General features: G+C 35.4%; 18 protein-coding genes, 1 long non-coding RNA gene, 1 other non-coding gene and 1 pseudogene across 25 annotated transcripts; 10 read left to right on the top strand and 11 right to left on the bottom strand.

Moving 5' to 3' along the window:
• The first annotated feature begins 8,466 nt into the window (after positions 1 to 8,466).
• LOC148760627 (uncharacterized) lies at positions 8,467 to 8,867 on the top strand. Its single transcript, XR_016028365.1, has 2 exons — positions 8,467 to 8,540; positions 8,647 to 8,867. It is a non-coding gene; the product is annotated as an uncharacterized LOC148760627 (long non-coding RNA).
• A 2,089-nt stretch (positions 8,868 to 10,956) lies between these two features.
• Positions 10,957 to 16,974, top strand: TES (ATP binding microtubule motor family protein). The gene is made up of 15 exons (XM_018126467.2): positions 10,957 to 11,213; positions 11,494 to 11,748; positions 11,936 to 12,025; positions 12,115 to 12,215; positions 12,294 to 12,407; positions 12,506 to 12,587; positions 12,749 to 12,816; positions 13,434 to 13,493; positions 13,578 to 13,702; positions 13,914 to 14,112; positions 14,519 to 14,656; positions 14,742 to 14,831; positions 14,907 to 15,815; positions 15,933 to 16,240; positions 16,353 to 16,974. The coding sequence occupies exons 2-15, from the start codon at positions 11,520 to 11,522 to the stop codon at positions 16,678 to 16,680; spliced, it is 2,841 nt and encodes a 946-aa protein (XP_017981956.2). The 5' UTR covers positions 10,957 to 11,213; positions 11,494 to 11,519; the 3' UTR covers positions 16,681 to 16,974.
• Positions 16,975 to 17,143: 169 nt separating this feature from the next.
• Positions 17,144 to 20,502, top strand: EIF3K (eukaryotic translation initiation factor 3K). The gene is made up of 8 exons (XM_007012480.3): positions 17,144 to 17,411; positions 18,058 to 18,114; positions 18,394 to 18,444; positions 18,555 to 18,617; positions 19,218 to 19,268; positions 19,345 to 19,411; positions 19,894 to 19,976; positions 20,088 to 20,502. The coding sequence occupies exons 1-8, from the start codon at positions 17,280 to 17,282 to the stop codon at positions 20,289 to 20,291; spliced, it is 708 nt and encodes a 235-aa protein (XP_007012542.3). The 5' UTR covers positions 17,144 to 17,279; the 3' UTR covers positions 20,292 to 20,502.
• A 465-nt stretch (positions 20,503 to 20,967) lies between these two features.
• On the top strand, positions 20,968 to 21,039 carry TRNAP-UGG (transfer RNA proline (anticodon UGG)). The gene has a single exon. It is a non-coding gene; the product is annotated as a tRNA-Pro (tRNA).
• Positions 21,040 to 21,840: 801 nt separating this feature from the next.
• Positions 21,841 to 30,545, bottom strand: LOC18588217 (Phosphoinositide phosphatase family protein). 2 transcript variants are annotated; one of them, XM_007012477.3, is made up of 16 exons: positions 29,743 to 30,545; positions 29,353 to 29,557; positions 29,095 to 29,260; positions 28,613 to 28,835; positions 28,402 to 28,478; positions 28,032 to 28,219; positions 27,834 to 27,931; positions 27,420 to 27,553; positions 27,139 to 27,267; positions 26,385 to 26,748; positions 25,664 to 25,785; positions 25,268 to 25,378; positions 24,283 to 24,474; positions 23,756 to 23,932; positions 23,116 to 23,237; positions 21,841 to 22,646 (listed from the first exon to the last, which is right to left on the bottom strand). In XM_007012477.3, exons 1-15 carry the CDS (start codon positions 29,851 to 29,853, stop codon positions 23,138 to 23,140), a joined length of 2,397 nt encoding a protein of 798 aa, XP_007012539.3. In that variant the 5' UTR covers positions 29,854 to 30,545; the 3' UTR covers positions 21,841 to 22,646; positions 23,116 to 23,137. The 2 variants fall into 2 exon arrangements, with proteins under 2 accessions (XP_007012539.3, XP_007012537.3); XM_007012475.3 differs by having other exon boundaries at positions 23,116 to 23,227; positions 29,743 to 30,539.
• Positions 30,546 to 32,451: 1,906 nt separating this feature from the next.
• LOC18588216 (GDSL esterase/lipase 5-like) lies at positions 32,452 to 34,341 on the bottom strand. The gene is made up of 5 exons (XM_007012474.3): positions 34,077 to 34,341; positions 33,872 to 33,990; positions 33,545 to 33,775; positions 33,167 to 33,425; positions 32,452 to 33,044 (listed from the first exon to the last, which is right to left on the bottom strand). The coding sequence occupies exons 1-5, from the start codon at positions 34,339 to 34,341 to the stop codon at positions 32,752 to 32,754; spliced, it is 1,167 nt and encodes a 388-aa protein (XP_007012536.3). The 3' UTR covers positions 32,452 to 32,751.
• A 697-nt stretch (positions 34,342 to 35,038) lies between these two features.
• Positions 35,039 to 39,159, top strand: SMU2 (RED family protein). Its single transcript, XM_007012471.3, has 11 exons — positions 35,039 to 35,244; positions 35,370 to 35,510; positions 35,627 to 35,676; positions 35,829 to 35,943; positions 36,264 to 36,312; positions 36,433 to 36,522; positions 36,956 to 37,024; positions 37,102 to 37,225; positions 37,415 to 37,773; positions 37,989 to 38,372; positions 38,476 to 39,159. Exons 1-11 carry the CDS (start codon positions 35,198 to 35,200, stop codon positions 38,755 to 38,757), a joined length of 1,710 nt encoding a protein of 569 aa, XP_007012533.1. The 5' UTR covers positions 35,039 to 35,197; the 3' UTR covers positions 38,758 to 39,159.
• Positions 39,160 to 39,359: 200 nt separating this feature from the next.
• Positions 39,360 to 43,553, bottom strand: LOC18588214 (S-adenosyl-L-methionine-dependent methyltransferases superfamily protein). Its single transcript, XM_007012468.3, has 10 exons — positions 43,349 to 43,553; positions 43,196 to 43,262; positions 42,571 to 42,636; positions 42,093 to 42,186; positions 41,861 to 41,977; positions 41,495 to 41,595; positions 41,050 to 41,124; positions 40,855 to 40,947; positions 40,216 to 40,568; positions 39,360 to 39,695 (listed from the first exon to the last, which is right to left on the bottom strand). Exons 1-9 carry the CDS (start codon positions 43,360 to 43,362, stop codon positions 40,224 to 40,226), a joined length of 972 nt encoding a protein of 323 aa, XP_007012530.3. The 5' UTR covers positions 43,363 to 43,553; the 3' UTR covers positions 39,360 to 39,695; positions 40,216 to 40,223.
• A 275-nt stretch (positions 43,554 to 43,828) lies between these two features.
• On the top strand, positions 43,829 to 46,758 carry LOC18588213 (RING/FYVE/PHD-type zinc finger family protein). Of its 2 annotated transcripts, none has more exons than XM_018128345.2 (5): positions 43,829 to 44,019; positions 44,265 to 45,229; positions 45,552 to 45,752; positions 45,895 to 46,090; positions 46,173 to 46,758. In XM_018128345.2, exons 2-5 carry the CDS (start codon positions 44,360 to 44,362, stop codon positions 46,355 to 46,357), a joined length of 1,452 nt encoding a protein of 483 aa, XP_017983834.2. In that variant the 5' UTR covers positions 43,829 to 44,019; positions 44,265 to 44,359; the 3' UTR covers positions 46,358 to 46,758. The 2 variants fall into 2 exon arrangements, with proteins under 2 accessions (XP_017983834.2, XP_017983835.2); XM_018128346.2 differs by having other exon boundaries at positions 43,835 to 44,019; positions 44,311 to 45,229.
• A 597-nt stretch (positions 46,759 to 47,355) lies between these two features.
• On the top strand, positions 47,356 to 48,164 carry LOC108663397 (E3 ubiquitin-protein ligase RSL1-like; annotated as a pseudogene).
• A 2,398-nt stretch (positions 48,165 to 50,562) lies between these two features.
• On the top strand, positions 50,563 to 53,378 carry LOC18588212 (E3 ubiquitin-protein ligase RSL1-like). 2 transcript variants are annotated; one of them, XR_001929176.2, is made up of 3 exons: positions 50,563 to 51,715; positions 51,969 to 52,182; positions 53,172 to 53,378. XR_001929176.2 is itself a non-coding variant. In XM_018126575.2 (2 exons), the coding sequence occupies exons 1-2, from the start codon at positions 50,694 to 50,696 to the stop codon at positions 53,248 to 53,250; spliced, it is 1,101 nt and encodes a 366-aa protein (XP_017982064.2). In that variant the 5' UTR covers positions 50,566 to 50,693; the 3' UTR covers positions 53,251 to 53,378. The 2 variants fall into 2 exon arrangements, 1 of the variants encoding a protein (XP_017982064.2); XM_018126575.2 differs by lacking the exon at positions 51,969 to 52,182 and having other exon boundaries at positions 50,566 to 51,715.
• Positions 53,379 to 55,537: 2,159 nt separating this feature from the next.
• On the top strand, positions 55,538 to 60,204 carry LOC18588211 (uncharacterized). Its single transcript, XM_007012463.3, has 8 exons — positions 55,538 to 55,722; positions 56,598 to 57,465; positions 57,693 to 57,785; positions 57,913 to 58,014; positions 58,107 to 58,172; positions 58,585 to 58,650; positions 58,852 to 58,920; positions 59,404 to 60,204. The coding sequence occupies exons 2-8, from the start codon at positions 56,737 to 56,739 to the stop codon at positions 59,902 to 59,904; spliced, it is 1,626 nt and encodes a 541-aa protein (XP_007012525.3). The 5' UTR covers positions 55,538 to 55,722; positions 56,598 to 56,736; the 3' UTR covers positions 59,905 to 60,204.
• Positions 60,205 to 60,688: 484 nt separating this feature from the next.
• Positions 60,689 to 67,758, bottom strand: LOC18588209 (ARID/BRIGHT DNA-binding domain-containing protein). Of its 2 annotated transcripts, XM_018127604.2 has the most exons (16): positions 66,876 to 67,758; positions 66,565 to 66,801; positions 66,279 to 66,470; positions 65,989 to 66,042; positions 65,808 to 65,896; positions 65,271 to 65,544; positions 65,119 to 65,175; positions 64,293 to 64,324; positions 63,978 to 64,113; positions 63,712 to 63,885; positions 62,844 to 63,395; positions 62,078 to 62,215; positions 61,906 to 62,004; positions 61,357 to 61,457; positions 61,143 to 61,233; positions 60,689 to 61,003 (listed from the first exon to the last, which is right to left on the bottom strand). In XM_018127604.2, exons 2-16 carry the CDS (start codon positions 66,718 to 66,720, stop codon positions 60,908 to 60,910), a joined length of 2,241 nt encoding a protein of 746 aa, XP_017983093.2. In that variant the 5' UTR covers positions 66,721 to 66,801; positions 66,876 to 67,758; the 3' UTR covers positions 60,689 to 60,907. The 2 variants fall into 2 exon arrangements, with proteins under 2 accessions (XP_017983093.2, XP_088665924.1); XM_088809798.1 differs by having other exon boundaries at positions 66,565 to 67,758.
• A 3,409-nt stretch (positions 67,759 to 71,167) lies between these two features.
• On the top strand, positions 71,168 to 82,333 carry FAB1A (1-phosphatidylinositol-3-phosphate 5-kinase FAB1A). 2 transcript variants are annotated; one of them, XM_018127619.2, is made up of 14 exons: positions 71,173 to 71,302; positions 71,423 to 71,475; positions 71,730 to 71,831; positions 72,078 to 72,784; positions 73,131 to 73,868; positions 74,586 to 74,739; positions 74,898 to 75,242; positions 76,355 to 77,266; positions 77,352 to 77,683; positions 78,482 to 78,605; positions 78,693 to 78,863; positions 79,052 to 80,590; positions 81,151 to 81,417; positions 81,836 to 82,333. In XM_018127619.2, the coding sequence occupies exons 4-14, from the start codon at positions 72,165 to 72,167 to the stop codon at positions 82,160 to 82,162; spliced, it is 5,529 nt and encodes a 1,842-aa protein (XP_017983108.2). In that variant the 5' UTR covers positions 71,173 to 71,302; positions 71,423 to 71,475; positions 71,730 to 71,831; positions 72,078 to 72,164; the 3' UTR covers positions 82,163 to 82,333. The 2 variants fall into 2 exon arrangements, with proteins under 2 accessions (XP_007012516.3, XP_017983108.2); XM_007012454.3 differs by lacking the exon at positions 71,423 to 71,475 and having other exon boundaries at positions 71,168 to 71,302.
• Positions 82,334 to 83,021: 688 nt separating this feature from the next.
• On the bottom strand, positions 83,022 to 91,411 carry LOC18588207 (sec34-like family protein). Its single transcript, XM_018128209.2, has 25 exons — positions 91,179 to 91,411; positions 90,723 to 90,806; positions 90,528 to 90,635; positions 90,351 to 90,395; positions 90,185 to 90,259; positions 89,973 to 90,068; positions 89,735 to 89,812; positions 89,477 to 89,562; positions 89,281 to 89,347; positions 89,103 to 89,165; positions 88,906 to 89,007; positions 88,637 to 88,741; positions 88,449 to 88,541; positions 88,101 to 88,189; positions 87,753 to 87,972; positions 87,222 to 87,308; positions 86,384 to 86,500; positions 86,236 to 86,268; positions 85,875 to 85,961; positions 85,719 to 85,781; positions 85,027 to 85,143; positions 84,303 to 84,395; positions 83,877 to 84,002; positions 83,571 to 83,671; positions 83,022 to 83,377 (listed from the first exon to the last, which is right to left on the bottom strand). Exons 1-25 carry the CDS (start codon positions 91,266 to 91,268, stop codon positions 83,248 to 83,250), a joined length of 2,355 nt encoding a protein of 784 aa, XP_017983698.2. The 5' UTR covers positions 91,269 to 91,411; the 3' UTR covers positions 83,022 to 83,247.
• Positions 91,412 to 91,897: 486 nt separating this feature from the next.
• Positions 91,898 to 94,827, bottom strand: RAD51 (RAS associated with diabetes protein 51). The gene is made up of 9 exons (XM_018126682.2): positions 94,702 to 94,827; positions 93,913 to 94,057; positions 93,693 to 93,803; positions 93,445 to 93,536; positions 93,007 to 93,101; positions 92,815 to 92,928; positions 92,558 to 92,687; positions 92,255 to 92,376; positions 91,898 to 92,171 (listed from the first exon to the last, which is right to left on the bottom strand). Exons 1-9 carry the CDS (start codon positions 94,810 to 94,812, stop codon positions 92,048 to 92,050), a joined length of 1,044 nt encoding a protein of 347 aa, XP_017982171.1. The 5' UTR covers positions 94,813 to 94,827; the 3' UTR covers positions 91,898 to 92,047.
• A 5,672-nt stretch (positions 94,828 to 100,499) lies between these two features.
• On the bottom strand, positions 100,500 to 103,484 carry LOC18588205 (Plant invertase/pectin methylesterase inhibitor superfamily). The gene is made up of 3 exons (XM_018127012.2): positions 103,081 to 103,484; positions 102,291 to 102,887; positions 100,500 to 101,482 (listed from the first exon to the last, which is right to left on the bottom strand). The coding sequence occupies exons 1-3, from the start codon at positions 103,397 to 103,399 to the stop codon at positions 100,791 to 100,793; spliced, it is 1,608 nt and encodes a 535-aa protein (XP_017982501.2). The 5' UTR covers positions 103,400 to 103,484; the 3' UTR covers positions 100,500 to 100,790.
• Positions 103,485 to 112,743: 9,259 nt separating this feature from the next.
• LOC18588204 (putative invertase inhibitor) lies at positions 112,744 to 113,295 on the bottom strand. Its single transcript, XM_007012446.2, has one exon. It carries the CDS (start codon positions 113,293 to 113,295, stop codon positions 112,744 to 112,746), a length of 552 nt encoding a protein of 183 aa, XP_007012508.2.
• Positions 113,296 to 114,687: 1,392 nt separating this feature from the next.
• Positions 114,688 to 116,694, bottom strand: LOC18588203 (pectinesterase 3-like). Its single transcript, XM_018127091.2, has 2 exons — positions 115,592 to 116,694; positions 114,688 to 115,479 (listed from the first exon to the last, which is right to left on the bottom strand). The coding sequence occupies exons 1-2, from the start codon at positions 116,688 to 116,690 to the stop codon at positions 114,797 to 114,799; spliced, it is 1,782 nt and encodes a 593-aa protein (XP_017982580.2). The 5' UTR covers positions 116,691 to 116,694; the 3' UTR covers positions 114,688 to 114,796.
• A 1,048-nt stretch (positions 116,695 to 117,742) lies between these two features.
• LOC18588202 (Plant invertase/pectin methylesterase inhibitor superfamily) lies at positions 117,743 to 120,207 on the bottom strand. The gene is made up of 3 exons (XM_007012444.3): positions 119,282 to 120,207; positions 118,913 to 119,073; positions 117,743 to 118,518 (listed from the first exon to the last, which is right to left on the bottom strand). Exons 1-3 carry the CDS (start codon positions 120,205 to 120,207, stop codon positions 117,827 to 117,829), a joined length of 1,779 nt encoding a protein of 592 aa, XP_007012506.3. The 3' UTR covers positions 117,743 to 117,826.
• A 1,794-nt stretch (positions 120,208 to 122,001) lies between these two features.
• On the bottom strand, positions 122,002 to 124,206 carry LOC18588201 (Plant invertase/pectin methylesterase inhibitor superfamily). The gene is made up of 2 exons (XM_007012443.3): positions 123,142 to 124,206; positions 122,002 to 122,968 (listed from the first exon to the last, which is right to left on the bottom strand). The coding sequence occupies exons 1-2, from the start codon at positions 124,058 to 124,060 to the stop codon at positions 122,280 to 122,282; spliced, it is 1,608 nt and encodes a 535-aa protein (XP_007012505.3). The 5' UTR covers positions 124,061 to 124,206; the 3' UTR covers positions 122,002 to 122,279.
• Between the last annotated feature and the right edge of the window lie 1,046 nt (positions 124,207 to 125,252).

Raw genomic sequence — 125,252 nt, 5'->3', positions numbered from 1 at the left:
TTTTTTTTTTTTCTAATAATTTTGGTTTTTTTCCTTCAGTTTTGATCTTTCCATGGTAAAGAATTGAAAGTAGAGAAGTGTAGGGACACGAGTCAGAAAGCGCAGAGACAAAAGTGGGGACAAATACTGGTGCTTGTGATCATCACAGCCAAAGTCTTTTCTTTTGTTTTTCCGATTATGCAAGCACCAAAAAAGTTTTGTAGCTTCAAGTAAAATGTTCAGCAAAAATTTCGTGCACATTTACCATACTCTCCGACCTGATTATCTATCATCGTTTTGCCCCCCCGGAGCCCCAAAAATCCCAACAACGCAAAATAAAAAGGGAAAACAGACAAAGGATCTTCATAGCATTTGCCACAACCGAAACCATGAAAAACAAAAACACCCAACTCAAATTTTGTTTGGACTTTTGGACAACAAGCACCAGAAAAGCAATGCGGATTACCTTGAGTTTGCAACAAGGAAGAAAACTACGAGGAGGAAAGAGAAAAAGAGTTGAAGAAAAGGGGAATCAGTTGATGCAATAAACGCAAAAAATGAAAGGATGGAAAGCAAAAGAATGGCAATGGGATGGAGAAAGAGGTGAGGCTAGAGACCCTTTTATACACAGAGGGAGGCACTCTCCTAGTCTCTTCCCATCCCCTTTTGTTTTCATGGCTTTGTTAAGCTAGATCTTAAGTTTCTCCATTGGTTTCCGTGACCCCCAAAAAAACCCATCAATACTGCCTCCTGACCTTTCTGTGGTTCCATTGTTCCTTTCAGAAACCGCTTCTTTTTTTCCTTCCCCTATTCTGTTGGCCCCATGGCCCCATTTTTTTATTAATTTTTTATCCACTTTTCTTCCTCCTCAAACTTAGTGAGTTTTCATATATTTAATTTAGTAACATTTTGGATTAAGTTGAGAGTTGAAGGAAAAAACAAGGTTTTCTCTTTTATTTATTTATTGTACTCAATTTTGATTAAATATATATTTAATTTTCAATTTTTTCTTGTTTCGTTTTCTATGGTTCATGTAGTCTTTGACTTTGGAATATTTTTGCGCCTTTCAACTTCCATTCAAGGAAAAGAAAATGTAGTCTTTCTGGTCGGTTGTACAATAAGCGCCGGCCACGTCACTGTTTGCAGGGTGAATTCGTCATTTCGACTTTGTTAATAATTTTTTTTTGGATATTTTACTTGTTTTGGATAATTAAAATCCAACACATCTACAAAGTTTTTGCAGTCGCCGCGTTGGATTCACACCGCGCCAGTTACGGTACCGGGGGTGGTGGGTCACGTTGTCAGGAAGGCGATTACAAACAAAACCATAGATACTCGGATGGGCAACGTGGCGAGAGTGGATTGGTCCGTTGTTAAGCCTGAGGTAACCAGACTGAGTTTGGTTCCGTCAGGAATAAGTCTAGCTGGCACGCGGGTCCCGACGAATAAAAGTGCGAGACAGCGAACTCTAGAATTGGATTGGCAGAATCATCGATGTCCGACGTGGCATGATAGCACCGACAAACTTATAAGTCGTACCAAATAAATTTATGAAATTAAAATTTAATTGATCAATTTTATTTAATCCCCAAGGTTGGTAAACAAGCTTATCGGGTCCAAAGTTTTTTTAATCCTTGAAATTTGCAGAAGAAAGAGAGAAAGGAGAGCTTCTGGAAAATCCATTGGCTAGTTGTTGTGGTTTTGGCGTCACCTGGTATTTGATTTTTAAAACCCCCTCACGTGGCTTATGACTTAATGCTGAAATCACAGTTGTTTTTAAAATATTATTAGTACACTAGTATTAATCAATGCATATAAATGATAACTAAAGAAAGGCATTCAAATTCAAACTGAATTTATATTTAATAAATTTTAAAATAAATATATTGTTAATTAATTGAACTTACGGTTTATAAATTATTAAAATTTTGAATCTTGTAATGTAAAGACTGATAATACATGGTATATAAATTCATAATATAAAGATTTACAATGTGCATATTTATGTAGTAATCTTCTATACTTGGCAAGCTCGTGTGGGTGATCTAAGAGAATGGTTTTGCTTGCTATAATTAAACTGAATGGCTTTAATACCACAAATGAACTCGTTTGTTCAACCACAAAAATTGAAATTTTTCACATTTAAAAATCAAGAGGGTTTGGATAATGTCGTGACTGCCAAAATTGAAATGGTAAGGAATTAGGTGAGATGTGGATCACGTGGTGAGTCACAGAGACAGCAACAAATTCTTTGATTCTTTTGTTTTAGTATGGGGCTGGACCATACCAAGCTGGAGGCTTTGGGAGAGAGTGAAAGAGGATAAATTGCTGCCTGCTGCCATCGGAGGCTTGCAATCAAAGCATTGAGTCTGAAAGAGAAGTCCATTTTCGACAGGTTGTCTGACTGTTTCTGTACGGACCATTTAGGTCCCATTCCCATATATATTTTAAAAAAAAAAAAGTAATTCTTTCTTCCCTACTTAATTCTGTTGCTGGAGAAGAAAGCTTCGGATAAAATCATGGTAAAATACAAGTAAGGCCGTATTTACATTAAATAAATATTAACAGAAGAGAAATGGCACTTCATTTGGTTGCATTTAGGTGTCTCTTGTCATTGTAATTTGGTGCTTAGAATCACTGAAGTTGTGTGGTCGTCGTTGAGATATCCAGGTAAAATATGAAGTAATCCAAGCTATGAAAAGGAAAATGACCCAACAAGTTGCTTGCAATTTGTTCTTACATGATTGACAACATTAAGCTAATTTTGTTTGAATTAGCATATAAATTCTGGGTTTGCAGTGCAACTGCCATAAACTCGAGACAACATTTCTTGACCAACTTGGTGAATAAAAAAATTATGGACCAAATGATTCGTGCAATGACATCAGGGACAAGCTTTTAATAGGAAAATTGATTGAGGATCACCATCTATCTGAATAAATGCCCTCTTTTGTTGTTAAATATCTGAATAAATGGCCTTTACTTACAAAAATGAATGTTGAAAAATAGTGTTGGTATAAGCAAATGGGTTCAATGTCAGTTTTCTTTCTTTTTTTATTTTCCTCAAAATAACAAGTTCTACAGTCATTCTTTTAAAATCAGAGACTTTGAGAGTTGAATCCCAAGAAAAATTAAACAAGTAAATAAATAAACAAAATAATTTAAAACATGTAAACAATGAAAGAGTCAATTGGAGTTCAAAACAATTAATAAAACTAGTTGGCAGGGCAATTCGATGGGGGTACACTAAAAGCTGCTACAATGGATGACAACAATGAGAAATTGCCAATCACAAAAACAAATGTATTACCCCACATAAAATATCTTCCCTCTTTATTGCTTTTTGCAAATGTATAAATGCATGTATTGGCTTGATTTTGACAATCATAAATATTGTTTTAAGATGACTAGCACTAGTCCAAGAATTTTTTTTTTTTACATAATATTTTAAATTATTTTAAAAAATTAAACAAGTCTTTATTATATGTTTTATTAAGTTTTTATATTTTTATTTTATATCAAATAAGTCTTTATAATTAAATTAACTATCATCAGTCAAAATGATATCTATCATTTTATACTCACGTGATGTTAACGGTAAAAAATATCATATAATCATATTATAATGTCACATTAACATATCATATATTATCTAATACAATATATTAACATATCATGTTAATATCATATAATAAAAAATAAGTTATATTTTAATTAACCACAGTTGATCAAGAGTTAGTTACAAGAACTTATTAACTCAAAGCAAAAATGCAAAATTTTGATTAAATATAATGAAAAAATTTTCCGTAAAAATAATGTTGAATTATTTTGCCCTTTTTTTCAGTCCATCATCAATCATCAACTATGGCAAATAATTTGACAGGGCCTGGCTTCATAATCGTTCATAATTGTATTTGCGTAAGCCAAAATTTTTATGGATAACAACGAGGATGACATGTCAAAAATCTCTCCAAATTTGGTGCACATAATGACTTGAGATTTGGAAGGAAAGAAATTAATGATTATTCTTGCGCCTAGTGTTCTTTCACCAAAAATAATGGTACGAGTAGGAAAAGCTTTGATCACAATATTAAATCAGGATTCCAAAATCAAATTGAATTACCTTCAGTACTGCACGTAAATTAGCTGACTGGACAGACCAGTCCATTGTTCTTTACCTAATTTGTATTGCTCAAAGTTACCTTACAAATTTGGAGAATGTTCAAAACAAGTACAGTCATTTCATAATTTTCATTTCCAAATATAACAGTTGACAATTATTTTATTATTATATTTAAAGTGATCGTGGAGATGCACCCACCGTTGCATTATTGCTTGAGAAAATAAAAGATCTACTCCTTCATTTGGCAAGTCATTTACGAAGTTCACCCAATATTCAAATCAAAAGACTAAACCACCGTCACCACACACAAGGTTTAGGCTGGGACCAGCAAGGGACCAATCAGCAGGCAAGTTTAGCCAATGGAAAAAAGAGAAAATAAATGGTTAGAGAAATGAAGTTGGAAAGTGATGTTCTTGTAGGGCCCCTCAGCCTAAATCCAATCTGGATAGGCCCATTTGGCTACCATTTTGCACTCGATTGGGGTTTGGTACGCCTAACATCTTTGTAAACTCCAAGTCAAGGTTAGTGAGTATTGTAACCCTCGCAACGCAGCAAGTTTTCAATTTCTAAATGCCGAGATTGCCGATTGTTACAAGGTGAAGGAAAAATCTTACCAAACTTGCCATCCTAAAATATATCTCAAGTCACATTTGCACGATGTAGACTATGACTGAATTTACGAGATCCTTGTCAATATGATTTTTCACGTGGCAAAAATTGCAAAAAAAAAACTCAGTTTATTATACATGTAATGGATATAAGCTATAAGACATGGGCGGACCAATGTAGGAAGGAGACACCACTCACTTTTTAAAATATATTAACTTTTATACATTTTATTTAAGATTTAGGGTAATTAATATGTTAATGAATTTATTATTCTCTTTACAATTTTATAAAGAATGGAATCAAAGACTTTAAGTGAAAATGACTCATCAAAAAGTAATTTATGTATTAATATTTAAACACTATAAGGAAAGATAATTTTTTTTATAATTTAAGATTTTATTTAAAAAATCAAAACCTAAACTATTCTTTCTATCTAAAAATTCAAGTCCTTCCCTTTCGTGGTCCTTAATTGTGTTGTTTACTCTCTCTCAAAACAATTTATCTAGTTTTAATTGTAAGTAATTTTCAACTTAAATTAAGTTTTTAAATATTTCATATCTAAATATTTTTTTTATTAGTTTGATAATTTGAATTCATAATTATAATTTGGTTAATAAAAACTAGTATTACGTGTCAAACAATATCTTGAAATTGTGAATATTTCTTTTTATTTATTTATTGTGTAGATATATTATTTGATTATTTGATTTTTGTATTTAACTTCATGTAATTTGTGGATGCCTAGATTTAGCTTTGATTAATAAATACAAAATTATCATATTGTTAGTTACTTAATCTAATAATTTATTATGTAAAATCATATTTTATTTTTATTTTAATATTTTAATTTATACTAATGAATAGTAATTTTTAACAATTTTTATAATTTTAAATAAATAAACCATAGAAAGATATTTTAAAAGAAAAAAAATTGTTTCACAATACTCAAATCACAGACAACAACAACAAAATTCTATTAATGATGATACTGAACAATATTCTTCTAAGTAAAGTTGTATTGAATTTGATCTAAATACTCTTGCAGTAGATCTTAGATCAAGAAAAAGAAAAAAAATTATAAATATTATAATACCACTCAAAATTTTTTTTGAATCTGTCCTTACTATAAGACATGTGAAATATATAAGCAAACATCTCCATCAAATAAAGTGGTGAATTACAAAATGGTACAATCTATATATGTAGTTATACGATTCAGATTGTTGTGAAAACACAACATAATAAACATATAGTACGAAAGAAAAGTAAGTTTATCGATGAAAATAGGTCCACATTTTTTTTTATTTTGCATGAGGAATGCAATAATGTTGCCGTCGCCCCTATTCCTTGTTCCAATCTCTTCGGTCACGTTTGGTTGGAGGAATAGCTAAGCCATTCCCCTTTTATTTCTTACAAAATTTTATCCCCTTATTTGGTTTGCATGTGGGGAAGGAATTTTGGAATGACTATTCTTTAAAATTGGGTAAAAGCTTGAAATAGCTAATATCATATTCTCCAATGGTATTAGCTATTCCACAACCATGGGAATAAAATTCAAATATTTTGGACTAAAATGTCCTTATTTGTTTTTAAAATTACAAACTTAAACTTATAAAATTAATATTTTTAATTAAAATTACAAAATTATTAATATTTTCATATTTTAATAATAATATATTTAAATTATAAATAAAAATTAATATTTTTTAAAATATTAATTTTTAAATTATTAAGTGAAATTTAAATCAAAAAATGAAAAATGCAAATAGAGAAAAATAAATCTTATTATAATAAAAAGGTTAAGTTATTAATGATATATTATAAAATATTTTAAATTTAAAAATTAATTAAAAGTACTAATATTTTAATCATAATAATATTTAAATCTTAAATTAAATTACCAATTATTAATATTTTAAATCAATTATAAATTATTAATATTTAAAAAATAAAATAAAAACAAATAATCATAATAACATTTAAATTATAGATAAAATATTACTATTTTATAATATTAATGATTAAATTATAAATAAAATATTAATACTTAAATAATCAATTATTAATATTTAAAAATATAAATTATTAATATTTAACAGATAAAATTAAATAAAAATAAATAATCATAATAAAAATTAAATTATAAATAAAATATTAATATTTAAATGATAAATTATTAATATTATAAATAAAATATAAATTATTAATATTTAAAAAATAAATTGAAATAAAAATAAATAATCATAATAACATTTAATATTAATGATTAAAGTATAAATAAAATATTAATATTTAAACTATCAATTTTTAATATTTTTAAATAAATTATACATTATTAATGTTTAAAAATAAAATAATTTAAAAATAAATAATCACAATAACATTTAAATTATGAATAAAATATTAGCATTTTTTAAAATTAATGATTAGATTATAAATAAAATATTAATATTTAAAAATAAGATGAAATAAAATAATCATATATATAAAATAAAGAATATTTTTATCTTTTTATTTTCTATTCATTTCTTATTTCAAAGTTATTGTTACCAATCAAACACTGTAATAAATCATAATAATTATTCATACTCTATTCTATTCATTATACGAAACTACGTAATACTTATTCTATTCTATTCTATTCTCACGTAATAGCTATTTTATTCCATGAACCAAATGTGCTATTCAAGTAAAACTAAGGGATTGGGGTAGTGGTCCCCCATGATATTGAACCGTTTAAGGAGAAGTCCTACTTTTTAAATCAAACTCCATTTACAAAGCATGATCATGCATGATGTACATATTTTTGGATTTATTGAAATGTGAAGGTGCAAATAGTGAAAAGTTTGACTTAGAAATGACCACAATAGTTATAAATTTACTTTCATTTTTCAATATATAGTAATATGTGTAGGAAGAACAAGAGTAGTTTCCTGCTTTTTGTCTCCATTCGATCCCACTACATTCGCATGCCACCACTAAATTACTAATGCTGACGGCGACAATCATGCCATTGCTAATTTCTTATTACGAATTATATAAACTAGACATAGATAAAATTTCCTCAGTTTTAATATAGGGCATAGTAAATAACTTTTTTTTTTTGTGATATCATATTCCATTTCATCATGGCATCATGCCATTTAAGATTAGAGAATTAAATAATTCGTATTGGAGAATGCAATAAAGTGTAGGGATATTACAAAATGTTATCAGAACAGATTGAAAAAAATCAATTAATTAAACAAAGCAAACAGAAGAAAAATGCATACTTTTTTATTGTTTTAAGGTCAAAGCTTATGGGTTTTTGCGTGCTGTTGACGCATGAAAGATGGGTTCATCATACAAACAAACGAGCTTTCTGTCCAAGTGAAATTTCTGTCTATGCCTCATGAAAGAAATGTTAGGTCAGTGAGTTCCATTCATTAATTACATAATAACCTCGGCATCATATAAAAAGATCACCATGACTGATCAGCTAGAGGAGGAAAGGAGGAGGAAGAAGAAGAAGAAAAAAAAAAAAAATCAGTGGGTGGCTGTTTTGATGGTTTGTGGGTCAGAGATCTCAAATGATGGCTTTTGTTAAATTTTGGTTAATGACTTTTCTTACACTCCAAGCGTCACCGATATCTCTCCCATTGATTGTACATTTCCTGCTTTTGCTGTTGGGAGTTAGATCGCTGAACTTACTATTGTTGGGTTGTTGTTGTCTTTAAATTGTGGTTCGAGGGAGTAGGGTTTAAATCTAAGGTGGGGTGCCAGCTTTCTTTTCAGAAAAGATTATCAGCTCAACTTGCATAAATCAAATTTCAATGTGTTTTACATGCAGGTTTTTCCCTTTTTTCTTTTTGGATTTTTGATGAAATTTGGAGATTTGAAATCAAATTATTACATATTAAAATTGAATTTTTTTTGAGGCGGATTTAATCTTGTAGGTGTGGGTCTAATCTTTTGTGCTGGCTTGCATGCATGGTTACACACCCATGGGTTCGGTGGGGCTAAACCCTCTGACTTGAAGGCGAAAATTTGGGACCTCTCTCATCAAACGTCATATTTTTTTCTTGTTATCGTTACATCTGAGACTATGCTTTCTGGCTCTCTCTTCAGTTGTTTGTTTTCTTCTTGATGGCCTGGAATATATTGAGCCTTTTGCACATATCTCCTTCAAAGACTCTTTTGATTTTTGGTAAAAAACAACAACATTTGTTCCAAACATTGCAGGCAGGGGAGACCAAAAGATTAATAAAGGGACGCCCTTATCACATATATCATGGATCTTCCCTAATGTGAGACAGTATGACCCTTAACCGTGCCATACCAAGCATCGAAGTGTCAGTCTCATAGGCATATGAGCAATCTAAAAGGAGACAAGAAGGGATAATACGCCAATCTGATTTTAATGAAATCTCCCATCCAAAACCCAAAAAATAAAAAAAAATAAAAAATCATATAAATGAAGATTTGATTTCCCTTTAATTCTATGCCGTTCAAGAATAGAAATTTGACGCTCTGACACTTTGCTAAGTTATTCAATAATCAGCTGGGCTGTCAACTAAAAAATTCTTCATTGATATTCCACATTGATTTTGATTGATATAATCGGTAAAGTCTCTTTGTCTATATCTCATTATGATTAGGTAATTCTTATCTCAAAACAATTTTCATTTTTCTATTGATGAACCTTCTCCCATTCAAATATAAGCCGTTGCTTTTACATAAGTCGCATGTGCCCTTTGGTGATAAGACACGAGGGTCTCAACTCTGAACTCTCACCGTCCCCCCCCTAGCACGTTGTTTTATGGTAGATATTTAACCTTCCCCTCTCTCTCTGTTGCCACATTGAACGGTTCAGATGTGAGTTTTGGATTAAGATTTGACATTTATTGAAAGCAAATTGTTCCTCAGCCTTTTTTCAGATGGGGTCAACTAGATTTAATTCGAAAGAGACTGTTCATTCTCTATCAAGCAGTTGAGTGCTCATTCTCTATCAAGCAGCTTGATTAGTATATTTCGTTAACTATAGTAATAATTGGACCCCACGATGAATTAGTCCATAATTTTGGCTACGTGGGCTGGCTTTGATAATGAAAAAGCCCAAAGTAACTTGACTCTAGGGAAAGCTTTGCCACGTGGCACTCATGTCGTCCTCTCAAGTTCTAGTTCCGGATCATATTCCATTTCTTATTGGGGCAAGGCTTTAAAGAATATCCTATTTCTTTGGGTGAAAGTTTTGAATTTCCTACATTTTTTTCCACGTGTTGTGTTTATCGATGTTCATGATTGAAGAGGTTCCAAGCCGAAACAATGTGTTAGTTACTAGTTTACTAGTTCAATGGAATTTATCTTTGAGCTTTTAATACGAGAACTATAAGCGAGAGATAGGATTGAGCTCTTTTACCAAAACTTGTGAATTATAGCATGAGGTGAAACAAAAGGGGAACCAAAAGTTTCGGGGAAAGAATAAAGGGAGATTCCCACCATTAATTTGTGCGACGAAGGGGAAAAGAAGAATTTAGTTGTCCCTTTCACTCGTTTGCCAATCGCCACGCAAATAACGTATAAGAAGAAAGAATTGACCATGGGATGCGTCTTTGTTTTGTTTTTCCTTTCGATGCTACCATATTTGGAAGAGGACATGTTTCAAAAATATAGAAAATCCCCAATCCACACGTTTGTATACTCAACAAGTTTCTTCCTTCTAAACCACAAAAAACCATACAAACAAAAATACTTTTTACTTTTTTTTTTTCTTTTCTTCTTCCGTGAATCTCTCTTTCCTTGCATTGCACCTATGTTTTTTAGCTAAAGCATATTCTGTCTGGTAATAAAACGCACAAAGAACCCTTTATTCTCACAGTATCTCCAAACGTATGGGCCTCTCTTGTTTACATTTCTGTAAAAATTGTCAATCATTCACCACCTCAATTGCTTTACACGTAAAGAACTTCAAACTCGAGACTTCCACATGGAATTTGGGCCTTAAATTTGACGCTGAAAGTGATTAAGGATCAATCCCATAGACTTTTGAGACTTGAGGCCATAAATTGAAATTTGGGCCTCTGCGTTATACTGGTGGGCTCAAAGGCGTCCAACTTTTGTGAATGGTTCTGTTTGAAAGAAGGGAGCATGTGAAAAAGGGGGCTCCACCTGCGGTCCCAAAGGAAACGGACCCCACCAGTTCAAATTTATACTTGCCCCTATCAGGTGCGCGCACAGAACGGAAAAAAATATTAAAAAAAATTAATAATGCTAAAAAAAGAAACAGAAGTATCCGTTACATTCTCTTCCTTCTTCCTCCTCCTCTCTTCTTCATCTTTTTCCCTCGAAACAAACAAATGCAAAATTATTATTCCTCCCCAAAAACTCAGGTTTACTGGAGAAACCCTAATGAACTTTGATTTGGACTGTTGTTACGACGTCGTATTTCTCCGCATTTGTTGAATCTTTATTTTCCCCTGCGGCCTTCAAGAACTGAAGTTTTGAAAAGAATTGGACTTTCGCTGTAAGTTACTCACTATTCTTTCCATTCTTTTGCTGTTATTTTTTTTATTTCTTGAAAATTTTTCAGGTGAATTTTTGTTGGGTGGTTTTAAAAAAGTTAGCTTTAAAGTGAAAATGGCAATCAAGGAAAGAAAATAAAATCATGTAAAAAAGAAATAATTTTTTCCCAATTGATGCAGGTTTGATTTCACTGTTATTTAATGCTGATCTATTTTTTTCTTGGTAAAACTTAGATAGATTCTTGAAGTTCTTTAAGCTGATTCTATTTAATTTTAAAGCAGGAAATTGAACTGAGTTTATTAAAAAGATGGTTGGGACACCAGCCACGCCATTGTGTAAGATACCAAGGACACCGGCGGCGACCCCGGGAGGTCTCAAGACTCAGGAGGAGAAGATTCTGGTGACTGTTCGGATGCGGCCGCTAAGCCGGAGAGAACAAGCAATGTATGATCTTATTGCTTGGAATTGTGTCGATGACCATACCATCCATTTCAAGCATCCAAATCATGAACGCCCCGCCACGCACTACAGTTTTGGTATCTCTCACATTACTGTAAATTTGTTGTGATCTTCAATGATCTATGGTTCCCTAGCTTTGGGGTTAATGAATGTTATATTTTACTAATGTTAGTTGATGGCTAATGAGGAATTAAAGAAATGATTATTAAATTTCTTTTATTAGTGTTCTTACTAATTTTGACTAAAATGACTAATATATGGCAGATAGAGTTTTTGATCCATCATGCTCTACTAGAAAGGCTTATGAAGAAGGGGCCAAGGATGTTGCCTTATCTGCTCTCACAGGAATTAATGGTTAGATTTCTTTTTGTATTCCTTTTTTATTTTCTTTTCCCATCGGAGTAAAATTTAAAAACGGTGTGAACAATTTCTTCCTTGCACAGCAACAATTTTTGCATACGGGCAGACAAGTAGTGGGAAGACATTTACCATGAGAGGAATCACTGAAAATGCTGTTAAGGACATCTTTGAACACATAAAAAATGTAAGTTACTATTTGATAAAAAAATTGTTGTGTTGGGATTTGCTCCTGTCATCATGCTTATGTATTTCAATCTCTCAGACACAGGAGAGAGACTTTGTCTTAAAATTTTCTGCACTGGAGATATACAACGAGACTGTTGTAGACCTTTTGAATCGTGATTCTGGTTGCTTGAGACTTTTGGACGATCCTGAGGTATACAATGGAGCTTCTTTTCGCTTCTTTATTTTGACAATAAAGATTTTTGAAATTTTAACAGTTTCCATTTTGAAATTTTGTTTTGTAAAATACAGAAAGGTACCATCGTTGAAAAACTTGTTGAAGAAGTCGTCAAGGACAGCCAACATTTGAAGCACTTAATTGGCATTTGTGAAGGTAAATTTATAATTATGAGATGCAATTATTTACCTGGTTAGTCTTATTAGTTTAGCTCATATATCTTCCTACATCAATATTTTTGGCTCACTCATAATTTATCTTTAAATAACTTAGCACTTGTATAATCAATAACATTTTGTACTTAACAAACTCTGCAGCACAAAGACAGGTGGGAGAAACGGCTTTGAACGATAAAAGCTCAAGGTCACATCAGATTATCAGGCTGGTAAGACTGAACTGTTTCTTTTTTCTCAATTCATTTCAAATTCTATTAGTGGCTGCATTCTGTTTGAGTTAAGTAGGTAACCTTCCCTGTGCATTGCAATAGTTTTTTCCTTTTTCCTTTGTTTGCATTGGTAAAGAATGTATATAGAGCACTAGTAACTAATCTGTTCATTCCAATGCTTGGTCCATCTGTTTTCTTTCTTTTCCAAGTTTTACGTTTTATATGTGCCTGAGGATTGCACAAAGAAGGCTATCTTTTTCTGCATTCATTTTGTTCACTCTACCTCCCTATTGACAAAAGTATTCGTGAATTCTCATTTATTCGTATTAGCTTGCTGACACAAGTAGCAAGCAACTTGATTCATAATTGATTAAGACTTCTCATAAACTATCTAGAAGTGCTAGAGATACAAAGTTGTTCTTTTAGATTTGTCTTTTAATCAACTAATGAGCTCTCTCTCTGACACCTACACACTTGCACATTTGTCTGTGGTTTGTTTTGAATCACAACTATGAGCCACTGTTTTGTTGGTTTTATTTGTGCACAAGTACTATATTCCCAGTTCATATTCCATGAGTAAGGCGAAAACCTTACACTGCTTGGATCATTGTTTGCAGACCATTGAGAGTAGCCTTCGGGAAAATTCAGAATGTGTGAAGTCTTTCTTAGCAAGTTTGGTATGTTCAATAATTTTTTGCGTTGTTTTACATCCTTGATCATAAACCATGTATGGTTAGTTTGACCAAGACACCATATTGCAGAATCTTGTGGACCTCGCAGGAAGTGAACGTGTCTCTCAAACAAATGCTGATGGTGCAAGATTGAAAGAAGGTAGCCATATTAACCGCAGCTTGTTGACACTCACAACAGTGATTAGAAAGCTCAGGTGAGCTAAATTCATCTTGGGCTTCTGCATGCAGTTGTAGAATCAAGAAATTATTTCAAGAAAAAAATTTACTTTTATGTCATGTTTGTATGCCAATGAATAACTCTTCACATCAACAAGAAGTAATGTTAGAAACCTTAAATGTATAATTTTTTGTGGGAAATTGGAGTTCATGAGAATCTTGGTTTACTTCGTGTTTTTTTGTGTGCAGTGGTGGAAAGAGAAGTGGTCACATACCGTATAGAGATTCGAAACTTACACGAATACTGCAGAACTCACTTGGGGGAAATGCTCGAACAGCAATTTTATGTACCATCAGTCCAGCTTTAAGTCATGTAGAGCAAACTAGGAATACTCTCTCTTTTGCAACTAGCGCAAAGGAAGTTACCAACAATGCCCAAGTAAACATGGTAAGATAAATAGATAACTAACACAATTAGTATATTCCAATTTCTCTATGTTGTAAAAATGGACTGTTGAAGTTAATTTTATGGTGGAACCTCCTCCACATGTGGGTTTCAACTCCTAGAGCAAAGAGTGGCAGATAGCCCCTATTTGTTCAAGGGGGATTATCTGGTTACCAAAGGAACTGGATTAGGTTTTGTGACTTCTGAAAGTATTCTCTAGAGTTGCATGTTCAAAGCATGCTCATACATACATCAGATATATGTTTGTCTGATGTGCCAAATAATTATACAATTTTAATGTTGTCACTAAGTATTATGCTGTTCGCACAGCAGATTCTGCTCTTCATTCTAATTACTCAGATATAAGTCTTACAAACTTCTTTATTATTTTTGTGAGCTTTCTTTACAGGTTATTGCAGATAAAAGGTTAGTAAAGCATTTACAGAAGGAAGTAGCAAGGCTTGAAGCAGAGCTACGAAGTCCAGAGCCTTCTTCTGCTTCATGCTTAAAATCTTTATTGATGGAAAAGGAATTGAAAATCCAGGAGGTATACATGTTTCATAGAGAAAGCAGAAAAACAACTCTTCTTTATAGGAGTTGTTTTCTAACAGGGATAATGTTTTTCTTTCTAGATGGTGAGGGAAATGGAAGAGTTAAAGCGCCAGAGAGACACTGCACAATCCCAATTAGAACAAGAAAGAAAAGCACGCAAGGTACAAAAGGTAAACATATTAGCTAACTATGGTACCTATTTTCAGTTCTGTCATTTTCTAACTCTCATCTTATTATGTTTTCAGGGATTGAACCAAGGTGGTCCTTCTGGCCAAGTAGTCAGATGTCTCTCGTTTTCTGTTGACAATGAGCCAGTTCCAGGTGCTCCAGATGCTCGGCCTAGGAAAACAATTGGAAGACATTCAACACTAAGGCAGTCAGCCACCTCGACAGATCCATCCATGCTTGTTCATGAAATTCGAAAACTTGAGCAGCGACAGAGGCAGCTTGGCGAGGAAGCAAATCGGGCACTTGAAGTACTACATAAGGAAGTTGCCTCTCACAAATTTGGGAATCAAGAAACTGCTGAAACAATAGCAAAGATGCTCTCCGAAATTAAGGACATGCAAGCAGCTAACTCCATTCCTGAAGATATTGTGATTGGGGATGGGACCAACTTGAAAGAAGAGATCACTCGGTTGAACTCTCAAGGCAGCACTATTGCATCGCTAGAGAAGAAGCTTGAGAATGTTCAGAAATCTATAGACATGTTGGTTTCAAATCTTTCAAATGGTGAAGAGACGCCAGAGTTCAAGACCCAATTGAAGAAGAAGAAAATTCTTCCTTTCACGTTGAACAATAGTGCAAACATGCAAAACATAATACGGGCTCCATGCTCGCCATTATCTTCTTCCCGAAAGACAATGGAATATGAGATTGAGAACAAGGCCCCTGAGGATAATGAAATGGTCTCTCGCAGCCATAGATCGCCTGGCAGATTTAAAACTACTCCTCCAAAGGCTGATGATAAACACGCCTCATCAAGAGAGGGAACTCCCTCTACAAGGCAAACCAACTCAGTTGATGTGAAGAAAATGCAGAGGATGTTCAAGAATGCAGCTGAGGAGAACATACGCAGCATTAGAGCTTATGTCACTGAGTTGAAAGAACGGGTGGCAAAGCTACAATATCAAAAGCAGCTTCTGGTTTGCCAGGTGAAAACTGTCTGGCATCTTTAGTTTTTTTTTTTTTGTACATATGTTGAGTACTAGCAAATGTCTTGAAATTGATATTTTTGGTTGAAAATCTTCCCTTATTCCACCTTTGCTTAGGTGTTGGAACTGGAAGAATCAAATGAAGTTGGAACTGATGAGACAGACCGTATTCTTCAATCTCCTTTGCCATGGCATCTAGTGTTTGAGGATCAGAGGAAGCAGATTGTCATGTTATGGCACTTGTGCCATGTTTCAATTATACATCGTACGCAGTTTTATTTGTTGTTCAGAGGAGACCCAGCTGATCAGATATATATGGAGGTTGAGCTTCGAAGGTTAACATGGTTGGAGCAGCACTTTGCAGAGCTTGGCAATGCAAGCCCAGCACTTTTAGGCGATGAACCTGCAGGTTCAGTCGCATCAAGGTTAGTCATGTTCTTATAAAGGTTTATCCATGATTTTCTATTTTCTACGTTTTTTTTTTGTGGGATTTCTCTTCATCTGAAAGATCATGTTGTTTCTTGGTGTTAAATGCAGTATCAGGGCACTTAAGCAAGAAAGAGAGTATCTGGCTAAGAGGGTGAGCTCCAAACTGTCAGCAGAGGAAAGAGAGATACTCTACATGAAATGGGAAGTTCCACCAGTAGGAAAGCAGAGGAGGTTGCAGCTGGTTAACAAGTTATGGACAGACCCTTTGAACATGCAACACGTGCAGGAGAGTGCAGAAATCGTCGCCAAACTTGTAGGCTTTTGCGAGTCTGGTGAACATATCAGCAAGGAGATGTTCGAGCTCAATTTTGTTAACCCTTGTGATAAGAAGTCATGGATGGGGTGGAATTTGATTTCAAATCTCTTGCATTTGTAAACAACAATCATGTTTACTCGTATTCATTCTTTGTTATATTTTGATAAAATAGGATTATTTTGTCAAACTAGCTGACATAGAACCTCTGCTGACATCTCCCCATTGTAAATTTACCTTGGAAATCGAAAAATTGTGGTAGAAAATGGTTAGAATTTTCTTGTAAAAATTTTCCATCCTAGGGTTGATGTATGTTCCTAAATTATCCACAAATCTTTGTACTTATTGAATTGGAATTCTCTCAACCATTGCAACACACTCTTATGAAATATCTAAAATTTTAGATTATGGGTTTTATGTTTTGGTTTGCTGCTTTTTTTTTTTTTTTAAACTCCTTTTTATTTTGGCTTTAGAAAGATACATAAATGAAAGGGTATACCTTGGCAAAAGAAAAAATGGAGGGGGTATAAGAGTATTTTTACCTATTTCGTTGATGAAAGTGCCCAAGCTGCAAAGGCTTAACTTTTACCCTAATTAAACCCTTTCTCTCGCTTGCTCGCTCGCACTCTTACTCTCTCTGGATTGCCGTTGCTGAACCTGAGAAACAAGCCAAGCTACCCCTTTTGCGAACGTAACAGTTAGACAAAGAAGCCAACAGAAAAATGGGAAGAGAAACTCCAAAACAGCAACAGCAACAGCAGCAACAGGTTTCTTACACAGTGGAGCAGCTTGTGGCCGTTAATCCTTACAATCCCGACATCCTCCCCGATCTCGAGAACTATGTTAACGAGCAGGTTCCTTTTTCTGTTAACACCAATCAGTTGTTTCAGTTATAAATTTTCGCCATTTGGATAAATTTATAGTTATTTCTTTTTAAAAAGTGGTTTTTTAATTCGTTTGATATAAAAGTTTTGAGCATCTCGGATTTTGGGTCTTATATTTGGTTGGATGAAGTCCGATTCGGCTTTGATTTGGATGGATGCTGGCATTATGGCGACCTAAATATGCTTGCTTCTTTAGTCTTTTCTATGGATTTTTGTACATTTAATTAATGGGTAATGTTGAAGGGGCCTGTAATGTGACTATTATCGTTATTGGTGAAGAATCTTAATATACATGCAGTAATATCTGGACTAGAACATTTGGACCATTCAATAACGAACAGCTTCTTATATTTGCGGTTAGACTGAATTGTTATGAAATCCTTCATAAGTTTGATAAAATCTTTGACTTTTTGTTTGGATCCTCCTGCTGTGAACCTAGTAGGATGTCTGTAATGATGCTTTATCTTTTAATGGTGGAATGTAACTTATTTGGGCAAGCCCCTTAAATTCGTTTTTATACTTGAGTGAGAAACGAGTTTTAAATTAGAAGTGGGAAAAGAACACACTCACATATAGTGGAAGTTGCTAAAATGATAACAACTTTTATGTTTAATAGGTCTCATCGCAAACATACAGTCTGGATGCTAATCTCTGCCTTCTTCGCCTATACCAGGTGTGGTCATTCTCTCTTCTTCTGTCTTGTTTGTTAGTGTATGTGTGTCTGTCTGTATGTGAGAGATAGAATGGAAGTGAGAGAACACCGAGGTCTCTATTCTAGTTGAATGTGGTTCTTTATACTGTATAATGTATTATTTACATTTTTAGTTTCATACTGGTTATTATTTCTAGTTTATCCTGTCTTAAGAAGGAGAAAGATATAATGTAATTCAGGTTAAAAAAACTTGTAAGTTTTTCAATTGTTTCTAATATGAAAATTTTTTTGTCCCTATAGTTTGAGCCTGAGCGTATGAGCACCCAAATTGTTGCTCGCATTTTGGTTAAGGTATGTTTAGGCCCTTCCTCTATCAAATTAGAATTATGGATCAATTTATTAGTGTGATATGTGTTTCTAATGCTTTGTTTCCTCGTTCCCAACCGACTACTTTTGTGCAGGCCCTTATGGCAATGCCAGCTCCAGATTTCAGCCTTTGTCTCTTTTTGATTCCGGAGCGAGTGGTATCATTCTCACAGTATATTTTCCTTTTAGCTTTTCGTTTCAACTACATTTAAACATCAGCAATTAAGCATGTTTGAATGAGCATTGGCATAGGCTGCTGGCCTTGGGTCTTGGGCTTCATCAAGTTTTGTGTTAAATTATGACAGTCTAGACCTTCCGAGAGGCGAGGTACTCACATGTGAATTACAAACATGTAATCAAAGAAAATTGGGAAATAATTGATTGTCGTTATCCAAAAGAGTTTACTAAATTCTTGTGTCATTTTAAGTCTTTAATCATTGCAGTAATATAAAGGTACATTTTCTTTGTTAAACTTGAAAATTTCTTCTATGTTCTTTAGCAGTGCATAAGTCCTGCCTATGTCTACTGAAAGTAAGTTATGATAAGTTAAATGGTTGACATTTTAAGTATGTTTGCACATACATGCACATGAGAACTATTTATGTAAGCACATTCATGCGTCAAAGAGATCATAATTGTAAAATCTGCAAATTCTTCTTTGTTTTCTATTTCATCATTCCATATTTAGCAGAAAAACATTTTGGCCAACAGTAAGTATGATTGTGTTTTTCTAAGTAATTCTTTGTATGTGATATCAGCAAATGGAGGAGCAGTTCAAGACACTGATTGTTCTCTCCCATTATCTGGAGGTATGTGTTTGTTCTCTTCACTAATTCATGAACAGTAATGGGATGGATCATTTCATTCTACCTATGTCATTTGCAGACAGGAAGATTTCGCCAGTTCTGGGATGAAGCAGCTAAAAGTCGTCATATAGTTGAGGCTGTGCCAGGTAATAATAAGCTCTGATGTTATGACTTTTATGTATATAATGTCTGCATTTTTCATTTGAATGGATGAACATTACCGGCTTTTAAGAATTATTGCAAAATGTGAATTTTACTGAGAAATGTACAGAGGTTCCTTTACCATGGAACATGTATACATTGTAAATTGAGATAAACTAGTGCTTGGACTGGTGGGTATTCATTAGTTAGACTTCTGGCCCTTTTCCACTGGGGCATTGAGTGCAGGATTTTTATGTTTGTCTGATAAATTTATACATGGGTGTAGTTGAGGACATGTGTCTTGTTTTTGCTGCTCTGAAGACAACATCTGATCCTCTATTTTTGTTATGGTAACAATTGGATAGTCTGGCTGTTAACTATTGTCATTTACGAAGACATTGTTCTTTTATTGCTCCTCTGTTGTGTATGATGCACATATTCGTTTGTGCCTTTTAAGTGTGTGGTTTACCAGATGATTGAATGCCAGGTTTTGAGCAAGCAATCCAGACATATGCAATTCATGTCCTTTCTCTGACTTATCAAAAGATTCCTAGACCTGTACTTGCTGAGGTATTTAGAGCTCATTTGTTCCATATGCAATTCATGTTGTTGTGATTTGACCATCTATCTTCATTATTTGTTATACATATGAACTCGTGCTTTGGTTTGGGTGTGTGACAGGCTATTAACATTGAAGGTTTGTCCTTGGATAAATTCCTTGAACACCAGGCAGCCAACAGTGGTTGGATTCTTGAGAAGGGTCATGGCAGGGGTCAACTAATAATCTTACCTCGGAACGAATTTAATCATCCTGAGCTGAAGAAAAGCGCCGCTGATAGCGTTCCATTGGAGCACATCACCCGTATTTTCCCCATTCTTGGCTAACCTCCTCTAGGGACGAAGAATTTTCAGAGTTATTTCCCTTATATGTTTCAATGATGTTGGCATGCTGCCACCCTTGCTTTTTGTTTTTATCTTGGATATAGAACAAGCAACAAACTATTTTAGGATAGACTTGTCAACTTTATCTCAAAAATTTTCTTTTCTTTAGTTTTCTTTTATCACTCATCAGAATATAGTTATTTATTATTTATCATGCAGTGAGCCAGCCTCTCCTGAAAATTTCTCTTAATATGTTCTACTTGTCTATGAGCAAAGCCTTCCGAGAGGTACAAGTTTATAACTAAAAGTAGTTGATTTACTTACCATGTGAATTTCGAGTGGCCGATGTCCATTCTCTATCACAGCACTATCTTTTCTCTTCTCTTTAAATGTTAAAAATTATTGGTGAATTGCTTGATTGCACATCAATTAAATGAGATGGAAAATTTTAGCAGAAGACTGAGGTCGGCAGTTCTAGTAAATATTTAACAGGGATATTACTGTTACAAACAAGGATTAGGAATGGAACATAGAACATTTTGTAGGCCACAGTGGTAATACTTTCAGGTTGAAATCCGAATGAAGTATTGCAACTCTGGGAATCGCGAGAGTTTGAACTATTTAGATTTCTTTGAGTTTTGTAGTGGTAAGATGGTGGCCACATGTGCAAAACAAAGGCGGGCGTTTGGTCTAGTGGTATGATTCTCGCTTTGGGTGCGAGAGGTCCCGAGTTCGATTCTCGGAACGCCCCCGTCTTGTGGATTTTTTGTCATTTGTTGTAGGAAAATAAAGATAAATAGAAATGTTTTTTTAATCTTTTCAGTCTGGTCGTCATTTATTGTAGGAAAATAAAGATAAATACAAATGTTTTTTTAATCTTTTCATTCTGGTCCTATCAACAGACAATACGACAAAAAGCGCAGATCCTTGATAAAGTCATCATAAAAATGCCTGGCTATTGTAAGTCGAGTCTTCACATGACAACAGAATGAAATAGTTACTCCACTTGTACTTTTGGAGCTCACGGGTGCTGACTGCTAGGTGCTAGCCCTGAGAGTACGACCTTGAACCAGCAAGCCAAAAGAATGACCCTGGGGAACCCGGGCAGGCACCAGAAACTTAACTCCACTCGGCTGAACTATCTAGCCTTGTGGGCCATTTAAGTCTAGAAAGTAACCAGGAACGGACCTTTATTACGAAAAGCTAGTCTTATCTTGTTCTATATTGGATCGGCGCTCTGTTTCAGTACTAGGAAAGATGGAAACTTGTTCACAAATTGTATAACTGAGGATGAAGAGGCCGTAAATTGGACACTGTGAAAATCACATCCCAATAGGAGTCCAACTCGAATTGGTAACTAATTTGGAAGAAGAGTATTTCTTTTCTTAGAGTAGTCATATGTTGTACCGATAATTTTTGTTCCAAATTAGTAACAGTTATGTGTTGAAGGAATGTGCTGGAAAAAGAGGCAAGTTAACAATTATTACTAACATTACATGTTACATAGGAGCATCAATACCTTTCCAAAAAATATATACTATAGAAGCATCAATTCCAAAAATCTACTCTTCGGGGCATTAGATAATAGAAAATGGAAGAGATGATCTTAAAATAAGCTGGCAACCATTCAGTAATTAAGGCTAAGCCACTGCCTAGAAGGTTTTACGCTACTTATAATAGACCACAAAAGAAAACCCCACTATTGAAACAAGGCTTAAAAAATAAAACACGGCTGAAAAATAAAGGGAACACGAGTCCTAACACTGGTCATTCCTCCAAATACTTTTAAACTGCAACGTCTGGATAAACTTGAAAGGAAATGAAAGAATCAATGACCTGAAATCCTAGAAGTGGAGCTCTTAGAAAAGCAGAGGAAGAAAATATTTACAATACTGAAGCCTACGACGTCCGATGAAGGAATTAGAAAAAAGGATGAGCTCCAAAAAAAAGAATAATTTTTTTTTAAAACTGTTGACTATTTACTCTTTTGTACGAGTATCAGTTTCTGGTTGAGGCTTTTTCAACAAGGAATCAATGCCGTAGTCATACATGGGGGCCAAAACGACTGCTTGTAGAGATATCTTACATAAGAGTGCCAGTACAAATGCTTCTTCCGCTTCTCCCCTGATTTTTTGCTACCTAGATTGGCCTAGTTGATGGATTGCATCAGTTTCAGCAGATTGAATCGATAGAGCCATGGGCATATATGCCATCAAATTGAGGAAAACAAGCAAAACTTTAATGGCAAAGCATCTCTCCATGGTTTACCCACTGCACAAAACTATCAGAGAATTCCTCGAGGACATTGGAATTCTGCGAATTAGCAAAGGATAGCTCAGTTCCTGTCTGCTGCCTTCCCTACATAAATATACAACAAGGGTTAGCCATTACCTTGTGCATGGGGCAAACTCATAGCTGCACTTTCTAGGTTCCAAAGAGTTATCCGTCGTGAGTAAAATATTTTTCTATCACATCTAACATGTTTTTCTTAGTCTTTTCCACCATTGATTGCTCTCTAATTTCTGAACATCATATTATGATATACTGCAAAAATGGTAAAAAGAGTGCAAGCACCAACTTACTCTTCAGGAAAGAATAAAATTTTGTTTAGAGTTTTATTAAAGAATCAGTAAGCACGAAATGAGACAGACAGTCTCAGCAGCATCAGATGTAAAACTATTATAGTTAGATTGAGTTGATAACAAAAATTTGATCCATATATGGTGTCTGTTTTTTTTCAATGATAAGATCTATATATAGTTTATACTAAAATATAACCATAAAAGTAAGATCACAAGAACTTTCTACCAGCACTACAAGTACCAACCTTCATACTTGATCCATATTCGCTAGAGGATGGGGTTGTTTCTCCCAAAATTCCATTGACAACATTCTCCGATGAAAGTCCAGCAACTGGAGAGCTCGTAAGGACTGATGACCTGCAAATAACTACGACAATGACTGAATCGTATTTTTACTCTCATTTATTATTTATGCAATTTATCCCATGATCTTATAGAGATTAAAAGAAATTGAGAAAACCGGCTCATTACTCTCAAAAATGCAGAATTTCTATCCTTACCTTCCATGTACAACCTTACAGAACAAGTTGTGAAAGAGCAGCACCCTTTCTGTGTTTGTACAACCTTGTTGGCGGTTATTGCACTACTATTTCAAGATACTTTTCTTAGTACATCAAGAGATTGTAACTGAGCCCTATCTTCAATGACAACTATGTTATGGGATTGGGGAAGGGCAGGTTCAATTCCAAATAATAACATAAATAACTTCATTTTTTAAGTTAGTAGCACTTTTAACCTACAGTACATGAGACAAGGACAAGTGTAAAAACAGAAAATACCATATAGCTAAAAGTGTATGCATTTGTTACGAGAACATCTCATGCTAATGCAGCCTTCAAGGTTGAGCTTTAGAACATCCATGAAATACAGTAAACAAAAAATTACCTCTCAAATGGTTCATCCTCGCACGAATTTCCAGATGATGAAAGCCAGTCTAGGTCAACAAAGTTAGAGCAATTGAATGCATCCCCATGTTCATAGAAGAAAATGTGATCAGTTTCAAGACAGTGATCTCTTTGCATGTCTCCAAACAGCTGCCTTCGAGGCATTGAGGGCGTACACCTTCACAAAGAATTTGAAGATAGCCTCATCAAGATATTTAATATGATGATAAATGTAATATGCTACATGAGATCCATTAATTATGTTAAACCGTGAAACATATGGTACCAACAGCTGATTCACACCGCAATATTTAACCAAAAATTAAATTTATGAAAGCATTGATACAAAACAGTAGCTTGGCCAAACATGTAGATAATAAAGATTAAAAGATCAATGCGAATGAAACTGCAGATTCCATCTCATCTCCTAACATTTTATGGAGAATAGATAGATGTGTCATCAATTAGAAACAGATGACACAGCAAGCAGGGAAGGACATGCAACAATGAGAATGGAAAGCAATGAACCTTGAATATGATATATCACTTTCACAAGTTGATATCTCAGGTGATGAATCTGAAAGGCCATTACTTCCTCCCTGTGATCGGTCAGGCATAGTTGAATTGGTAAATTTCTCTTGCTTGTCATTTGTGGCTGACATAGGTGACCCCGTTTGACGAAGAATGTTTCCATCAGAAAAGGATCTTTTGAAAAGCGACCTGCAAATTAAGGATAAGATAGTGAAGAGATAAGCAGCAGCAAAATCCTCTTCCCAAGAGACAACATAAAAAAAAGTAAGCAAAAATATTCAGATGACTAAACAGAAAATCAAAACCAAAATAAAGAAGAAAAATAAATGCAAATAAAATGTTGATATTTCAGCACCATATCCACATATCACCTATTAATTCATTATGTCAGATCAAGAATGTAAAACTGTGAACAGGAATCATAAGACTTTGTTTGCCAAAATTGAAGACCCAAGCAACACAGAGTCATGCTGCAGACAAGAGTACCATCAAACTCTTAGTGCCACGAACTCCATTTGTTTTGACAAATTAAAACTTTAATGAGAAATATTAGTAGGAATGTAAAACCAATTAAACACAACAGCAAGTCTAACCAATCTATTCCACCAAAGTCCAATACAGAGGCTTTAATGAAAAAAAGACTCCTTCAGGAAAAAAAAAAAAATTCAAACTTTATCCATCTCCATTCCCCAAGACCACAAAGTTAATGATGAAACATCTATACTAGAGGTACCACATTACTGTTTGGCTGTGCATTCTCACAAGTTCAATGGGCTGCTCATACCGGCTTACTGTCAAAACTCAGATCAAGTCCATATAACAAAAATTTCCAAATTAATGAGAAAGTTGAGCATTCAAATCTAGAAACTACAAGAAGCATATTGATATAGCTGTGGTTCCCAAAGAACAAAGAATGGAGGATATTTCTAGTTACAATTTTATGCCCAGTCAATAAAGTTCAAGATTTTCTTTTGAAAGATACCTTCCATCTTCATCCACAATTGTTAGCCCATTTCTTCCCCTATAATGCTGATCTGAATCCAACTCCCAAAGTGCAGGTTTACCAGGCTGGGGCTGGAACTGCCCAAGGAATCTGCACAAAGGTGTTATCAAAAAATCACTTCAGATCTTAATAGCACATATTTAATAAATGAATTGAAGAAAATTACAAAAGAAATGTCAAACTGACTAAATTTCAAACAAAGGAAAAATGTGACCCTTTTATTCCAATGCAGCATTGGATGTATTAACCCAAAAAGGCCAAATTCGTATATACTTCAAACTTGTAAAACAGGAAACTCCAAAACCATTCAGTGTTATGCGAGGCAGCCATCAATTTCCACCCAAGAAGTAATACAAACACAAGACTGAAACTTACACATTAATTGCATCTTGTTTCTCTGCATCCATATATGCATTGCTATAATATCGTTGAAGAGTTCTAAAGAACTCCTGGGACTGGGTTGCTGCTCTCCACTGACCCCTTCTCTCGGAGAATATCTGCATAAATATAAAAGAAGAGAGAGTTAACTGACTAAGGATTGGATTTAGAACTAACCTTTGACAGGCAACAGAAGTATGGTACCGGAATGAATGTCTTGAGTAACAATGAAATTAACTATATTGCCCTCATTGCCCATTGCTTCTCAGAGTACAGACATCACAATCGCATAAAATTCTCAAAGGTTGTTTCAAATCAAGTGAAGTCAGATTATGCCTACCATAATTTCTCAATCTCAAGTCAAAAAAAGAAAATGCATGTAGCATAGAATGCATTAAAGATTAAATTAACAAGTTCAAATATCAGGAGTTTTGAACTCTAAGAAAAGGAACAACCTTATTTCTATCGAAATTTGTTAACAATATGGTTCTTGATTAAATTCTAGAAATAACAAAACCCAACTTAGATAAGCCTATATCAATGATGCGAATTTCCAAATTCACCGCTAATAAATCTTAAACATATATATTTGGCATTGGCAGCTTCAACCAAAAAGAAGAAGAAAAATACAAACCGAAGACAAAATGTAAAGAAGCCCACTCTATTCCAACTTCGGAAATTGCATATGGTTGCAAGTAGCATCACAAGTTGGAATTACCTTATGATGAGCTGCTGAGCCACCATATTGGTGTGCAAGTGTGTCACCCATTCTCTCATACAAATCCATTAATTCATCTGCCAAAGGATCATCTAGGTCTATCTCTGTGGTATCTTTAATCCCTAAAGCATGAAGCTGGTGTCCAAGAGCAGCCAATCCATATGCATACTGCGCAACATTTGTGCGATCCAGACAGTCTATACAGTTGGTCCTGAGCACACCGCTTTGGATTGTGGGAGGCTTGACAGAATGATTTCCATTAGCAACATTATTATCTCCAGAATAATTCCCCTCTAATCTGTTAGCATCCTCATTAACATTGTTGCAATATTTTGTGGGTGACATGTCACCATCACCGATATTCCTGCATCATATTTTCAGAACCAAAACATCATTTTCAACTAACAGCAAATAGCAAAATACTAATGATCAATATTTTTACCATGGCCTTATTAAAACCCCACCAAAATTACATTACTATAAGATAAAAATTCCAAAGTAAGCATTCCTCTAATGCAAGAATCTAACACGTTGCAAATTTGAAATCCTAACCCATGAAGGGGTTAAAAAATGTAAGTGAGAAGAAAGAGAGATAGTGTTTGGTGTCTGGACTACATTCCCTATTTAAAAAGATGTCTTGGTAGGTTAAAGTACTTTTCCACACCAAAAAATTGCAAATAAAAAGCTAATTACAACCATATTTACAAACATTTCATTTATGAAACATGTAGTTGTTGAAATATGACAAACTTACTCAGAATAAGGCCATGCCATGCACTCCTCAGGTCTCAAGGCTGATGTCACCCGACAATAAAAAAAACCTGTTAGCGTTAATACATATGCAGCCATTTTGCCCAAAAAGAGTAAAACATTTGTCGCTTTTCTGTAAGGAACAAAAACAGTTGTGCTGGTTAGGAATCAAACTATAAAACTAAAAATAAATTAACACCAAAGAGCAAAGAGGAAGGGATAGAGTGGGGGAGAAAGGAATAACACACAAGTTAGGGAACAAAATAACAAGTTTAAGACATATACCCCCGAGAATGTTTGTGCAGATCCCAGTGAAGGAACCTCAATTGATTCTCTTTCGACAAATCTTTATTGATAAAATCAATTGCATTTGCAAACTCTTGACGAAGAATGGATTCTCGAGGCTTCTTCTCTTGTGTCTGCTCATCACACAAAGGCAATCATATATAGAATCTGATTATCAAATCAGTCATATCATAGAAGCTACATCTACAAACTCCCCAACCCAACTCCCATCTCTGTTCCTGAAGAAATGGTACTATTTCAAGATTTTCTACCGCATGCAATATCTTTATTAAATATAGCAGCTTATGAAATAATAAAAGAAAACAAAAAGATGGAACAGCTTGATTCTAAAGAAACTGATGAAGGCAAGTAGAAAGACCTAAAAGGGATACAGGGTGATATTATTAAACTTACCTTAATCAAATTCAAAATAATTATAGGCTTGCCATATCTCTCGACAAGATTTTCGAAATGAAGTCTGGTTGCTTCATAATTTTGGTCCTTCTTTGACACTGAATAAAGAGACAAAGGATCAGTGCTTTTATTTTTTTGAACAAAAGAAAAATGCCCGTAGCAACACTTGCAGTGCTCTAATAGATTACAAGCACTTACGTATGATATCTGGTTTAATATTCAATCGTGAGGTTTCTTGTGACCAAAAGAGTGGGATTGAGCCTCGGTTCTGGACAATGGAAGTTATTTGTGTGGGAAGCCCATCAGGGACATCCTCAAAGACAATCTGCTCTGTCTCAACATCATTGGCTACTCTGCCTTTTTCATCTACTCCTCGTTTCAGATACCTAAATGCAAAATCAGATGCAGATTAAAACAAGAAGTTTAAACCTTAACCTTCCATAACCATATTACAGACAATAAGAATAGTAGTAAGGGTAACCAAGTTTGATTTCATCTCACAAGGTACAACAACAACAATAACAATAAACTAAGCTTTTTCCCTGCTAATGGGGGACAGCATTCTTACCTGGTACCTGCATAGTGACGGGATCGTCTCGCAATGAGCGTAAGTTTGAAATCCCGTCCAGATACAGAAAGTGTGGCCTACATTCATATAGCCCGATGTCAAACTATGAAGCTTGCAAAGAAATAGTAACCATCCATCTATTGACCACAACAGAACTGGTAAAAAATATAAAAAAGGTAATGATAACTTCAAATGAGCAACCATCCTTAACCTGCTTAAAGAAGCCATACACCAATGCAACCGTCCATAGAGTATTCTGAAGGTGATTGCGGATCCCTCGGGTCAGGAACTCATTCCAAACAAACATGGTTTCATAAGCAACCTGGTCTGGTTCACTATTATACAAGTTTTCTTGAAGACTACACATTACATGGTATGAATAGCTAAAGAAGAAGTTCTTTGTAAGATCCACAGTGCATAGGAGCTTCTTGTATCTAAATAAAAAATGAAACAATTAATATCACATTATAAGCTCATGAAATGCATAGCAGAAAAAATGCTTAGCTTTAAGAAATGAAAACAAAGGAAGCTAAAAAAGACATTCCCAAGGGCTCAACAACCAGCATAGAGAGACAAAATCACATGCCAGTAGCTTTCTACTAATCACATAACAGAACAGAACATCTTTCTGCATAACATTCATGACTTCCTAGCAGTAGACAAAGTATATTAGCATACAGAATAGAAGAAGACCTGTTCTCATTCTTAGAGTCAGCAAGGCTTGAGTTAACAGTTGAATTTGGGAGGGGAATCATCTCACACTTTGAAACCGCATAGACATTGTGACCACAAATTGCACCAATCTGTCTTCGTTTTGTAATAAGCAGCATATAGTAAGGCCCCAAAAATTTAATAAATCCTAAAACACAAGAAAATTATATAATTAGCTAAGCATTTACATACATTAATAGTCCCCTAAAAAAGTCATTACAAAATTTTCATCATCCGTACCAACAATTCCATAACAGACCGTAACGAATTTCAATCCACCAGTGGATTTATTTCCTTCATGTATTCGCCTCAACAATTCAAAACATTCACCCTCTGTATATGAGGTAGAATCTTCGCGAATGTTGAGCTCAGTAGGATCAAGCCGGTCAATCTTTAACACTCTCCAATAAGTTCTACTCTTATCCCTTCCAATCATATAAAAGTTCTGTACACAATATCACAATGCTACCAGTCAATAAAATTTAGCCACTGAATTTAATAGTTCAAAATTAAAGCAATGCTATTTTAAGTAAAATTACATCTAAATTAAGTTATTAACAACAAAAACTAATGAGATCAAAGTGAACAGAAAGAATAATAAAATGAAAATAGAAGTAAAAGAAGAAGTACCGATCGAGTTTCGTAGAGTCTGAATTTCTGCATACACGTAGAAGTTTGAGATTGGGAGGAGCTCTCATTATTGTTAACATCATTACAATTTTCTGCTGCGGATGATTCCATGATAAGCTTTTTATTTTTTTCGTCTTCAATTTCTGGCTTCAGATCTCCCCGAGCCCCAGGCTCAGGGAATTTATCAAAAGAGCATGCACTAAGGACGGATTTTTTTCTTTAATTTCTTGTTTCCGTTTGGGAGAAAATATACAAAACTTATTCCGGAATTACCTTATTCTTGCCAAATCACAATCGCTCCTCCTTTGCATAAAATGGAGTTTGGCTGCTTCAAATACAGCATCTTCGAAATGAAATGGAAACTCAGCTATATACTTTTTACCTCTCCTTATTCCAGTTCCGACTATCTTTCCATTCACGACCAAACAAAAACAAATGCGAAACCCGAAATTTTCCCAAACTTTCCCAAACGCGTGAGAATTCGTGATTTTCTTCAATTACAACCGGAATTATAAAGATCAAATAAATAAAAAAATTATATTTATTTTACAAAATAAAAGCAAGTAAATCGTGCTTTTATTTTGAGCAGCGAGAAGAGAAGATCGAGCGTAAAAAAAATAATAAAAGAAAATAAAAATAAAATAGATTTTCGCAGGTTCGAGAAAAAAAATTTTGAGACGGAAAGATAGCTGCTATGCTAATATTATTGATGATGTTATTGTTGCTTAGCTTTATTGCAGCTGTTTTTTTGTTTTTGTTGTTGTTGAAATGTTTTTTTGATGATGATGATGTCGTGTTTTAAGATATAATAAGAAAAAAAAAGAAAAAGAAAAACGGAAAAAAGGAAGTTCTCTCTCTTCTTCTTCAGATCCAAAGTAGAACAAATGAAAACCACAAACTTCGGTGATCGCTACATCCACATATTATATTTACCTTATGGTATATGAATATTATTTCTTTTTTTTTAATTAACATCTGTTGGGCAATTATATGGGGATTTGATTTGATTTTTCTCCGCTGACCTAGGTTGATTAATTTATGAGACCGACTCAATTAGTCGGTTAACAGCCTTATTTATATCTTGGAATAGTTCTATTGCTTAACAATGGGAACACAACATGTGTTAAAAATGATGAGTCAATTATTTTCACCTCTTTTTTTTGTAAATAAGCATTGCCAATGCTTAAAGATCACAAAATCTTTGAGAGAATTAAATGATACATTAAACATTTTAATTTATCATATATTTAACTACTTGCAAAATAAGCACAGTTAAAGTGGTAATTATTAGGGTTAATAAAAATGGTTGAAAGATGGTTTAAGTATGGTTTTGGCAAAGCTAGCTTGCCTGCTTTCCTTTGGGCTTGGAGGATTGGTCTGCAGTTGAATTGGAGTTGGTAATTTGGTGACAATAAAAAGATGGGTGACGTGGCTGAATGAGGAGATTTTATTAGCTTTATGCGAGGTGTAACCACCAAAAGCATGTGACCCGGCTCAACTCAATTGGACTCAAAAAGCGGTTCTTTCAATTTGACTTTCTTGGCTGTGTGGTGTGTACCATCACCCGCTTGTACCAAAATTTGCCAAATATGCATGCAAAAATTTTCACTTTTTTTTTTTTTGTAAAACTAGTATTAATGTAAATAAATAAATGATAGTTGTGAACTTGTAATGTAAAGTCTGTGCAATCAAAGCCAATTCCTAGCTGTTGTTTCACACAGTTGCTTCCACGACTGCAGCTCTGTTCTAACTGTCAATTTAATATAACTTTCGAAAGTTGCCAATTGCAAGCTACCCATATTTCATTGTCATTCACATTGAGGAAAAAAAAATCACAAGATTCAGAGCCACATGTTGGCTAACACACGAGATTGAAAATGTAACTTTAACTCTGATGGTTAAAAAAAAAAAAAAGACACAAAAAGAAAAATTATGTAGTATAATCTAACTGAGGGTGACATTTCTCTTTTCAGTGCATTTCTATTTTTGATCTTTTCAATCCCATTAAATGATGTTTCCAATGGAACAGGAGTATCAATTATTTCTGCGAATTGTGGAATCAACTTACTTTGTTAGATTTGCCGTAAAATACTTAATGAACCTACGATTCTAGATTGGCATGGAAATTCAACCTAGACCAATTATAATAGTAAAACTATAGGAGGGATCGTACAAGAATTAGGTGTATATGTCACTTAAACAATGCTGGCTTTCGATTTATATTTGTTAGAAGCTTTTGTCTTGCTAGATAGGCTTTTCATAGGCACCAAGTGTATGAAATACGACTTTGTTTTCCGGGGCGGGTGGGAACGGAGTTGGTGGCTCAAAGCAATGTGGCCTGTCGCTGTTGGCTGTATTGAGTATCTTGTCTATCTTTATAAATGATGCTTGAAGCTGGGGTATATACCGCCATGTGCTCAATTATTGAGCTGATTAAATAATTTTAGTTTGATTGTTCATTTTGAAGGTTTTTAAATCTTCCCCTCGTTCAGCACGTGCAAAATTATGGGGGGTTACTAGTCAATGAATTGACGATTTGACATGTATGAAGATGATGCCACTGCTACATGGAATTCTCCGAGCACTTAATTTGTTTCACATATCCAGTTACGGGGTCGATAGCTTTTAGTCAACTTTGGAAATTCTGATTCATAAAATTTGCTTTGCACGAGTTTCAGGTGGAGTGCGATTTAAAGAGTTTAACTAGCTTCTACTTTGGGTTGCAAATTAGGACTAGTAAAGCAAAGCATTTGCGTTATTAACCGACCATTGTGTCGAATGGCGTACATTATTGAATAGATTCAGGAGGAAGCATCATGATTGCAAGGGCATTGCTTAGATGACTAATCTTTCTTTATTCATGATGTGGGCTTCCTGCTTAGCCACGACCCAAGCTTTTGCCTGCCAAAACAATCGGGTCCAAATTGCAAACCAGACTCATTGGAAAACCATTGACCTTGCATCCTGAGGAAAGTTAGGCAACCATCGTGCAGGGCCATGCCCGGGAAATTACTGAAACTGGTCTGTTTCTGGGGAATCAACTATATCAGCAATTGTAAGCTTTTCCTTGTTGAAGAAGAGATCTTCGAGGTTGTATGGCCCAACAGAGGAAGGATGTCCCCTCCATAGCGCCTTTGCGAATTGCTCGTGGATTCTCTCAGTGGGATGGAAAGAGTCCCACCAGACATGATCATCTGCATTGTCGCACAACTGGTAGTCTTTGACATTCTTTGTGCCTCCGCAGGTGAAAACACCCCCGTATGGTCCGGTTCCACAGCAAGCATTTACTCCATCCTTGAAACCTGTACGATGAAAGGAGAATGATTTATGATTACAGAGTGATGAGGAACGGGACACATGGGAGTAGTGAATGCTTGCTAAATTAGAAAAAACACGTCATTGCACTCGAATTAAGCAGACTCACCATACTTTGAGGGATTATTCATTCTGTCGTCTAGCCATTCATAGAAATTAGAATTGCAGTATTTGAGGCCTGGTAATATATGTTCAAGGTTCGTGAGGACAGCGTTTAAAGCATCGTTATGTGCTCGTGCAAGGGCGCTAGCTGCTTCAAGACATTTGCCTTCGTTGTCTTTGAAGTTCGATGCTCTAAGGGCTGGTAAGCAGCCTAGTGGAGACAAGCTTAGAAAGCCAAATTTTCTTGCTCCTTTCTCGTACAGCACCTGATTTAAAAAAAAAAAAAAAATACGAATGGTGTTAAAAAAAGTAGCTAAGATACTGGCTAGAGTCAGAGCGAAGTATCGAAGTTAAAAAGCTTAATTGGGGTGTGGAGGGCGCTTACTTGAAGTGTTTGGGTCAAGTTCCCGATGACCATTCCAACATACGCTTCAGGAGGATAAAATTCTTGCATTTTTGGATTACCTAGATAACCACCCATATAATCATTGCTTCCAATACTGATGAAATAAACTGCTTCTGATATAAGCTCTTTCGTCTGTGCTTCTCCTAACTTTTCTACTAATGATTTTTGCACCTCCTCAAAATTCTTTAGTTGTGTAGGAAGATCAATCACCTGATAAAGAGCAGAATAACATGTTCAAAGAAACAATAGAAAAATCTGTGTTTTTTTCCCTGACCCGTTACAGAAATAGAATCCTGAGTTCCTTACCAAGCCCTGATTGGTCTCAGGAAGAACCCCACCCCCACCTGAGGCAAAGTTAGCACCACTGGTAAAATCAGCAGAAGGTTGTAGAAATGGAGGAATCAGAGGCAACTTTGCATACTCGGCTGCAAATGCAAAAGGAAGCAAGTTCATGGAGCAGTCAAAACAAAATTACAAACCAAAAAATCCTGTTATAACCGTGATCTCATACCAACATAATCCACTATCACACGACCATCTGAGAATCGCCCTGTTGGTTCTGCAAAGAAGCCATTCTGCCCATACGGCTTGTAATGTGCTCTGTTTTCAGGGATGGTGTTGATGTAATTGTTGTTGCCAGGATCGACGGTAGAGTCTCCAAAAATGAACAGCGCACTACCCTTCTCTAGCGGGGTACCAAAACACCTGGAGGTAGTCGACAATAATAGAATTACAGAGACTTTGAAGAAATTTATGTAGGAGATTAGCTTTGCCATTGGGAATCTATACGGATTATGTCAAAGATTATAACTTTATATAACTTAACTTTGATAGCATTAACTTTGGCAGGCGGTACCTTCAATGTCTTGCCGTGTCTCTTTCTGAAAGATGCAACAGCTTCCAGTTCAATTAGACATATGTTACCTTGCAATCATCATCATGGAGTCGGTCCTTACCCTTAGCTAATCAAATATAGAATATTAGAAAGATAATTCTAAGTCCTTTTCCCCCTCTCTTTCTTTTCGCCGTCAAGTCCATAAATTCGATGAATAATTAATGTACAATAAATAATAAAAGTGTGTTAGCTATGGTATTTCTAAAATATTCGATTAATTTAGAAAATTACCACTAGTGCTCACAAGTAAAATGTAATTTAAGTATCCATCATTAAGACACATATTAAGCTGTAGTTTAATCATGATCACATCTGAAAAACTTAAGTTAAAATAAAATAAAGGGTGACGAGTTATAAGAGACGGCATCTCTCAACTAAGGGACATTGTAGAATTTGGACTCAAACATCAGATTTGGATAAAATAAAGAAAGCAAAACGCTGCGTTTGGACGAAGAAAACAAGTGGCGCACTGGCGGGTCCGCTCTTCAACTAACCGACCCAAAGCCCATTGGCCCAATATTCAATTATGAGGGTATTTGTGTAATTTAACACTCCTTCCTTCCTCCCAGCTCACTCCAAATCCGTATTCGCTCCTTTGAGGCTGACGTCTTCATTCCCAATTCTCTAAAACCCTAACTAGAGAAAATATTAAAAATTCGAAGCCCTAAACTCCAATAATCGTCGATTCACTGGCTTCGAATCCTGATTATTTGTAACAAACTGAAAACTTTTAATCAATGTCTTCCTCCAAGAAATACTACAAGGAGAAAATTGCTCGTCGTAAGTAAGTATTCCTCGCTTTCTTAGCCAATGCTTCACTTACATTTTAAGCATCAGAAAAAGTGAATTTTAGAGGTGGTTTTTTCCATGAATTTTGGTGGGATAGAATTGAATTGGTAATTTGTGCAGAGAGGAGAAAGCGGAAGAGCCAGAGCAGCCAAAGTACAGAGACAGAGCTAAGGAGCGAAGAGAGGATCAAAATCCAGATTATGAACCAACTGAATTAGGTTCTTTTCATGCTGTTGCTCCTCCTGGAACCGTCGATCTTCGGTGAGATTCTGCTTTTTTTTATTTTCATCCATAAGTTGATGCAGCTTTTGTATTGCATTTTACATATTTTTTAGTTGCTTTCCTCCTAGTAATTATTTTTGTATGACTATTTTTAGGTCAGCTGATGCTCATAAGATATCCATCGAGAAGAGCAAGTACCTTGGAGGTGCGTGGCTTCCAGCTGTTATAACTTGAGAAATTTGATAATTTAATTGATATGATTCCCGTAATGTATAGTTTTTGGCTTTGCTGGGGGAAATTGGTGCTGTTGTTTAACTGCTAGCTGTTTTAATTGATGTCTGCGTCTGTATTGTTCAGGTGATGTGGAACACACGCATTTGGTCAAAGGGTTGGATTATGCTTTGCTTAATAAAGTGAGGAGCGAGATTGATAAGAAGCCAGATGCTGGAGAAGATGGTGACGGAAAGTCAAGGTAATTAAATTTAATCCGATTGCATGTCAAAGGAAACCAATGTATGAGTTTTCTATGAGCTAGTACAAAGCTTACAGATCAGCCTTATGTTTAGCATCTGCTTATTTAGTGTATGAGCTAAATATACTGTCATTTTATTAGAAGAGCATCGACTTTTTTATCCCTAAGAAGTCTTATTAATATGAAGTACAGTGTTCAGTTCTGTTAGTTCATGTCCTAGCATTATACTTTTGTATGAATTAATGGCCTAAGTTGTCTGTTAATTGTGTAACTAATAATCTTGTAATTACTTTATTAACAAACCATTGTTTTTCTGACAGAAAATCAAAGGAAGACCAACAAATATCATTTCGCACAGCCACTGCTAAGGTGCAACAACTTCTTCAGATGTTGTGTTGTGGAATAATGTTTCCAATTTTTTTTAGAGAAATTTGTTTGTTTATTGCTTTGGAGAACTACTCAATATGGATACCTTTCTCCTTTTCTCAGTCAGTGTATCAATGGATAGTGAAGCCTCAGACTGTAATGAAGACAAATGAAATGTTTCTACCTGGTCGAATGGCATTTATTTTTAACATGGTAAGCCTAGTGCAGTTTTCTATTGTGTTCTAATTATTTTAAGAGGGGTGCTCTGGGTACTTTTGCCACAGATGAACCTTGAGCATTCACTGGTGTGATTGGTCCATGTTAACAAGCATACTTGCACGCTATCATGTGCTGGGAACGGCGTATCCTGAAAGGCATGACTGCCTGTAACATTTTCCTTATTGTATAACTGTTTCACTTAATGTTTTGGATCTTAAGCTGGGTTCACTTGCTGCTTACAACTCAAATGATTGTTCAACTTTGAAGAGAGAAAAAAATCTATTTTAGATACTTCATTTGAAGTTACTTGACGAGGATTTGAGACTATAATTGTGCCAACTTTTCATGAATAGCTTTGTTGAGTGTTCATAATTTTAATTCTATAATTCCAATTTCCTGACCTAATTTTTCCCCTTATTTGTTTCAGGAGGGTGGATATTCGAATGACATTCCAACCACCTTGCATAGGAGTAAAGCTGACTGTCCAGTGCCAGATGTCTGTATATCCTTATTGGGAATTTCCATTTTATGCTGGATGGTGTCTCTGATTTTGATTTTATATCTCTTGTGCAGGAAATGGTTACTGTCAGTGTTGACGGTTCTGTGCTAGATCGAATTGCTAAAATTCTGTCATATCTTCGCCTTGGATCATCTGGGAAGGTTCTGAAGAAGAAAAAGAAGGAAAGAGATGCCAAAGGTGTTTGCTATATTTATTTGTCTATTAAAAGTTGGAGGCTAACTTTCTAAGATAGGATTAGGTGTTGGATCAACAACCGTATTGTTGCATGTTGTTTTTATTTGTGATCATATGTTACTTTTCTGTTATTTGCTTTTAATATATATCTTTTTATTCCTATAACTAATATTTTCATTTTTCTCATTTTAGGGAAGGTTTTGGCTTTGGGAAATGAATATGATGAAGAGGACAAGCCATCAAAGCCTAATGGTGGAATGTCTAATGGTAGAACTGAAAAGGAAATTTTGCCACCGCCTCCACCCCCTCCTAGGAAAAATTATCTTGATTCGAGAGAGAAGCAGGGCCCAACTGTTGCTAGAGCAGAAGAGGATGACATATTTGTGGGGGATGGTATTGACTATGATAGTCCCAGGAAGGACATGAACCCAAGCCCTCTCTCAGAGGATATGGAAGAGTCGCCTCGACATAAGGAACGAGTTTCATATTTTGCTGAACCTGCTTATGGTCCAGTGCAACCCTCTGCTGCTCCTCAAGAATGGCAAGAACTGGTAAGTTTTTTTTAGATATCATTCATCCTTTGCTGGATTCAGGGGAAACAGATGTGCAAAAGGTCGAAATTGAAGTGTTATAGAATATGTTTGGAGATCAAATGGTTAAAATTAAGCTTGCCATTCATGTTTAGCTACTGAATTTTTGTTAAAATTAAGTTCTTATGTCCTTTTGCTGAATTATTCTGTATTCTGTTTTGACTGTTTGGTTTCAGAGTGGATATGATGCCTTGCAAACACAGGCTTTGGCTGGTGGATACCAGGGTGAGTGGCAGGACTACCAATATACTGAGCAAATGGCTTACCCTGAGCAATACCTTCAGGCCAACATGCAAGGTTATGATGTACAAGCAGGATTGAACATTCCACAGGATCCACGGTTCATGACTCAAGAAGAGAAGGATCGAGGGTTGGGATCTGTGTTCAAGCGGGATGATCAAAGGCTTCAACAATTGAGGGAGAAGGATGCTCGTGAGAAGGATCCGAATTTCATATCTGAGAGTTACTCTGAATGTTATCCTGGCTATCAGGAGTACAACCGTGAGATTGTTGACAGTGACGATGAAGATGACTTGTCGAAAATGGATATGGGAGGACGAGTAAGCTTTTTTCTTACCCCTAAATTGAAAGTTATTCTTCATTTAGTTTTGGTCTGAATTAATAGTATTGATGGTGATTATAATGTTGAAATAATTTGGACAGGCAAAGGGTCGTCTTCATAGGTGGGACTTTGAAACAGAAGAGGAATGGGCAACATACAATGAGCAGAAGGAAGCAATGCCAAAGGCTGCTTTCCAGTTTGGTGTGAAGATGCAAGATGGAAGGAAGACAAGAAAGCAGAACAAGGACCAGAAGCTCAACAATGAGCTGCATAAGATTAATAAAATACTGGCCAGAAAGAAGATGGAGAAAGATTCAGGTGGTGAAGGTGGACATCATAATGATGATGTGCAACCTGGAAAGAAGCTTCGGATCTCAGGTTAAAAGTTTTGGTTCCTTTTACCAATAGTTCGTTGGGCGGATGTGTGACTTCTGCGACGAATGTAAACTCATGCAACATCAATTCAAAGTGATGAAATGCCTGATTAAGTTTGGAAATAGGTGTTGTTTTAGAACTGTGCTATGATTGCTTTTATACCATTAGTGCTTTTGACGTACTGATATTCTGTAAAAAGGCAACTGCTCGTCCGCAGTTGAGTGGGAAAAATTTCTTTCCCTTTTGGTCTAAGAGTGGTGGATCTGGTCTTCTAGTTGTATAACGCCACCCAAATGGAAGACAGCCACTGTACTACTTTTTGTTTTATTATTATTATTATTGTCATTATTTTTTCCTTCTAATGTAAATAAAAGCATTAATGCATTAATGGAAGACAGTCGTATTAACTACATTTTACTCTTTTTCTCTTTCTTGTTTGGAAATAAAAAGAAGTTAAACAAAAGGTTATTATGCACTAAATAATGTCAGTTGCAGGGTTCTATTCTGTTTGAGGAAAAACTATTTATCCAATTTTTTTATTGCCATACAGGCACTATCTTGGAAAGAAATCAATTCCTGACCCCATGTCTACTAATGAATAAGACTAACAAAGCCTGAATTGGTCCAACTCATCCATAGAACACATTTTCCTCGATGCAATTTCAACAGGATTTGATCTGAAACTGTGTCCTTCTAGAAAGGGTAATATAATGCGTTATTAAATCAAATTTCAGAGGCAATTATATTGCGTCTAATAGGACACTTATAGAACTTAAATATTCAAACAGAAAAATTTTCATTTTTCTCATATATGCCTATAGACCAGTCCATTGGCCGAGTTACCCGCCTGAGACTGCAGAGTTCTACTTCCTACAGATAACCTTCCATCTCCACAACAAATGATGCGCAAGTACACGAAAACAGGTGTAGGGAGTCATCTGTGGATCTGCAGGCAAAACAAGAATAATCTAAATTAACAACATAACAGGAGGTTTCATATGATAGAATAAATTTATTCACAGATGCTAAAAGAAAAGTATGATCAGGGGTGTCTAGGATTGTAACACTTCCACTGTATATATTCAAGTACAACAGACCATTGTCATTTAGATGGTTCCAACATGATGGGTTTATTTCATGTTACATCGTAAGTAGTAACACATGCAGAATTTAGCAAGCTATTATCTTCCTCTTCAAGCATTATTTGCTGAGCTTAATATAAACCAAATATAATAGGATTTTGGTACCTACTTGATTTTACATGAAAAGGAATTAAGTAACTAAATATATTTATATGCCATGTCATTTTTCCTTAATGTAACAAATGAGGATGTCCAATTGCGCATCAACCCATACGTGGAAATATAAACGTAGAGAAACTTTTTAACAAATAAGGATGTACAATTGCGCATCAACCCATACGTACAAATATAAAAGTAAAGAAACTTTTTAACAAATTAGAAGACCTGAAAATTTAAGTTATCTTGATGTCTCGTAGAAGCCGAGCAGCCATTGAGCCGTATCTTCTTGCTTCCCAGTCACTAAGCTTTCCATCAGGGAGCCTTGTCACTTGGAGACAATCTTCCTTTATAACTTCACCATCCAAATCATCTACCCCAGTACCATTTCCACAGTTCTCTTCCTCTTCTCTATCTGTTTTTCTTGTTTTAACCTCATTAACTTGCAGGTCAATCCCTTGAGTCTTCTTGTCCAAATTCTCTGCACTAACAGCATTGTCTAGCTTCTCTGCAGTAACAGCTGGGGTCTTTAGTCCCATAATGAAAAGTTGAATACTTGGATGTTGGTACTTACTGTCCATCTGCATGGGATGAAGTAGAGGTTAAACAACTACAGCGAGTGACAGAATTTCATTAAAATCAAAATTAGATGAATATCTTATCTGAGGCTCAAACCTGCAGATAAAATCAAGAAAGGAAGAGTTTGACATCTATTTCATTCAAAATGAAGGATGACCTCCATTGAGTTGGTCATCAACAATTCAATAGTTATTAACCAAGAGTGATTATCTCAGCTATGCTCAGACCAATTTCCGAGTTAATAATAGAGCACAACATATAATAGAACTCGAGTGTAAAAATGTGTACCTTGGCTCTTGGAACAATCTTCACTTCAAAGAACTTTTTCCAGGTCTGAAGCATTTGCTCATGGACACTAGTACAACGGATCTCATGACCCAACTAAAAAGAAGCATTTAAAAACGAAAAAATGTGTATTAATAACAAATTTTCCTATTAACAATAGAAAAAAATTCCAATGGAAAATTGGAAACAGTATAATACCATAATTGTGGTTTTGGGGCCTGATAATGCAAGTATTGTTTTCAATAGGGGTCCCAAAAGATGCTCTGCATAAACCTGAACGGGTAAATAAGCATCAGTATCATATATGCAACTGTCCTAGATACAATGTTATGTTCCTATAACAAGAAGAGTAGTACTGCATGAATGACATCAAATCAATGGCTTACTAGCTCTGACAAGTTGGGGTATTTGCAGTCCTAAGGCTAAGACACATATTGGCTTTTTATTACAGACGTGTCAAAGCAATCAACAGTTTCAGCAAGTAACAAATGAATGACTAGAGTGGCAATAAAAGGTTCTGCACCTTACTACATAAGGATAGAATCACCACACTAATATCAGTAATTTATCACTTTCAACTGGACCAGTACTACAACACCTGAGACATTTTTTCAGCAAAAATGTATACTTCTGGAAAACTTACAACATCTGTACCAATGATGTAGTCAAATGGCAGAGCAACAGCTTTTATATGATCTTCATTTCCCCAGTCCAACTCTGCGACCCGGATCGATCCAAATGAATCTAAATAAACATAATAATCCCATGAGATAAAAGTACCATTCTAGCATTCAATTTCCCCAGTAGCATTGCTTTTGGTAGCAGAAAGGAACAATCCTCTGTCTGATTGTTGAATAACTCTTCTACTACTAAAAGCCATATCATTTGGTCAAGATTAGTTATGTCACTTTGGTGGGCAAAAGGAAATATAAATGAACTAAATTATACAAATAAATCTAAGTTGCCCAAATCCTATAAACTAAATAAAAACATCTGCAAGAAAGCACACCTGAATTAGAATTCATCTGCATGATCCTTGAAGTATTGCGTTCTATGTTTCTCCTCAACAATGACACAACCTCGATTTGGTCCGTGGAAACTACATCACATCCCAGCAATGCCATTCCTGGAAAGTGCACTTGAGTCAGAGTAAGCAATGTCCTACCAAATAATGCAGGGTCATAAAAGACCTTCTCCACAAACTGACCAAATGTACTAAATGTACAGAATTAGAAACTGACCAAACCCAGCTACTCCACAACCAGCCCCTAGTTCAATAACACGCCTTCCTTTAAGTTTTGACGGGCAAAATCTTCCCTTTCTGCAGTTCTTTTCCTGAAACATGTAAGAATTCAGCTTCATGAAGTTGGAAACAGAAAAATTGGCAGAAATAAAAACATAAGCCTGAGACCTGCAAGTTCAATAAAAATAAATGAAAAGGAAAGGCTTGCCCCCACTTAAACACTAAATATGCCATGGGGTTTAGATGACAGTATACTCATTTCAAGTCCTACACAAAGTTGATCAAAATTATAAAAAGAGGCCCCGTAAAAATGGGTTACAAGGTTAAAAGTGTTAAGAAGAAGAAGCAGATTAACAGTGTTCTGCAACCCATGTAAGGTTGACAACATAAACTCAACTCAAACAAAGGCCTAAAAATCAACAACTTTAGTTGCAGCAATGCAATTAAAGAGCAATAAAAAGGATTAAAATCAATACCAGAAATTTGGCAAACACCATTGATGAGTCCCAAACTGTTGTTCCTAAATGTTTGGAATTAGGATCCTGCCACAATGAGGAAAAATTTAGGAGCAAATAAATATAGCTACAACGGCAAGCAAAGCCTTGGAAAAAAAAAAAAACTGCACCATGCAGTGATTCTCGGTAACAGAATCACAGAACAAACAAGCATAAAGATGGAAGACTGAAAAACATGAAGTCAAACAATAATCTAAATATGCAACTATAATTTTCTTCCTCGGCCACACCAGTAAATGCAGGGAAACTTTTTTCCTCTAGCTTGTTGTCCACAAACTTGACTAGACTTTCTCGCTTTGTAAGTAGCACGAAGGTACATTCTTTGAAAGTGGAAAAACAAGAAAGAAAGAAAGAACAGAAATTCACTCATAACCATGCCTAGAAAGAACTTATTGCATCAAACAGATTAGTTAGCAAAAGAGTGAAACTATGGATGAACTAGAGTTCATCCTAGTTGGATATCAGCTTCGAGCGGAGAATCATTCCATCCTTTTAAAGATAAATTGTACTAAAAAGCATACCATCTCAAATAAGATAATTAATTGACAGAATAAGCAACCTCCCAAGAGAAATAATGACAAATTACCTGGGAGAACTGCAGTTGATGACCCAATACTTCAAAAGTAATTACAGACGTGCTTGGAGAATTCAACCTGACACAAATATTTACAAAATATAAATAAAAAACTTTGTTTTTTTTAAGTTACAACAATTACAGGAAACTAAAGATGAATGATACCTGTCAGCCTCCATTTGATCAACGTTTTCCAAGAGAAGCAAAAACCCAACACACGAACTTTAAACTCAAGAGAACCTTAAACTTGCATATACCTGTTACCAACTACATTAGTTCTTGAATCCTCGATTTCCGCGAGAATCAAAGTTCCTTTTCTTTTGGGTACGTGAGTTTCAGACCCAGTTGTGCAGAGAAAATTGTACCTTTATGGTTTTTCATTTGTTACTTTCTTTTTGACTCCACGGTTATGAAAGGGAAACGGTTTGTCCAGTCCAACCCCAGCCTAAGCAGCCCACTCACTGATCCAAGAAACAATCAATTGGGCGTTTCAGACCCAACCTATCACTTCAAATTTAGGAAAACCATAATCTTTTATGGGCCAGGAGAGTTTAGGATCTAAACGTGGCCCATTCCAATTCCCAGCCCATAGAGTTTTATTTTGTCATATTTCCCTTTTATTTTTTTATTTTTATTTTATTCGTTCAGGTTTCGTGCATTTGGAATTGTCCTCTTTCTATCCTCCTACGACTTCCACCAGAGAAAAATACTCACGAAAAAACCCCTGTCGGTCCTGCTTGTTCTTCTTCTTGTTTATGTTGTTAAGATTAAAGATTAAAGATTAAAGCTTCGAAATTAAGTCTTCCAATTCGATACGTTAATTTCCATATGCATAGGTATGAATTTTATCCCAATATTTATTTTTATTTTCATTTTCAGCCTTCGAACAATAAATTAAGATGAAAAAGTAACGTCTTGAATCCCTAGACGGAAGCAAAGTTGTTTTCTTTTGATTGCGTGAAACAATCCCGTTTTAATTATGGCATAGGAAAAGCAAAACATTATGCTATTAGAAATTTATTCTTTGCTCTGTTTTATGTTGATGAATTCGTGACTTCATTTGCAATTATTTGTTATTTAGGGGATTCAATTAGCGGCTAAGAGGGGTATCTATTCTTGAATTGCAGTGAAATTGCTTGTTGAATTTAGGAATTAGCTTCTTGGTGGTGTGGTTGCATGGCCAGCGTTGAGGGTAGGGTCTCGTATTCCACGCTTTCAAAACTAGAAAAGGAGAATAATAACGCGTATCAATTTGATGATGATTATAATGATTCTGTTTGGCCTGTGCCAGAAGACAAAAGTATTGTCCCATTAGGCTCGAAGTCAATGAAAAGAGATCACTTTTATCAGTTTCCAGCTGAATCTGAGGATGTTATTGATGGAGGTTATGATTCTGGTGATGATGTCTATAAATCAATGCGGAATGGCTTGCATCCAGATGTGAACTTGAAGAATGTGTTGAGTGGGTTATTTGCAATTGTAACTGGGCGTAATAAAGGCCCCACGAGTGTTTCTTTGAATCAGCATTACCAAAGTTCTAATGTCTCATTTTTGGGGTCTGGAAAGAATGGAGATACCTATCTGCACTCCTCGGTTTATATACCGAGTGCACCACCACTTCTGGAGCCAAGTGGGATAAATTATAATGCATATAAAGAGGTGTTGGAAGCTGAGCCTCCAGAGTGGCTTCCTGATAGTTCTACCACGGTTTGCATGCAGTGTGATGCTCCCTTTACTGCAATTACATGTGGCAGACATCATTGCCGGTTTTGTGGAAGGATTTTCTGCAGAAGATGTTCTAAGGGAAGGTGCTTGCTTCCTGTTAAATTTAGAGAAAGAAATCCCCAGAGGGTGTGTGATTCTTGCTATGATAGGCTTGACCCATTGCAGGGTGTTCTTATTAATACCATTAGCAACGCTGTGCAAGTAGCAAAACATGATGTCATGGATTGGACGTGCACTCGAGGTTGGTTGAATTTGCCTGTCGGTTTGTCCATGGAACATGAGATCTACAAAGCATCCAATACCTTGAGAAGCTATTGCCAGGTATGATCCTGATTTTCATTATTCATACAAGACGGTAATTTTGTTTGTCTAAAACTATTATCAACCTTGTGATTTTCTTCCCAATTCCCATGCTGTAATTCTTATTAGACAGTTCGTGTCTAGGTCATAACTCCCAACTAGATCAAATTTTCATGCGAATGGTTTTGCTTCATGAAATCATCAACCATGATACATGCCATTTCTTTATCCAGTGCTTCAGCTTAAATATCGAGTTGAGCTAATTTCTTGTATATTGGAGCTACATAATGGCTATATTCAGACACTGTGAGAAGCATCTAATAACAGTTGTTGAAATGGCCAGGTTGCTAGGTTGAATCCAGAGAGATCTATACCATTGGCAGTTCTGAAAGGAGCCAAAGGCTTAGCTATTTTAACTGTTGTTAAAGCTGGAGTTCTTGTTGCATACAAACTTGGGACTGGTCTTGTTACTGCACGAAGGTCAGATGGAACATGGTCTGCCCCATCAGCTATATTCTCTGTTGGTTTAGGATGGGGTGCTCAGGTGAACTTTCGATTGAGATAAATATATGCCCAAACTAGCAGATTATACACGTCTAGGCAGCTAAGGATCAACTTCCTTCCCAGTTCCAAAGTAATTATATGTACAATCTATTAGCTAAATGTTATTTTTATGTGTTTTCCAGATTGGGGGTGAGGTCATGGATTTGATAATTGTGCTTCATGATTCGAAAGCTGTGAAGACATTTTGTAGTCGAATGCATTTTTCTCTTGGTGCTGGATGCAGTGCTGCTGCAGGACCTGTAGGGAGAGTGCTGGAAGCTGATCTTCGGGCAGGGGATCGAGGCTCTGGCATGTGTTACACTTACAGTTGTAGCAAAGGTATTCCATGGTGCAATGTATTTGTACTCTTCTTTTGAGAAGTTTGTCAATTTGTTAATCCATCCTGTTGCAAATTTTGCAGGGGCATTTGTTGGTGTGTCATTGGAAGGGAACATTGTTGCAACAAGAATGGATACCAACCTACGGTTCTATGGTGATCCTTATCTCACCACTGCTGACATACTGCTTGGGACAGTGGACAGACCAAAGGCTGCTGAGCCCTTGTATGTTGCTCTGGATGACCTCTACTCTAGCCTACATTGTTAGTTTAACACCATTTGGGTATGGTAACTTGCTGCAGCTTGTGAAACAAGCAACAACTTGACTACTTGGTGCAGTTCCTGCCCTGGAAGATCAGTGATTGTACAGCATGAAGTTGCCTTTCTTAGTTATGTGGATATGGATGAAGGAATATTGTTTCATGGACAAAAAGCTTTTATTCTCGCCCTTTTCCATTTCATAAGCCTAATTTCGCATTGGATCAAATGTGCATCTACATTTGTCAAACAAACCGGTCAATTACGATGTAAATATTCATATTCTTACTTGTGTATATTCTGTTTGGACAAATGTGATGGCTTTGGGTACTTTGGGCTTGTGTGCTTGATTCAATAATATGTTTGGTGAGAAAGGGAGCAAAGTTTAGCTGCCTATCTTTATTTTCCGTAGCCAATGCAGTCATTCTCGCTCGTAAGGTGATGGTACTTGCTCTTTCTTTATATCAGCCGACTAGTGGAAAAGCAAGGAGGAGGTCTCTTTTAAAATAAAATAGTGGCTAAAATCAAACTGTCATTCTACCAAATGACTGTGTCAGTCATGATAACAAGGTCCAAATTAATATATCCGAGGGAGGGACATAAAATATACGACTTCACCTCATGTGCTAATTTTTTAGGCTTGGATGGGTCTTCACGAATTTTGTCAAGGAAGTAGCCTCTGTCCTGCATCCCCTGCGATGAAGCCAGTAATTGCAATATATTTGTATCACCACTGCTATTGATATAAAGGATATATTTTTTGTTGAAAAAGTTGACAAATATATATATATATATATATATTATTTATTTATTGCTACCATAATAACATGATAATTCATAAGTTCAATGTCTTTCATAATTTATTCTACAAACCTTGATCGTCTTTGAATTATATTGGAATCTTTCATAATACATATATATTTCTTTGCATATACTATGTAATAACAGGCTTGTCTTCTCTTCTGTCCCCATTTGGTGTATTGATTGAGCTAAGGAAAGCCAGTCTCCATGAGTCTCTTTCGAAAGTTCAAGCATCACATGCAACAAAGAATCAATCTAAATCAATGTTGGCAGCTCTTCACATTTCTTGTAATGAATCAAGAAAGATGGGCACCAAGATGTGTAAGCTTCTGAATGTCTTATGCAAAAAAGTTGAAACCGCATCCATTTTAGATGAAGACGAGAATTACTTCACGCCCTCAGACGATCTTGAGATAGAACAACACTCCTTGAATTCTGCAAATGACGATGACACCCCAACTTTGTTCTGCAAAATCTGTGTTGAGCCAAGCCAAAACCCCTGGATGACTGTTTCAACCTCAAAGGCTGTGCCCACTTTTACTGCATTGAATGCACTATCAAGTACATCGAATCGAAACTTGAAGATAACGTAACCTTCATTCCTTGTTCAGTAACAAGTTGTCGAGGGCTTTTGGATCCTTGACTTCTGCCGTGATATCCTCCCAAGAGATTTGTTTAACAGATGGGGAAAAGCCCGCTGTCAATCTGCGGTCCTTGGCTCTGAAAAATTCTACTGTCCCTATAAAGATTGCTCAGCACTGTTGATTAATGATGGGGGAAAGGCTATTAAGAATTTCCCTTGTCCCGTTTGCACGAGAGAATTTTGCGTGCAGTGCAAGGTTGCTTGGCATTCAGGTAGAAATTGCGCAAGGTTTCAGAAACTGGAAAAGCTTGGCGAAGGTGCAATGTTAGTTGATCTGGCTAAGAGGAAGAAGTGGAGGAAATGCCCTACGTGCAATTACCATGCGGAAAAATCAGCTGGTTGCTGTTATGTGCGATGCAGGTCAGTAATTTAATTAGTTCATCTTAAGATTCTTCCAAGTAATCATTAGAATGGGTTCGTTATATATTATCTGTGAAATTTATGTTTCATCGTACAACTTTCATAATTCATACCTTTAATCTGTTAATAATGTTGGGTTTTATTCATTTGTCTTTCTATATATATTCATGACTGATTACAATTGACTTGTGAATTAGAACAGGTATTGCTTTGTAATTAGTATACGTTGTAATTTGAGAGTTGCATCAGTAAATCCCTTCTCAGTTCTGGGTTCAAGCTGGAAAACCATTCTGCCATGAATCTTTTACTCTTCCCATGATTGAGGTTCCTTAATTTGGCTAGTGTATATATTGTTGATCTCTCTGCTTTTAGTTCCATGGATGCTTAGTCAAATCACAAGGCATTATTTTTCTTTGATTTCGACATATCGAATTACTTTGTGATCACTGCAGTCCACTCAAATATCTTTCTTGTTCTGTTACAAGTGTGGAGTGCGTGCAAGCCGCCATCTTTGCTTCAAATACCTTCGTTAGTTCCCATCAGAAGTTCCTCAAATAACTGCTTGTTGGGTTTATTTGATGTGAAGAGTTGTAATAATTGTACTCGATGTTGAGAAAGTAGCATTACACCCATGTCAGTTGAGAGAAACAGAAGCTGACACTTCTTTAGGTTCAGAAATTCTGAATTTAGCACTGGTTGATCTCTCATTGTTTACCTTTAAACTAATGATAGCAGCCCAGTTCAAGCATTAAAATTTCTGACTCTCAACATCTTGCTCTTCATTGAGTTTGAATAGAATATAAACATGGAAGGAAATGTTAACTTGGTTAGGACTTATATATCAGCTTAAACTTAATTCCTATGTCATTTTTTTTTTCTAGAAAATTGAACTTGACATGTCTTTGGAGATGAATTAAAACCAGAACAACTTGAAGTCCTAGTGGCGTACCTTATGGGAAAGAGCAAGTAGTTGCAGATGCACCAATGAACAGAATGCTTCGAAAGTATTTGGAGTTTCTCAACTGAAGAAGACAGATGTATCTGCATGGCAAAACAGAAATAGATGTTTCTAAGGAATTATGAACAGAAATAGAAATTGATCCTATTGTTATTATAGGAAACAAAATCTTACAGATATTTTAGTATTTTTTTCAAAATCTAAAATAACTTATTACAAGTTTTTTAGGAATATTATTTATTATATATTTAATTTCATTTCTTATTTTATGAGCAAAAACCATTGATTATCATTAAGAATACTAAAAAAAATGTCATGGACAGATATCCTCCTCTTGCTGTTACTATAGATAACAAATTATAGGTTTGTAACAAAATCTTAAAGATATTTTAGTCTTTAGAGGATCTTATTAACTATAGAGTAGTTATTTTGGTTACTAAGTGAAAAATATATCTTTATTTATCCCTTTTTTAAACCTAAAAGAACTTAGGAGTATAATTTATTTATTTCATTTTTATGAGTAAAAAACGATTGATTATTATCACTAAGAATAAAAAAAAAATGTCATGGAGAGAATTCTCATGTGTTACTATAGATAACAATATATTAGAAACAAAGTCTTACATATGTTTTAGTCTTTCACGAGATCTTGTTAACTATCTTAATAAGATAGTTATTTTCATTAGTGTGTGATAAATATATCTTCATTTACTAATTTTTTTAACTTAAAAGAATTTATTATAATAAATATTTACAAGTATTGTTTATTTTATATTTAATTTCATTTATCTGTTTTTTTTTTCATTTATCTACCTTAATAAGAATTTATTTCGATAATGATATCCTAAACTCTTTCAAAATTTATTATAATTTTTTTTATAATTGAAGAAAGGGAGATTCAAATCTTACTTTTTAAACAAAAGGATAATACATTAACTAATAAATCAAATGTTCAGGTGCTTAACTTTTACTATGATTACTATATGCAAAATATCCCTTCATTTACCTTTTCCATTGCCTTCTTACAAAAAAAAATTATTAAAGTATTTCAAGCTATTATTAATTTTATATTTAACGAATGTCTTATTTAATTATATATTTTTATGGAATGTGAAGAGATCAATTTATTAATTAAAATTCTCAAAATAACACTTTAACCCATATTCTTAAAGTTTATTCTAACATATTTACTATAAAAATGATTAAAAATATGTATATAGTTTCAATAATAATAAGAATAATAGACAAATATGATTAATTTTGCAAACAATTAACGGTGTAAGGATGATTATAATCATGAATTGTTTTGTGCCTACTTTTATTGTTTGGAGTTTAAAGGAATATATTCAAAGACACTTTGATATTAATCAATTAAATTAGCCTAATAGTATCTGATATCCAAACAAGGTACTGAAAACTACAAAGACCAAGGCATACACAAGGCTAAGTTAGGACTGTCATAAAACAAGATAGCTGACTCGGTGATCAAAGGATTTCCAATCATTATTGTTCGATTAGAATTACAGAGTTTGAACTGAATACGAAACTATCGGAGTGTGAAGTGTAACCCCAAGAGGCACAGCCATGGAAATCCCACCTCCCTCCCCAAAAAGAAACCCTGAAAAAAGACAGGTTCGAATTCAACAAGCTTGTACTTTCCCCATGATTACCATAAACGCGATTGATGAAGAAGCATCGAAAAAGAAGAGGAAAATGGAGAGGACAGATTTTCCTCAGCAGGTTGAGATTGTTGACCTTGAGAGCGATTTGTTTTCTATTACAGCCATTCCAGACAAAGGCACCACTAAGAAAAACGCTATTTCAGTAGAACAATACTGTGAACAAAGAGACATCCAACTTGCCATCAAGGCTTCGATGACAACCTCGGACGATAACTACATAGATCTCAACATTTACGATGATGATTTGTTCGTGCTTAACTTCGAGTCCCTAAAGACTCCTCCCAGAAAGAAGCGTGGAAAGAGAAAGAAACCCTTCAGCGATTGTTCCATAACTGAGCCTGGAGAGTCGTCAAATTCCAAAGCCGTCCAAGGCCCACCTTTTATCTGTGAAATCTGCGTTGAACCAAGGCAAGCAAACGAGTCGTTTAACATCAAAGGTTGCTCCCACGCTTACTGTAAGGATTGCATGATCAAATATGTAGCTTCTAAAGTACAAAACAAGATTACAGCCATAACTTGCCCCGTGGCAAACTGTGAGGGTTTATTAGAACCTGAGTACTGTCGCAATATACTTCCAAGAGAAGTTTTTGATAGGTGGGGAGATGCTTTATGCGAGGCAGTGATTTTAGGGTCTGAAAGGTTTTATTGTCCTTTTAAAGATTGTTCCATGCTTTTGATTGATGATGGAGGACAGGCTGTAAGAGAATCGATATGTCCTAATTGTAGGAGACTGTTTTGCGCACAGTGTAAAGTACCTTGGCATGCTGGGGTTGAATGTGGGGAATTTCAGAGGTTGCATACAGATGAAAGACAGAGGGAAGATATTTTGTTGATGAAGCTGGCTAAGGACAAGAAGTGGGCTAGGTGCCCAAGATGTGGATTCGTTGTTGAGAGAACTGAGGGCTGTAGGTATATGAGATGCAGGTTAGTTTCGTTTTTCAGTTTCCCCTTTAGTTTTGTTTCTCAAATCGATTAATCTATCAGTTTTTCAGCTTATATTTGGTTCACTTGCGTATAGGCATATGTAATTATCTTAGTTCTGTGTTGATTGCTACTGTTTGAATGGGGACTTTTGATGGCATTAACTGTTTGCTGTATCTTTGAGTTTGAGATTACTACATTTTTTAAAAACAACTGGTTTGTAATTCTGCATTGCTTTGCCATTTTTCAACAAAAGAATCTGTTCCTCGGCGCCCTTGGAACCCACTATGGATGATTGCTCAACATCCTTCATCGATTTGTTGACTTGTACAAGAATTAAGAATTTCATTGCAAGCTGAGTAATTGACATATAAGAGGACTATAACCACTGATAAAGGCAATTTGGCGTAGAGAATATTTTTCCTCTGAATTTCGGAAAGCAGAGTACTTCAGTCTAAAGCATTAACAAGGTGCATGACATTCTTGTTCTTTTTTTTTTTTTTGAAAGTGCATGACATTCTTGTTCTACTATCGGATTTGTTGTAATCCACTTATCCTGATACCACCTTGAGCTTGAATGAAAAATTTCTTACTCCAAGTGCTCAATGTATCTAGCTTTTTAATTGAGAACTGCCTTTATCTAAGCAAATTAATAAACATTCTTCTTAACCCTCACATGTTCAAATCACTGGAGCAGAGCCAAAAGGAAAACTATCCCCCTAGCTAATTCTTATGGTACTTCTGTCTACATAAGTACAACTCTAAACTTGTTTGCCTTTCAATAGAAAATCTCCTGGCAATTTGAATGACTGTAACTATTAGTCAAAATCAATGTGTTTAGCATCATAGCAATGTTCTTAGTTATCAGGAAATTGTCAGGCCAATATATGATCAAAATTAGTATCTCGTTATGACATTGAAAGATTAAGCATAAAGTTTTGGTATTGTATTGAAAGCTTTAAGTCATGGAAAAAGTGAAAATTGCATGCAAAATCTTTTGATTCTGTCTCTCATCTTTCCTATATTCATCAGCAAGTGTTCTGATATCATGCTTCTTTTCTTCTTCTGATCTTCATGGTAATTAAGTGATTCTTACGAAACCTGTGAGGCTGTGACACTTCTAATGATAATATTGTCTATCATATTGTGTTATCATTTTCAATATGTCTTTGAAGTGAATCATAGATCTCATCATTTTTTTGGTGTTTAGTCGAATTCCTTGGAGAGACAACTACAAATTATTGTTTTGTTTTACATTGCATTGAATTTTTATTTTCGAAATAATTCAATTTATCAAGTAATACATTCAGCTGATTTAGCACCTTTTAGGTGTCAGTCATCCCCTGCACTTCGGTCTGTTTAGTACTTGTTGTGCTGCTGAAAACCCTTTTCATTTTGCTGTTGAGCTCTCAACAAGCATAAACATGCTAACTAAATTCTCTCGATGTATCTGCTACAGGTGTGGAACTGCTTTCTGCTACGACTGTGGATCAGCCCAAATGGATGGTCACCATTATTGCCATAAATGTAAACGTTAAAATTTCTCAGATGCATTTATGTGCTTCCTTCTATATAGTAATTCTCTTGGTTATTAATTTTGCAAGACTGACATCTACAACAACGATTTTCATTTCTTAATTATAAGGAAAGATGTCTCTTTTTCTTATTTTTTTTATTTTTGAACATTCAAAAAGAGTGGACACCATGATATTGGATGAAAATCATGGAATGGACATATTAGGTATACTGAATTACTAATTCAAATTTGGTCACTCACATTCAGAAAATGGTTTAATTTTTTGTGGTCATTGTTAGATCAAGAATCTAGTATCCAAATTGCTATAAAGGGATTAAGAGTGTAAACCACTTTTAAGTTCTGACAGTGTCTAACCTAGGACTGGAGCAAAAAAAAAAAAGGGATTCTTTAATTTGCTTAATCTTGTAAGCTTGACTACTATGCCTGATGATCTCCAACATAGCATCCTGTCATATGCATTTCAGAGTTGCCAGGATTTTAATCCCTAAGCTGGTTTTGGAGCTTCTCCTCTATGAGGTGACTACTACTAAATGCATTGTCAATCCATATAATTAAAGTATATTGCTTTTTTAGGGACTTTGCTATCTCATCAAAACTTGACAGTCAGTCTTTTGAGAGAATGGAATATGTCACTGTCCATTTAGTCATGAAGAAATACAAAGAATATAGTATGTTTTTCAGCTATGTTTATTCAGTCAGGATGATGGGAGTCTATACTCGCCTAAAATAGGGGTAACTTTTTCAAGTTTGCAAAGAACAAAGAATGTAGAATCTAGTATTCCATTTTGATATGATGGGATTAAGATGGTAAACTTCTGCTGAGTTCTGGCAGAGTTTATCCTAGGAGCCAAAGAAAGAAGGCATTGCATAATTAGCTTAACCTTGTAACCAGGTTATCATGCTGGAGGAAAGCCTACCTAGCATCCTGTCATTAGTGTTGCATTGCTACATGGAATTCGATGCCTAACACCTCCATCTTGGAGCTTCTCCTCTGTGAAGTTGGCGACAACAGAAAACCAAAAATAGATCTATACAATAGTGACTCATGATCAATGCACAGCCGATCCTTATCGCTGCAATATTATTCCTTTTTTAGGGACTTAGTATTTCACATCAAAACTTGACAGATAAGTCACGAAAGAGAACAGAATTCGTTATGTCCATTCAGCCAGAAGAAAAGCAAAGAATGTAGAATGTTCGACAGCCCTGTTTATTCAGTCAGGATGAGAGGAGTTAATTGCTCCTGTAAATTACAGAACTTGTTTAAAGTTCCAAGGAATCAGTAAACAGAGGAGCTTGAGCCTCGTGGAAGTATCTCATTTTTTACAGAATTAACGTCCACAACTTTTTGAATTAGCCTCGTAGTGTGGCAATTTCATCACCTTGATGCCCCAAAAACTGTTCATTATGATGCCCTTCCCACTTATTCCACGTGCAAAAAGAACCAACCGATGCCCTCAAAGCCTGAAACAGACAAACACTTTAAAATTCCAAAATATCTATGGCAATGTATTCAGTGGATCACTAATCATAAACCCTTTTTCCTTCTTGTTACAGTGCATCTGCTTTGCCCCAAAAATGATTAATTCTCCATTGGCTGTACATCTATTTTTGTCGTGAAACGCTTGTAACACGGCTTTTTATTGATGATGTTAACAACACATGGAAAGAAAGGATTAATAATTGATTCAAAGATAGCTAAGATGAAATGATGTGCCTCTTAAGCTTTAGACTTAAGCAGCAATCAACCACTTCAACTATTGTTTTCGTACACACAAAATCAAAGTCCCAAATACAGCAAATTCCATTAGCCTTATCTGGCCATTTGTCTGCTATATTTGACAAAAAGGAGTCTTTCAAGAAACCAATTAAACTTAAGCTTATATTTTGCTAAGAGATTACTGGGATTTAGAGGTTATTTTCGTCATTAGAATTGCCCGCCACTAAAATTCCAAAGAGCTTAACCTCTCCGCCTTTTTCGGGATGATGGAAATTTCTATTTGGAAAAAAATATATATGTGCTTTGCCTTGCTTTCTTCACGATTAATGCAATGAGATGGCTTCTCTCAAGGCTAATTTCGTAAATTGAGCAGCTCGCAACATGAGCTATTGTGACGGCATATTGGAAAGGGGAATGGAACGTTTTACCGTATTTAAAGGAAAAAAGGAAAAGGGAAATGAAGGAGAGCGAGAAAGTAACGGAAAGGACGAACAGAATAAATGGCGACGTGGACGAATCACAACCGTACACGACAAAATAAAAGGAAAACAAATAATAAAGATACGAGATCGAAAATGTGGAGAAAACAATAAAAGAAAAGAAAAGGAGCGGTTTCTACGTCAAAAGCTAAACTTCTTTTCTTTCTCCCTTGTAGTACAGCTGCTACACTCTCCTTTGTGGATGCTGCAGAGAAAGGAAGCAAAAAATGAAAATAATAGCTTCTGCTTACTACTGCTGACACTCACTTTCTTCGTAAGTCTCTTATTCTTTGATTTTTTTTTTTGTGATTTTTTTTGTTCAAATATACACTCATAGTGTTCTTTTTGTGTGTTGTTGGGTTGTGAATTATGAGTATTTATTGTTGTAACCAGGGTTTTGCTGAGAACCCAGTTTGCATGTTGGAGTTGGGTGTCTGAAAGTGGTTGAATATAGTTTAGATGATCATATGAAGAGGTTTCATGACTGTGTATGAAGTTTTTGTGTGAAATTGAGTGTTTGTCTTTGGCTAGGTAACTGATAATAGCTTGAGCTATCTAAGATGGGGTAGATGGCTGACTTTGAGGTTCGCCAGGCTTTGTTTGCTTAAAGCTAATGATGCACTGGCTGTCTTTCTTTTTTTTTTTTTGTTTTGTTGGAAAAGAACAAATTTGCTGTAAAAACAAAAAAAAAAAGTAATGAACTGTAACAAATTGATGGAGTGCTTAACTTTAGTGTATTTCTTGGGTTATACTCGTAATCCCATAAAGTAAATGATACTATGTAGTAACATCTATACATTCTCCATAAACTCAAACTTAGCGTCTCAAACTTTCTTTTAAAAGAAGGTACGTTTTGCTAACTCTAGCCCAACTGGTTGATTTGTTTTTTCTGAATGTTATATGACTACGAAAACTTCTTATAGGAATATTGTGGATAGCTTAATGCCTATTAATCAATTATCATGATTATACTTTGTGTTCCTTTGGTTGTAATTCATTTTGTACATTTCTCTTCATCATTTTTTCCTATGCCATGCGCCATATATTGTACATTTTCCAAATGAATCCTTAACACTATTCAATGCTAAGTCTTTACTCTTTGCAAAGAGCTTCATTATTTATTGGTTATCTCATTAAAATCTTCTCCAGGCCAACTATTGAAGTACTTGAGTATATAAAGAGCTCCGCAGTTTCTGCATCCTAATACACAGCAACAAAGAGGAAGTGAAATTCTGAGGAGTTTGCAGTTGAAGTTCTGAGCTTTTGAACAGTCATCTGCACATAGACAATGGATGACTATCTTGATCAGTATTTCTCTTCCTCATCATGGTCAGATGTGAATGTTAACGAAAGATCATCTTGGGTCCATTGTGAACCTGATCAGCCAAATGCACTGCTGCCTAGTTCAATAGGAATATATCAAGATGATAAAACTAGTTCGCCTGTAAGAATGATTAGTTCGAACCACACCATGGGGTGCTTAGCTGCACTAGATAGTATTCCTAGTGGAGAGTCAGGTTGTGGTGTTGAACATGGTTCGCTGTCTGGGGAAGGTGAACCACAAATGGATGGTCAGAATTGCAGTAGTAACTCCACAAAAGAGATGCTGAATGGAAGCTTGGCATTTACAAATGTGGAATTGCAATTTAATACAGCTGTTCATTCGTCTGGCTCACTCAGCCTTGGTTCGCCAAAGGATCTTTCAGTTGTTGGTGATCTGACCCCATCTCTATCGTTTAATGAGAGAGGGCATGTAATATGCAATGAAGGTGAATCTTCTGAGTTTCGTAGATCGCTTACAGGCTTAGAAACTCTTTCTCCAATTCCAAAATTATGGCATCCACAACCTTATGACGGTGTTTCTTCCCTTCCTACTTTGATCGGACAAACCAGAATGGAAAGCTCTTGTCTTCAAGGAGAAAATGGAACTGTAAATAATGATGGCAATATTAACAGGTTTGTTGAGATCGATAAAATTCTGCAACCTGAGAACTTATCCGCATCAATTAGCGCAAAGGTATTAATTTCTTATGACTACTTTGTATGATTATTTAATTCTGCTGCTAGCTGCATGGTGCTAGGAAACATCATCTGCTCTTCATGAAAGTCAATGCAACTGGCCTGTGGAGAACCCATGAATTGGATTCTCTGGCTCTACCAAGTGTGCTCGAAAAGCAAAGCCAGCATTGCTTGAAATGGACTTTAAATTTTGAATTCTCATTTGTTGCTTACGTAACGTATCAGGGAAAACAAGATATGCAAAATTCTCTTTACTCTTCTTTTCCTGCCGAGCACCAGATAACAAAGACTATGATTGGCTTGCCATCTCTGCTGCAGGTACTCGTAATAGTCGTAATTTTCTCTGGACTTGATTCATAATCCCTAATTCTCATCATTTTTACTAGTACTGCTTGTTCAGCCTTTTATATACTGCTAGAGACCAAGCTTACTAGTTTTAATACAGAGTGCATCACCTACTCCAAACAATGGTTGCAATGGAATTGGAAAGCCTCGGGTAAGAGCACGTCGAGGTCAGGCTACTGATCCACACAGCATTGCAGAAAGGGTCAGTTGTAATATTTCCCGGTCATCTAATTAGTCCATGTTCTTGAAATGTTTTCGAGATTAGAGCTTGTTCTATCATTTGCTCAACTGCAGCTTCGAAGAGAGAAGATTGCTGAAAGGATGAAGAATCTGCAAGAGCTTGTACCTAATTCCAATAAGGTAATCTCTTCCGGATGTATTATGCAATGGTCATTGCAGCCTAATTGTAATACATTGGTTTTGTTTTTATATTACATGTCCTGGTTGTTTTACGGTCAACATTCTGGATGAGTGTTTGTGTTTGTTTACTGTTAAAAATTACGTAAGGATGTCTTGGCAAGAATATATGAAGACTGCATGCAGAATTTCTTTAGTTTTTATCGCCACTAAATTAACATAATGAGGTCAAGTAACATATGAAGGCTGCTTTTATTTTAAAGGTAAGATGAAGATTGTTCTGTAGTTCTGGTGGAAAAGAGGATATCAAAGTTTCTTGTAAATCTTGCCTTTATGCAATCCTTGCCCTCAAGTGCACGCTGAATTGCCCATTAACATTACCGACTAATGATTATTCTTTGATGGAACTTTGCAGACCGACAAGGCATCTATGCTTGACGAAATCATAGAGTATGTCAAATTTCTTCAACTCCAAGTTAAGGTAAGACTAAGTTTTTGCTAATATCACACATCCAAGCTTCATAAAGTTGAGCTCAAACTGACTTGGTTTTAAGTTCTATTTTTCCCCCGATCAATATATTTGACTTGACCAAGTTAGACAGGCAGTTGTTCCTGAAAATTATTTGTTAACAGCATTTCCATTGCCATCCGTAAACTTGGTGCTTCTGAAAATTATTTGCAGGTACTAAGCATGAGCAGGCTGGGGGCAGCAGGAGCAGTTGTTCCTCTCATCACTGATTGTCAAGCTGAGGTGCAAAATTCTTGCTTCTTTAAGTTGATGCGAAGTTGGTCCCTTGTTGTGGGGTCAAGAAATTGATGTTTCTACGTCCATATGTTTAACTATTAAAAGATGATTATTATAGAGCTTAAAGGAAGTGAGCTGTGAGCATACCCCACCCAAATGCTGCCAGGTTTTGTTGGTATTAGTTGTGGGTCAAAAGTATCTTGGTACTAGATCCTATTAGGATAGCTTATAGGTCTTATGAGTGGCTGCTGCTCTAGTAGCACTAAAACATAGAAATTTTCACGAATACAGTAAAGTAAGCGTAAACTTGCAAAGCAAACAAGGCTTTAGGGGCTGGACGATGTCAAACTTTTTTGTGTTAAGATTATATTAACTTAGAGATCGTTTTATAATATTCATTATTTTTTTTAATTCCTGAACATTTGTATCATAAAGTTGAAAGTTGTATAGTCATTGAAAATAACAGTTTGCTGAATTCTGTTATGCTAGGGATCTAATGGTTTATCACTTTCACCGTTGGCGGGTCAAGGAGTTGATTTTTCAGCATCTCCTGATCAAGTTGTTTTTGAACAAGAAGTGGTGAAGCTCATGGAATCCAATGTGACAATGGCCATGCAATATCTGCAAAGTAAAGGTCTCTGCCTTATGCCGATTGCACTTGCTAACGCCATATCCAATGGAAAGGCATCGTCATCGTCGTCATCATCATCGGGTCCTGCTTCTGAAGAGAGGAAGAAATTTGGTTTCACCAAAGGTCTAGTGAACAATGATATTGTTCACAACACCTGCACCAGCAATGGTCTTGTTCAAAACTCCAACTGCAGCAGCAGTAGCAGCAGCAGCAGTGGTAGCTTGCCTGGTGTTGGAATTCATTACCTGTCCTCCGATGGTCATTTTATGATTGGAAAGCTCAGCGGCGGCCTCTTGGCCAATGGTTGCAATGGGTCCTTCAAACAAGAAGAAATGAACACTCTGTGCACTGCCAAATAACTGAATCCCAGACCTCAGATTTGAACACTAAATGTCAAATTCTGATTAACCAAGTAGATATAGGACTTATTTATGTCGAACTGTTGGAAGGCTTTCTTGGTTGGTTTTTTGTTCTCTCCATTTGTTATTTTTTCTTTATGTTTTGCTTTTACTTTTCGCCCCTTGTCTCTTGGCTGGACAAACATTGTGGGGAAGTTGTGTTTGCAAATATGTACATATGTACATATTGTGCAGATCTCATTGGTGAATGTAAGAACATGCAGCAGGTTTAAATTCAGTAAATAGTTTTATTGAAAAAAATTTTCATCTTTTGTTGATACAAACCTTTTGCTTTGCTGCAGAAATCCCATGCTTACTAATAAAATTCCCCTCTAATTACCACGAGCTAGCCAAGCCCAACCACGCCATCTGTTGCCATTGTCCCTAGATAGTGTGTTTCCAACCTGGTGTCGTCTCCATGTTAGCCATCCCCCTGCCCAATAAGAAGTTAAAGTTGGGAACACCATAGTTCCTGCACCTGAACTAACCTAAGCGCCAATAAACAAACATTGCTTGAATAGAAGAAAGGCCCCAAAAAAGAAGCGAGAGTTCTGACATCCCCCAGAAAAAGAATGTTGCAGAAATAATTGTTGGACAGGTGATTGGTAGAAGAGAACTGAATCGAAAGGGAATACGTTCACCCATTTCATTCTAGGACAAAACTACCTCATTAAATTAATTGAGTAAAATAGGAAAATATTCTACAGTTACTCCTCTTGATATCTGTTCTGCAGAATACAAAATATTGGGGAAAAATTGGGGGCCTCGTTAATGGCATGATCTATATATGAGAACAACAATGGGGATACAATACAATAATTACATTCCTAATATCGTGCCTTATCTTACGCATTATGTTGAGGAAGAAAAAGAAAATTAAACTAAAAGAGACATATTTCTAGGTTGGGAAAAGAAAAGGGGGGGAAGGGAGGGTGTAGGAATCTAAAATGTGAGTCAAAGCTTGTTAATAACCATTCACAGTTTTCTGAGGTTTCTTCTTGAAATTTGAGATGCTGCAGTGCGGACAAACGTACTCCAGCCCATCTGTTTTTGCATAATCCTGCCATTCAGCAGATAAATATCATCCAAAAAGATACAAAATATTAAATATAGCTCTGTTACTGATGCTGCTTCTATTTACAAATCTCTTTAGCATATTCACATTCATCGCTCGGGAAGTAAAACTCTGGAAGATATACCTTAAAGGCTCCAAGCCCCTGCCGCCTATCACAGCCAAAGTGAGCCCACTCGCCACAAATTCCACAGTTTACCCAGTCACCTGCTGCGCTACTGTTGCCACACAAAAACTCCAATGTCAGTACTGCAAACAGTTCTATACATGTGCAAATTCAATGTGTGCGTGTGCGCACACGAGTGCATGAAAGAGAGAGAGAGAGAGAGAGAGAGAGAGACCTGTGACACAACAAGCAGCATTCACCATCTACATCATCATGAGCCAATTCATACTCTAAAAGGTAAGTCTCATAGTGTCTTTTCAGTGTGTTGCCCACTCCCTAGGTAATTATTGGAAAAAGAATCAATTTTCCAGACATTAGAAACTTTCCATAATAGCAAGCTAAAACTCAATAGAATGAAACAATATAATAAAGTGAAAAACATTCGTAAAATACAAATGTTTGTGATAAATGGTTGCCAGAAGAACTTTCAGCCAAAGTCAATTTCAGACAGTGCAGTCAAGAAATATAAGCAGGACTATGTTTATGAAGAATAAAGGAACAGCATCAACATCAGCAAAAAAAATATAAAACTGGAAAACACTGGAATGTCATTTGACGAACTTAAGGATCAAAAAGAAAGAGAAGTTGAAACAACACATAGGATTTTAACATTTTTAGTGAACCTCTACAAAAAATTCTAAACTATCTTTAAAGTTATGCATTTCACATAAACAAAAGTATTATTACAAAGGAAAACTATAAGGCTAACAACTTGAAAACATACAGTCATTCTATTTGTCATTGTGTGATTGCGCATCTTTGAGAACACTTGTCCCTTCCAATTGATGCCATTTCCAACATGAAAGCCTCCTCTTGATACCACCTGTAAGGTCCAATCTTTCAGTACAAACTTTTTGCCAGATTTTCAATCATATTTAGCACAAAGAATACCTTACCTCTCTGTACAAGTTAAATAGGTCAAGTCGCTTAGCATTCAGAATGGCATCAGGAAACTCAGCTAACCCACCTTGAGGAACAAGACGAGTATGTCCTCGAAGAATCAAAAACTGCATTACATCTCTCAAAAATTCTTCCTGCCAGAAAAGAAACCAACAGGTGAAAAAAAAAAAATAGATGAACAAACTTGACAGAGATGCTTAATTAAGCAAGCTTCAACAGATACTTCTCTGGTTGGGTGATAAGATTCTCCCAAACGCCTATCTTTGTTAGTGATAAAGAAGAAAAGCAGATCAACAGAGAGGTATAACAGAGAAGAAAACTACAATTTTTTAAAAACTTTTTTCTCTCTCATAAACATAAACCATTAAGCATAAATGATTAGCACATACAAATATCATTACATAATAGAGAAGGTTGACTATAATGCAAAAATAAATGTATAATTTCCCTCATCTTCTGCAGCATGACAAGCAATATAGGCTTTATTTAACGTATTTTTCTTAATTCCTGTAGCATGCATGGGGTTTTATTCTAACATCAGAGGATAACACTATGCCATTTCCAATCCCGGGAATCATAGGCCCCTATCAGCTATGGTGGATAAAAAAATGTAAAGTTAGATAAGAATATCCATATAGGCACCTGCATTTCCGAAAAACAGATCATAAGCCCGCTCTGTACTATGTAAATAAACTCCACATGCAGACACCATATTGGCAAATTCTAAAACCCAAACTCTGAGAAGATGAGTAGATGACTAACCTCTGAGCAAACCTGTATTGGGGCTCTACCACAACCATGTTTCTTAAGAGGTAATGGATTTAAAGAAATAATCTGCTGGGCCTGATAAGAACTTGACAATGCTTTCCGATGTGTAACAGGAGCAGGCTGCTTCACAGGAACTACAGGCAAGTTTACCTTCCCTTGGTCACCATCATATCTCTCAGCCTCAGAAAATCCAGAAAAGGGAATAATCTTATGACGATGGGTGTGAGGAATTGGCCTCATAGCAGCAACATTTGATTTCGGTCTAGCAATACCATTTTCACCTTCCATGCCAGTACAGTTCAGAGGTTTAGAGTCTTTACATGGCTCTGATCTTTTACGACTAGGTGCTGGAGGGACCAACCAACTGGGAGATATGGCAATTACAGAACTATCCTGGAGGGGATCTTTGTCCTGCCTCATACAAAAGAAAAGCAGGCGTTCGGCATCATCTTTTTCAAAAGAAGCAACCGACAGCCCTTGAATGCTAGCAATCCCCAGCATAACTAAGCTGCGGTAGGATACATCTGGTGCAAGTTGCCTCAAAACCTGTTAAGCCATTCCGAGAAACAGATCATGATTAGAAAAAGAAAGAAAGAAAATCAAAGCTAACTCAAACAGGATTACCTCATGGAAAGGCTTAATAAATATTTCTCAAAACATAATTCAGTAAAAGCTTTTTCGTCCAATATTTATTCATGCCTTTACTTAAATTTATGGTAAAAAAAAAAAAAGAACCATTAAAAGAGTTTACACAAATACCCATAATTACACAGCAACAGGCATAATTGAAACATACAAGCACATGCATAGAGAAATAGAAAAGTTTCAGAGAAAGAATAAAATGGTTAAGAGAAAATCAGACCTGCGAAGCCCATGTGGGAACCTTCATGCAGACTTCAAACACACTTGCTCCACAGGCAATTGAGGCTGATCTACGAGGCTCAGATGAAGGCAATTTGCTTTCCTCAGAACTTGACTGTGCATGGACTAGCTGACTCTTCTCGATTATCTCATTCTTTATATGATTTTCCAAGAGCTGAGGCAACAACAAGGAACAAGAAAACAATAGTTTCAAGGTATGAACTTAAAGTAACAACACTAGCAATAAACTCACTCAAAATTACTTGCCTGATCATTAAAACAAGTCTGTGCGCTGCCAGACACTAAAAGTGATATGTGAGCAGAACTACAGGTTGAAAAATCACAACGCATGGTCACTACACCACGAGAAAATGTCCCCGCCTGAAGAGGTGGTGGTGGCGCACTATAAGAATAAATATCATTAGTAAGTTGATAATAATGAAAAAAAGGGAACTTGGAGGTAGCAGTAGTGTGGGGAATGGGAACTCCATAAGACAAAAGATCAAAGTCAAAATTCTCAACCTCAAAATTTGAAAAAAACCAGAAATCCCCCACCCCCCAAAAGAAAAAACTTATCAATACCTTGCTCGGTTATGGAGTTTGCTCCCGCGTATCTAAAATAAATGCCACATTTGAATCTAGTTAATAAGTGGATAAAACAGATTCAAATTATTAGTGCAGATGATGCTCACAAAAACACACACACACAGACATATATTTATCATCATGGCAATATATTATGCTCTTCTCCCATGTGAGTATGAACATCAAACAAATTGAATATACGCATGGATTATCATGTCATTAGGCCCTATTAAAGCCACTGCACGTGCATCCTTTATGCAGAAAAATTTGAGGGCATGTGCAGAACAATATTGATCTCATTCATAAATTTTTCTTTTGCCATTTTGATAATCAAGGTGATGATGATGTGCGCACCCTTGCTAATTGGTGTTAATATTTTTATTTCAGCATGCTGATCTTTCCATGGTAAACAGAATTTTGCAAATGAGAATGCCAACAACCTAATGTAAATTTCCAAATTTTTGTTTTCTAATATGCATTTCCAATACATCCATACCTGACTTGTCACCCCGAAAATCATAATTCTCACTGTGCTGTTCAGAAACGCTGTATGTTGAACCTAAATCTAATTGGATTATCATTTGAAACTTTAGGAAGAGAAGATGGAGATATGTAACTTTTTAGGTAAAAGGGAGGGAAGGATGGAGGATCTTGTGCTGTCATAAGGCATTACAAACTCATCCAGGGCTACTCTAACCAAATTGAGATGCAGCCATAACTAAGATAATCTCTTAGATGAGATGTTCAAAAGATAGTACAAACAACATGTAAGCCAAGATAGGGGAACTTAGAAGTAAATTCAAGAAAAAACGTACGAACTTACTTCTATGCTTAAGAGAGCATTAAGTCCATCCTCCAAAGATCCCAATAGGAATGCATCCTGCAGGGCATTCAATTCATAACCAATATAAACCATGATAAACAGTATTATATGATTATTATATTGACAAAGGAACAACTAAAACTCAAACCTACCAATATGCAAGGTGATCCACAAACAAGAAACCTCACAGTCACATCATCATCATATATCTTTATCGCTGGAAGATTTTCAGGAGAGCTTTCTTCCCCTTGCATATCTACCTCTGGTTGAGAAACATCAATCTTGGGAGCCTCCCCAAGCAGACGCGGTCCTGGCTTAACACTTTGTTTCTGACTATTAGAAGAGACAACATTGTTGTTTCGTACACAGTACAGTCTAAAAGAAGCATGGGCAAGCTGGAATGCATCCCATGTATGGCTACATGAACTGCAATAGACCAAAAGTGCAAAACTTTAGTACTGTCTCCGCATAAAATTTCTTTCAGTTTGTAGATAATATTTCAGTGAGGCTTAAAATATGTGACGTCATCTAAAAATGGAGCAAACGAATTTGCATTATCAACAAGTTCCAAAATTAACAGCACTAGAAGCAACCTCTCAAGACAATTAATGCACTACAACCAGTATTCAAAGAAGGTAGGAAAAACTGGTCATGCTTAATCTATAATGAGCAGAAGTAGAAGATCGTACCTTTGTATCACCGATAACAGTGCTTGACGAAAATGGCAAGCTGCAAAACGTGAGAATGTATTTTTCCAATATATAACATAAGGGACTCCCTGCCAAGGAGAAATAAATGTCAGCAACTTCTATAAAAACATAAAGAATGTATTTCCAATCGGTGGCCCATGAGCAGGATCAATAATTTAACCTGTGAGTGAAGTGCCTCTGCCAATTTGTCACCATTGGGGGTCTCTAAATAAACCTGCACAATTTAGAAAATAGATTAATTCAACACATATAACAAGCTTCAATATGCACTGAAACCTGCAAAGATTGTAATAAGAAACAATTAATGTAAAAAGAACTTAAAAAGGGAAGAAAAACAAAACTCAATCCTATCTTGTATCTCTAGCACCTTATTGTATAATTTCTGGGAGAATGAGATCAGATTATAAACTCTATTCAACAATTATCATAACAGAATCATGCATCACTAACCGTGGTAGGCAATGTGGAATCAAAGAGTCCACATAAGGTTTCTGGGGTGGACAAATCAACATCCCCCCAAATCAGAGGGCCAATTTCTTCACTATCTGCATTCTGCTCTCCTTGCAAGTAGACAACATTTGGCTCTGTTGATTCAAGAACCCGTCGCAACTCATCAATGTTAGGACTGTTCAGAAGTTGAACCTGCACTCACACACAGGAAAATGTCACAGTTTTATAACAAAATGTTCAGCTAAATGACAAAATTTGCAAAATGTAGAACTCTTAACATATATACCTCGAGGCGCCCTGATGAAGCAAGCTCTGGAAATGGGTATCTGGGCTTATCATCAGAAACTGGCTGCTTCTGTTTATTATCAGAAACGTTACCACCAGAAAGAACTGCAAGGAGACTGCAATGATTTCTTGAAGACCCTTGAGCACTAAACATCATGCATACATGCCAGACCCAACAAACTCGAGCTTGCCACTAAGTATAAGGCACCAATGCCTCCTTCTCAGAAACCCCAAAAACCTAAAAAACACTACTGTGAATCAAATCAAAACCCTAAAAAGCTTGCTGCAAATCTGATAACTAAAAAATCCCACCTTTCAGAATCCTCAGGATTTTCCAAAATTCTACCAGAGAGCGAGAAAAAGGACTTTCCTTTGTACTTGCAGACACTTCAAAATCCCTAAAAACCAAAGATGGAGACTTCCAAAATTGAAGAAAACCCACCGAACCAGACGGGATTAGCAAGGTAATACGGCACCCGAATGAGCAAAATTACCAGACAGACGAGGAAACCGAGAAAAATTCCCAATAAACAGAAGGAAGCAACCCCTCCCAAAGAACAAAAATCGAAAAGTAACAAAACAAAAAGGAACCCTAAGTTTAAGAAGACTCCTTTCTAATAATAAAGAAATCTCAAATAAAAAACCCCGAAAGGACACATCTTTCTTTCACCTAATAAAAATCCCCCCCCCTCACACCGCTTGGCCAAGTAAAAATAAAAATAAAAACCCAACATCAAAATCCAATAAAAATCAAAGTCACGCAATAAATAATTACAACTTAAAAATAAAAACTTATTCGATTGTTTAATTAAAAATCAAACAGCACCAGCACCCCCTCCCCTTTTTTCTCTCCTCTCTTTGTTGTCAGTTTGTATTTTAATAACTACAGTTTCCCTTTCCCCAATCACATTCTCGTATATCTAATCAAGTCAAAAACTACAAAAAGCCATTCATGAACCGTTTGATCAGGAAACCCACGAAAAAAGAAAACCCATTTGTTAATTAAATTCTAATTGACTTTTTATCAATCTGTTTCTTTCACTTTTGTTTTGATACTAAAAGCCCAACAAATAACATCATGTTACCGTGCTTCCAAAGATTTTACTACTACATTATATTAGCAAACTTTGAGGATGCCTGCTCCGTGCTTTTTGTGTTCTTGATATTAAAAAATTTTAAAACCACTCAAATTCTCCTACTGGCTGACTAGTACTATAAAAGATTCTCATAAGGAAGGGTATTTCATAATTTCTTTTTTCTTTTTCAGGTATTTGATTTGGACACAAATTCAGGACTGGATGGTTCGATTTGCTTTGTCCAAGGTTGTCATTATCATTTCCGTGATCATGATCATGATCATCATCAAGACCATCAATATTTTCCTCTTGATCAATTGACATTTTCTTTTTTAAGTTCACTCCTTATTTATTTAACAGAATTTTAAACCCAAAAAAAGGAAAAAGATTATTTTTAAGTAATGTTCTTGGCTGGTTCTCTGTAGAACTGCTCTCTTTAAAAAAAACTGGGACCCAGTTGCCAGTATTGGACTCCTTTTCTTTTTTCTTCCCTCTTTGTCTTAATTTCTGCTAAAACGACTCGTGCGGTCTTTCTAATTCCTATGTCAAGTTTTTCCTTAACTTGGCAACAGTTGGCGACCATTGCAAATGCGTCAAGATCATGCTTATTTACTATCACCTAACAATCTAAGACCCCCCATGCACCAATTCTTTCATTCTTGGCTTTACTGCTATCCTCTTCATTTAATCCGCCACTCCCTTCCTTGCTTCATGTTTCAAAGCATGGAAAGTCACGAAACATCATTTACGTTAAGTAATCCAGTTACAACACTTTACTTTAAATCGTTAAATTAGACAAAGTAAATTGCAAATTTGAAGGCGCCTCGCTACTATAATTTGTAAACAACAAAGGGAAATTTGCAAGGTTCGATCAGTTGTCACCTGTCATCCTTTTATTATAATTGGTAATCTACTCTCATCGTTGGGGCTTGAGCTCAACGTTCAAAATGGTTTAATGTATTTCTCCATTCGTTTAGAATTTATGGCAGGGATAGATTTTTGGGCTTATTATTTGTTTGACCGTCTAATTGGGCCGCTCTTAGCCCAAAGAAAAGTCTTGATTTTACACGTGTTATCCTCGACTAGCCCAATTGCCGAAAGTTTCTTCGGTCCTTCAACCTAATCCACTTGACCAAAGCACAAACTAGCAACTCCCGAGTCTATACGGGATCGTTGACTTCTCGTGCTCCTGCACATGAGAAAGTTACCATCTTTTGTTTTGTGCCACGGAAATTTTAGCCTTTTTATTGTTTTTCCTTTTATCTTCCCCCTTCCACTCTAAAAATATTATCAGTTATTCATGTGATCTGAAAAATGAAGAATTTGAGTTGGAGTCGTTAACCAAACTATAGCTTAGATGAGTTAATAAACTCATGAAAGGGAATTTGAAATTTTTGTGGTTGGAATAATGACCTGACACCATCTATACTTCATGTTCAAGTAAAGAGAATGATCTATAATTTTTATATAAAAAGAAGTTTTTATGGGGTTTTTGAACAATGTCACCTTGACACATCAATAAAAAAGTATTACAAATAATAATAAATTGTCAAGTTTTTCACATAAAATTATAAAAGGAGAATTATTATAAGATTTCGTCGACGCATCATTAGTGGCATGTATGGGTGATGGATCGTAATTGACAAGATTTATCAGGTCATATTCTAATACAAGAAAAAATTGATTCCACTTAATAGTTTTTTTTAAGAGATTTTAATCAAAATTTTAATATAAATGTCAAAAATTCTTTATTTTTCCAACAAAAAATGGTAAAAACTTATATACATAATTTAATGTATGTAAAACATAACTATTGTAAATTTTATCAAGTTAACTTTTTTTGGAAAAAATAAAATGATATTAAAGTGAACTTAATTACACACTTTAGGTATTTTCAAGAGGGAGGCAAGTAAGACTCGAATTACATGAAAAAAAATGTCATATCAAGTATTTCAAAAAAAATTGTATTGAATTCCGTATCAAATAAATTAGAGATTTTGGAAAGCTAGTGATACATTATCTTATCAAACTAGCTTTTTGAAAATAGATCATCGTTTTATTTTTCATGACAAAAATTGTATATACGTAAAAAAACCCAAGCATACAATTAATTTTTCATGATTTATAGATATAGAATATTACTTATCATTATATAATATAATATTGAGTATACAGTAAAAAGAGAGGGAAGAAAGTAACTTTTTTTTAAATATATTTTAAAACACTGTCTATTTTAGTAAGAATCTTTTAAGAGTCATTTTAAAAGTATCATATTAATTGTTAATTACTGTAAATAGTAATTTAATTAACTTCAAAAAGTTTCCTTAAAAGACTAATCATTTACTACCAAATGCTAGTTTGCTTTTTACAAGTGTCTTTAGTCTTATTAAACAAACAAAAGAATTAGGGGTCAATAACCGGCTTTGTAATCTCCGAATCCCAAGAGATTTTTAGTTTTCTTTTTTCCCAACCTTTGGTGAAGACAAGTGAACGAAACTAAATAAAGTTTGGACAAAAACAAAAAAGAAATAAGAGTGGTCAAAGGCTCGAAGCTTGACTTCTTTGGGGCAATTGACTTGTTAATGGCAACGATTCAATTAGTAATGTCACGTGCCGCGTGTGTTTCCTCGCCACATGCATGGCAAAGGCGAAACTGCGAAAACCATCAATAGTTGAAATTTCTAAGGGCTTTGCTTTAAAGAAAGGCAAAACACATACGTCAAGACTCTCGAAAGATTTAGTGGGATTTTCCCACCAAAATAATAATTAAAAATAAAAATATTTTTTTATTTTTTTAAAATAAAAAGATTAATGCGATTTTGCTACATAAAGTAGGATCATGTTTTAGGGTCATGAAAATTAGAGATATAATAAGGACGATAGGAGGAGGTAAGCCACGAAAGTCCTCATTATTTTATTGAATATATACGTCGAGAGTGAACACTTTAATCTTAAAAAAATACTTATTATTTATATATTTTGGAAATTTTTATTTATTACGTTGTAAGCACAGAGAATAAAGAGATTAGGATAAAGTGTACATTCGTAGAGAGTTAGGTGTTGATTTTTCAAAGAGATAAAAGGGATTTGTACATTTTTAATACAACTCATTTATAAAAAAAAAAAAAGAAAGAAAGAAAAAGGAGTAGTTGTAAGCTATCATTATTTTAACATTTAATTTTTCTTATTTATGAATAAGGGGTTTTGTTAATTAATCAATATTATAAGAACAGTTAATGAGGTAAAAATACCAGGGATATTCCTTAGTAAAATGAAACATGTCAATTTCATAATTTCACAAAATATAAAGTATTTTAAAGATAAATTAAGGGTCTAAAATTAATCAATCAATAAGCTGTAAATCTTCTAAGGTTGAGAAAAAAATAATTATTATTAAATAAAAAGGAGGTAAAAATTATAATCACAATTGACGCACAAATGGGATGTGGTTCAACCGAAACGGAAAAGACCGTTTTTATGTGCACAAGGAAAAACTAAATTATAGAAACAAAAAACAAATTAAAAAAAAGCAATAAAAAGCTAACAAACAAACTAGAACGACACAACAAAAAGACCAGACTAGACAGAAAAACGCAAAAACGCGACACGGGGAACAGAAAATTAACAAAAAAAAGGGTCAAAAAATAGAAGAAAAATAAGGAGGTAGAATTCTTTCTTCTAAAAGAAATTTGTTCAATCTTTTCTAATTTCTTCTCTTTATTTTGGAAAATTAAATCGTGAATATTTCATTTTATTGCATCACTGCCGCCAAATGAAATTAAGTCGGTCGGATAACGGGTTTGGATATCGATTATTCTCTGTTCGGTAGTTTCAATGTAAGTTTTATTATTATACACGTAGAAATTTAAGGTGATAATTGAGTTCTAATTAATTAAACGAGCAATTCAGTTTTCTTGATGAGATTTTCTGTTGCTAGGAGATCCAATTGAACTTTTAATCCGATCAAATTGCTTTTCTTCTGTTTTCTTAATCGGTCTCAATGAGAATTAGCTTATTAATATAATTTTTGTAGGGTTTTTCGGTTTCAGTTTATTAAATTTTGAATTTCGTGGTTTATTGGATCGAGCAGTGAAGAGAATTTACCACTGTAACTGGAGAAGAAGAAAAAGAAGAAGACGAAATTGAAATTTAGGGCGTTTGGATATTGGAATTTGCGGTGCTAGTGTTCCGGGTAATTATAATTTTATTATTGTTTTCTTTTGAAATTGTATATTAATGTTAGGTTTTTCATGTAATTGTAATCTAGATGCTCAAACATGTTAAATTTTATTTTCATTAGTAACTTCAATTCCATCTAAGTTTTTCCACTTTTGACTAATAGAATTTCTTTTCAGTTTACATTCATAAGTTTTAGGGGTAGGGTTCTGGTTGGCACTTTTTATTTTTCATTAATTTGTTGTGGTTTTGATATGGCCAGGTTATTGGAGGTAGTTAATTTTTGTGGTTGTGGTTGTGAGAGCGGCAAATGAATCATGATGACTGGGATCAGGTGGGATAGTTGTCGATGGGCAACCCCGACAACAAACTATCTGACCTGGTTGACATAGTTAAGTCGTGGATCCCCAGGAGGAGTGAGCCGCCGAATGTGTCGAGGGATTTTTGGATGCCTGATCAGAGTTGTAGGGTATGCTACGAGTGTGACTCACAATTTACAGTATTTAATCGTAGGCATCATTGTCGACTTTGTGGCCGAGTTTTCTGTGCCAAGTGTACGGCGAACTCAGTTCCTGCCCCATCTGATGTGCAAAGAGCTGGTCAGGAAGACTCGGAAAGGATTAGGGTATGCAATTATTGCTTCAAGCAGTGGGAGCAGTGGATAGCAGCTGTTGATACTGGGACCAATGCGCATAGCCCTGGTCTCAGTCCATCACCATCTGCAACAAGCTTGGCCAGTACCAAATCCAGCTGCACCTGTAATAGTAGTAGCAGTACTGTTGGTTCTACTCCGTATTCAACTGGACCATACCACCGTGTGAATTATAATTCTGGTCTTAGCCCTCGTGAATCTTCCCAGATGAATGCATCAGCCACCGAACAAAACAATAAGGCATCTGGGACTAGCACAAATCCAAGTTCAGCTGCAGTAGATTCTTCTTCAAACCATTTTGGCCTTTGTGATAACAGGTACCTTCCCCATTGATAGTGTACTTTTGAATGGAGCAGAAAGAGTTTTTTCTTTTTGTTAATTTTTTTTTAATATATATCTAACTCTGGAATTTCACATGCCTTTGCATATGTTTTTTAACGATGCTTGTTGAGAGGGGGGAGGGTAAGGGTATGAGCAATGCATCCTTTAGACTGTGTCTAGACAAGCCATTACATCTTTGCTCAATGTTTTTGTGTTACCTTGTTCATGTATGTTCAAATTATACAGTCTGTCTTGACCAAAATGCATAATCTTGAGTTCTCATGCTTTTATGATTTTCAGCTACTGATCAATACTTATTACTTTCTTAACTGTTGGTTCCAGGAGTGATGATGAAGATGATGATTATGGTGCATATCATTCAGATTCAGAATCAAGGCATTATGCTCATGCTGAAGACTATTATGGTGCAATCAATATTGGCAGCATTGACCGTGTCTATGGATCAGATAAAGTGCATCCTGATGGAGGAAACATGGATACAAAATCTTTGAGTGGTTCACCATTACCTGAGAATTTCAACGCACAGAGTGTGGATGGAATCAAGAAATTTGAAGAAGTAAATGAACGAGAGAATGCTGATGAGGGTGAAGTTCCTGCTTATGATGTGGATGGTACAGATGTTGAGCCTGTGGATTTTGAGAACAATGGGCTACTGTGGCTCCCTCCAGAGCCTGAGGATGAAGAGGATGAGAGAGAATCTGCTCTATTTGATGATGATGATGATGATGAGGGTGCTTCAGGGGAGTGGGGATATTTACGCTCTTCTAATAGCTTTGGTAGTGGGGAATACCGTAGTAGGGATAAGTCAAATGAGGAGCACAGACGGGCCATGAAAAATGTAGTGGAAGGGCATTTTAGAGCTTTGGTAGCTCAGCTTTTGCAGGTTGAAAACCTCCCTGTTGGTGATGAGGATGGCGGAGATAGTTGGTTGGATATAATCACATATTTGTCATGGGAAGCTGCAACACTTCTGAAGCCAGATACAAGCAAAGGAGGAGGAATGGATCCTGGAGGATATGTGAAGGTTAAATGCATAGCTTCTGGGCGTCGCAATGAAAGGTAATACACTGAACTCAATTTGAAAAGTTGTTAGTTCTGCTAAAAGAATGCAACTTCACCTGTTTTTCTGTTTAGAATAGTTCATAGTTCTTAGCATGTGGCAGCTAACAGACCAATCATACAAATTACTTTTTGTTGTTAGTAATCAAGTCTATTATTTATTTCATAACAGTGAACTGTGTTTCAGGGAATGAACATTAGATTCATTAGGTCTTCAAAATATTTAGATGTTGCATTGTTCGATATACTTCCAGTTTCGATAGAATTTCCATGTCATATTGAATGGTTCATATTCTTTCCCTCTCTTCTTCTGTTGATGGGTACTGAATTGTAATTCTATAAACCCATTGTGCATGAACATATGCCTAAAGTTCTTTCTGCAATCATGTCCCTTCACATATCTGATCAGCTATCATTTGTAAATTTCCCTCATATTTGTAGCTGACTGTTCAGAATGCTTTTGCAGTGATTTCTTAATGTTTATTTGTGTCAACTGAGAGAGAATAATCTGGAGAGATTGTTCACTTCCTTTGGGTGGTAGTGATAGATATTGGCCTTAATAGAAAAGAAAGTACAATTAATATTTATGCAAATGTGTTGCCAAAAGAAGGCTTTGTAGGTTCTTTAGGTCTTGTTTCTACTACCATTTAATTATGCTGATGGGATTCTGATAACTTCTTTCTAATAATGTTTTCTTTTTTTCTTTTTTTATTCTAGTTCTGTGGTTAAAGGAGTTGTTTGTAAGAAAAATGTGGCTCATCGACGAATGACGTCAAAAATTGATAAACCTCGTTTTCTAATCCTTGGAGGAGCTTTGGAGTATCAGCGCATTTCTAGCCACTTGTCAAGTTTCGATACGTTGTTGCAGCAGGTTTGAATTTTTAACTGTTTCCTTCTTTTTTGGTTTGTTAATTATCTCTAAGTTCCTAATAAGGGTCAAAGCCAGGCGACATTCCTTTGATACCAACCTTCTAGAACATGAAGCATTAAGGCTGATATGTGTTTTTACGAGCTTACCCTCCTTTTCAGGAGATGGACCATTTGAAGATGGCAGTTGCTAAAATTGATGCACATCATCCTAATGTTCTTTTGGTGGAGAAATCTGTGTCCCGGCATGCCCAAGAGTACCTTCTTGCCAAAGACATATCACTTGTTCTCAATATTAAGAGGCCGCTCTTAGAGCGTATAGCCCGCTGCACTGGTGCTCAAATAGTTCCATCTATTGATCATCTAACATCACCAAAGCTAGGATATTGTGATGTGTTCCATGTGGAGAAATTTCTTGAAGAGCATGGAAGTGCTGGGCAAGGTGGGAAGAAACTAACAAAGACTCTAATGTTTTTCGACGGTTGCCCAAAGCCTCTGGGTTATACTGTAAGTCCTTTCAGTATACACGCATATTTATGCCCTAATACTGAGATACAAAATCTGTTTGTAATTTGGAAAATCTTTCCAGCATGAGTTGCTGATCATAATAACAATTAGTTGTCAAAACTTTTGCCAACATATACTTCTGAAGAGAAATTCAAAAAGAGTCTAAAACAAACTTCAACTAAACCTAAAAACTGGTAAAAAGATCAGGCTCTATGAAATCAATGGGCAATTATGGAATTATTCTCATCATTTGTTTGCCATCTTTGACCTGAGTTCAGTAATTTAAATCTGTCTCCAAGGCACTTGTGAATGTCTGTGATTATTTTCTTTAAGATTGCAAAGCGATCAGTTTGCACTTTGTTGAATCTGCTAGCTATAGATTTGCCAACTGATGCTTCTTTTTTGTCAAATCTAGCTGGAGTAACCGCAATCAGAGAAAAGGCCAATGTGTTGAGTTTCATCTGAGTGCAACTCATATTTGTTCTCCACTGTTATACCTTTTTTACTCTATGATTACTTTAGTTTGCACTCCACCCTTCAAAGCAAGCAACAATGTCAGGGATAACATGCTTTTCCTCCAAGAATCTTGTACCTCGAAACAACTTTGTTACTTATTTTAACCATCCTCAGGTTCTGCTGATAGAGCAATTGCCTTGATTATCAGGTGACAGATTAACTTCCTCTGTTAATATGAATAAGGGAGACTCTAGCCATATCCTTCATCTTTTGGATGGTCCTATAACTTGCCGGTGGAAGAACCCATCTGCCACCTTAGTGTGCCTTTTAATATGCACCTCCTCCAAACCATCTTATGCAACTACATCAATTAGAGCACCACATGGCAGCTATAGCCTACTTAGGTGCTTTTTTTATCATGCATAATTTCTGGATTAACTTTGAAATATAATGTAGAGAAATTATGGTGGCTGTTTGCAATCAGGTCGGTTGCCAACTGTCAGGATAGTATGATGCATAGGGTGTGACGGTATAAAGCTCTGGCGGGTCATATCATGCCACCTTTATAACCATGAAGCACAATTGTTAATCTTGGACACCTATTTTGCAAGATAAAAATGTTTGGTGCTGAGATGCCAATGCTTACTGTATTTCAGATTTTACTCAAGGGTGCCAATGGAGATGAGTTGAAAAAGGTGAAACATGTGGTCCAATATGGAGTGTTTGCAGCTTATCACTTGGCTCTTGAGACATCATTTCTAGCTGATGAAGGTGCTACACTTCCAGAGCTCCCTTTGAAGTCTCCTATAACTGTTGCCTTACCTGATAAACCAGCAAGTATTGACAGGTCTATTTCCACCATACCTGGTTTTACCGTCCCATCTTCTGGCAAGCCCATGGCTTCTCAACCTATAAATGAATTGCAGAAATCCAACAAAGTTGTTATCTCAGATAGACCTTCATCCGCCAATGTTGAGCCCCCTTGTGAATCTAGAGGGGCCAGTTCATCTTGCCTGTCAAAAGGTCTTCACACTCAGACTACATTAAAGGAATATGCCTCAAGCTCTATTGAAGCTATTACTTCCTTGAATTCACTGTCTGCTTTGAGGGAGAATATCTCATCTCATGGCAATGTTCTCTCCTTAAATCATGCATTTAGCAAGGTCAATGGAATAGATCCTAAAGAATCTGTCCAGACCAAGACAGCTAGCAGTGAAGCTGTGATGGATGACGGGTTCATTTCTATTTGTCAAAGCTTATTAGAAGCACCAGATCAAGGTGGTGGCAGTAATCATACTGATGGAAATATGTTGGTTGCTAATCATCTAGGTGTCCCGCAGTTGGCATCCTCAAAACGAGATACTAGTAATAACAATGAAGAGGTGGGATCTTCAAAGGAAGAGTTTCCTCCATCACCTTCAGACCATCAGAGCATTTTGGTGTCATTATCAACACGTTGTGTATGGAAGGGCACTGTGTGTGAACGGTCTCATCTCTTTCGAATTAAATACTATGGGAACTTTGATAAGCCTTTGGGGCGATTTTTACGAGATCATCTGTTTGATCAGGTAATTGTTATTTTTGTTATCTCATGTAGAAAACATATCCTCCTTTTTGCTTCCAATGACTACAACTTAAGATTCTTCTTATCAGAGCTTCCGTTGTCGTTCATGTGAGATGCCGTCTGAGGCACATGTTCATTGTTACACTCATCGGCAAGGTAGCCTGACAATATCTGTTAGGAAACTACCAGAGCTTCCCTTACCAGGACAGCGAGAAGGCAAGATTTGGATGTGGCATAGGTGCTTGCGATGCCCTCGGGCCAATAAATTCCCTCCAGCGACTCGAAGAATTGTAATGTCTGATGCTGCTTGGGGTTTATCCTTTGGGAAATTTTTGGAGCTGAGCTTTTCTAACCATGCAGCTGCTAGCAGAGTTGCAAGCTGTGGTCATTCCCTTCACAGAGATTGTCTTCGATTCTATGGGTAAGTTTTTACTTGAGAAATATGAAGTATTAAGTATATTAAAGATTACTGTTCTGAAGGGAGTGATTATTTGCAGAGATGGCACTTCTGAAAGATGGGTCCTTTGATTCTGTTTAGTCTGTTTGTGTGATTTCTCTCTAGTCTATAAGCAATCAATTTGCTTCCCCTATGAACCATTTATTTGATGTTATTCATATGTGTGACTTTGGTGTTCTATTGGTTAATTATTGATTATCAACAGTATCCCTCCATAGATTGCATGTGGTGTATAGTACTGTTCTATGAGTTGCCTGGGTCTTCAATACAAATACTTGCACTGTACAGTGGTACAGTTCATATTACAATTACTGTTTTATGAATGTATCATGGCCACATTCGTATGCCTTTATTAGTTTTTGAGTCTCCTCATTTCTATTCTTACACAGTATAGTTTACTGGCCTAAAAGAGTGATCAGTAAAGCAAGATCATTACGTAGTTGAGCAGTAATAGGTGCATATACCTATGTACACATATGTATGAGGTTTCCATGTTTTGGATCCACCTGCACTTGGCCAAGTGGATGTTACCCCAAGATAAGGTGCCTAGTTGCCTTGAAGTCCTGGGATCAACTTCCTGAGCCAGCTACTCCCTTCTGGATAAGGAGGGTTGTTGGCCATGAATGGGATGGATAGGTAGGGCTAATTAGTGGTGTGGAATATGGATTGTAAAAAAAATGTAAAAGGTGTGTAGAAATGATCAAATGAAGCATTTCAGTTGTCTGTTGGTATCCTCTGATTGTACTGTTTTACCACATGCAGTTTCGGGAGAAGGGTTGCTTGTTTTCGATATGCTGCTATTGATGTTCATTCTGTTTATCTTCCACCTCCAAAACTGGAATTTAATTATGATAATCAGGAGTGGATACAAAGTGAAGCAAATGAGGTTTGAATATCATAAATCCTTTTTCCAGTTCATAAAGTTATTCTTGAATCAAACAACACCTACAAGATCATTAATATTGTTTTGCAGGTGACTAACAGGGCAGAATTCCTATTTAGGGAAGTGTACAATGCTCTCCAAAAGATGTCTGAGAAATTATTGGGTCCTGGGTTCCAAGATGGTGGCATAAAGTCACCTGAAAAAAGAATTTGTATTGAAGAACTGGAAGCAATGCTGCAAAAGGATAGAGAAGAATTTCAGGTAGCTGGTTTGAAATTCATCCTTGCACCCTCCATCCATTATGAGCAACAACTGCTGTCTGATTGTCCTAATGAATACATAAGCAAACCTGCCCAGCAGTTTAACTTCATTGTTAAATTTGTTTTTCTTTTATGCATGAAATCAGCCTGACAAACCATCCAATGTCTAATCTGTTTACTTTTCCTTAGGAATCTTTACAGGAAGTGCTTTGTAAGGAGGTGAAAGTTGGCCAACCTGTTATTGACATTCTTGAGATCAATAAGTTGCAGAGGCAAATACTCTTTCTTTCTTATGTTTGGGACCAGCGGCTGATACATGCATTCAGTTCAATTGTCAATAATATCCAGGAAGTTATGAGCAGTTCCATCCCAAAGCTTGGATTGAAGCCTGTAAGTTCTGTGGAGAAGCTTGTTGAGATAAACGTCAGTCCCAAGCCGAGTAAAGCCCTTAGTAGTTGTGACTCTGCCCTAGTTCAGACCAAGCCTGATATAAACATAAATCAAGAAGGCAATACAGGTGAAATTAGCGAGCCAGGTGGAGATCATAGAGAAAAGGGCATGGACCAGGACCTGAATAGCAGGAATGAGGCTGAATCTTCTCTTTCTTGTAGTGCAAATACCAGTGAGAAATCTGATTCTCTGGAATCTGGAAAAGTTGTACGAAGGGCACTGTCAGAAGGGGAATTTCCAATTATGGAAAATTTGTCTGACACCCTTGAGGCAGCATGGACTGGTGAAAGTCACCCAGCTAGTGTAGGTCCTAAGGAGAATGGCTACTCTGTTTCTGATACGGTTGTGGTGGATCTGTCAACTGCAGCAAATTCAGATATGGGAAATCGTACTAGTGATCGTGGTGAAGTGGAGGTGGCTTGTTCTCCTCAGTCTGCTTTGCCTACTAAGGGACCTGAAAATATGGAGAAGACTATGAGCTGGGCAAGCATGCCATTTCCAAATTTCTACAGCTTATTTAACAAGAATTCTTCATTCAATGCTCAAAAGCTCAGTATCAGTGAGTATAATCCAGTCTATGTCTCATCACTTAGGGAGTTGGAAAGGCAAAGTGGGGCCAGGCTGCTGCTTCCTATTGGTGTTAATGACACAGTAGTGCCTGTTTATGATGATGAGCCCACTAGTATTATAGCTTATGCACTTGTCTCATCGGATTATTATTCACAGATGTCTGAGTTGGAGAAACCAAAAGATGCTGCAGATTCTGCAGTTTCATCATCACTTTTTGATTCAGTGAATCTGCTCTTACTTAATTCTTTTAATGACTCATCATCTGATACTTTTAGAAGTTTCGGATCTGGTGATGAGAGTATCTTGTCTATATCTGGATCATACAGCTCCCTGGTTTCAGATCCTCTCTTGGACACAAAGAATTTCCATGCCAGAGTTTCTTTTACAGATGATGGCCCCCTTGGGAAGGTGAAGCATAGCGTAACCTGTTATTATGCAAAGTGGTTTGAAAGCTTGAGGAGGACTTGCTGCCCTTCTGAGCTGGATTTTATACGTTCTCTCAGTCGTTGTAAGAAGTGGGGTGCTCAAGGTGGCAAGAGCAATGTCTTCTTTGCAAAAACTTTAGATGATCGATTTATCATCAAACAAGTTACAAAGACAGAACTAGAATCATTCATCAAGTTTGGACCTGCTTATTTCAAGTATTTATCTGATTCAATCAGTACAAGAAGCCCAACTTGCCTGGCAAAGATTTTGGGCATATATCAGGTATTATTTATTATGTGTAATAATTATGTAGCTTCATTTTTAACCTGTGTGAAGAGTAGTTGAATTTCATGAGTGAAGTTTTGGCTAATAATTCCAGGCAAAAATTGTGTTAGAAGCCCAAAGCATTGGTTATCTATTGCTTTCCCGTTGTCAACTATGCTTTCCAATTCATTTTCGAAACACTCTTTGGTTAAATCATGTGGCAATTCTTCCTTTTTGATTCTGCTAAAAGTACCTTTCAGAATGTGATGTCTCAGGGATATGTGTGTGTTTGTCTGTATCTCCTTTCTGATTTAAATATGAGCTTCAACTGTGGTTTAGATTTGTGTCAACGTATGTGTGTTAACACTAAACACTTGACATTCTGATGTTATAAAGCCTGAGAAATTGAGCAGCCTAAGTGCACCTTGCTGGAGAAGATTTTCTAGTTTTATCTGCTTCATTATGTTGTAGTTTTTGCTGAATCCAAGTTCCAACCTTGAAATTAGGCTTTTCTTATTTCATGATAAATTTACCATGATTTGAAGTTTAATTTTTCTTCCGGTGTCATTGTCTTGAAGGTTTCATCAAAGTACCTTAAAGGAGGGAAGGAATCAAAAATGGACGTTTTGGTGATAGAAAATCTTCTCTTTAGGCGTAATGTTACAAGGCTTTATGACCTTAAAGGATCTTCTCGATCAAGGTATAATCCTGATACAAGTGGCAGCAACAAAGTTCTCCTGGATCAGAATTTGATAGAAGCAATGCCGACGTCTCCAATATTTGTTGGGAGCAAGGCAAAACGGTTGTTGGAGAGGGCTGTGTGGAATGACACTTCCTTTCTTGCTGTAAGTTGCAATTTAATTTCTCATTTGATATCACGGGTTGCACATACTATTTTGAAGATTTTCGTTTATATTTTTATTTTCAATTCTTATTATAAGCGCTTCGAAGGGCATCTGATTTCTGGTGGTGCAGCATATAATTTGGTAATAATTCTAATGAGCTGAAGGATATAATAGTGAGTAATGTAGTTGGGTGTGGGCTGTCTGGTACGGTGTAGGATTGGGTTTTTCTCACTAGAATGCATTTACTATACAATTAATGATGGGCTCTTCATATTTCAGCTATGCATATGAGTTAAATGGAATTGATCCAATGGTCACATTTGCTACTTAACGTTTATCTGATCGAGTAGTTGTAGTTGAATGCTCATTTCTCTCTCTTATATTTTATAAGAATATATGTATATATATTTTGCCGCAGTTAATCGATGTAATGGACTATTCACTACTGGTTGGTGTGGATGAGGAAAAACATGAGCTTGTTCTTGGGATAATCGATTTCATGAGGCAATACACATGGGACAAGCACCTTGAAACTTGGGTGAAGATCTCAGGCATCCTTGGAGGGCCTAAAAACGCATCTCCAACTGTGATCTCGCCCCAACAATACAAGAAACGATTCAGAAAAGCTATGACTGCTTATTTTCTCATGGTGCCAGATCAATGGTCCCCTCCAACAATTGTTCCCAGTAGGTCGCAGACAGAACTTTGTGAAGAAAATGCACAGGGTGATAATTCTGTTGAATGATAATGTGAATCCTTTTTGCCTGTATGTGTCAAGATGTAAGTTCAAATAGCCATTCTCTCTCTTCCCTCATTTTTGCCTCATCTTTTACCTTCCATCCAATTGTAATTTTAAATGGCTGCCACATTGTATCATTATCATATATATATATGCATCTGTTATTATTTTTTGTTATGATCTGGGCGAAGCTGTTTTAATAGCGTGTCTTGCGTATCTCCCTGATTCCCAAACTCATCAATTCGGCGTCGACGAGTATTCATCTCCTTTTAGGCTGCTAGTTTCATTCTAGTGGCTAACGCACCACTGATGAGCCTCTTCATGGCATTCAGCTGAAGCATCGATGTGCCCCAAACAAATAAAAAAAAAAAAAAAAAAGAACACTGAATGATGAGGAGGTCTCGAGATCTGTCAAAGGTAAAACACCTGGGTTTGGTGCTGCCTGGTGTAGCTGTAGACCAAGAAAGACAGAATACCAGGCTGCTTATCAGCTTTACGACCCAGTATGGATTCATGTTCGTGGGTAAGATCCGGAAGATGACGTAAGGTCCTTAATAGGATGTTATAAACTGCTGTGGTAACATTGTACATATATATATATATATATATATATATCTTGGGTGGCGAAACACGATGGCAGTGCAAATGATGATCGCATTTTCCATCAAAGATAACAGCCACGGATCCCATGGATCTCCCCCAACGCATTCTGTTTATTGATATAAATCACGGGGCCCTTAAACTTTGTTTTTAGGTGAATAGAGAATAGAAACGGTTCATGGTCCAATAATAAAACATCAGCTAAACATGTAGTTGGCTGACGAAACGATAATATTAACTTATAACTGGAAAATGCGATCAACAATTGTTGCCAAGGTAGTGACAATTGAATTTTATGCTTTTGGGGTTAAAGAAAAAATTTATGGACTTAACAAATGAATATTCTGAACAAGAAGCAATTTTTACATAACTTTTCTACTTATCTACCAATGTAACCTCATAAACAGACTCAAACCGCGGTATGTATGGCCAAAAATACTGAAGAGTTTTGAGTTGAGCAAAAAAATTTGACCGAGCTTCGTTAGCTCCCACTACAGGAGATTGTCGAGCTCCGCTTCCAGTTCAGGAATGCTCACCATGTTAATGGTGCGTTTTTCCTCTGGAGAATACTCTGCTTTTAGAAGGGACTGAACTTGGACATGGGCTTCCACAATATTTGTCCTGCGTAAATATAAGAATCACCTTATTTCGTTGTAAGATGAGCATTACAGAATCTGAATCATTCATCAAGATTGTCTTCTAGGAGTCGACGGATTTGAAAACTTAACCCACGCATTAAGAACAAGAAAATCTTCATAGTCCTATAGATACACAGCCATAAAATTACAGTTTTAAGTTAGAGACGGTATCTTACTTAATTGGTTTGAAGAGAATTGTTCTTGTTGATGGGTTCTGCAAATAAAGTTTCATCTTCCCCATCACCACTGGAAGTTCTTGCTGAATAGCAGATTTTACCTGTCAAAGAAATGTAAAACATCAATTTGCTGAAGCTAAACTTTGAAATTATTAACAGATTTGTTACCCGGGCTTGCAAATTCAAATAAGATAATCCTGGAATATGCATCTTGATGCACTCCAAATATAGACATCCTTCTAATTCATATTGCAAACTGTAAACCTCTAAATAGTCTGGAAAACACGAGTTACAAATGGGACACACCTTCTGAACAAGTTCAGCCACCTTTTCTGGTGTAGCAAAGGCTTGCTCCTTGAGTGGCTTGGCCATAACCGAGTCTATTTTTTGATTTTGAGTACCAGAAGATAATGCAACTTTTACAGCTGTCACCTGTAGACATAAACCCTTAGACAATTAGGAATTAGTCAAAGCTGAAAAAATACCATTACCATGAAAATTATGCTTTGCGTCAGAGAAGATGAAGACAAGATATTCTTTTAAATATCACATAGCAAGTTAAACTAAATTCTTATATCCAAGCTCAAATTTCTGCCATGTCAACTGGTGTTAACTTTTTAAAGGCTCCAATAGAGGGATCTGGTCTTATTTCACTAGCAAGCAATATCTACTCTTTTCTTATTCGAATATCCTAAGTTGTAGAAAGACCAATTAAGGAGAGAAACAATGGACCTTGGTAACAAATGAAAGCATGGGATCCACAACTAGCTTAGTGACTGCCATAATAAACTCCTCACACGTTGCTTTTAAGCTTTTCTCCAGTTCCTGCAAGTAATGAACATGATGCATATGTTATACTATTGATGATAAAGCAGATTTCCAGCATTAAACCTTGAGATTTTTCAGATAGCAAAATCAGATTTTCGGAAGCATCAGTTGCTGGATGCTGACTAGCATTAATTTATGGAAAAATATTACAAAAACAATGCCCACGGCAACAAGGAGTTTTCACAAAAAGGGGGGAGGGAGGGGGGGGAGGAAGAGGAAAAGTGGAGGGGGAGGAGGCAATTGAGGTAGTAATTATTGCAGGACAACTTCACAAGAACATAGATCATTTGCTAATAATCAATTGTAGTATAGTAATAATCATTACTACCATAGGTTATTTACTAATAATCATTTGAAAACTTCACAAGAACATAGGTCATTTACTGATAATCAATTGTAGTATAGTAATAATCATTTACATTTTTTTAAGAGCTAGTAATAATCATTTACTAACATAGGTTATTTGCTAATAATCATTTGAAAACTTCACAAGAACATAGGTCTTTTGCTGATAATCAATCGAGGATAGGTAGTATAATTATCATTTGCAGGACAACTTTGCAGTGGCACATGCCAAAGCAACTTATTGAGAAAAGAAAATAAATTTATCAACGGGTAAAATGCTAACCTTCTTGGCATCTACTTGACTTTCCAAAACACGGGGAGATAGGGTCCTTGCCAATGATGTTGATCTGGACCAGTCAAATAATGAGGCTTGACCTCTAAGTATCCGTCTTAGGTGCTCCTGTCAAAGACATTTAAAAGAAAATATAAACTATGAATGAACTTTCTCTATGTTTGGTAGGAGTGAAAGAGGAAGGAAAAAAAGAGAGTGGAAGGAAAATAATGTTTCTTTCTCTCCCTTCTTTCATTTGGTTGGAGGGAAATAAGTGAGGGAAGGAAAATGAATGAATTTGCACATTTTCCTTCCCTCCAAATCTAATCCTTCCAAATTGGAAACACTCCTACTAAATTAATCATTTTATTTATAATTTTACCCCTAATCTCTTTCTTTTCTTCTATTCTCCATCTTTCATGCCAAACATAAGGAAAAACATTTCTCTTTCCCCTCTTTTTTTTTTCCCTCAGCTCTTTCCCTTCCTTCTTACCACATAGAGATGAGAAAAACTAGTGTTTAAACAACCTGAACATCAAACAAATCTTAAAAACAAGATTATTATAATTCTTTCTCTTTCCCACTATCTATCTTGCTGAAACTCAAAAACAGCTTCTGCTTAAGGATGCTAAAGAGCTTGCAAAGATTGTCAACACCAAGCAATTCATTTCAGTTAAAAAAAATTTAGCTTCAGAGACACTTACCAGCAAATGAGAGAAATCAAGTTCTTTGTGTGTCACAGAGAACTCTATGTCGAATGGTGCTATCTGGAAGGCCAAAACTCAAGTGTTAGAAGTTATATCATATTATCAATTGAATGACCAGAAAAAGAAAGCAAAAGAGAGGATTAAGAAAATAACCTGTTCCCTTAATATCAGAAGATGCTTAATAAGGAAGAGCTGCCCATCCATTGGTGTTGATCTCTTTACAATTAGTTTGCTTGCTTTCTATGTACAATTGAAAGATTAAAAAGGGAAAATGCAACTGGTTAGAAATCCAACCAAGACCAAGGCATGTATAAGAGCATGCTAGGAACAGATAAAAAAAGAGAGAGAGAATAAGCTTGTCAACTTCATAGAATGGATATTCTGATTTTGTTAAAAATCTAGATCTAGCTTATCTACAGATAGAAATGGTATCATTATACAGCATGAACATGCTATGGAAGCAAAGAACTCAAGGCCTTGAAAAGTTTCATTTAACTGTTGTGCTGTAACTTACTTGAATTGAGACAGAACAAACTTCCACAGCTTCCTGAAAAAAAACAAAGCGCAAATTAATTCTTTAACATACTAAACAAAGAAGGGCAATATAGAAATTCAAGAGACAAGAAACTGAACAATGGTGATTATCCGAAGACTCAAAGCACCTGTGCCAAGCCAGTGAAGACTGCTGGTTCCAAACAACGATACAATTTTGAAAGAACAGATATGGTTTTCTCCAATGGTGGATACCAAGTTTTGAATACATCTGGGTTTGCATCAGGCTGCAAAAAATAAAAAAGTGGATAGTAATGTTAATTATGCTGTAACTATATTCCGAAAAGGGAAAATAGAAAGTAAAATTCAAGCAGACATGTGTAATGCAATACTAATCTGGACAACATCTATATCCAGATATGTAAAAGCTGCAGTTATTGACACTGCATAATTCACTAAGTGCTTACAGGAACAAGTCTGCAAGTATGTTTTGGATATGCATGTTTGCTAACCAACTGTGGCAAACCACATTCAAACAAATGATGTCTAACAGAAGAGGATAACAAATCCATTCTTGCTCAGCATGAGACACCCCATATACAGATTTTTGCCCCCTTATGTAGGCAATCTACTCATGCTAGACATGTCATCTTGCACATGGTTCATCCCATTCAAGGAATTTAAACAATTGAGTGGCAACTTCATGTACTATTGTTAGGATGTCAAGCAATTCAACACCTGAGTCTAAACACACACAAACATATAATGTAGTATTAAATCCAAGCAGAAAAGGTGGATAATAAATTAACAAAAATCCTAGGATCAAGTTAGGTCTATAATAATGGTTACAAAGGGCCCTCCATATAAGGGTCTAAATTAGAAAAAATAACTCTGACTTGCAGAAAAAAAGTAGCTTCCCAATTTGAAATTGTCCAACTGATATGAAAATGCACACCACATGATCAATTATCTATAAGTTGCGTGAGAGAGAAGTGTTAGAGAACTTACTGAAGCAGTTTCTGACTTCACATCTGCAGATTGCTCCAGTTTTGCAGGGTAATTTAAGTCTTCATCAGATGGGATATAATTTGCAATCTGTGTAAGAAAGAAGACAATAATTCAAGTAAAATCAACATAAATGGGAAACTGACAGGTTCAATGTCCTGATGTGTAGCATTAACCCAGCCATGCACAATTATTATGAAAGCACAACACATTTGCTCCCACAACATTGAATGCAATTGTATGCAAATTTCTCTTTCAATTTCAAACGATAGGCAACTAAAACAATTTGTTCTTTCAGAACCACAGAAGGAAGCCACAAACTCTTGATTTGCTTGGCAATCACTTGATTTCCAGTAAATTAACATGAGCCAACATCCTTATGCCAACCAAGACTCATTCCATCATACCACATACAGAAAGGAGTGAAAAAACTCATATGCCACAATAAGATACAGGTTTGATAGCTTCCCATTGATTCATGAGATGTACACAAACAAACATATACATGCATGCACGCATAAGCAATAAACACACCTCATCCCGAATATGTGTTCGAGCACGAAAAGTCAATCGCTCGTGAACATCTGCCAAAATTCTTTCTAATGTAGGGCGCAACCCAGCCAATGACTCGCTCCGTCTACTGAGCTGTTCTCCCAAGACTTCAACTTTGAGGATATCAACCAGTTCACAAAGAAAATCAACATTTGTTTCGTGAATAAGTTTTGGGCGCAATGTGTCATACAAGTATGTAGACCTACAATGGAGACCCATCTTAGTAACACACACAGAAGATTTATGCTCAAGCCACCTAGTAAGGAAACAAAACGAAAATAGGAACAGAGAAAAGAAAGCTCCACAGTATTGGCCTACGAGAGTACTTACAAAGGATCTATCAATGGTGCCAAACTCGAAACATCCTCTGAAGAAGATGGGAAAAAATGATCAAAGAGTTGATGCTCAAGTTGACAGACCTGCAGTAATGGCAATGTGCAGGTCCCCAGTTAATAAAGAACAGTACATATTTCAGCAATTTACAAACACTAGTGTATGTGAAGCTTAAACAGATGGGCTGAATTGCATTGTCTCTAAGTTCACCAAACAATATCAACAATGCAAAGAGTTCATGACTCAAATAACAAAGCAAGTTTTTGCATCTTTCACTTGATCAGAAGTTCCAAGAATCATAACAATATTCAGTAACTAAACATGAGGACAGTAAATTTACTATACCTGCATTAGATAAGCACATCCTGATCTAGTCAATGATGGCAAACCCTCTTTCTTGGCAAATTCAGATATTCGCTGATGCACTATGCCTTTTATCTAAAAAAAGCATACATTAACAGATACATTAATAACTGATTTGAATACTGAAATAGATGGCATGTGTGGGTGTGTGTAATACATCATCCACTCACCAAAGAAAGCCTCTGTTCACAGTACAATTTATGGCATTCTGCAAGAACATGAATGTATTCTTTCCTTGATGCTCTGCTTTCAATTTCCTCTAATACTGGCTTAAGCTGCAAATGCTTAAAACTGTTAGTACCTATGCTGAAGGGGAATCTAATTGTAGTATACAGTCCCATTTCATATACAAGAGATATTCTATTCACTATTATAATGGGCAAATAGTCATACTTCTATGCATGTGATAGCTTTCAGAACGCAAAAAGGAAATAATTACCTCACTAGCAGCTGCCTTAAAACGTACATAGATTACAGATGCTTCAACACCCTCGGAAAGAGATGCTTTGTTGCCACCACTGCTCCGAATTGCTGCCTGGACCTATTGAGGCAAAGAATAAGAATTTCGTCAGGTATTATAATCCATTCATAAATGCAAACCTATGTACATAACTTTCATCTATAAGGATATTTTACCTGAGAAGAAGCACTTTTGAGAACAGAAAGTACATGAGAGCGGATCATACCCAGCGCCCGAGACTGTAAAAACAGATGTCCAAAACTTTTAGTCAAAATAACTTATTTATATGCATGTATTGCTACTTTTCATTCACTTAACAAGACAGTCCATAGATTGTTACTATAACTTCTTTACCTGGAGTTGACGGAATTTTAGCAAATAAACACTTGATTCTGCATATTGTGGATTGTTTTCAACATACCTATAAGGAGAAAAAATAATAATAACAATATGATAAGAAATTTCAATGACATGTGCTCATCAGAAAGATAAATATTTATACAATTATTACTAATTTGCATAGTTGGACTAAGTTAAAATGCAAACTTACGATATGCACTCATCAAGCCGTTTAAGAAGTGGGAGAAAGTTTGCATTTCCAACATTCATGCTTGGAGAATAAAAGTTAGAAGTAATCTGTACACAAGAGGTAAAATTAGACAAACCATGAATTTTACAACCATAATACTAACAGCAATCTGCCAAGACACTTTATATTAACATACACGCTAGAGGCTAATAGGCTAAACAAAGACAAGTAATACATAAAGAAAACTGATCTCTAGTTAAGATAGCATTCAAACCTTACATTCTCCAACTCATCAAAATACTTGAGCTTACTGCGAAGTGCTTCAGCAAACTCGATTAGCCTTTGCTTCTCTATTACCTGCAACAGGAACAAGTAGTGAGGCAATCAATCAACTAAAACCAAAATTTTCCATCTCAAAAGGAAGCAGATTACAGTTGTCAAACCTAAAGCCTGAAGTCAATAAGCTAGAAACCAGAAGATGAACCTAAATAACAAGCCATGCAAACAACAATCATACCAATCGATCACATGCATCATGAAGAGTTTTAGTTTTTGTTGCTACTGCTTGGTGTTGCAGTTGTAGTTCATTAAATAGGTCTAAGGTCTCATCCACCTGCACAGATGTATACTTGCTTGCTTAAAAATCATGAGGAAAAAATTGATATAACATGAAAACAACTAGCACAACGAATGAAAAAACACTAGAAATAAAATATAACATGACCATACTTGCCGAAGTATATCATCACAAGTCTGTATGCGGTCTGTTAAAGTATTGACATAGTGCTGATATTTCTCCTCTGTCTAAAGGAAGACAACAGATAAGATGAACAAAGAAACATACAACAAAAATACTGCAAGATCATATACATTGCCACAAGAAATAGCTACTAACCTCTGACCTCATGGCTGATTCAAGATCTGTGAACCATTTATAAAACTGTAGCAATAAGAGTGGGAAAAAAGAAGCAAACATTTTAGATCCAAAATTTCATTGATTTCATAAAACCCTAGTAGAATTAGATCATTAAAAGAACAAACCAATGTAACCATCCACAAGAAATACAATTACCTGATTTGTATTAACCAAAATTGCTTCAATAGCTTCAGAATTTCCGAAATTGTTATCCTTTGTAGAAACAGACAAGCCATTGTCTTGCCCTGAGGTGCGCTCTTGAGCCTACAACAGCATGATCCAAACATCTTTCACTACAAGATTCAGAATGCTATAAAAAAAAAGTTACCAAAAAGCAACGGAATTTCTCACCAAATTGGCCGGAAACGGGCTTTCTGCAACTGCATGAGATAGCATCACTATTGCTCCTTGCTGCTGGTCCGTCAAAGGTGCATTCTACGCAACAAAGCCAAAAAAGAAAAATATTTAAACACAAACATCCAAATCAGCGCTTCCACCCCACAGATTGGATCTTCAACAAAAAGGTTTTCAACTCTTAAAATTATTCTAAATAAAATTGTCACATTTCGGTTACAATTACGGCTCCAGTGAACAGATCAGATCTATTGATTACAAAATTTAAGGATGAAATGATAGAGTAAAATCAAAATCAATAACAACAAATTAGCCAAATTAAATAGTTGTAAGTTGAAATTTTAAGTTCATTGAGATAAATTATGGCAGATCTAAACAGGAAGAGATTCAAATCGTGAAGTTGAAGGCAAACATTTTCGTTTCCGAAGAGTGAGTTAAGAAGAAGAAAGTAACCTGCTCCCATGTAGAAGCAAAGTTGTAGCCTTTGGAGATAGCTCCAGATTTGGGGAGGTTTGGAGGTGTTGCTGCTGGATTTGTTGCCATTCTTTTTCTTTTGGTCTGGTTCTGATGGACCGAACGAACCTTAGCTTTGTGCCCGTTAGACAACGCCAGTCGAATTTAACGCCATTTTAGAGCAGGTGTGGTGTGGTGTGGTGTGGTGCAGCAGATGACCCTCAAGACCCAGCTTCGACTTTTTCCCCGATCCATTTGAGTGCAACGACGTCGTTTAGCCAGCTAATCATGGACGGCGACATTTTGTTTTTGGCTTTTATTTTTCCTAGGCTCAACGTATGTTCTGTTCAGCAGTCAATAGTCTTAACCGACTCCTTTATCCTTAAAATGATTTGTGAAAAATAAAAAAATTACTATTACTATTAAAAATAAAAAAAAATAAAAACTCGAATTAAACCTATAAATTTTGTTAGTATTAACAAATTGAATGTGAAAATCTTTAAAGTTTTTGAAGGTGGATAATCAATTTAACTTCCATCATTTCTATAAAGAACAAACATTTGTAACAATGGAATTTTTTCTTTCCTTTTTCCAGTTTTTAAGACCACTTTTTTACTGGAGCTCAAATATAAATAAAATATTTGGAATCTCCATTACAAGAAATTCAGTCCTTGCAAAGGTTATATACAAGGAAATGGACAGCAAGATTTTGTAATGGCTTCTTCAAAAGCTTTTGGCCAGCTTCATTGCAGACAAAAATTACAAAGTTGTAGGGCTGCTCACTAGCAGAAGCAGTCAGATACAGAGGCATAGTGATCAATAAAAGGAGCTGGCTCAACTTTTGTTTGGAAACAATGAGCTGAAATGAGTCAGTCCTTGACATCAGCAACACCTCCTGGAGAAATCTGAAATCGGGCTTCAGCCTCAGCCAAGCAAGGTGAACTTATTACTTTGCAAATGCGCTCCTCCCCCCTTCCCTTCCGGAGAGCCAACCTATGTCAGCAAGAGCTTATATTTAGTAGCTTGCAAAGCAAAGCAGTTAGGAAAGGGGAAAAATTAGGCCTTCTATCACAAACCTTGTTGTGGAGGCATGAGCCATGATATTACCACCAATAGGCTTAATCTGAGGTCCAGCAAAGATGGCTGAACCATCCACTTGCGCTACTACTTGGTTTGTAATTACAACAGCCACACCAAACTACAATCAAAGAGAATGCAAGGAAAATGATGATAAATACAAGTGATGTAAAGCGCTCAATTCCACACCTAGTAGAATTCTGAGCATCTCATGCCAAAAAGTTTCAAATACATGATAGTAGTCATAGCATGAAAGCTTATCATAAATTATAGTACTACAAATAAATATGTAAAAGCCTTACCTCATCTGCCAACTTCTGAAGGCTCCTTAGGAATTTTGCAAGATGCATTTGTCGGGCAGAGAGTTCACCCCTCCCATTAAAATCTGTTCTGTAGAGGGCAGTAGCGCTATCTACTATCATAAGCGCAAACCTGCAGAGAAATCCATCAAACGATCAATCTGGCCTGCAGCTTGTTAACCCTAACTATATCGGAGATAATTATTCTAGATGGAGGTTAATGCCCACAATGCTAAGCAAAGGAAACATTTTGACAATACCTTGTTTCCACCATCATTGAAGCTGCTTCAAGCAATAGCCTCGACTGATGGTCAGTGTTGTATGCTCTAGCATATGCCACATTCTCCAAGACATCAGCACCATTCAGTCCAAACCTGCAGCATTCAACACTGTTAGATATCAATACTGCATATACAGAGCAGCATTCTCATATCAAGGTAGCCATGTATCACCTCTCCGCTATCTGTAAAAGTCTTTGTGGTCTGAATGTCCCTTCAGCATCTATGTACATTGCTTTTCCCTCACCACCTCCTTGATCTAATGGAAGCTACAATATCAAAGTACATTAGAAGCATGCTTTACAAAATTGACTAACTGGGTAACAAACAGATTATTGCAATTACAAACTATTGGGGGATCTGACATGCTATGAGCTGGTGTTAGGCAGTTAGTATGTGCAATATACATGAGATACAAGAAATTCAAACCCAGTATAATACACATCTTGTTGGGCATAGTATAATGTTCATTTTACTCATTCAACAAATCTGAATTCTTGTTCCATTTGGTCATTCTAACGTCATTACAATCATCTACGGCAGTAATCTAAGCAACTCCAAACACAGAATACTGCTCTAGTTGCTACGAAAAGGAAAAGGAAAAGCTCTTACTTGGCATGTGACACACAATGTGTGACAGAGCTGAGTCTTTCCGGAGCGGAACTCACCATATATCTCAGTAATGGATCCTGTCTCAATTCCACCTATCATAGAGAAAACCAAGTGAGCATGTAATGATGCAAAAAATTGATTAAGTATTAGAAGCATTAGTTCTCAGTTCTTAACCAGTTGAACCAGTAGTCAAATTTCAAGGAGTGTTTAGAATTAAACAAAAATTCAACAAATCAGAACATATTTACCTTCCAAAATTTTATCAAGTTCACTTGACCCTGATGTTATCTGAATTATCTCCAGCCTCTGTGCATGAAGCTGGCTAGCACTGGTGAAACCCAATGGGACTAGTTTGGAAGCTGCCAAGAACCAAGGAAGACTAAACATCTTAATCACAAATCATTTCACAAATATAGTAAATGTCATTAACAAATATTGAATGGTACATAAAGTGTGGAAACAGCAAACCTGCTTCCATGATCTTGTCAACTTTAGCTTCACTGATTCCTTTGATCTGAAGAAGGTCTTTCCTTGGGGTGTAAGCAACAGATTCAACCGTGCAGAGACCTGCATCCTTAAGCTTCTTTACATCCAGGGACGCAATGCCCGATGACTTCGATTGAAGATATAAAAAAGAAGAGAGAGAGATCCATAACTGTTAGTCAGCTACTTAAGCCACAACATGTGAGAGGACTTACAAAAACATGAAACAAGAAGACGTTAAACATGAGCTGCTACGTTCATTTTCAAGACTTAGATCATTAGAAAAGGCAGTCACAGTAATTCTGGAGGTTAAAGCATAATTTAGGTAAAAGAAAACAAAATTGAATGTACATTTCAGTTAATGGAGTCTTGATCTGCCGTTTACGGTCATGCAAAACAGCGCTTGTTTAAAACAATTACATGACAAACTAGTCAAGAAACCCTAACCGAAAAACACCCCACTTTATAAGGCGAGCGAGGAAAAATAACCCATTTGGATACATTTCTAATATGTTCTAAAATAGGTTAAAAAAAGGAAGTTTAAAAAAGACCCATGCTACAAAGACAAAAGCAGTGAAATTGATAGAACCCCTTTCGAATTTCAGAATCTTGAAAAATAATTTACATTGATTTCCGCTGAAATTTTGGACCAATCAAGAAAAGGAACATCTTTTCGGAAAATTGGAGACAAAAGAAAAAGACCCATATAGAAAAGCGTCTTAATATCTAATAAAAATTGAGCAAAGAAACAAGGTCTTGAAGATGATTTTTCACCTGAAGCTGCTCCACAGGGAACGGCCCATGTTGCATCTCCTCAAGCTCCTCTTGCTGTTGTTGCTGTTGTTGTTGTTGTTGAGCCATCTTCTGATTTCTGTGCTGCTCCATGTGTCGCTGACTATGCCGCCCAAGGATCTGGTAGAGACCAAAGCCCTGGAGAAAGTAAGGGTTTAACAGGGAAAGGAAAGGAAAGGAAAGGGATGGTGGAGGGAAAGGAATAATTTTGAAAAGAGTTAAAAGAAGCGCCAAAGATTATGGGGGTGGAGGCTTGTCAGGCAAGTTTGGAGCTTGTCCGGCGCTGTGCATTAAAATGGGCCTTTTACTTTGTTGCGAGTTACCAGATGCGAATAGCCCAAACGAAATACAGAAATAGTACAATTTGATTCACTAGCAAAAGTTAAGGACCTCTGTTTTTTTTGTTTCACTTTTGCAAATAAATCGATGGCAGTTGGTAAATGAATCTTTCCTTAATTTGTTACTTTGCTTAGTGTATCTCTTCTTACATTTATATATCCTTTAGACATGATAGATGACATTGAATCAAAAGCTTCATTGCTAACATTTAAAACTCAGTTATGCACTATATTTAGTTATTCTCCTAATGGTAGTATAAGAATTTGTTTATATATATGGTTACAAACATTTTGTTTTCCATTTTGAAATAATCATGTAAGAATTAGTTTAAAGTATGCTGAAAAGAACACTCATTTCTAGCCCATGATTGTGAGGCCGCAATGAACAGAATAATTCATTCGGATATGTTACTCGAGCAAATTAAAAGCCCATATTATCTTGGAGTCCAGTTTAAGCGACATAATTCACTTTGGGTGCCCTTCAAGCCCAACTCACCCCATTCCTTCGTTTTCTCATTTTTTTCCTCTTATTTCCCCCCATGTTCCCTGTTTAATAATTCCGATTTCACATTAAACCCCATTTTGTTATCTCTTAATTGTAGTAGAAACAAGGGTCAAATCCATTAATTCTGCATTTTATTCTAAATTAGATGACATGACATCGTCTCTCCCTTTAATTTGAGTGGATAATACTCATCTAGATTTGTCAAGATGCATGCATAAACCACCATTCATAAAACAGAAATCGACTAATCTCAGTCAATTCTAGCAATCCAAATCTCACCACGTTTAATGTTGCTACACTGCCTTCTTAAGTGATTATCATCATCATTATTGCTAGATTCCAAGTTAGCTGCCTTTAAAAAAGGTGGAGAATCGTACATTTGATAGAAAATAATGTTTGGACAGGAAAAGAGAAAAAGGAAAAAAGTGCTGCGAAAAGTCCCTAAAGATTTGAAAAGGTGATTGCAATGGTATTGAAATATCATTAGTTAGGGTATGCCATCAACCTTGATATTTAGAAAAGACTTATCGTGTATATTTTTTAGCTTTTTTTTTTTTTTAATTTTAGACTTTGATGTAATACATTTTTTCATATTTAAATTTAATTGATTCTCATAATTAACTACTACTTTGTTTCTTAGAGGAATATGTATGAATTTCGAGTTATGTCTTATAGCCATCCTACATAGGAAGGGTATAGTAATAGGAGCAAATGGAGCTTACCAATAACAATACTACTAATAACAATGGACCCAACCGAGGATGTGGCTGGAACAAATCAATCATCTTCTTCGTTTATGCTCATTGATTCTAATTATGTGGTAGGCGTTGCACATATTTACTTGTCACAGTACTTAGATCGTTACCTTAGAACCAATTATTTGGGTCCAAAGTGGTCTTATTTCCCATTAATCGCTTTGATTGGAATTTGTATATTTAAAACCTTCGCATGGCTGAAGTTATAAAGTCTTGTCAGGGGAATCACTCTCGTTTTGTGTGGCGGAGGAGGCTTGCCTTTGTTTTTGGCGATATGGACCACTGTTGATCCTCTCAGATTTATCACTTTAACAGGTTGTGGCCTTCATGAAGGTTTCATCTAAACCAAACCAGTGTTCTCGTACTAACCCAAATTCAATTCCGAAAAAAATAAAAGAGACAATTCCATCTTGTTTTCACCCTTAGGCTATGTCCGTTATCTCATTTGCTGCAGCGACAACTTTAATTAAGAGTGAAAAAATTGATGGATTGAGTGATTTAGTTCATTATACTTAAAAATCAAATAGATAAATTATTTTTAAAAAATTGATCAAAACTGATCAAATATAAAAAACAACTAAACCGACCAAACATAGAATTAGTTTGGTTGATCTGATTTTAAATCAATGGATTCAAATTTTATCACTATTTCTTTTTATAAATTATAATATTAAAACTTATAAACTTCATTCATAATTTTACATATATATATATATGAAACCAATGATATAACTTATATATTATAATATTTTATATCAAAGTTTGTATAAAAAAATAACTAATTATAAACAATATGTTATAAAATCTAAAATGATAGCTAATAAACTTATTAAGTATAATCATATAAATAAAATTTATTATAAATTATAATAATGCTTTTGTATAAATTAAATATATATAGATAATGCATTACTTTATGTATATATAATTAATAATACAAATTATATGTTAAAATGTTTTATATCAAAGTTTGTATAAATAATAACTAATTATAAACAATATGTTATAACATTTAAGGTGATAACTAATAAAGTTATTAAGAGTAATCATATAAATAAAGTCTATTATAAGTTATAGTAATGCTTATGTATAAATTAAATATACGTATATATAATATATGACTTTATTATATATATATGAAATTGATGACATAACTTATATGTTATAATGTTTTAGATCAAAGTTTATATAAATAATAACTAATTAGAAACAATATGTTACAAAATCTAAGGTGATAACTAATAAAGTTATTAAGTGTAATAATATAAATAAAGTTTATTATAAATTATAGTAATGTTTATTTATAAATTAAATATATGTATATATAAAATATTTATACAATTATATATATATATATATATATTCATAACATTTTATATTACGAAACATTACTAAAATGTAATAATTGTAACATATTAGTATGTAAGATATTTACTATTATATATTATAATATTAACAAATAAGTTATATCATTTAAAATATATAACTTATAATTTCAAATTAATACAAAATTATAAATAAATATATATAATTAATATTAAATTGTTATGATTATGATTTATATATGTACGTATAATACCTTAATATATTTCAAGTATATTATTAATTAAGTTTACTATAAATTCTTCTTAATATATATAAAAAATATATAAATATATAAAAAAAACTAGTTTTGGTTTTAAGGTGGATTGGTTTAAAAGTTTTAAAATTGAGAACTAACCAAAAAACTAATTGAATCAAATATTTTGGATCAATTGATTCAATGAACTAATTAAATCGAATTTTTTATCCAAATCACATTTGGTTTGGGTGAGTGGTTGATTTAGATTGATTTTGCTCACCCCTAGCTTAGCATAATAAAACATAATGCTTTCTAGTTAAAGTGCCAATGCAGGCATGAATGATTTATAAACTTGAAAATTAGGTAATACCCAGGATGATGAGTAATGTTTTAAAACTTACTAAGCATGTGAAACAGATGCAAAGGAGTTATATATTCTGGTTTCCAGTTGAAGAAATTGTGAGAAATAACCTTCCTTATAAGCCCAATTTAAAAATATTATTTTTTATAATTTTAACTATTTTTGATCAATTTTTGACATGACTTGACAATAATACTCTTTAAACAATTTCAGACAAATTAAAATGGTTTCAGTTTTCTCTTTCTCGCCACCCAGATAAAAATTTCAAAAATTAAATCTCTATTTATCTCTCTGCTCAAATATGTCTATCTTGCCATCCAATTCGTAGATATGACATCAAACTCTTTCTTATTTGTTTTATTTTTTTGGATGGTGGATCTTGGGGTTCTTAAGGGCGATGAATAATGATTTTTCTCTTTACAGACAGTGACTTTGCTTAGAGAGAAAGAACAGCTAAAGCATATTTGATGGGTTTTATGGTGGTTCACGGTTTTATTGTGTATGAGATTGGGATAATTGTCAAGCATATTTGCTAGGGATTTTAATTTTTTTATGAGATTTTGAGTTGAAATTGTTCAGAAAATATTTTGTAAAAATGGTATATTTTATTTTTGCATAAGAGGAGTGAGCAAGGCCTTCTGATAGAGATATATTTTCTCTTACTTTGGAGGGTTATGGAGTTTTGTAACCTATCTTTTATGAAATACACAATTTCATGGCTTAGCAAAAAAAAAAAAATAATGTGTTTTAGATTCTTGAGTTTATTGGTTTATTCATAGAACCCCAAAATTGAGTTTACTGATTTTTAAGTATTGCGTGATTTAATCACCGTATGACTAGTTTTTAGTCATTACGTGATTGGTTTTAAGCATTATGTGACTAGTTTTTAGACATTGCGTGACTAATTTTTAAGCAATGCCTAAGTCACACAATGCCTTACTAACTAGTCACGCAATGTCTTATTAACAAGTCACACAATACCTTACTAACAAGTCACACAATACCTTACTAACAAGTCACGCAATGCCTATCAACTAGTTACGCAATGTCTTATCAAAAACTAATCACGTAATGCCTATTAACTAGTCAGGTAATGCCTTGTCAAAAATTAGTTACGTAATTCCTAAAAACTAGTCATATAATTCTAAAAAATCACCAAAACTACTGAATTTCATTTAACAAGATCAACAACTTCAAACGATACACCATATTATATTTAACAACATAATTAACGAATATGAATGCTCAAAATATTTAAAAGTTTTTTCATATATCAAAAATCACTATAAAATACTTAAAAATGTTTAAAATGCTCATAGATTTTCTTCGTATATTAAAAACTACTCCAAAATGCTCAAAATGTTTAAACGTTTTTTTTTCTGATAAAAAATACTTTAGAGATGAATAGTTTGGTGAGGAAAACTCAAGAAATATAAGTCAGTTTGAGGCGCTAACCTAAATATACTTGACCCGTTAATAGGTTTCGAGTTTAATTGTGGAGTCAAATAAATGGATCAATTTCATTAAAAGTAATTTTATTTAAATTTTAATTTTTTTAATTAAAAATAATTAAAATTATAAAAAAAATTATTATTAAAAACACGTTATGTACGTACAGGGTCTATTTAAAAGAGAATCCCTTCCGGTTTGCAGGCTTTGTCTGCTGCAGACAATGCCAGGGACTACTAAGGCCCCATCACACACCGTCAAATTACACACACCGTCAAATTACTCTTTTCTCCCCGACCAACCAATTTCGTTTTTTGAAAAGAAGGTTGATATAGAAAGCCTAGTCAACTGGGGGCATGAAAATAAGAGGCTGCAATAAGTGCGTGACCCGCGATGAGAAAAATTAGTGCAGAAAAGCCAAAAGCGCAAGCTTGTTAGGGAAAGCCATCCAGTTGGTTTAGTCATATAGGAATATGCTGCTGATAGTGCTTTGGAGCCCGCCAAGATGGAATTCTTGCGCATTAATAAGGGGACTGGGAAGTTTAAGCAATGTATATTAATACGGCGACAGCACACCTTCTTCAAGCTTGGAACTAGAGTTTGTTGCTGTTATGTATCTCTTTAGGAGTTAGGACCAGCACCCAAGCTAAAGGCCCAGAGGGCCTGTTCTGAAAAATGGATCTTGAGATGCATTATTTCCTGATCTGCGATAAGCCAGAACACTTATTAAAGGTTGGAGTGTCTTTCCAATCTTTTGAAGTATACAGGAAATTACATAGTGAGAGGCACATTAATCGAATTATCGTACACCTTTTTCTTTTACGCATTTGAACAATTCATTATATTCATGAACATGAGATCAAACCAAACCTCGTGCATTAATTACAGGGAGTAAAATATGTGGTAAAAATCATCTGAATCCCTTATCCTACATCAGCACATTTTTTTTTCTTTCTTATACAATCATGTAGTTTCACTACTGTACATTAATCAACCCATGCCTGAGCAGCAGGAGGATCTCTGCTTTTAGGTCCCATTTGCTTTGCTTTTTATCTTCTAGTCTAAGTAGCACTAGCACATTACACTTACGCTTCTAGTCCAATCACTGAAGGCCAGAGACGAAAGTTACTCCTGTTGAAGGCAGCCATGACGTTCCAGCAATGAACTTATCAACTGTGAATTTGACAGCCTCATCTCGTCCAATAACATGGAACCCAGGCCAGGTTACCCTCCCGGAAGTTCCAGCTCCAGGTCCCGCATTTGCATACTCTGCAAAATATAATGATTTCGAGTAAGCCCCAGCTCCAGGCCACTCAATCCAACCTCTTGAAGCTATGGCATCATCTATTGTTGATTCCATCACAACTGCTCTAGAATATTGTTTCCAGGGCCTCCCTAGGTATGAGGCAAAGCTATGCTTGACAGGAGAAAAATCGGAGCTTGGTACAATCCTACAATTTTGAATAGAGAAGCCGGTGTTTTGTCCTGGATCAGACCTCCCGTTTGCCAGGATCACATTGTAGCTTCCATGAGGACGGCGAAGTGTTAATGAGCAGCTTTGAAAAACTGCAGCAGCATTTCCAAATATGAAGTCAACTGTGCCGTAAATGTCACATTCCCTATAGAATTGACGGAGGGCAAGTGCGTATAAAGTGTCTTGGTAGCCTGCCATGCTGCACCTATAGAAAACTGAATGATCAGAGGCAACATAAACAGCCAAGGCCTGTTCTCCTTGAGGACCTGCTGTATTTTGAAACCCGATATCCCGAGCAATAAATCCATCGCCAGTGACAGCTGAAAAATCCAGAAAAAATATTAAAGGGAATTATTAGCCTCAGTAGCATATTTTTTTTTAAATTGAGATTCGCCTTAGTAAATTTTTTAAATTAAAAAAAGGGATTAAAATATTACTTTTTAAGTAAAAAATTAATTATAAATTAATTAATAAATTAAATACTCAAATGTACCTCAATAGCATATTTATTTTTTAAAATATTCTTAATTTGATGTTAAAGTTAACGTATATTTACATTATATTGCCTATATAAAAATATCATAAACCTATTTGTGGTGGTCATTAAATGCAAGCTCGCTTTTGCGAGTTGGCAAATAGTGATAAAAGTGTAGAAAAGGGTAGGAGCCAGAGTGGACTTGTCTCTTCAAGTACGTGGAAAAGGACTTGTAGTTTTAAATGTGAATCTCCCAAAAAAAATACGGATGATTGTTACTCTTTCTAAATGTTTCAAACTAATTTTACGTACGATCACTTTTCTTCTAAATATGACCAAACATTATTCACCTTTTTGTTTTTGGGGGGCAAATAGGAAACCCATTTTAATTCTTGGTGTTCGAATTTCTCTCAAGTTAAATACCTAGGCGTCTAGGGATTGTCAAACAAGTCCAAAATGTGGAGGAACTACCCATTTGACTTGAACCTTGCTCTTAATTAAAGTTAGTTTTCATACTATTTTTTTCATGTAAATGGGATGCGCTAGCTAGTCGATTGATAGTTACCAGGGAAAAGTATAGGAGGGCCCAATCAAACTCAAAAGCTAAAAAAATACAGGAGCTAACAAAGGTGAGGAAGAGACGGAATACTGACTGAATGTGGCAGAGCCGGGCATGGAAGAGCCCCCATTTACACTATCGTCGCCAACAATGATAGTCCTGTATTTTCCATCTCCTATCAATGTAATACCATCTTTCTTAGTCCGAATTTTTTCGTTATAAACTCCTGCCTTCACATAGATCACAAACCGACCCCCGGAAGCTGCATTGATAGCTTCGGAAATTGTTTTATAGTTCCCTGATCCATCTTTGGCCACTACAGCGTTGGCTTTTATCGTTGGGGCCTGAAGTAGTTTCCGATCTTTTGCCGATACCCAGCTGGGGAAAACATGGTCCTCAGAGAGCAGGCGAGCTGTGCTGTCCGTTAACTTTCCAGTCATCCTGTTGACAAGGGCTAAAGAGTTACTGCCCAATTGAGACAGATAATCCATTTTTCTGGATATCTGGCCCACGAGGTCACTATTGGAGAAACTGTGACCGTCGGCAGAGTCTTTACAAGCTTGTTGGTACGTCAAGGCGGCACTGATCCATGTCTGGACGTCCTGCTTGTTTGTGTTTTGAGAATTCTGGAGAGCTAATAGCGACTGGTCTAGCCGCTTGAGAGACATGCTCAAAAGTTCTTGACAATATCCTGCATGGAGGGGAAACGTTGTGCTTAGCCTAAGCTCAAAAAGAAAAAATGACATGCGAAAAGGTACCCCAAAAGAATACTACTAATATAATAAAAGAGTCGAATTGTTGATGTTAACAGTAATTTCTGGATTGCTGATTATTTTGTACGAGTAAAAACAATATATGGAACCAACCAAAAGTTTCAGGCAAACCTGTGATGGAATTGACATGTTGAGCTTCTTCGATGTCAAGGTTGGAGCTGAATTTGGTATAATAAGAAGTTGGCAGATTGGTCTCTAAGATAGTTTTGTTTATGAGAGCAGACATAATGTCAACCTGTTGGTTTCCTGATCTCAACCTTGCCACTGCGTCGACACAAAGGCCAGGGTATCTAGTAAAGCTGCATTGTTCATGAACATGCTTTTGGTAACTATCCTTGGCGGCCCAAGACACTGGGGTGACCACTAGGGCACAACCTATTAACCAAAACATAGTCAACTCAAGCATTCTGATGTTTGAGAAATTAAACATAAAAAGCTATGGCTAAAAGTTTTTTTTTTTTTTCTGAGCAACTACGCCAAAAAGATTTAGCTAAAAGAAATTTAACCAATTAATAACCTTATGATTGTTGTGACTTCAAGGAGGATGGGTTTCAATATTTATAGGGAGGGAAGCCTCATTTTGGAGAATTGCATGATTCGTGGTAGACAACATTTTTAGTGTTTGTTTAAGGGTCTATTTTCTTGAATCGTGACAAGGTAGCAGTGCTAAGATTGATGTCCATTTCTCAAACTAAATTGTAAAATTACATTTGGGGAGGGGGGGTGTACATTCTGTACGTGTATAGGACTTCTCAAGTCTCATCACTTTTGCAAGAAAAATTCTCCCAACCCTTGATGCTTTTACAAGTTAAAAATTAAAACTTGCAAGAATTGTCTATGTGACGTTGAGTTTACCCCAAACTGACAAATGCATGACGATTTGGTAGCTGTAATTGTATATATGAATTGTTGGATGTAACCATATCCACCGTGAACCTAAATTAAATGGCTTTCAACAAAAGAAGCCTGCATGGTGCTACTCCAGTCTCTCCATATGGTGCTTCTTTTGCTACCTTAGACATTCCAAATAGATTCCAGCTTATGGAAACACTATTTAGTTTATGCATGGTAGCTACTACTTAGAGTCCCCAAAAGAGCTATTTCAGTAGTTGATAATTTGAGTTAAAATTTTAAAATAAAAGATGATCACCCTTCTTTATGCAATTCAAAATTATATATACGAAAAAATATATAATAAAAGTAGGTGATAAAGTGGCTTAATTATATATTCTAGCTAACTAGCTACCATGAAATCAGTAATTTTTTATTTTCTCTTTTTCTTTATTTTTGGTTAAGGAAAAAGAGCTACGAGCTGCAAATTGGTAACTAACGAAAATGGATAAGAATGGAAACGGGCTGTTAAGTGGAAAGGTATCCATAATTCTTAGTTTGTCTATTACTCAAGTTGTTACGAATTATGATGTTCTCTCCGATGGCATTCCAAGTGCGAAAGAAGGTCAATTCTCCCGTGGGCACAAAGTACAGAAAAGAAAAGCAATTAGCACAGAATCTTAAGGCGATCAAATCTTTTCCTGACCTTTTTCAGGAATTGGCTGTTCTTCAGGGATGAATCAGCAATCTTTAGCTTTTTCTTAAATGAAAAGTTGTACAACTACTAATGGAATGGAATATTATAGCTGGCCTATGTTGGTGTCTCTCTTAATCCCTGGCCATACATGTCTCCTTTTGCCCTTTCCCCCCACTTAGACTTGTACTATTTTATATAGGTTCTTACATATCATATACCTGTTGCACGAGATCATGGACCAATAAGAGGACGCCAAATAAACACATATGTGGCAGACACATATAGTCCAATCAGCAATTACTTCGATAAAAAGACAACAAAAAATGGTTTTCGCTTTGAATCTTCTATCGCTGAATTATATGTGCACAGCCAGCGTTAAGTATGGACAAGGTTTCAAACAGAAGTTAATCAGAAAATGTGAGGTTGTAAAAAAAAATGATCAAAAGACTTATCCAGTTCTTATACATTTTAATTTTATTTTATTTTATTTTTTATTTAAAATTAAAATAATTTAATTTTTTAATTTAAAAAATTACATCAATTTAGTCTCTCTCCCTAACCTTATTTAATTTTTTCGTTAAAAGATGACATCATCATTGATGTGTTACATTTTGATGATGTAACATTCGAGATGATGACGTGGGCATGCCACGTGACACCAAGTGATGACATGGCAATACCACGTGACATTATGTGATGACATGGTGGTGTTGACGTGACATTGACATGCTGACAATATCAGTGCCAGGTGGCAGATCAAAAAAAATTTCAAAAAAAAATTCTACCATGTCATAAGGATTAAATTGAATAAAAATATATAGTACATGGATTAAATTGAATAAAATTGAGATGTTTAGGGACTAAATTGAAAAGATATTTAAAAAATATAATTATTTAAGTAGATTATTGATATGCTTATTAATAAGACAGATATTTATGTGTAAAAGATTTATGGTGTTAAAAAATATATATATAAATACCTTCTTACTTAATTATTTGATTCTAAAATATGTAAATTAATTTATCTTTTTTACAAAAATTAAGTTTGAATTCTCCTTCTATAAAAAAATTTTGAAAAAATTTCATACCTAAAATCAAATTTAGATGAATAATTTGCATTATATTAAAATACGATAATATAAAATAACTAAATATATTGATTTAGTTACAACTTTCACAATTTACAAATACAAACTTTCACAATTTATAAATACACATTCTTTTGAAATTATTCAACTCTTACCCAATTTACCTTTCATTTAAATTCACTCAAAATTTCTTATAAAACAATTTTATTTAAATTCAAATACTACAATCAAAATTTGCTAAATTTAAATTTAAATTATTAATTTGGATCTGCAAAAAATTTATTAATAAAATAAAATAGTACAAATATTTACAGTTATATTTAGCTTTATTAATTATAAATGCAGTTTTTAATGTAAAAAATTTCAACTTAAAAAATATAACTTAAAATATTAAACAAAATAAAAATATAAAAAATAAATAAATAATTCAAAGGGTAGAGCTTAGATTCTAAGGTTATAATAAGATGTTTGTCATGTTCAAATTAAGTAAGTCAAATTAATAAGTTATTTTTATAATTATCACCAACTGCATATCTCCGTTCTTCATTTTTTTAGAAGAAAAAACTAAATTAACATGTTTTGCTAATTTGACTTTAGCTCCGGTTAAAAACTAAGTTAAATTAATTTCAAATTTTATACTATTATAAATAGAAAAAAAAGAATTTATTTCATCATTTTATATTATTTTATTTTAACGTAATACAAGTTATTCATCTAAATTTAACTTCAAGTATAATTTTTTTAAAAATTATTTTTATAGAAGGAGAATTCAAACTTAATTTGTATAAAAAAAATAAATTAATTTACATATTTTAGAATCAAATAATCAGGTAAGAAAATATTTATATATATTTTGTAACACCATAAATCTTTTACACTTAAATATTTAGCTTATTAATAATAAGCATATCAATAATCTACTTAAAGATTTATATTTTTAAATATTTTTTTCAAATTAGTCCCTTAACATCTCAATTTTAGTCAATTTAGTCTCTGTGTTATAAATTTTTATTCAATTTAATCTCTATAACATAACGAATTTTGTTTTTAAAAATTTTTTTATCTGTCACCTGACACTGACATTGTTAACATGCCAATGCCATTTCAGCACCGTCATGTCATCGTATAATGTCTGGTGACATTGTCATATCATCACTCGGTGTCATATGACATGCCACGTCATCATCTTAAATGCCACATCATTAAAATGTGACACATCAGCGATGATGTCATCTTTTAATAGTAAAATTAGATGTCATTAGGAGAAGGGACTAAATTGACATAATTTCTAAAATCAATAAACTAAATTATTTCGATTTTGAATATAAAAATTAAATTAAATAAAATTAAAAAATACAGAAACTAAATAAGTCTTATGATAAAAAAAAATAGAACAACTTTGGTGAAGGAAAAACATTTGAGTTGCCCCTGTATTTAGGAAAAGGTTCCGACACAACACTAGTACAAATGTACAATGCTGCAATGCTTTTTGGATCGTATAGAAAAAAGAGGAAACAGTCATCCGACAAAACAATTAAGGATTATCAACAGGAGCTTGGATTTGATGGCATCATACCTAATCTAATCCACAAATTTTTTTTTTGAAAGGTGATGATATTATTAATAGTCTCACAGATGTTGATCGATCTGTTTTGATTTAGAAGCAATTAGAGGCATCTGGTAATCCACTGATCACATCTGTTAGACCGCAGTTTTAATGGAAGATGGCCCTCTACCCATTCCCCACAATGCTTACAGTCATGGGATTCTTACAAGTTCTACGTATAAAAAGTTCACACACACAGGTAATCGGCTTCTGTAGCTAAAACGTTTGCAGAAAACTGGCATTTTCAAACAGCCGATAAGGTGGTTGCTGCGGTTGTTGGTGGATTACAGAGAATTCGTTGAGGGCAAACGGAACAAATGATGAGCCCAAAATGCCACGCCATGTCATGGGAATTATGTTTCTGGGAGACATTGGCACATGCCTACGATGGAGGACAAGTCAGCCACCAGGGGGATGATAAGGCTAAAAAGCAACAATTAAATTTGCCAATTCATAATCTGATCTTTTCTACGGGGGGCTTGAGAGCATACTATCCAGAAATTTCCCAGCTTCTAAAATTTGTATAGCTGCAGCCTGCTGGTTCTTATTTGGTAGGGTTTGAGCTGGGGGTTGAAACTTTTACAAGCTGAAAAAGCAACATGGGCTTGTAAAGTTGAAACCCAGAGCGGGATAATGAATTTTTTGGAGGGATATACGTGCACTCGAATGTAAAGCAAACCCACATAGAATGAGTGGCTGGCCTTGCATGACTTGATGAGTATGTTATGATTATAAATGAATTGAAACCTCATTTGCAATTTTTAGTTTTCGCTTTTTTGGGGACCTCAACAAAGTTTCATCAATATCCATTTAATTTTTATTTGACTTTATTTCAATAACGGCGTATTGAAACTAGAATATTAATTTTTATTTGACTTTATTTCAATAACGACGTATTGAAACTAGAATATTTATGAACGTAATGTTGGTATATACCCTTGAACTAACTAGATTGATCAATAAATATATATATATATATTGTTATTTAATGTATAATTAATCGCATAACTATATGTGATAGAGATTTTCTTTCATGTTAGTGAAATAATAAGAAGTTATTAAGTACTGATTGGATAAAGCTCATAAAACATAAAGGCCTTGTAAGAGAATTGTAAAGTTATTACAATTATGAGATTACTATGCATTAAATCCATATTCTTAAAATTGTTCCTAGTTATTGTATTATCAAGACAAGGTATTGATAATTCTTAAAAATTAGTACATGTTAAGACTTCTTACTTGAAAAGTAAGCAATCGATCTCATAGATTTAAGTATATGGGATACTTGAGGATAACATATAGGTGCTTGTTAAAGAACAAGTTCACTGAACATGACCCGCTATGAGAACTCCATTTGATATTTCATTTAAGTGTCTATGGAAAATGCTATCATGTGATAGTCGTGCAACTAATCCTTGGACTTGAGACACTAGGTCATCTTGTATGGAGAATGACATACTTTGATTTCACCTTTACGGATTTGGAGGCGAGTAGATACCTAAACATGGTGTTTTTTAGTATGCCATGAAGCATGCGAAGGTGAATGAGTGGTCAATAGAGGATTCATCACCCCAAGTGATATGAGGGGATGTATCTCACTTGTTCTCAATTCTTAATTAACTTGTATAAAGTCTTTAGTCAAAGTATGATGAATTTGAGGAAAGTTAGTTTCTTAAATTCATAAGGTTAGTTATGAATTATGAGAACTAATATGGAATGTCATAAGTAGACACCGAGCCATAATTAATGATATATCTGAGATATTTGATAAAAGGACCGTATTGCACTGAGAGGCTTATCACTGAAGGGCTTTGTCAAATTTTTTAATTGACTCTCTAACATTTTGGTGGTTATGATGTATTGATAGATGCTGCTCATGATCTATAAATATAAATTAATTATCAAATTGATATTTGATTATGATTTATATTTATTGCTAACATATTAGAAGCCTAATAGGTCACACACATTAAGTGACATGATTGGGATTAAATATGAATAATTAATTAAGTTGGACTTAATTGAAAAGAACAAAATAAAGTGAGAAATTAATTAAGTTGGACTTAATTGAAAAGAACAAAATAAAGTGAGATATTAATTAAGTTTTCAGAGACTTAATTAAATTAAAATACAATTGTTGTATTTAGGGTTGCAAATTAGTTTGGCTATATAAATATGTTATGTTAGTAAAAAAAAAAAAAAAAGCCTCAAACCACTTCTCAACCGTTTCATAAAATAAGAAAAAAAATAGTTTTATTTGTCTGACAAAATAAATATTCGGCAAGAACTTTTGGTCTTTTGTTTTAAAAATAAAACTTACTAGTACAAGTAAAATCCTACATTTGAGAAGGTTTTATTCAGTCACTGTGTGGATTACTGTTAGAGGCTAAACACTTGGATGGCTGAAGATTTGACAAAACTTAAAAGTGAAGAAGCAAATATTTTAGATTTAATTGGCTCTTAATTATGATATTTAGAATAAGGTATGTAACTCTTAAACTTAAGAGTGTTCATAATTAATTTGAGAGTTACATAAAAAACACAAATATTGATCTTGTAGGATTCGACTGTTTCTCTGATTGAATACTAATTTATTTTTTCGCTACGTTATAATTTTAATTTATTGATTATTTTTATATTTGAACATGAGGTTGAATCCCAACACGTAAAACTTATATGAATATATTCAATAAATGAGCATGAAATTCACTATTCTGATCTTATATTATTATAATAGGCATTGGATTAAAAATAGAAATACTTTATCCAAATTTATGTGACTCGACGTGATTTTTAATCAGTGACTAAGAATACGAATATACAATCATGAACAATGTCGTGGAAAAATAATAGGAAAGGTATGCATATAAGACAACATTTCAAATGTACAAATATTCCATTTCTGATGAGACCTCAGTTAATATTAAGGTTTGCATGCCAAGATTGAATGTTAGATGGGCATTTTAAATTTAATGCAGGTTTGAAAAGGTATATGCATAGGGAGATAGAGACGACCATGGCAAAGTGAGTGAAATAGGATCTGCACCTAGTTATGTAGGCTTTTCAATGCTTGAAATGAAATTAATTAACTTAATGAGTTGATTAGAATCTTTTATAATAGATTAAGATTACTTTTCTTTTCGCTTCTATTAAGTTTAATTAATTTTTTATTTAAATAATAATCATCCAAATTAATTTTTTAAAGTATATAATATTGAAAGATTGGCATATACCTTGTTCCAATATAATATTGCAGTATTTAATATATAAACAAAGTAATAATTAAAATACAAGAAAGATAATATTGTAGTTTTTGATTTACAAGTGCTTTATTGGAAATAGAATATCAAATTTTGAAATTATTATTTTTTATTAAAATATAAGTTTAATATATTATATATTTTTTATTGTTAATTTTTTATAATATCATCTCTTAAATATATTTTTAATGTCATATATTTTATTTTTATTTTTTATTATAATATTGTATATTTTATTTTTATTTTTTATATTATATATTATATATTTATTTTTTTTATAAAAAGATAATATAAATTTTATTGATAGTCATCATGGCTATTGAGAGTAATAAAGAGACATCTCTCGATTTCTATATAAAAAAACAAATTATAACATTGCAAGATATTTTTAACAAAATAACAAAATTAAAAGGTAAAAATGTCATTAAAAATATTGCAGAGTGTAATGTAATCTGATTGCATTTGTTGTGAACTACAATTATATATTTTGTAATTTGTGGTTTGTTGTAAAACAAATACTATAATTGAAGGCGGAGGGAAGGGGCTAGTAGGGACCTCGCTCACAAAATTTCAAAAATTTATATTATTTCCTTTATTTTGTTTTAAAATTCTATTTTTATTTTTTAAAAATTTTATAATTTTGTTCTTTTAAATATTAAATATTTCATTTTTATCCTCTCAAACTTAAAATCTTGACTCTATCACTAACTGTAATATAATTTAATTAGGCACATTATAAAAAAAATACTCTCTCCCTCTCATACCAAAAGCTACCTAAAAGTAATCCATTTTTTTAGTGCAAATAATCACTTATTAATCACTTTAGGAATAAGTTAATAGTATAGATTAAGGATAAGATTGTTTCCGATCCATCTTTTCTGACTTCAATGAGATCACTGTAATTGGATAATGATTCTTTAGACATGTTTTCCTATTGGTTGTGCTAGGAAAAGTGAAAAAAAGGTTACGACTTATATCACCAAGGCCCAAGCCTTTCTTTCTTTCCATTTCTTTTTCCACAACAGATAATGAGAGGGAATTTCCCTCTATCTTTTCCGTTCTTGTTTTTTTTATTGATATAATATTTTAAAAATATTATTAAATTATTTAAAAATTTTAAATAAATATTTATCTTTTATAAAAAATATCAAGTGATTATATAATCATGTTACATTAATATGTCACATCATCATCAATTTTAATTTATGAACATATCACATAATTTTTAATAATAAATAAAATCTTAAATCAAAATAAAAATATAAAATTTAATTAAATCACATAAAAATAAAAATTTATTTAAATAATTCAAAAAGTTTTCTTATTTTTTTCTTTACTGTTTTTGGTAACTGTTTCCAGGAGCTTCCATTTCTAACTCAAAATTACTAAAATTTCTATTTGACATTTTTGCGGTTGTATATAAATATCACAGATTTTACATCAATAAAAAATTGAATAAGTCTTAGATATATAAATATAGACCTTTCGTCACCTATAAGGTATGTTTTTTAAGTTGAGAATGTGAACCCGTAATTTATAGACTTACTTAAATTCTATTTTCATAGTTTAAGATTGTACGAAGTTGGACTTTAAGTTTCGACTTGTGACATTTGATATCATAGCAAACCCAGATCTTTACTGATTTGAGATCCCCATGAAAGATATAAAGATCGAAGCAGATTCGGACTAATATAAGAGTACCTCTCTTTTATGGATAAATAGTTAATCCCTCTTCTTTATGAATAAAGAGTCAATGAATCGGTAAAATAGAGTAAGATGTCATAAATTTCACATCACTAAAAGATGAGATAGACCTTAAATATATAAACATAGACTTTTCACTTTCAAGCATGTTTTTTGAATTAAAAACATGAATTCATAATTTATAGGCTTATTTAAGCTTAAAGCTTAAAATTGGATGAAGTTAGGCTTAAGTTTCAGCTTGTGATAATAAATACTATTCAATTATAATATATATTACGATTTTAATTATTTTTTATTGGATTAACCGATGGCAATCAAGATTTATTAATCTAAACTTAAACAAAGAAAGGAATGATACAGTACTACATAATAAATTCTACTGCCGTCCTTCCAGCTGTGAAATCTGCCCCTTGGTACAATGTGCTTCATGAATTTTCAAGAAGAAAAGAAGAAAAAGCTGCTTTTTCAACATCAAACTTCTAATTCATGATGACTGACTACTTGATTAGAAACAAAACGGTAGTGGCCTAGAAAAGCAGCCACGAAAATGGCCTGACAATCAATCAGTGGGAATAGCCGATGTCACAATCAACTTAAAAGAGTGGTTATTGCCAGGAAATTACTACATAACTTGTAGAAATACTGGTTCCTCTGTGTCAGGGGGGGCTCATTTCCCGGCATCTCTCCGAAACCACCCTCACATGTATCAGAATCCGTCATTGCAGCAGCCACCAATGTGTTCACTGTGGTGTAAGACTTAGTCCTTAGAGCTTGTGCGGACTCTTGTAGATTATCAACAGCGTCGGAGTATTCTTCCATGCAATCACTTAGGCATCTAGATGCAAATGGGGTGTAATTACCAGGACTAAACTTCAAAGAATTAATGTGGGATAGTGTTTCCATTCCATATGCTATACTTACATTTAACGCAATGTCAGCCAACCCTCTAATATCTGATTTTTCACTCTGAGGATCTGATTTTAGAGTTGATACGCATACTTCATAGAATTGCGTGTGACTGCAAGCATTGGAAACCAAGTCTTTGCCTTGTAGCCTCGAAGATGTGGCCAGAGTGGCAGAAGAAATAATTAGCAACATAAAAAGAGATGAGACATCATCGAGAAAGAAACACGAAGACATTCTTTGTGGATGTGGTATTGAAGAAAACTTTGCTACATGACTGGTTTTTATCACGGAGCATTGGGATGGTGATACATCAAAAAACAAAGTGCTGAGGCTCACAAATCGAGACCCTTAATTCGATTTTTTGTTTTTGATTTTGTTTTCAAATGGAATCTCATCTTCTATTTGTCCGTCATTCAAGTGAAGACAGAGATCTCTGCGTTTTCGTTAATTGTAATTTTGTTGGCTATTCGTGTTTAGCTGGTAACACTCTTTCCAGCTTAGAAATGTTAAGAGCCAACGTCGGCGACGTGCATAAACTAAGCCATGGAAGTCGTATAATCAAATGTTTGAGGATTAAGAGTCAAGGTCGGTAGTACAAAAGACAAACTTTGCTGAGAAACACTAGGTTAAGGCCTGCAAAGCAATCTACATTCAGGAAAGTACAATCCAAGAACATGCTGCTACCTGGATGCTTTGACTATCCAGTGGAAAAGATACCATTTAATTGCGTTTGTATTATCTTTGATATATACGTGGGTGCATCTCGCGCGATTGTCAGACATCTTTCTTGATCAGTGTTTGCAAAGCGTTCATCAATTCATCATCAGCCGAGTTAGATGTGGCCTGTATATTGAAATTTGACGAGAAAATCCTTCTTAATTCCTTATTTGAAAGCAGAGCGGAAGCTGATTGAGTGTTTTTATATTGAGATTACCTGAAGCAACATGTTGTTCATGTTTAAAGCACTGAATGACCCATCAAAGATTTGTGTTAAATAATTAAATGATCCCTAATTTAGAGCAAAGCATACCTTTTAAAAGCTGTAAATGGGATGCATTAGAGGGGTTGATGCACGTCCTCGAATTCAAATCTTCTGTCTTCATTTTTTATTTCAACTCTCATAAATTGTTAATTGTCTTTTTTTTTTTATTACTAATTAATACATATTTAAAATTTTTACCCTTTTGCTCTTTCATATTTTTTCCCTATTTCTCTTTTCACAACTTAATACTGGCATTTTTTTAGTAATTGGTCAGCTATACCTACTCAAGGCTATGGGATTCATTGTAAAAAACTTATCTGATGGGGTGAATGGAAGACAGCTTTCTACTGCTCTACACTTAATACCAATTGGATATTTCAGTAATTCAGTTGCATTCCCATGTATAGTTTGGATCAACAGTGTAATTGGTCAATCCAATGGTTATCCTTTGATGATAATGTATTCCTAAATCAATGGTCAATTGTTGAATACTTCAAAGAAACAACAGGGACTTTTGTGTCATTGTGTGTTGTGGTTCTTGTTTGTTATCCAAAATATTCACCTTGACATGGATCAAATGATATTTGAATAAAACAACAATTAGTAGCACGTTGGTCTTTTTTTTTTTTAATCTTTTTCTTATTTATTTGTAACAAGTTATCTTTTTTTTTTGAATAAATAAAATTTAATTTTTGAAAAAGTATATTTTTCTGCAATTGAACTTGCCCTTTTTGCACATTATTTTCATCTTCCTCATTCTAAACTTGATTCATAAATTATATTGGCCTTTGGCAACCACTGCCTTCCCCGGATAAAAGGCTCCACCGTAAATCTTGTTGCTTCTTCGTTGGTGAGATTGGGCCTAACACCGGGCCAATTAATTCGTTGACCGGTTCGTGATCCAGGCCCTATATTTTGATACTCGGCGTAGAATATTGTGTTAGGAGGATCAACTCCCTGTGTCCATTGGGTCCATCCTGCTGGGTCCACGAATTCTCCAATGTATGACTGCATGAATATCGTGGTGGCATAATCCTTCCAAGGTCTACCAAGGTACGTTGTAGCCGTCAGATTGTCGAAAGGAGTAATATTGCACCGTTGGATCGAAATTCCCGTGTTCTGATTTGGGTCAGTTTTGCTTTGGGCTGTGATCGTGTTGAACTGGTCAGGCCCGGGCTGCCTTGGTTGAATGCTGCAATTTTGCAGAACCACAGCCGCGTTTCCAAAAATGAAATCAATGGTTCCAGCGATATGGCAGTCACGGTAAAATTGGCGATTGGCATGTGTATAGAGAGTGTCTTGGTATGCATCAAAGTAGCAGCGGTAGAATACAGATTGGTCTGAAGACGAACGCAATGCAACAGCTTGCTCTTTCACTGGGCCGGCAATGTTTCTGAAGCCCATGTCTCTTGCTATGAATCCCCTCCCAGCAGCAACTGCATGTATCGTGAAAATAATCAGCCAAAATGAAAGTTAAATTAATCTAAGAGGAACCCATCAATCTGCTAAAGGTGAAAATAAGTAATGACAATTTACATTTTCACTTACTGAAGGTGCCAGAGGAGAATGTTGGGGTTCCGTCCACCTTGTTCAAGCTGCCAGAGACGATTGTCTTGTACATGCCATCTCCATAAACCATTACATTCCAGCAGTCCTTATCAATTTTCACATTCTCTAAATATACTCCTTCCTTTATATAGATAACAAACCTGGATTTGTTCTTCTTGGGAATTGATTCCACTGCTTCACTTATTGTCCTAAAGTCTCCACTACCATCTTGAGCCACGGTTAGATCAGGTCTAGGGTTTTCCTCCTGAAGCAATCTCCTCTCCCCGCTATGAACCCATCCTGGAAAATCGGAATCAGATTCGTGGCCATGGTGGTTGTCAAGTTTTAGCAACCTCCGATGAACAGAAACTTGGAAATGATGCAGGATGGTCATCAAGTTGGACGCAATCGCCAGGCTGTTACTGCTGAACTCAGTGGAGTTCCGCATAGCATATTCCACCTCTTGGGGTATAAATGTGTGGTTTGCTGCCTCAATCAGGCCATCCAAACATGTTTCCTGATTCGTGATTGCGCTGCTGAGCCACGTCCTAATGTCGTTAATCTTGGCCTTTAAAAGCACAATTTTCTCTGCTTGTCCAACTTGCATGGATGCTATGGAGTCATTGATATACTCTACTGCGTCCTTGAAAAGGGTTTCACAATTGTCCAACGCTCCACGCACCAGGGGATCACTAGTCACATTAGAAGAAATGATCTTCTGTGGCAAAGACGAGAGCCTTATCAATTCATCGCGCGCAACTTGCATGGACAGCGTGAAGATTTTTCCAGGGCTTGGACTTGGGTCAGTATCATTTGAGGAGCTCCTGAGGGAAGCTATGCTTGAATCGCAAGAGTCAGGATACCGAGTCATAATACATATTGCATCGATGTTCTCGGCTGTGTAATTTGCTGGATTCTCTTGAGATTTTGAGCTTTTTACAGGAAAGAGTATTCCTAAGACTGCACCAATTACGATGGCTATCAAGATGATGGTGGAGAGTGTGATGATGATCATCCGCTTGCGGGTCTTTTTTCGATATGCCTGTTCTTCGAGTTCATCTGCCTTGCTATAGCTCTTGAAGGATTTCGTTGAATCCATATGGTTGTTCTTGTTGTATTGCACATGCTACAAGAAGCTTAAGAATATATATGAACGGCTGGAAAGAAGATACTGATTCTTGATTACCCATTTTTGATGAATTTTCAATTTCTTTTAAAAAATAAAAAATTAAGTTAACGAGGGTTGACTATGTTTAGCTCACTAACCATGGCCATCGAGATTGTTGGCTCGTTTGAAACGGCTGTTGATGTACAATTTTCATGTGGTTTAAGTTCAAAATACTTGGTCCCTGGTTAGTAGTGTTGACAAATCAACATTTGGCTACAACCCGGTCAATTTCAACTATAAATTTTTTTATTGGTATGGAAATTCTTCTTTCTATTGTCTAACTCTAAAGCGTGTAGCCAGAAGGAACTTGTAGAGAAACTAACACTGATAACTTGATGGTTTATGGATGAAGTTGGTGGTTTCACTTGTTGTTTTCAAACAATACTGAAAGGCATTTATCTCAAGTTACAAGAATCTTCCATTTGTCCAAGAACTAGGAAAGTTTCAAAACGTAAACAAACCTCTTCTTGAAAGGGCTGGCCGGCAGCCACGCGGTTTACTGTCTTATTATTTATTTCTTGAACTACCACAAATAGAAACATTAATTATCTTGAACCAGCTTGCGTTCCCTTGTTGCCCATGGTGTTTATAAGGAGCAAGCTTGCTTTGTTGCAGTTAATCTATTTGAGGAAATGGATCCTTGTCTCTGAAAATCATTGCATTTCGTGTTGCAGTTGTATGTGGACAAATATATGAAACATGGATTATTATTATTATGACTAGGATCAGTTTGAAAAGATTAACAATCTCTTGAAAAATACAAAAAGAAAAAAAGAAGAAGCTGTCCTTAGACTTTAGGTAGACTTTTCTGGGGAAATAAGCAAGAGAAAGCGTCTGATAATACATTGTCTTTTTCTATTTCGTTATTGGTGCTAAGCATTCTGATACACAATATCATAGCAGATTAATTAATTTTTCTTTAGTTTAAGATTATGAAAAGGAAAAAATTCAATAAAATATCATTCACGCACAAATTTTCCAACTCAGAAAAAAAGATCTCTTCCTGCATTAAATTTCTGTTTACTAGTCTTGTTTCTTGAGATAACTAAATGACGAGAAATGAATCCTTAATTACCCAGCCCCATACGAACTGGAGCGCCTGTTGCCTTGATCCATGTCCCTTGTAAGAAAGTTTCTACGGTAAATTTCATGGCCTCATCCTTGTTAATAACCTTGCGGCCTGGCCACTTGACCCTGGCATCAGTTTTGGCACCAGGTCCGTTGTTGTTGTACTCTGCATAGTAAAGGGTATTAAGTGCAAAGTTGCCTTCCCATTCTAGCCATCCAGCAGGGTCAATCAAATCCTCGATCAGTGATTCCATTACGATAGTCCTGGAGTATTCCTTCCAGGGCCTGCCAAGGTAACTCTTGAATTGGCTCTTGAAGGAAGTGAATGAATCATCTGGCAAAATTTTACAGTTTTGTAGGACGATTCCTGTTGTTTCAAATTTGTCCTTCCGGCCCTGGGCTGTAACAATGTTCTTTTGGTTGTCCATGGGCTTCCTAACGTAAATCAAGCAGTTCTGGAACACAGCAGCTGCGTCACCGAAGATGAAATCGATGGTGCCAGCGACCACACAGCTTCTATAGAACTGGCGATGAGTTTGTACGTAAAGGGTGTCCTGGTATCCTTCAAAGCGACAATTAAGGAAAATTGCCCGATCAGCATCAACTCTCGCAGCAACTGCTTGATGCTTCTCGGGGCCAGCAGTGTTTCTGAATCCCATGGCTTTTGCCAAAAACCCATCTCCGGAAGCCACTGGAACAAAAAAAAATGTCAAATTACATTTCAGCTACACATCGGCATGTCCTTTATTTGAAACTTGAGATTGGAATGAAACAGGAGCCATATACTCTAAAGGTTTTACCATTTAATTTCTTTGTTGATTTCTAAACTTTTTACCGATTAGGACTAGAGCTAAACTCATTTTACTCTTCACTTTTCATTTCCTTTAATAATTTCAGATGACTTAAAATTGATAAGTTCTCTGAATTACGAGGTGAGGCTTGCCTCTAGCCCTCTACTGGAAAACACTAGCAAACAAACAAATCAATTTTAGAAATTAGAAAATCATCCCTTTCAATTTGAGGAAGATTCATCTCAAACTGCATGCTATACCATATAAGTCATAGGCAGAAATTAATCAACATACCAAAAGTTGCTGTCAGGTAAGTGGGAACTCCATCAACATAATTTTTGTTCCCAGTGACAATGGTCTTCTGGGATCCATCACCATAAATAGTAAGGTTTACCATTTTCTTTGTTACAAGTACAGTCTCCTCGTATATTCCTGCCTTGACATATATCACATACCTGCATTTTGAAAGTGGAGAAATAGCTTGTCTCAATAAATATGTTCATCCAGAAAAGGATCAAGTATACTGGAAAATTATATTATGAAAATTAATGGAAATTAATGATGAGATCAAAAGGATTTTTTCAACGATGGATCATTAAATTCATATTAACAAATCGTATTCAATATATCCAACAAATCAAGATTATAACTAAAGAAGCATACCTTCCATCATATTTTTGGGGCATGGCAGCAAGTGCTTCAGAAATTGTTGAGAAATTTCCGCTACCATCTTTTGCCACAGTTACATTTGGTGTCGGCTTCTCAACATCAGCACCCTTCAACAACCTGCGTTCGTCATGGTTCAACCAGTTAGGAAGTCCATCCTTGTCCACTGAAGGAGAGGTGGATTCTAAAAGGTGGCGACTGGCTGCTGGCATCTCCATTGCTGATGAAACGTATGAAGACAATTGTCTAGCCATGGCAAGGGAATTGCTGGTGAGCTCCTGGCTTGAGTTCAGGGTACTCTTGATATCAGTCTTCAACTTTCCATCAGCGAAGCTATCAATGCAAGTTTCTTGGTAAGACATTACCGCACTTAGCCAATTGTTCAATTCACCACTGGATAAGAGCTTCCCTGTATCTTTGTCCCCTACTTTATTGATAGCTGTCGCTAATTCTTCCTTGGCATTGGCCATGACTTCTTTACAAACATTAAAGGCTTGTTTCTCCCCTGGGGAGTTGAATTGGAATGAGCTGGCTTTGGTAAAGGCCTTGTCAAGCTCATCAGCAGTTGCTGAGATTGAAGACTTGAGAAGATCTTTGGGTTGAGCCGTATTTGGGTGCTCTTTCACTGCCTTCTTAAGGGTGCTCTCGCATGATTCCTTGTAAGAGGTACCATTGCAAATAGTATTTATGAGCTTTTCTGACCGTGACACCTGCTTTGTAGATGGAGCTTGGTGTGCCTTGTTGTTGGCAGAAGTCCCTTGTTGTTCTTCATTCTTAGTTGAGACAATTACAAAGATTCCGGCCGCAACTAGACCAATGACGACACAGGTTGTTACCACGGCAATGCCAACCCTCTTTCTGAATTTCCGTTGTCTCTCAAGCCTGCGGCGTTCTTGTATTAGGTCAAAATCTTGGAAAACCATTGTTAAAGTGGCTTGAGGCAGAGGTCTCTCTGCCTTAGGTTCAAGCTAAGGCAGAGAGTGAAATCAAGAAATCCAATGAGAATATATATATTCCTGCGCTTCCTTCCTCTTCCAGGTTGCTCTTTGGATTTGAGGTTCAAATCTTAATGCCATGCAATTTACAAAGGGAATCTGGACAGGAGAGCTTTCAGGCATTCTATTTAAAAGTTAGTTATATTTACAAAAACGAATGATAGAGATTTTAACTCTCTCCCAACCGCATTTCCCGCGAATTCTTGTCCATATAGCTTTCAAATTTTTACCGTTGAACTCAAAATGCTTATAACCGTGTGTAAATTTTGCAGCTAAATTAGTCCAGTTGTTAAAGGCTAATTAGCTGACTTAGGCGTTGCTAAACTTGGGCAAACCCTGCTTTTCTTTGTGGTTCTGATCAACCTATAACTAACTTGAGATTTTTGTTACAAAGGGTATTCAGTGATTTCATTACTCTGGTCGCCTCTTACGAACAACACCAAAGATTAATTACAGACCTCAATAGCAGTATTAATTATTTCCCAGCCTTTTGTTTTTGTCTCTATATGTAGACGATTATAGATCTTAGGATTTATGTCAGAATGCATAAAGAACGTGATGTATTGCAGAATAACAATTGGGAGGAGGGGGATATATATCGGGTTATTTACTTGAATGTACACGTGTCTTGTTTCTTCGAAAAAAAGTGTCATTGGCTTTGAAATGACCTGTCCCTTTGAAAATTCGAAAAACAAATGTGTTGTTTGCTTTACAACGTGGTAATAGATGGTCTGTCTTTCATGGTTTCTATGAGTTACTTTCGCTTTGGAAGGTGAATATCCATAACAATCCATGAAAGGCCTCGTTATCAGAAAACCAAAAATTCAGATGTTCGTTTTGGGCTGGGTTTGGCGTAAATTCTAGGCTTTGTCTCTCCATCTAAAAATTTTTACTACTAGTACCATTTTATTATTTATAAATTTTTTATAATTAATATAATATTTATTAAAATTCATCAAATATTTTAAATATAATTTTAAATTTTAATTTATTTTTTATGAATTATTTTTAATTTATTAATGTAATTTTCATTGATAATTTACATCAAATTAATTTAAAATTTGTTTTAATCAATATTTAACAAGTAAGATTATCTAATAAATATGATTTAAATATTTGGATACGGATTCAAGCAACAATTTAAATATTTAATCAAATATTACCGGAACTGTGGCCTAATGGGCTTCATTGAGTCCAAACTGGAACTCGGTTTGAAGCTTTTTATCGCCTTTTTGGGGCTCTCAAGTCCCAAAAAAATAAATGATGAAGCGGGGTCAATCAAGCATGGAGAGCGACGGTTATCTTGTGATAGAAAATAGGATGTCGCCTCCGTCGAAGGAAGCAGCAACGCGTGCAGCAAAGAAACATGTTGCGTCCATTTAGGTGTTAAAAAGGACAGCTCGTAGACTTGGAACTTCAAAAGTTCAAGACCACTTGTTAGACCGAAACAAACTTAGAACAGGGAAAAGATTTCGAGGCCTTGGGTCCGGAAATCACCAACTCCCCACCAATGTTTTCCCTGGTTGGAATTATTATCAGCTTTTAGTCAAGAAAAGCATCTCACCGACAGATATTCATTTATAATCATATTTTCGAGGAAATTCTTTCGATATTTTTACATAAATTTGAAAGATAGAAAAATGACAGCCAGTACGTATGTTTGGTTCATCAATATGTTTACTAGCAGCCAATGAAGAAATTTAATGCTGAGCCAAAATAATGTACAGTTCAAAACATTCACCAGAATGACTTTAACCAAATCGCCTTGGGCAATTCTGCTTGGCAGTTTGCACTTTTTACAGTTCTATATTACAATTTAAACTTTGAAAACTACAACCTACCATCAGACAAGAGTCGAGATCCATGTGGGCTGACCTGTAAAGTAAAACTTCTCTCATATCTTAATTATCTTTCACGACCTTCTTATAGGCCACTCGGCTAAAGTCTCATTACAGTATTAGAAATAGACTAGAAAGACCAAGATGGTAGTTATATTTTGGTCAAATCCCATCATCATATGGGAATGAAGTAGAATCCAGCCAGGCTTCACCAGTAATGAACTCTGAGACTGTAAAATTATAGGCGCTATCATAATCCATTATGTGATAGCCAGGCCAAGTAACTCGATTATCCGTTCCTGAACCTGGTCCATAATTATTGTACTCTCCATAATAAAGGGTGTCTAAACCTTGATCACCTGACCACTTTGTCCATCCAGTAGGATCGATAAAATCATCAATGTAGGATTCAAGATAAACTGTTGTCGAGTACAGCCGCCACGGCCTCCCAAGGTAGCTTTTAACACTGGTTGAATTCCCATGCAGTTCGTCTGTGGCAAGAACTGAACAATTCTGTATCGAAATTCCAGTGTTCTCATCTGGGGAGTCTCGAGATTGAGCAGTAATTACTGTGAACTGACCTCGCATTGGCATTCTGGAGATTATGTTACATGCCTGGAAGACCACAGCAGCATTCCCAAATATGTAATCTATGGTACCATATATGTCACATTCACGGTAAAATTGTCGAAAGGAGTGGGCATATAATGTATCCTGGTAACCATCGATTGTGCATCTGTACAGTGCAGCGAAGTCTGCGTTTACTCTTAATGCAACTGCTTGGTGCTTCTCTGGCCCTGCGCTGTTCTCGATGGTTATGTCCCGAGCCAAAAAGCCTTCACCAGATACCGCTGCAACATGAAGTTACTAAACAATGAGTTAAGTTATAACGATGAGTCATAATTTCAAATATATTCCCTTCCCAATGATGCATTCCATACAAAACAAAAGTTTTTTTTTTCCAAAAAATGTTACTACTATTTATCTAATAATTTCACCAAGAGCTAGGAGTTTGGGGCATTACCAACAGTTGCAGATCTGAAAGTGGTCCAGCCATCAAACACACTTCTGTTACCAGTGATGAAAGTGACATCACTTCCATCTCCAAGCAGAACAATGTTGGTTTTGTAGCTTGGAATTTCCACATTCTCTTCATAAATCCCTTCTCTAACATTGACAATTATTCTGTCATTACTATTATTTGGAGCAAATTTTATAGCATCACTGATGGTACTGAAATTTCCTGTTCCATCGGCAGCTACAGTAAGCACTTCAGTCGGGTCGTATTCATCATCAGTGCTGTGCAAAATCCGGCGAGCTTTTCTTGACAACCAGCTTGGAAATCCCAGGAGGCGACGATTTCGATGGCCTTTTTTAGAACCTGACTTAGGAAGCATTGAAAGAGAGTTACTGACATGCTTGTAAGTACTAATCAAAGATTTCACCAGAATAGGTTTCAATGGACCGGAAGCAGAATCTAGTCCTTCCAAACATGTATTCTTGTTTGTGAGAGCTGCACTGAGATAAGCTCTTGCATCAGCTAGCTTCCGTGAATCTCCTGATCGGATTCTTGATACTGACTTTTGCAAGGAAGATAGTGTGATTTGGTGGAGGTCCTTGCAGTCTTTCATTGTTCCTCTTTGTTTTTCAACAATATTTGCTCTCCCACCATTAGAGAATAGATTGGTTAGCTTTCCAGCTTCAGATAAGGCACTCTGGAGAGTTTGGAGTAGGTAGCTAAGTATGTTGGGACTGATATTTATCGAAATGGAAAGCTTCAATGAATCAAAGCAAGCATCTGGGTATGGTGTGGTTTCGCAAAAACTTCGTATGGAAGAGAGATTGGAGTTCAGAGAAGTTGTAGAAGAAGTGTTGAGAGCAAATGTTGAAGAGAAGAAAATGGTGAAGAGGAGAACAGACAATTTTGGATTGGAGGAAGCCATTGAAAACTGCTGCAGAAGCTAAGAGGAATTTTCTTTATTTTATAGGCCTAGGAGATGAGATAAGGCTAAGGGGAATTGCTCATTGTTTTAACATAATGTCTTTGGGAACATAAGTTGCATGGATTTTTGTTTGGATTAACGTCTGTGATACTGTAATAACAATACAATATTAATCAGTTACGGTGGATTTTGAAGAGAATATGGTAGTGGAAAGTCTAAATTATGTAGCAGAGAATACGCGGAACTGAGATTGATGGCCACTTGTCTAGTGTCCTGGCTCCTGGGGCACTGAACTTTGCCGGTCTTACTATTCCTTTGTTTTTTTCCTTGCTACTCTCTTTTTTTCACAGGAAATTTGAGACAAAGAGACAAACTCATGGATATTTCAAATTTGCCAATTTGGATTGAGGGAGAAAGGAGCTGCATCAGGCCATGGACATTGTTTATATTTTCTTCACGCGTTTTACAACAATTTTCATTTAGATTGATGGGCTAATTAATGAGAAAACAAGTAGAGAAGATGGTCATGTTGGAGGGTATTCGGGCATGAATAAATACAAACAAAGAACGAGGTAAGGGCTTTCGTATGGGTACCCATTTTTCTTCCGCAGCATGCCAATGATTCAGTGCTTTTTCTCTATTTCCCATAAACAAGAGACAAACCAAAAAAAAAAATCCTCATTTTCCACGTATCAAGATTCAAATTAACTCAAACTCTCAAATTTAGAACTTTGAATTCTGCCTCTTTTTTTTTTTTTTTCTCTTTTCCCTTTAATTATAACGTAGTAAAGGTTAGCAAGTTGACGGTTGTCTTGTGTGTGGCGATTCACGGGATAAAGTCAAATATTGTATTTAACTTTTGTCCCTGCACATTAAATAATTTTCACATGCTTACATCCTTGATCAACAATTTTTAGCCTTCTTTCTTGTTAGAGGCATTTGTTTTCTGTATCTGACCACCCGATTGACTTGCAAGCTTCTTAACATAATTATTTAAACTTCATTTGATTTATATTTTTATTGTTAAAAGTAATAAAAATTAAAAATTAGATTTTTCTAAATGAAGAAAAAAATAATTATTTTTGAGGAAATCCATAGTAAACTCATGCATTATACACAGTCCGTCTAACTTGTACTCTTTAAGATGGAACCCACCCACCAAACACATCACAACTCTCCTCCTCTAAGATAC

Source organism: Theobroma cacao, chromosome 9 (genome assembly GCF_053813885.1).
Source record: "Theobroma cacao isolate CCN51 chromosome 9, ASM5381388v1, whole genome shotgun sequence".
Taxonomy (NCBI): Eukaryota; Viridiplantae; Streptophyta; class Magnoliopsida; order Malvales; family Malvaceae; genus Theobroma; species Theobroma cacao.
This window is presented reverse-complemented; position numbering and strand designations above follow the sequence as displayed.

Coding starts and splice junctions, on each gene's coding strand:
- TES (XM_018126467.2), top strand. CDS start 11,520: ATGGTTGGGACACCAGCCACGCCATTGTGTAAGATACCAAGGACACCG. Junction 12,216..12,293: donor TCTTTGAACACATAAAAAAT/GTAAGTTACTAT, acceptor TCAATCTCTCAG/ACACAGGAGAGAGACTTTGT. Junction 16,241..16,352: donor GCAGGTTCAGTCGCATCAAG/GTTAGTCATGTT, acceptor TGTTAAATGCAG/TATCAGGGCACTTAAGCAAG.
- EIF3K (XM_007012480.3), top strand. CDS start 17,280: ATGGGAAGAGAAACTCCAAAACAGCAACAGCAACAGCAGCAACAGGTT. Junction 19,269..19,344: donor TTCTCTCCCATTATCTGGAG/GTATGTGTTTGT, acceptor TGTCATTTGCAG/ACAGGAAGATTTCGCCAGTT. Junction 19,977..20,087: donor CTAGACCTGTACTTGCTGAG/GTATTTAGAGCT, acceptor GGTGTGTGACAG/GCTATTAACATTGAAGGTTT.
- LOC18588217 (XM_007012475.3), bottom strand. CDS start 29,853: ATGGAATCATCCGCAGCAGAAAATTGTAATGATGTTAACAATAATGAG. Junction 26,749..27,138: donor ATGGCATGGCCTTATTCTGA/GTAAGTTTGTCA, acceptor AATATGATGCAG/GAATATCGGTGATGGTGACA. Junction 22,647..23,115: donor AATATGGATCAAGTATGAAG/GTTGGTACTTGT, acceptor ATATTTATGTAG/GGAAGGCAGCAGACAGGAAC.
- LOC18588216 (XM_007012474.3), bottom strand. CDS start 34,341: ATGGCAAAGCTAATCTCCTACATAAATTTCTTCAAAGTCTCTGTAATT. Junction 33,776..33,871: donor CTGAGACCAATCAGGGCTTG/GTAAGGAACTCA, acceptor GCTCTTTATCAG/GTGATTGATCTTCCTACACA. Junction 33,426..33,544: donor ACTTGACCCAAACACTTCAA/GTAAGCGCCCTC, acceptor TTTTTAAATCAG/GTGCTGTACGAGAAAGGAGC.
- SMU2 (XM_007012471.3), top strand. CDS start 35,198: ATGTCTTCCTCCAAGAAATACTACAAGGAGAAAATTGCTCGTCGTAA. Junction 35,511..35,626: donor CCTGGAACCGTCGATCTTCG/GTGAGATTCTGC, acceptor GACTATTTTTAG/GTCAGCTGATGCTCATAAGA. Junction 37,774..37,988: donor CTCAAGAATGGCAAGAACTG/GTAAGTTTTTTT, acceptor GTTTGGTTTCAG/AGTGGATATGATGCCTTGCA.
- LOC18588214 (XM_007012468.3), bottom strand. Junction 41,125..41,494: donor ACATCATTGGTACAGATGTT/GTAAGTTTTCCA, acceptor TTACCCGTTCAG/GTTTATGCAGAGCATCTTTT. Junction 40,569..40,854: donor AGATTGTTCCAAGAGCCAAG/GTACACATTTTT, acceptor CATCCCATGCAG/ATGGACAGTAAGTACCAACA.
- LOC18588213 (XM_018128345.2), top strand. CDS start 44,360: ATGGCCAGCGTTGAGGGTAGGGTCTCGTATTCCACGCTTTCAAAACTA. Junction 45,230..45,551: donor CCTTGAGAAGCTATTGCCAG/GTATGATCCTGA, acceptor TGAAATGGCCAG/GTTGCTAGGTTGAATCCAGA. Junction 45,753..45,894: donor GTTTAGGATGGGGTGCTCAG/GTGAACTTTCGA, acceptor TGTGTTTTCCAG/ATTGGGGGTGAGGTCATGGA.
- LOC18588212 (XM_018126575.2), top strand. CDS start 50,694: ATGGAAATCCCACCTCCCTCCCCAAAAAGAAACCCTGAAAAAAGACAG. Junction 51,716..53,171: donor TGTAGGTATATGAGATGCAG/GTTAGTTTCGTT, acceptor TATCTGCTACAG/GTGTGGAACTGCTTTCTGCT.
- LOC18588211 (XM_007012463.3), top strand. CDS start 56,737: ATGGATGACTATCTTGATCAGTATTTCTCTTCCTCATCATGGTCAGAT. Junction 57,466..57,692: donor CCGCATCAATTAGCGCAAAG/GTATTAATTTCT, acceptor GTAACGTATCAG/GGAAAACAAGATATGCAAAA. Junction 58,921..59,403: donor TCACTGATTGTCAAGCTGAG/GTGCAAAATTCT, acceptor CTGTTATGCTAG/GGATCTAATGGTTTATCACT.
- LOC18588209 (XM_088809798.1), bottom strand. CDS start 66,720: ATGATGTTTAGTGCTCAAGGGTCTTCAAGAAATCATTGCAGTCTCCTT. Junction 64,114..64,292: donor AAACTCCATAACCGAGCAAG/GTATTGATAAGT, acceptor TTATTCTTATAG/TGCGCCACCACCACCTCTTC. Junction 62,216..62,843: donor CAATACAGGTTTGCTCAGAG/GTTAGTCATCTA, acceptor CTTTTCTGGCAG/GAAGAATTTTTGAGAGATGT.
- FAB1A (XM_007012454.3), top strand. CDS start 72,165: ATGGGCAACCCCGACAACAAACTATCTGACCTGGTTGACATAGTTAAG. Junction 72,785..73,130: donor TTTGGCCTTTGTGATAACAG/GTACCTTCCCCA, acceptor TGTTGGTTCCAG/GAGTGATGATGAAGATGATG. Junction 80,591..81,150: donor AGATTTTGGGCATATATCAG/GTATTATTTATT, acceptor ATTGTCTTGAAG/GTTTCATCAAAGTACCTTAA.
- LOC18588207 (XM_018128209.2), bottom strand. CDS start 91,268: ATGGCAACAAATCCAGCAGCAACACCTCCAAACCTCCCCAAATCTGGA. Junction 90,636..90,722: donor GCCCGTTTCCGGCCAATTTG/GTGAGAAATTCC, acceptor ATGCTGTTGTAG/GCTCAAGAGCGCACCTCAGG. Junction 85,782..85,874: donor TTCTGATATTAAGGGAACAG/GTTATTTTCTTA, acceptor TTGGCCTTCCAG/ATAGCACCATTCGACATAGA.
- RAD51 (XM_018126682.2), bottom strand. CDS start 94,812: ATGGAGCAGCACAGAAATCAGAAGATGGCTCAACAACAACAACAACAG. Junction 94,058..94,701: donor TCCCTGTGGAGCAGCTTCAG/GTGAAAAATCAT, acceptor CTTCAATCGAAG/TCATCGGGCATTGCGTCCCT. Junction 92,929..93,006: donor CTTTTACAGATAGCGGAGAG/GTGATACATGGC, acceptor TGAATGCTGCAG/GTTTGGACTGAATGGTGCTG.
- LOC18588205 (XM_018127012.2), bottom strand. CDS start 103,399: ATGTTTAATTTCTCAAACATCAGAATGCTTGAGTTGACTATGTTTTGG. Junction 102,888..103,080: donor ACATGTCAATTCCATCACAG/GTTTGCCTGAAA, acceptor CCCTCCATGCAG/GATATTGTCAAGAACTTTTG. Junction 101,483..102,290: donor GCCCGGCTCTGCCACATTCA/GTCAGTATTCCG, acceptor TGGATTTTTCAG/CTGTCACTGGCGATGGATTT.
- LOC18588204 (XM_007012446.2), bottom strand. CDS start 113,295: ATGTCTTCGTGTTTCTTTCTCGATGATGTCTCATCTCTTTTTATGTTG.
- LOC18588203 (XM_018127091.2), bottom strand. CDS start 116,690: ATGGATTCAACGAAATCCTTCAAGAGCTATAGCAAGGCAGATGAACTC. Junction 115,480..115,591: donor ATTCTCCTCTGGCACCTTCA/GTAAGTGAAAAT, acceptor CGATACATGCAG/TTGCTGCTGGGAGGGGATTC.
- LOC18588202 (XM_007012444.3), bottom strand. CDS start 120,207: ATGGTTTTCCAAGATTTTGACCTAATACAAGAACGCCGCAGGCTTGAG. Junction 119,074..119,281: donor CCCCAAAAATATGATGGAAG/GTATGCTTCTTT, acceptor TTCAAAATGCAG/GTATGTGATATATGTCAAGG. Junction 118,519..118,912: donor TTACCTGACAGCAACTTTTG/GTATGTTGATTA, acceptor TTTTTGTTCCAG/TGGCTTCCGGAGATGGGTTT.
- LOC18588201 (XM_007012443.3), bottom strand. CDS start 124,060: ATGGCTTCCTCCAATCCAAAATTGTCTGTTCTCCTCTTCACCATTTTC. Junction 122,969..123,141: donor TTTCAGATCTGCAACTGTTG/GTAATGCCCCAA, acceptor TTCATGTTGCAG/CGGTATCTGGTGAAGGCTTT.